General features: G+C 40.1%; 3 protein-coding genes and 1 non-coding gene across 5 annotated transcripts; 2 read left to right on the plus strand and 2 right to left on the minus strand.

The window, feature by feature from the left end:
- Positions 1-5,798: 5,798 nt before the first annotated feature.
- LOC126200937 (interleukin enhancer-binding factor 2 homolog) lies at positions 5,799-23,730 on the plus strand. 2 transcript variants are annotated; one of them, XM_049936747.1, is made up of 8 exons: positions 5,799-5,922; positions 6,139-6,321; positions 6,989-7,286; positions 7,554-7,716; positions 11,524-11,644; positions 15,435-15,546; positions 23,181-23,333; positions 23,413-23,730. In XM_049936747.1, exons 2-8 carry the CDS (start codon positions 6,154-6,156, stop codon positions 23,562-23,564), a joined length of 1,167 nt encoding a protein of 388 aa, XP_049792704.1. In that variant the 5' UTR covers positions 5,799-5,922; positions 6,139-6,153; the 3' UTR covers positions 23,565-23,730. The 2 variants fall into 2 exon arrangements, with proteins under 2 accessions (XP_049792704.1, XP_049792705.1); XM_049936748.1 differs by having other exon boundaries at positions 5,872-5,926.
- A 12,590-nt stretch (positions 23,731-36,320) lies between these two features.
- On the minus strand, positions 36,321-38,676 carry LOC126239531 (beta-sarcoglycan). Its single transcript, XM_049947867.1, has 2 exons — positions 38,430-38,676; positions 36,321-38,347 (listed from the first exon to the last, which is right to left on the minus strand). The coding sequence occupies exons 1-2, from the start codon at positions 38,564-38,566 to the stop codon at positions 37,477-37,479; spliced, it is 1,008 nt and encodes a 335-aa protein (XP_049803824.1). The 5' UTR covers positions 38,567-38,676; the 3' UTR covers positions 36,321-37,476.
- Positions 38,677-38,931: 255 nt separating this feature from the next.
- Positions 38,932-77,810, plus strand: LOC126200963 (proteasome subunit alpha type-2). The gene is made up of 6 exons (XM_049936749.1): positions 38,932-39,058; positions 39,234-39,310; positions 57,477-57,590; positions 67,136-67,277; positions 76,932-77,087; positions 77,543-77,810. Exons 1-6 carry the CDS (start codon positions 39,018-39,020, stop codon positions 77,715-77,717), a joined length of 705 nt encoding a protein of 234 aa, XP_049792706.1. The 5' UTR covers positions 38,932-39,017; the 3' UTR covers positions 77,718-77,810.
- A 10,230-nt stretch (positions 77,811-88,040) lies between these two features.
- On the minus strand, positions 88,041-88,115 carry Trnal-caa (transfer RNA leucine (anticodon CAA)). The gene has a single exon. It is a non-coding gene; the product is annotated as a tRNA-Leu (tRNA).
- Positions 88,116-144,179: the final 56,064 nt, after the last annotated feature.

Here is a 144,179-nt window from a genome sequence, read left to right on the forward strand (position 1 = left end):
CCACACCATGCCATCAGATCGCCATATTGTGTACCTTGATTTGTCACTCCACATAACAGTTTTTCCACTGTTCACTGATCCAATGTTTACGCTCCTTACACCAAGCAAGGTGTCGTTTGCCATTTACCGGGGTGATGAGTGCCATATGAGCAGCCGATCGACCATGACATCAAAGCCTTATCATCTCCCACCTAACTGTCATAGTACTTGCAGTGGATCCTGATGCAGTTTGGAATTCCTGTGTGGTGGTCTGGAGAGATATCTGCATGTTACACATTACAACCCTCTTCAACTGTTGGTGGTCTCTGTCAGCCAACAGACGAGGTCAGCCTGTACTCTTTTGTGCTGCATGTGTCCCTTCACGTTTCCACTTCACTAACACATCGTAAACAGTGGACCTAGGGATGTTTAGGAGTGTGAAAATTTCGAGTACAGACGTATGACACAAATAACACTCAATCACGTGACCACGTTCAAAGTCCATGAGTTCTGCGGAGCGCGCCACTCTGCTCTCTCACGATTTCCAATGACTACTGAGGTCGCTGATATGGAGTACCTGCCAGTAGGTGGCAGCACACTGCACATAATATGAAGAACGTATGTTTTTGGGGGTGTCCAGATACTTTTGATCACATAGTACATTTCTGTATGCAGTTCCCATCTGAGGGCGCTTGTTGGTGCCCAAGGAGGTGACACAGCGCCCACCACAGATGCCAAAGAGAAACCTCTAGTATACAGGGTATGCACCATCTGAGCTGTAGAGTGTCTTCCCCAGGAACTAGAACGCCTCACAGCTGTGTTACAGAAAACGGCTATTCAGAATGTTAGATTACGAATGCTCTGTGCCCTTCCACTACAGTACATTGTGTGAAGATGGACGAAATCATGGAGACAGAGGCAGCCACAGTCTTTTTACTGTACACAGGCGCACTATCAGGAATAATTGGGCACATACTGAGAAAGCACTTAGTGAGAACTGTCCTTTTCTCACGCAATAAAACACGATCGTTGCTGGGGAGCATCAAAGACGACCTTAGTATACATTTATGGAAGACAGTATATACCAAATTCGGCACAAATGTGTGCGATATATACAATGGACGAACAGCGTACACCATCAAAGATTGATGCTGAGTACGCCAGCAGTACACTCAACTAATGAATCCCAGCAATTGCAGATCATCGTTTGTTCAAGGATCGTGCAATGGAACATGAACATACCAAGATTTTAGCACATACATCCATACACTGGATCAGTGTTGTTAGAGAGTCCATTGAAATTTGTGGGGCGATCTCATCAACCAGGGTTGTGGTTATTATCTCAGCAAGGACTGGCAACCAGCACTGGGTGTAATTAAGAAGATGTTTAGCAAACAAAACATTGTGTATCATGTAAAAAATGAGGAAGAATGGCTGAAAATATTGAAAACACCATCACATGTAACTTTTTGGCAGTTGGGTTACTGTTAACCTTATGTCCTGACAAGTAACTGATTTACAGACAAGAGCATAAATATCAGTTGGCTCGACTGACCCATTTCACCAGGACAGACACAACAATTAGCAGATATATTTGCTAGTGCTAACCAAAGTGTAACATCTACAGTGATACTTCACAGAAGGAACATTTTAATATTAGTGGAGTCATGGAGTGAGAAGGGATATAAGTTTTGAATCAGTAAAATAGGATTTTAAACTGTGACAATTTGCAACTAAAAATAACAGTTACCTGATAGTAGAATTCAGAGAACTCACTAATATTGGAAAGTCACAGTTTATCCTGTTCCCACAATTTGATTAATTTTGTATAGCACACTACTGAAAAGCGGAACATCTGGAAAAGCGTTGACAATATTTATAAAGGAAATCAATTTACCATATCTATTGTGTTTTTTCTGTGCTTCGAATAATGTCAAATTATTGTATGTATCCCTTTCAGTATAGTTGACATTTTCAATTAGAATATTTCGTGAATATTTCTTCATCCATTTAAATTCTTATGTATATGTAGAGTAAGTGTCAGCTGTTCCATTATTGTATTAGCTAAAGCATTTTTCTCTTTTAGATATCTGTCCTGTCTTATTGGAAAACATTCAATGGAAAAAATATCTAAGTCACTATGTAATATTTGAAATGTGTCACATAAACAAAGCAAAATAAAAAATTAAGGCTAAAGAGATATAAACATATGAACACCATACGTTAGTGAGTGTGGCGAAAATAGGTTAACTTCTGATGTTAACAGATGACGATATCCTCTGGATAAATTCTAGTGTCTGATTCCACTCATCGGATTTGACTAATGGTGTCATATGTAAGGCAAAGATGCTGCATATCAGCAATCTATGAAGGGAATGGATCATACTCATAACCAAACGAATATAGCATGCGATAAAATAATAAATTTAATGCGATTATTATTTACACACGAATTACATGTAAACGAGTTGAAGATAACCGAAATAAGTAAGAACAGGAGTGTAAAAAATTTGTGTCTAACTAGAATTATTATCATAATTTATGCAAGTGGAGGGGCACAGAGAACCATAAACTGTAATACAGTATAGCACATGGTGAAATCGTCCTATTGCAAAATTAGGTTAATTTTATTATTGATTATTCATTCAAATGGGAGAAGCGCAGGAAAGTTGGTGTTTTGGGCAGGGATAAATTAAATTAGAACAGAACAACGGAAAAATAAAGAGAATTATAACAAATACGAGTTACTAACATAAAATATGGAGAAACATCGACTGGAAATCCTAAACAAATCAGGAACTGACGTAAAGGAAATCCATTAAAAATGAACAAATATTGGAATCGGTAACTAGAATTGACCTGTATAAGAGGTCAAATCTAGTTACCAATTCCAATATTACTAACTTTACTGCAGAAGTTCAGAGAGCAGCTAAGATTGCAGAAATAGTACTACATGTAACACAGGACCTGGAAAAAAGATCTAATTAATGAAATAGCGAATAGGTGGAATAGGAAACTAGTTATCGATTCCAATGTTTGTAGCTATTTCGCAGTAAATCAGAGAACAATTATGAGCAGAAAAATGTTATTACATTTGAGACACCTGCTAGAAAGAAACGATCCAGTTAATGAACCATCGAATAGAAAAAAGGATTTAATGAATGAACAATCGAATAGTTGGAATCGGTAACAGGAATTGATATACATAAGAGGTCTATTCTAGTTACTGATTCCAATGCTTGTAGCTTTTTTGCAGTAATTCAGAGAGCAGTTACGAGCAGAAAAATGTTATTACATTTGAGATAGCTGCTGGAAAAATGAAGATCCAATTAATGAACTTTCCAGTTGGAATCGGTAACTAGAATTGACCTCATATATAGGTCAATTATAGTTACTGATTCCAATATTACTAACTTTTTTGCGAAACTTCAGAGAGCAATTACGATTGCTGATATTGTATTGTATTTTCCAGACGTATATAAGTAATGAACCATCGAGTAACTGGAATCGGTAACTAGAAGTAACCTATATAACAGGTCATTTCTAGTTACTGATTTCAATATTACTGTTTTGCGGTAGTACAAAGAGCAATTACAAGTGCAAAAATATGGTAACATATGAGAAACCTGCTTCGAAAACGATCTTGTTAGTGAACTACAGAATATGACCAGACTTTCAAAAAATGAAAATCTTTACATGACTGCACGATCAAAAAACAAAACGCAAAAATAATCAAACTTTGGAACCGATAACTATAATAAGGAACACCAGCTACAGTAGCTCAAAATAACATTCAGTTAAATTGATACATCAGGAATTAAAGTAAAATTAAGAGAAGTATAGCAAAAACATCGAAGAGAAAAACATAAAAGTGGCTACACAAAAAGAAACTTACCACATATGAACTTCCAAAGGAGTGAAGGATCGAGACTGACAAGAAGAACAAAATAAGGACATAACAAGAAATAATAATGTTAAGATGTCAAACTATAACGAAATACACAAAATCGAGAATAACTAGTCAAAAAATTAATAACACAAACTGCCAGGCACAAAAGAGGCACCACCCAATCAGTTGTTCCCTACCACCTGTCCTCAACCAGACGCAAAATTTTAAAATAATAAAAAGAATGATATCACAAGTCAGTCAAGTAAACCCACAGGTACAAGACACAGCAATTCTCCTCACCCACCATTGTAACCAAATGATATTAAAACAACAGAAAAACCTGTCCCCAGAGAAACCAAAAAAGTAGCAAACCCACAGTACAGTAACAGAAAAAAAGCAACGTAAAACAAGGAAAAAGCACCAGACCCGCCAACGCCAAACAAACAAAACGAGGCTTGTTCATTTTGCTGACTATTTTCATAAATGCAAGAAATACACAATAACCTTTAGGAATACTCTTCCTCTAACAGTATTCATCCAAATGGCCTCACAGCACAGAAATGCTTCTATTTTGCCACCTGACAATAGATTTTATGGCCCTCCAATACCCCTCAATAGTAGTGGTACATGCCCCCATCTTGTAATCTTTAAACTGAATATTGTGATTCATAATCAAATGATGATGGCACCTTTCACCCAGGCGCTTGTATGAAGCAAACCCATCCGACATCACTATGGAACCCCCTTCCACATATTCTTCTATTAAAGATGTCACTACTTCCTTTGTACGATTTTGTACAACCCTAAATACAACATCACGATCCCCTCCAGAAACTATACTCCAAAAATCCAAAGCCCAACAACCTCATGCCCCCTTTATACTTTCTCTCTCCAAAATGTGATTTGCCTACGTCAACTCTAACCCCCCCCCTCCCAATGGTCCCCTATACTCTATAAATTCCCCACAGATTTCTCTACAAAATGAAACCAGTTAACTAAAGTGCCACACGAAACCCCTGCTTCATGCATGACAGATCTACAAGAATATTGATAGCAAAAATAGTAGGTTAACATGACACTTAATTCTAAATTCAACCTCGATCTTTCGAACCAGGTCCCCCTGTGTATAGATCTCCATACATTATTTTTTCTGCACCTCCACCTTTGTCAAACTCATATAATTTCCACAAACACTGCACTTGCAAAATTCTGCAGTAACGCCAAATGATTTCAAAAAGCTTATAGCTGACTTACTCTCAATCATTTTCTCATGGAGAATTTTCACTGTAAATACAAATGACTCATCCATAATTAAAATCAGTTGTGTGAGAAATCAAGATCTTATAAATCACGACTACTTTCGTCAACAAAAGATGCCGAAAACGAATTACAATATGAAAACAAAACAATATATGTAGAATTTTTAATATACGTGTAACGAGGAAATCCAGAGAAACCATTTAACGTAAGTAATTTGCGGTACAAACAAAACAACGTCATACATTACATTATTGGTCAAAGTCGACGGGTGGAATCGGATACTAGAATTGACGCCATCCTCTCGCCACCAGCGTCAACGTCACAGTGCTAATTCCGAGTATCTTGACCTGACCTTAACGTTCCAGTCGGTCCCGTTCCGTTCTACCCATTGACCGCCTGTGTAAATCAGACCATTTGAAATCCTGTGGAATGTTTTGTTTATTACGCTTCGCTACGACCCGTTCCGTCAAGCTGAATCAGCCTTACGCTGGTGGAATATGTTTGACCAAACTTAAAGTACATATCGCTTGCGAAGATGCTAATGTAATATTTTTATGTCCTACAAACGCCTTTGGGAATTCAACCGTGTATAACATTACCAATGCAGGAGGCATCATTTTTCTCTTTCTCCGTTGATTCACTATTTTTTAGCTAATGATAGTGATATCTTTGGTAATGTCTCACAAATGTCATCTGAGGATGATGCATAGTTTGCGGTCTTTGGATCCGGCGTCTGGTTTTGTGCTGTTGTTGTAGAAGACGCGGAGTGGTGATTGTATTGAACGAGTTGTAACGTAAGTACGTTTTTTTAATAAGTCCATCTGAATGCTTGTGAAATAAGTTTCTCACGTTATTTCAATAGAAGTTTGCATTTAGGAGAAGTTGCTTCTACCATGTTAAAGAAATCCCGCGGCGTGTTGTCTCGTTCGTGGCTCAATAGCTGATTAAGAGAAAGCTTTGTTTAAGCTACAGCCAGGGTGACGTTTAAAAGTTTGTATGTTTAATTGCAGCACAACAGTAACAAGATGAAGATGGTAAGAGGAAGAGGTCGAGGTGGAATGGGAAGAGGAATGGGCAGACCAGGGCCATTCAAAGTTAAGCCTTTTGTCCCTCGTCACCCTTTCGATCTTACTTTGTGTGAATCTGCGTTTCCTCGTGTAAAGCCATTGCCTGATGAGACTGCATTCACGCAGGTAAAACTTTCCTGTTACATTTAACCTTAATTAATAATAAAATAGGCTAATATCTATAGTTTGAGTACATAGAAATAGTATGTCTTCCTGGTGCTTATGTCTGTAAATCTGGCCATCTGTACGTTTTACCTTAGCGGTCTTGTAAAGCAGTTTTTTTAACTAAGTGTTTTTTATGTATTTATTATGTACCTCTTGTTTACTAGAAATCTTTCCGTACAGTGACTTAGTCTGACAATTTCACGGTTTTGTGGCATGGCATATTCGGCTGCTGGTAGCAGACGAGTGCATAATTGTTTACACAAGAATAACTGTGGAGTTCTATAACATTATTTCACTATATTTTTCTATGCATTTCACATCTGCAGATCGTTTTTATTAATAGATTATATAGATCACATGGGTAATTATTGTTTTGGTGTTTGCTCATGGTCCTCTATACAAGAACCATTAGTACTTAGTCTACCTGGAATTTGCCTTCTAGGGCTGACAGTTCCTTCATGTTTTTAAAAAGGTTAAATTTGTAGGTAGTTCATGCTTTAGGACTACTATTGTTCGTAGAAGTTGTATTAGGCTGACAAAATTAAGATCATTATTGCTTGTTTTTCTCATCATATTTTACTGTGGTGCTGCATTCTTGTGGAAAAAAAAACTTTGATTTTCGTTGTAGGCACTTCTGAAGAGAAATACAGATCTGTCACCATCACCTCAAGAGCAGACTTCTGTACTAAATCTTGTGACAAAGATACAGACAGTAATGGACAACTTGGTTGTTGCTCCAGGTGGCTTTGATGCCTGTCAGTTGGAAGAAGTTAGACAAGTTGGATCTTTTAAAAAGGGAACTATGATGACTGGACATAATGTGGCAGACATTGTTGTCATACTGAAAACCTTGCCAACGAGAGAAGCTGTTGATGCACTTGGTGTTAAGGTGCAAGAAGATTTGAAAGCTCAAGATCCACAAGAGAGTGAGTAACTCAATCATTTCTTGAAAAAATGTCAAACATTGTCTTTACAGTAGTAGTATTAAATTGGCAATTTTTTGGTTATTGGAATATTGCAATATGTGAAATGGCTTATTCTGTGGGAATACTTATGTAGTAAACATACTCAGAAAATATATTTTGGCAGAAACAGTGGGGAAAGAGGTTTTACATAAGATGTAAAATGTTTTGTGTGTGTGTGTGTGTGTGTGTGTGACAAATATAATGTAAAGTTTGTAAAAAATGTTTCAGTTCTCTCTATGTTAACAAATGACCGTGGCTTCGAGATCAGTAGTTCTGAAGCAACTGTGAGGGTTTTAATGACTACTGTCCATCACAATCTTCGGAAACTAGACCCTGAACTGCATTTAGACCAGAAAATTTTGCAGAGTCATTTAGCAGCAATCAGACACAGGTGAGAATGTTTCCCATGTTCATAGTATTTACTCTTCGAAAACGTGTCATTGTACTAATAAACTGAGTCATCTGTTTCTAAAAGCTTCAGTCTGCTCTGTTCTACTTTTAAGAGGCATTATCAGAAGAATGCTCCTGATGTTGCTTGTTTGCTGTAGAAGGCATGAATTAAAGTTAAAGCTTGTTACTTACTGTTAGGGATAGTTCACTTTACGTTATTAGGGATTGAGTGTGTTGTCATTGAAGTCTGAAGATTTGATGTTCTAAACTTTGTAGTATTCATGGTGTTCATTTATTTCATAAACTGACTGCCTCTGAAAACCTCGAAGTTTATCTCTAATGGCTCAGTGGTCGCTGTTCTCTACAAGAAGTGATAATGACAGCCAACACCACCTCATATTACACTGGTGTGGAAATATAAACGCCAAATAAACACAAATTCATAATAATAGTTGAACTTAAGACACAGTTATATGCAAATTTGACATCAGACAGCAGTACAAAATGACAAAATATGGTGGCAATACACACAGTGAAAAACCACAAATTATAGAAAGAGGTTTCAGCAACATTGGTTAACCTATATGTCTCAACTGAATATGCAGATACCGATGGGTGATAGCTTACACAACAAAAACATTAACCACACAAAATATCCAGGCACCAAATTTAATATTAGAGATGGAGACTCATGAAAGGAAATAAACTTATGAAGAAAAAATAGTGTACAGTAATAAAATAGGCTTAACACAATTCAAGAAACAATTTAGAAAACTGAGACAGTAACACATACCTCAATTAAAAAACAAATGACGTACGTGAAATAACTTGAATGCCAACCTCACCCTCCCTGCCCATAATGGAAGAGAATACACTGCTAGTGACTCCCACTTAGCTTAGGAGCAGGGGCCTATATTTGTTGCCAATAATGAAAAATGACAGTAATGCTGTAAAACAGTTCTAACAGGGCTCAACACGAGCATGCAAGACAGAAGAGTGCCTTTCGTCCTTTTCAACAACAGGTCTGACAGGAACCCCCACTCCCCTCCAGTTCCCCTCAGTAGTATTTTTTGCAGGCCCCAATCTTCAAATCCAGTATCAAGGTTCACAATGAGGTGATTATGGCCCCTATTGCACAACCCTTTGTATGAACTGAAGTCATGTGACAGTAAATCATTTAGATACATATTCCTCTTAGTGAATCTAAAACACATGTACCTACTGAGATTGTTAGCATCAGTCTCCACCTGAAATAATAGCCCCAAAGACCAACATGTACTTCACTCTTATCAAAAGAGCTTGTCAGCTTTCACTGTAACCCCAAACAGCATCCCTACCCCTCTAATGATCCCCTTTATTTAGTGAATGCAGCACAACTTCTCTACAGAAAGAAAATTAATCAGTTGCTGTCTGTTCAGTACCACCAGCTTGATGCTTGTCATGTCTGATAAAGGACTAGTATTGCAAATAGTATATCAACAGACCTATAACACAAGAACAATGTTGACCTTTCCAGTGATGATCTGTGCCACACATTATCGCGGGGGCATCTCCACATGCACCTATTGGAAGAATGTTGTGAGAAGACCTTCATTGATCTTATTACCACCTTTAATTTCACACCACAATGTAAGACCATTAAATCTTAATTATGGATCCCTCTTGCAAAAATCACATAGCAAGAGTGTGAACCAATGTAACCAACTAATGAAACAAGGCTTAGACCATAGATCTACGATCTAAGAATAGGAATATAGCAAAGCAATAAAAGGATAAATATGTTACACAACTATAAGACACTAGATGATATTTGAGCACTAAAAGGAAATAGTGCGCAGGGTAAAAAAATTTCAAGAAGAAAATTATTGACCTAAAATTAAAAATTCATGTAAATTGCGAATATAATTCACAATTTTTTCTTGTAATTAGGACAACCAAAGAATGTGGAAATACGGAAGCGTCCGATCCCGCCCGTGACGTCACAAATATGGCGGAAACGACCATAAACCACGATTCCAATATGGCGCATATAAAGTCGTTATGTACACATTGAGGACGAAAATACATCGAAAAACACACACACACACACACACACACACATACACACACACGTTCCACAAGAAGCCTAGTGACACTAACAGGACAAGTGTGGGAAATAGGGGGGTTTTGGGTGGGGACAAACTAAATATAAACAAATTTACACACCCACCTCCATGCAAAACCGACATCACAAAACTCCCCAAATACCACTAAACACAATATCATCTGGAATCGGACACTTCCCTTGACGTATGTAGCTCAACAGCAGCTCCCGATCTCATAAATTGGGATCGAACACTTCCCCTGACCTATATAGCTCAACAGCAGCTCTCGATCCCATAAATTAGGACCTAATACTTCCCTTGCCCTATATAGCTCAAAAACATCTACCAATACCAACATTCACAGCCACACATTAGGATCAAACACTTCCCTTGACCTGTTATCCTTACGACATCTCCACATACAGCCGTCCATGGTCTGAGACTCTGGAACTTTAAGTAAGCTTCATTTCTTCACGACCTACTGAACACTTCAGGACTTAATCCAAAAATCTGAACAGTTGAAGAAATTTTATTAGAGACAATGCACTGTCCCTCGTCATAGCCAACAACTGAAAACTGTTGACCCTGTCAGTCATATCCATACCTACAAAAGACATAAAAAAAGCAATTTACCAAAGTTCACACACGTCACACTTGCAAACTAAACCAAAAACATCACCTAACACACCACCAGAAAGCACTGCCGATCACATCAAGACGACACCTACAAACACGCCACTCTCACAAACTATATTCCGCGCCATCGTGACGTCACATACCACAACAGCCTTACGTCAAAGGTCAAAGCAGACGGGTGGGATCGGACGCTTCGGTCAACCCAAGAATGTTTAGTATCTGTACAGTGTAACCCTTCAAAACAAAGAAATGAGGCTTATCACCATTCAAAGCAAATAAGAGGTATTCAGCACTCAAATTGACCTGTGAATAAATTGTGAAAGAAATATGAAATGTATGGTACAATGGGTAATACACGCACACACATGCATGATTGAGAGCTTGAGTGGCACACTAGTTCTACTGCTACAAAATCTGTATTTGTTACTACATACAGGGAAACAATTTTGGTACACATTGTCATCAAATTAGATGTTAAATGTTTCTGGCTTATTGGCTAAGAGATAGCTGTAACCAGTTATTATCCTCGTTTCAAAGAAAATGATCAGTTGTAACATAATGTCATGCTGTTTAGTTTGACAGTCTGGTGAATTATCATGGTAAAGAGGCATTATTTAGGCTGTACACTTTAGCTGGCACGTGGTTTGGCATTTATATTGGAGTGTGGTGCTGTGGACATGTTAAAATTGATTTTGCATTGGAGATAATTTTCAAAATAAATGGTATACTAATTACTTGTTGTGATTCTTCAATTTCTCCAGGCATATTTTGACTAAATAAATCTCGGGTGAACAGCCTGATATGAGTGTGCATAGGACATGCACGCTCATACCAGACTGTTCACCTGAGATTTCTTTCGTCTTAATTACTTGTTGCTATTTTTGGGGATTAATTTATAGTTTCACAATATGTACACCACAGATTTCTTGTGCTCGGTTGTGAAACTTCTCTGCTTTGAACAGTTATCTGTGGCATACATGATCGCTGTAAAAAAAATGTAAATTACTATTGTAGTCGTAGGTTGCGTATTCATAATACATTTGATGGGGAAGTATCTGACACATGATTTTGATAACTTAACTTTTCAGCCGTTGGTTTGAAGAAAATGCCCACCATTCATCAATAAAAGTTCTTATTCGCCTATTGAGAGATCTAAGAAACAGATTTGAAGGTTTTGAACCTCTTTCTCCATGGATGCTAGACTTGCTGGTAAGCTGACAGGCATTTTTATTGTACTTGATTTTAATGGATAATTGGAATTTTAAAAAACAGTTGATAAATGTGCACAAAATATTTGTTGGGTTGTCATAATCTATTCTGTACAAAAATATCAAAATCAGTATTTCTCAGTTTTGAAATTAGATTTATAAATCAAGTATGTAAGTGTGAAGATGGTAGGAATTCATGCATGACAGTGTAAGGTCTAACATGTCAGCTGATATGCAATATGTTCCATAATCATTGCATTTAGGCCTATTACTAATGAGCACTCAGAAAGCTGAACTGTAATGTGCAGCTTTGAGTGTCTTCATTGGTGATGGTGGTTGTCGTGGTGGCAGCGGAAGTCATAGTTCAGTGTAAATAGGTAAGTGTTTAAGGAAAACTATTAGCATTGGCTGTTACAAGAAAATCATAAAGGATTTGTACAAGGGCTCAAATATAAACACGTGTCACATCTACAAGGATTTAATCTGATAGTCAATGGTGTAGTCTGTGGTAGTGTAAAATTTGGACAAGATAGCAAGTTGCTCTGCCGTTATTTACTACACATGATCACGGCTTTTTGAAGTGGAATTCATAATTGATTATTTTTCCTAAAAGTTTAAGGACTGCTAAATTTTAGAGTTTGCAATCTGTCGAAAATTAAGAAGTACGGCATACTCATATGGATGCTGTGTGATTAGAGTAAAAGATACAGTTCCTCATTTAAGGTAAATTCTGGTGCTTGACAGCCTTTAGCAGCAACAGTGATGGAACTATTGATACCTTCTTATGGAAAGTGGCATCACATCTACATGTATAATTATTATTATTACAGTGTAGAACTTGCAGAGAAGTTACTTGAAAAGAAAATTTGAGTTCATGGAACAATACGGAAAAATAGAGAATTTCTGGAAAAATTAAAGTGCGCAAAAATCAATGTTTGAAGCTTGTGATCAATGGGAAGGTAAAGTACTCGCACAGGTATGAAGAGCTGTGAAAAACTAAAACAATAAAAATGTTCTCTACAATACATAATGCCACTTTGACTGACACTCAGAGAAAATGTAGCAAAATGAATTACACAATAAAAAAACCTGAAAGTGCATTAGACTACAATAAATACATGAAAGGAGGGGATCAGGCAGACCAATATTTATTACCCTGTATACAGAAAAATTATAAAAAGGTTTGCTTGTAACTCTTTAATTGCACATTATTTAATGCATTCCGTACGTGTCAATATTTCAAAACAGAACACAAAGGTCTGCTTTCACAATTTATTGAAAGCATCTGATTTGTGGATAAGACATTGTACCTTCTTCTGAGCAAAACTTTAAGGTTGCCACTACATCGCGTACATCTGGTCGTGATCTGGTTGAGACTTTCTGGTCACATAAAGCGACATATTTATTTGCATATGTACAGCTTTGAAATTTCATGAAAGTAAGGGAACAGGGCTGAGAACGTATGAGAACTAATGATGAGAGTAGTTAAACTTAAGATTTATAATCTCCCGATCATGTCAAGAAAAGCCGGCGACAAGCCAAGTAATCTGAATTAGCACTCCCAGCTCCAAGCAAATAAATTTTTACAAGACGTGCAGACGGCAGAGTGTTAAGCTTGAAGTTACACTGATAAGTAGTCCATGCACATAATAAAAGCTTTAGGCTCCCATGCTGATGTGATAAGTGTAATTGTTAATGATGTCTGACTGTTTTCATGAATATTCTAGAAATTAATGAATATAAAAAATTTCTAACCTTCATTAATCAGAGAAACATTTGTCAGATGTATGATTAGTTGCCTCTGGGAAGGGAAAGGTGAGATATAGGCGAAATGAGTAGCATGTAGGGCGATAAATAATAATTAAATAGAACGAATTAGAAGTGATACTTGATTAGGGAAAATGATTGAGAGGCATGGTAATGCAAAAAGTAATTGCCACATATTTCATGGTTTACCTGGTATTACAGAATAATATACACTACGGGATCAAAAGTACGTGGACAGCTCACTGAAAATGATTTAAAAGTTCGTGGTGCCCTTCATCGGTAATGCTGGAATTCAGTATGGTGTTAAACAACCCTTAACTTTCATGACAGCTTCTGCTCTCACAGCCATACGTTCAATCAGGTGCTGGGAGGTTTCGTGGGGAATGGTAGCCCATTCTTCACTGACTGCTGCACTGAAGAGAGTATTGATGTTGGTTGGTGAGGCCTAGCACGAAGTCAGTGTTTCAGAACATCCCAAAGGTGTTCTATAGGATACAGGTAAAGTTTCTGTGCAGGCCAGTCCATTACAGGGATGTTATTGTCGTGTAACCACTCTGTCACAGGCCGTGCATTATCAACAGGTGCTTGATTGTATTGAAAGTTGCAATCGCCATCCCTGAATTGCTCTTCAACAGTGGGAAGCAAGAACGTGCTTAAAACATTTTAAGCCTTTGCTGTGATAGTGCTACACAAAACAGCAATGGGTGCAAGCCTCCTCCATGAAAAACACGTCCACACCATAACACAGCCACCTCCAAATTTTATTGTTGGCACTACACATGATGGCAGATTACGTTCACCGGACGTTCGTCATACCCACACCATGCCATCAGATCGCCTCATCTCATTGTGTACCGTGATAAGTCACTCCACACAATGTTTTTCCACTGTTCAACATCCAATGTTTACGCTCCTTACACCAATCAAGGCGTCATTAGACATTCACCATGGTGATGTGTGGCATATGAGCAGACAGCATGAAATCAAAGTTTTCCTACCTCCTGCCTAACTGTCACAGTACTTGCAGTGGATCCTGATGCAGTTTGGAATTCCTGTGTGATGGTCTGGAGAGATGTGTGCCTGTTACACATTATGAACCTCTTAGACTGTCGGTGGTCTGTCAGCCAACACACGAGGGCAGCCTGTATGCTTTTGTGCTGTACGTGTTCCTTTGCATTTCCACTTCACTAACACATTGGAAACAGTAGGCCTGGGGGTGTTTAGGAGTGTGGAAATCTCACGTACAGACGTATGACGCAAATGACACCCAATCACCTGACCATGTTTGAAGTCCATGAGTTCTGTGGTGCACCTCATTCTGCTCTCTAGCTGAGGTCACTGATATTGAGTACCTGGCAGTAGGCGGCAGCACAATGCACCTCATATGGAAAATGTCTGTTTTTGGGTGTGTCCAGTTATTTTCATTTGCATAGTATATTTCAACTATAGTGACTTCTCAAGATAACATTAAATGATAAGTCTCTAGCCTGATTGCTAGTTCTGCAGTTCTCTTTGTTGACTTACTATGTTCTAAGCCACGCATCACATGCAGCAAACATAGGAAGTTATTATGTATCTAGACAACATACACATTTCCAATATTCCGATTGAGCTTGCTGCATCAGTCCATTATGCCCAATGGATGGCGCATTCTAAATTAACACTTACGGTGCTTATTTATTTTCAGATAGATCTTAATTTTGTTGAAATTCTTTAACAAGTTTAATGCTAAGTGAGGCTAATTCAATTAGCAGATTGTGCAAATGACTAGTTTCTATGTTGATGCATAACAAATGTTCATAACCATGCTGTCTGTGGTCTTCAGCATCTCAAGAAAAAGAAAAAAGATCGGTAAATGAAATTTTACATACAACTTTAGGTTATGACAACTGAAGCATAACTAATGTTCTTCATAAATTTACTAAATTTATGTCCGCTGATCAACCAGTATGTCGTACCATTTTCTTTGTGTGGTTTGTATAAAATGAAATGCAATTCAGATTAAAAATATTTTTCTTTCACAGGCACATAGTTCAATTATGAATAATCCCAGTCGCCAGGCATTGCCAATCAATCAGGCATATCGCAGGGTTCTGCAGTTGCTTGCAGCTGGTTTGTTTCTCCCAGGATCAGCAGGTATTGTTCTACATAATTTAAAGCTTTATTTTGTGTATAAATGTTAGGTAATATGCGTACGTAATACTTCAGCACCCTCTCTTATTTTGATTGTTTCCATGTTGATTGTTATGAGGATCTATGCCCCTGATCGTGAGCTGCGTGTTGTTGTGTTGAACTTCTTTGTGACACGTACAACATAATTTAAATATTGACAGTGCGCAACATTAGATAAATAACTGTCTGGTGCTAAAGTTGGATATTATCTGTTGGGATGTTATAATGTAAGGCTGCTATTAGTTCAGCCCAAACATCCATGTTAGCAGAAAAGTGGTTTTACTACACTAGTTCTGTAACTGTGCCAGATTGCACACTATAACTATCAACTTGAACTTGACAGGATGGCACTAGAACAAAATGTAGTGACACAATAAGATATAACTGAATATGATACAGCAATATTTTAAAAATGTGTTTTGGCAATATGATACTTTTGCTATGATGGAATTTAATTTAGTAGACACTTGATATCATCTTAGACCTCCATAAATAAATTGCAAAGTCGGAATACTGTCCTCACAACATAAGTAGTATAACTTTACTCTCTACTGCAGTGGCAGGAGCTGTACAGAGCTGGCTGCAGGCACTAAAGTAGTCCACAGTTGAGTGCTCTTAGCCAAATGGCAATACTATCGCCAGAATTGCAGGACGTACAGGTGGAGGTGGGGAAGAAGCAGGTGGTGGTCTGAATTTGTGAGTGCTATGTGGAGGCTGCTGCTCGGAACTGAGGCACTAGGCAAGTGGTGGTGGTGGTGGTAACAAACTGTTGTGGTTTTTCTGGAAGTTTTTTAATCACTACCTACTTAAACATGGTATCACTGGTAGGAATAACTGTATCAAAGGCCTGCATTGATTGTCGTGCTGTGGAATTCCCAGTTGTAAGACCGTGTGCAGTACACCAACGCAGCATTGCCTCCTCAAGGCTTCTCACAGGCTTACCCTGTCAGAGGCGAGACTATCTGTTAAAACAGTCATATCATAACCATACCTTCTGTAATTTCTTCACAGCATTTTATGCAACCAGCTGCCAACCAAAATGAATGGCCACAGCCAAACTGTGGCTAAGAGCAGAGTTGACCACCCACAGACCTAACATGCTGCTAGGCCTACACACACACACACACACACACACACACACACACACACACACACACACACACAGAGACAGAGAGAGAGAGTTCTTTCTCTCCCCTGAATGTAGAGGGAAGTTGTCTTTGAAATTAAACATTAAGTCTCATCATTCTTTCGCCCTCTTTCTCCACCAACCACTGCCCCACATCCATCTCCAGTGCTGCTCCAGGACCAATAGTGACTCATCCTGTTGGCATAGTTGCCCATTTTCGCTCACATTCTCTTCTATTCAGTACTGCACCTAACTGTGCACAACTGCCTGTGGCTAGAATGAACTCATTACTGGCACATGCCTGTGCATCCACAGCATCTCCTACTCACAAGGGAACCTCCCCATCGCACCCCCCTCAGATTTAGTTATAAGTTGGCACAGGGATAGGCCATGAAAAACTGAACACAGATCAATCAAGAAAACAGGAAGAAGTTGTATGGAACTATGAAAAAAATAAGCAAAATATACAAACTGAGTAGTCCGTGTCCAAGATAAGCCACATCAAGGTACGTGTACACTGATGAGCACCGTGGTCCCGTGGTTACCGCGAGCAGCTACGGAACGGAAGGTCCCTGGTTCAATCCTTCCTCGAGTGAAAAGTTTTAATTTTTTATTTTCAGACAATTATCAAAGTTCATGCACTCAGACATGATCAACTTCGCTCTCCAAAATTCCAGGACATGTTCAGATTTGCTTGGACACATGCAGGATTTGACGGTCTACACACGGAAAAACTTAAAAACGTTAAAAACGTATGTTTTGACAGAGCACAGGGAAAACTGTGCGACTGTGAAAGTTGCATTCATTTGTTGCAGTTTGTGACAAACTCTTATGTCTTCATCACTTTTTTGGGAGTGATTATCACATCCACAAGAAAATCTAAATCGGGCAAGGTAGAAGAAACTTTTTACCCATTCGTCAAGTGTGCAAGTTTGGTGGGTCGACAACATATTCCTGTAATGTGAAGCACATGCCGTCACCAGTGTCGTATAGAATACTTCAGACGTGTTTTCCTGTGGAGGAATCGGTTGACCTATGAATTTGCGATCAAATGTTTTCGGTTCCTATTGGAGAGGCACGTCCTTTCGTCTACTAATCGCACGGTTTTGCGGTGCGGTTGCAAAACATAGACACTAAACTTATTACAGTGAACAGAGACGTCAATGAATGAACGGTCAGATCGTAACTTTGCGAAAATAAAGTAAGTAAAATTTTTACTCGAGGGAGGACTCGAACCAAGGACCTCTCGTTGCGCAGTTACTCACTCTAACCACGGGACCACGGCGCTCCTCAGCTTACACAGTCCTTGATGTTGTATATCTTACACTTGGACTACTCAGTTTGTATAATTTGCTTATTTTTTCGTAGTTCCACACAACTTCTTCCTGTTTTCTCGATTGATCCGTGTTCAGTTTTTCAAGGCCTATCCACTGTGTCAATTTATAACTAAATCTGAGGGGGGTGCGATGGGGAGGTTCCCTTGTCAGCTGTCTTCCAGCCTTCTACAACCCTCCCATCTGATTGCTGCTACTTTTCCACATTCCATCCAGCATGGCTTCTTGCCTCAGTTGAGCTGTTGTCCCGGCACTATCTAGTAAGTCAGGACAATGTTGCTGTGCAAGTGTTACTTTGTATGTGTATGCTATAACTCTGACAAAAGGATTTGTTGGAAAGCTGGCAAAGTTCTCACTCTAGTTTTTGTGCCTTCCAACAACTCACTGCCTGCAGTAGAGTTGTTACATTTATTTTTTAAATTATTGATCCAGGGTAGTTTGCAGTGAGATGACCATGTTATACTCGAGTGACTCTCTCTGTTAGGCTTCTCATTCCACATTTTATAGAGACTGCAATGACAATTCATTGGCTCTCCCGAGTCCTAGTTTGACTTGCTTCCAGAGATGTAAATAGAACCACCTACAAGAGAAATACATTCATCAGAGGTACTCCACAAGCCTTCGTATGATATGTGGTGGAGGGTACCCTGTACCATTATTAGTCATTTCATTTCTTGTTCCATTCCCAAATAGAAAAAGGAAAAATGACTTATTATAGGCCTCAGTATGAGCCCTAATTTCTCTGGTTATTGTTTCATGGTGCGTAAATGAAATATATGTTGGTGGCAATAGAATTGTTCTGTGTCTCACAAAAAAGGTCTTCACTCCAGGTATTGGCACTTTAGCTCACAAAGCATCTCTGTAATAATCACTTGTTGATCAAACCTAACTGTAACAAATCTAGCAACCCATTTTTGAATTGCTTCAATATCTTGCTTGAATTCAACCTGGTGGGATCCAAAACACTTCAGGACTCAAAGAAGGGTTGAACTCATGTTCTAAACATGATGTCCTTTACAGACAATCCATGCTTTCGTAAAATTCTCTGAATAAACCGAAGTCTGCCTTCCCTCCTACTGTCTTTATCAATTATATGCCTTGAATAGTTACAACTAGATGTTGAAACAATGTGACTGTGAACTGATACACTGCTAATGCTGTATTCAAAAATTGCAGAGTTGGTTTGTCTACTCACTTCTAGTAACTTAAGTGTTTCTACATTTAAAACAAGCTGTCAATAGTCACAAAAAATTGCATCAGTCATCTTGTCATCTTACAGTCAGTTGACAACACCTTCCCGTATACTACAGTGTTATCAGGAGGTGCAGATTGCTGCTCAGTCTGTCGGATCATTTATGTATGTTGACAATAAGTGTTCCTATCACACTTCACTGGGGTACTCTTGATAATACCCTTGTTTCCAGTGAACACCCAGTGTCGAGGACAACATATTGTGTTCTATTGCTTAGTCTTCGAACCACTTGGATATCTGGAACCTGTTCTGTATGCTTAGACCTTTAAGTCAACCACGTCAAATGCTTTGTGAAAATCCAGGAAGGAGTAGTCTGTTTGCCCGTGATCCGTGGTTTACAGGATACTGTGTGAGAAAAGGGCAAATTGAGTTCTGCACAAGCAATGCTTTCTAAATCTGTGCTGATTTGTGGACAGAAGCTCTTAAGTCTCAGAAAAATTGTTTATATTTGAACTGAGAATATGTTCAAGAACTTGGCAGCAGACTAATGTTAAAGGTATTGGCTGATGATTGTACGGAACCATTTTTCCATTTTCCAAGTGTATGACTCACCTGCACTTTTTCCCAGTTGCTCACAACTTTGTGCTGGGTGAGAGATCCGTGATAAATGAAAGCTAAGTAAGGAGCCAGTATTGTAGAATACTCACTGTGAAACTGGACTGGGGTTCGATCTGGAGCTAATGGCCTTGTTTTTAACTCACAGTTGTTTCTCTACACAAGGGATGCCTATTACTGTTTCCTCCATACTAGGGGATGTGCGATGTGAGACAGTGGTATGTTTGTATGATCATTCCTGCATGAATGATTTCCTAAATGCGAGGTTTGAAATTGTGGGAGGTCACTGTTGATGGTAGTTCAGAAATTGAACTTTGCGGGACTCCGCTCCATTGTGTAACACTAGACTTGGATCCACTGAACAGGTTCGGTACTCATCTACACTAGCAGGAAACACGCTTGACAATGTCGCTAAAATTGGTGAGTGACATAATTATTGTGCTTTGATAGCAGATATTAATTTTACTTAGTAGATACACAGTATTTATTACCAAAGGTGCCGCAGTATAAAGACAGAGGAAAGTAAGTAGAGAAAGTTCCTATCATGAAAAGTCCCCCCACCCTTCAAAAAGATTCTGCAGTGGAGTGTGCACTGATATGAAACTTCCTGGCAGAGTGAAAATTTTGTTCTGGAAACATTCCCCAGACTGCAGCTGAGCCATGTCCTTTCTTCCAGAAATGCTAATTCTGCATGTTTCGTAGGAGGGCTTGTGTGAAGTTCGGAAGGTAGGAGACAAGGTACTGGTGAAGCAAAGCTGGATGCCTCAAGAGTCGTGCATGGGTAGCTCAATCGATAGAGCACTTGGCTGTGAAAGGCAAAGGTCCCGAGTTCGAGTCTCGGTCCGGCACACAGTTTTCATCTGCCAGGAAGTTTCGAACATAGTGTTTACCTAAAGTTGGTAAGAATAATAGTGTCAAGTAACTGACAGCAAAGCTTAGGATAATTATAACTAAAAACAACCTCTGACACACAGGTAAGGATTCTGTTACAGAATCTAGTGTCAGAATTTTGTCCAAAAAACAAAAAGAATAGAAAATGTTCTCAATGAGAAGTACCAGTTTTACAACAGGAGATAACAATGCCTCGAATAATAGTGTAGAATAAAGGTAAATTATTGCTTTGGAACATGAAATGAGAAAGTAACACGGAAAGAAGGAAAAGAAATTAAAGAACTGGAACTAAAATAAATGAAATCCAGATTTCAAACTGACATTTTGTAAATGTTTTATGTAAATAACATTGTTACTAAATGTCGTCCACATTGCATTATGACTGTTAGTGTTGTTTTCTCTGTTAGAACTGGAATTCCTTCTCCTAACAAATATTGTCATCCATTTTAGACTTCTTACCTGGTGCACTGATGTTTTACGTTGTTAAAGTAAAATGCTGCAATAACTGTTAAGTGATTTAGTTTTACTCTGAGTCCTATAGTCAATAGCTCAGCATTTTACACATTAAGAAACATTGTTCAAGGTGGAAAAAATGGCAAGGCGAGAAAAAAATAGAACTGATGCAATATTGAACCTGGGGTTTTCTGGACTGCACTCTGGGACTCACCCACTGAGTCACCAGGTGCATAGAGCATTGTTGTAAGGGTTGTTTAGTTTTTATTGGCTACTGTTGAACTCTGTGTACTTAACTTCTCACTGCAAATATTTTGAATCTATGATTCTTACACCGTCATTAAGTATCTATACAATGCTGTTAACTAATCACATTGTAGTCTTCTAAGATTGTTACATCAGTTAGCTACACTCATAGCTTACATAGCTGAGTAATTAATAATCTAACTGTACAGATCTAAAAAAAAAGTATTTTGAGCTTAAGCAGAGTGAGAGGGAGTATTAATTATTCAAAAAATTTTCTAGTACCAATTATTTATTATTTACATCTTAATGTGTGTTTGCAGTAATCAAAACAATTTGGTGTAATGCCTCTAGGTTGTGAACTGATAATAGCAATTGAACCTACCTTTCTCAACAAAATTTTGCCAGTCATAAATGATCCCACTTTCCGACAATGGTTATACAATGCAGACTTTGGCGTTTGGTTTTATCTAAGTTATTTTCTGTGCTAATCGAAGGTCAGTTGCTTTATACAGTCGGATCCTAGTGTTAAGAAATCTTTCCTGAAAGTAAGTTTTCGCAGTGTAGCCTCAACATAAAATGAAATGTTGTTCTGCAGAAGAATGCTTAAGGTTAGTGTAATACCTAAAATGATAGATAAGAGGTACATAGTCTCTTATAGTTTCTTACTGGTTCACTGGAAAAGTCCGAGTATCAAAGCAGAAAATATTATCAAACACTTCCAGAACAACATCACATGAAACAAAACACACAAAATATGTAGTGTAGATTGCCACCCATTAAATTGACAATGTAAAATAAAGGCATCTTGTGAAAAATTGTCAGCTCCCTACCAACCCATCTGGCAGTTCCTACAAATAAAATTTTATTCTCCTTCTTCCACATCTTTCCTGAACTGGAGCCTTTGAAAGTACTTACAGCTATGCCCCCCCCCCCCCCTGCCTCCCCTTTATTATCTTCATTGTGCAGTTGGAATAGCTAGTGGTTCCTGCAGTCCACTCAAATGCTGATTTTAATGAAATTTTGTTCCCTTGTTTGCCTCTTCAAACCCAAATCAAATGACGTGTGTAATCGGACATGTGTGATTAAGAACTTTCTTTGTATCTATGGAATGTAAAGACTGCTGCTATGCTATGTAATGTAGTACAGAGATTGCCACAAGAGCGCACACAGTGCACAGATCACCACGTAACAGGCAGCCCAGGCCACTGCCCCTTCAGAACAGGGTGGACTCACCCAGCTGTCAGGGCAAAAATGTGTTTCTGTGGATGGGTATCTTATTTTGTGCAAGCTGTCAAGGAACAGGTAATTTAGTAAGGGAGTAAATGTGGGAATAAATACTGTAGAGGTAGACAAAGACTTGCATATAGTAAGCAGGTACAAATCCGATGTGGGGTGCAGGGTTATGTAAATGTGAAAAAAAGCACAAGCTGGATGTGCAGGAGGCTGCAACAAACAAGTCTACAGTCTAAGATAGCAACTGTGACAAACGGGAAAAGGGCAGTATCGTTTTCATGTTTGGCACTTAACTATTAGGATTTACACTTCCTAACTTGCAAATAATACAATACAACCACATGTACTAAAATAAAAATGCAGATGGTGTTACCATGTCATACTCAAATGACAATTTTTTGCATTGCTTCTTAGATTTTTGCTTTTAGTATTACTATGCCAACAAATAAGATGCTCAAACCATGTAGGTGTTTCTGAAGAGATCTAATTATTAAAATATTGTTTTTAGGCATTTCAGATCCATGTGAAGGAGGTAACATACGGGTTCACACAGCAATGACTTTAGAGCAGCAAGATATGGTGTGTCTTACTGCACAGACATTACTGCGTGTGTTAGCACATGGAGGTTACAAGCGCATATTGGGTCTAGAGGGCAGTGCAGGTATGAATCTCTATTAAACCAAAGTATTAGCATTAATGATGTTGTCACAAATTGCTAAATAAAAATTCATTTTATCCAGGTATTGCAACTGACATGTCTGTCTGGGATGGTGTGGTGGTGTCTCCATTGGACAAGGCATATGAAAAACCACTGGAAAAGAAAGAAGGTGAAGAAGATGATATGGAAGCTGATGGTGGTGGTGACGAAGCTATGGAAACTGCAGAAAATTAATGCAGGCCTTATTTAAATCCCCGTGTGTGTGCATTGTTTAAAGATTTTTATTATATTTGTTTTAATATTAACTTTCAGGACCATTCCATCAAGCTGTTACAGTTGATGTTTCATGACTTTTCACTGTGATGTGTGTACATTATACTCATAAACAATGGAACCTAAACATGCTTATTCTATACTTACGCCCTTTCCTCTATTAAGTAACTCTCAATGTATGATATTGGACTGAGCTGTTAACTGACGACAGTGTACTGTATATGGGTAATGGACAACAGTGCTCCTGATAATTATATTAGGTATCCAGGACAGTCTTTTCCTTTATTAGCTCTCTGGATGGAATAATATGAACTACTAAAGGTTAGTGTTCTATTTTGCATTTATTTCCAGAATACAAATACAGTGCAACATCAAATTACTTTCCAAAAACATTTTAAGCTGTAAATGTTACATATATAATACCCCTTGGATTTTTGCGCTTTAGGTATGTGTACATAAAAGCCATAAAATACTTGTCAGTGACTTGTTTATTGCCTAGTAAAGATTTATCATCTAACTAAAACTGCTGAAGTAACTGGAATGGATACTGTCGGGGAAGTAGAAACATTTGATTCAAATTTCGTATGTCATAATTGATGTTTCTGGAAAGCCTGCAGCTGTCATTGATTATTTAAATAATGAAACACTGCACCAATTGCATGTTTTTTCTGCATCTCTTGCATTGTAGTTGTCTTCTTGAAATTATCAGGTACTGTGCCTCTTCAGTTATGTAGAAACATGCACACGCGTGCGCACACATATTCTGTTCATTTGTGTAATACCACAAAAAATACATACATAAATACTGCACGTGACAATGAGAATAAATTCTTGAAACACATTTTGCTCTGCATGAAAAATACGTAAGTGGTGCTGCATTTAAACCAAAAATATTTGAGCAACGCAGAGTGAGTGATAGTATCAGCTAGTGCCACAAGTGACCAAATGCTGAAACACACTTAATATAGTTTGACAAAGATGTCACCACACTCACATCATAAAACTGCGTGCATGGAATAGACACAGTTCGGAATCAGTTGCGATTGGTCATAATATCTTTATTCAAACAAACCTAGTTACTCCCATCAGCCACCACACTGAGTAGAGCTTGGGGGGGGGGGGGGGGGGGCTAGGAGGCACGGCACAAATTGTACCTGTTCCATTTTTCACACATTCACCAGTTGAAATTCGCTGAGCAGAGCACCAACCACGTAATGTTTGTCAACACTATTTGACAGCCAACAGCATGGCAGTGTCATTTTAAATCAGTTTTTTCACCACAAACATTTTTTCACAAAGCGTAAATTACGGGAAAATTACAAATACGTTGACACAAAATTGGGTGCGAATTAACATTGTCGACATAGGAAATTTGACAGGAGCGATAAGTCTTAAACGACAGGAAGACGTTAATTCCAGGACCATAAAAGCGCGGTTACAGTGTAACTCCTTTCTCTCCGAACCTTACGTGAACAATACTACACCTGTCACCAAGCACTCTCCGGCTGGGTAAGGGAAGTATTCCTACTTCCAAATGACGTGAATGGAGTGGAGGTGTTGGAAGGGTGGAGATGGACTCTAATGATGCATAAGCAGTGGGCGTTTCCATTAGTACCACTGTCCATTTTAAACATGGTTTGGTTGAACAAACTGTGCTATTGCCATTGAAACTTACTTTACCAAAAGTCTATTGCTGCAGAGCAGGTGTACTTATCAGATCCCCCTACTCAAAATGCTATTACTAACTGGAAATAGTGTTTTATGGGTGGAGAAGTTCTGTGCATGTGGTAGTGTTGTACAAAAGGTAACTGGAGCACAGTGTCCTGGTCAAATTCCAGAAAGCTGTTCAGTCAGTTCTGAATGGTACATCAGCATGGTCCAACAGTTTTTGAAACCACAACTTCAACAAATGGATTGGGACTACTGTGGTTCTGGCAGGATAGATTCGTGGCTCATAATGCTGGAAATGGATTGTTGTTTGAAGGCACTTATCTCCCGGTATGGTGACATTTCATAGCCTGTATGCTCACTGAATTTAACTCCGTACAGCTATTTTTACATCAAGAGAGGTGGATAAATACAACCCTATGTACAGCATTCAGTACAAATGGAAGTGGACTGTATTCCACAACAGATGCTTCACAAAGTTATGCAGAACTTCAAAAACTGGCTGTTCAATGCATTAACAATGAGGGACATCACTTTCGAGACATGTTGATTACCTTGTGAAATTAACTTCCAGTTGTACCCTATTGATGCCAAAATAATTTGTTCTAAAATTTTATTAACCTTTATTAAAAGTTAGGTTTACTTATCTACCCCATCCTGTATGAAAAATTTACAACCATGTCTCAGATGGTGGTCATCTTCAATCTGGTTTGATCCAGCCATTCACTGTATTAATCCATCTCATAGGAGTCTCATTATCTCTGCATAACTGCTGCAACCTGCTTCCTCAAACCAAACTGTTGATGTGTTGAGGCAAGCATGTCCTCTGGGACACACAGATTAAATGGTACTGAAATTCCCTGAAACGTTAATGTGTATTTCCTGTATTCTGAAAAAATAAATTATAAGAGAGAGACATCAACCTCTAAGGGCATGTAATTTTAATGACAGAACATGTCTGCAAAAATAAATAAATAAATAAATGCTCTCACTGTTACATAATAGTGAATTGTGTGCTCTAACACTATAATTTGATGTGCATTGTGTTAAATTAAGACAAACTAAAACAGTGGTTTCTGTATGAATTGGTATGGTTCTTGACAATTCTGTTAGTTCCATTACTGGAAGAGAGATGTATGTTAGAAGAATTGTGCAGTTTCATAGGTTTTTTAATCAATGTGTGTCAGGAAAAACTTAACCTCCACTGGGGAGCACAACTTATGTATAGAATTCAAAGATGTTTAAAGTGACCACATAATCGCCATGAAGCTAACACACAGACTTCCATTGTGGCCAGTGGGCAGTTCTTCCCAAACATCATCTGGGAGTGAAATTGAAAAGTGTAGAAAATAGTACTGATACAGTACATATCCTGTCTCCAGTTTGCAGCAGCACATGTGTTATAACTTAACTTGTTGACTGTCTTGCGCGAAGTATCACTGTGTTATTGCCAGGTAAGGCCTCAGCATCAGGTGTGAGGCTTGGCTGTGATCACTGACGGTATTGTGGCAGTAAATGTGTTAATGTATCTCAGTAAGAGCAATAATTTGGTTTTTAGTGCAATTTTTATGTTTTATGTAGTCAAGACAACATGGTTGCTCAAAGTATAAGACACATCAGTAGCCACCATATAGTTTTTAGAAGAGTTGAGTCAGCAATTTCAGTTTGTTTGATAGCAACTTACAGAACATTGCTGTCTTGATACAACTGTTATTTTCTGTTGTCAGTTGTCTAAAGGTGTGAAAATATTTTCTGTATTGGGCATCACTATCATCTTTCACCATCAGAACGGTGTGATCTCTTGTTTCAGGCCATTTGAGACCACATCAAGTATGCATCTTCCTCTTAACGTTTCTCTTGGTGTCACCCATCAGCATTTTATACCCTCTTTATTTCTGCCAAAATCAGTCACTTTACTACCCAAATGGCAGAACTCTCCAATTTCTATGTTCCATGTCTCAATTCCCTCAGCATCACTTGATTTGACTTCATTCCATTCAATTGCTGTGGATACAGACAGGCTTGTGAAGTACTTTTGAACACTTTTCTGAAAAGTCACAAGCAGCTAATTCAGCAGCCCACACACTATGGAAACCTGATCTTACTGATAGTGTCAGATATTAGTGATCATGTCATCTTAGTGACTATGTTTACCGAAGTTAATACGAGTAAATCAGTGTAGAAGACCAGGAAAGTGTTTTTGCTAGAAAGAGCAGATAAGCATTAGTTAGCATCTCACTTGGACAATGTATCAGCATTATCTAATGTTCCAGTATGATGCACATAAAGAAATAATGGGAAAAGTTTAAACAGATACTGAAGACCAGCTGTGGCTTAACAAAGAAATTCAAAAAATTCTCAGGAAGCAAAGGCTGTTGCATTCAAGATTCAGAAGACAACATGCAAATGACAGCCTAAGGTTAGTAGAGATTTGTGTGTCAAAAAGGGTTATGTGCAAATCCTACAACTATCACTGTCATGTCTGAGCAAAAAATCTGCTCGAGAACCCAAGAAAATTCTGGTCATATGTAAAAGCAGGTCTAATGTTTCCATCCGGTCGCTTGATGAGGCTTTTCATGTGTAAGGAATTGTTCACGCAGGAGAATCATACAAACATACCATCATTTCACAGTTGCACAGACTTCTGTATGGAGGACATAGTAACACCCAACCCTGGCACACAGAAGCAATTGAAAGAGTTGAAAACAAATAACTCGCAAGATATGGATGGAATCCCAATTCGGTTTTAGAAAGAATACTCTATGGCATTGGCCCCTTACTTAGCTTGCATTTATTGTAAATATCCACCTAGTGCAAAGCCGTAAGTGACTGGAGGAAAAAAAAAATACATAACTCCTGTGTGAGAACGTACGTGCAAAATTAGACCAGTATTGTTAACATCAGTTTGCTGCAGAATTCTTGAATATATTCTGAGTTCAAATATAATAAATTTCCTTGAGAGCGAAAAGCTTCTGTCTCTGAATTTGCCCAGTTTTAGAAAAAAATCACTCGCACGAAACTCAGCTTGCCCTTTCCTCACATGATACAGTGCAAACTATGGATGATGGGCAACAGGCAGATTCAAGATTTTGAAAAGCATTTGGCATGGTGCCCCACTGCAGACTGCTAATGAAGATACGAGAATACAGAATACATTCTTAGATATGAGTGGACTTAAGTAATGGATCATAATACTCCGTCCTGAGCTGCAAGTGTTCATTAGCGATAAGGGTATCACCAGGAGCGCCCAGCGAAGTGTACTACGACCAATATTATTTTTTATATATATAAATTAGTAGTTTGATGATGCTGAGGTGTACAGGAAGGTGTCAAAGTTGTGACTGTAAGAGGATACAAGGTCACTCACAGGGGAACCTCCCCATCGCACCCCCCTCAGATTTAGTTTTAAGTTGGCACAGTGGATAGGCCTTGAAAATCTGAACACAGATCAATTGAGAAAACAGGAAGAAGTTGTGTGGAACTGTGAAAAAATAAGCAAAATGTACAAACTGAGTAGTTCATGGGAAGATAGGCGACATCAAGGACTCTAAGAACACAGGAGCGCCGTGGTCTCGTGGTAACGTGAGCAGCTGCGGAACGAGAGGTCCTTGGTTCAAATCCTCCATCGAGTGAAAAGTTTAATTTTTTTATTTTCAGTTTATGTGACAAACTATTGTTTTTTCATCATTTTTTTGGGAGTGATTATCACATCCACAAGAAAACCTAAATCGGGCAAGGTAGAAGAATCTTTTTACCCATTCGCCAAGTGTACAAGTTGGGTGGGTCGACAACATATTCCTGTCATGTGACACACGTGCCGTTACCAGTGTCGTATAGAATATATCAGATGTGTTTTCCTGTGGAGGAATCGGTTGACCTATGACCTTGCGATCAAATGTTTTCGGTTCCCATTGGAGAGGCACGTCCTTTCGTCTACTAATCGCACGGTTTTGCAATGCGGTCGCAAGACACAGACACTAAACTTATTACAGTGAACAGAGACGTCCATGAACGAACGGACAGATAATAACGATGTAAAAATAAAGAAAGTAAAATTCTCACTGGAGGGAAGACTTGAACCAAGGACCTTTCGTTCTGCAGCTGCTCACGCTACCACGGCGCTCCTGAGCTCACATTGTCCATGATGTTGCCTATGTGGCCCATGGACTACTCAGTTTGTATATTTTGCTTATTTTTTCACAGTTCCATGCAACTTCTTCCTGTTTTCTCAATTGATCTGTGTTCAGTTTATCAAGGCCTATCCACTGTGCCAACTTATAACTAAATCTGAGGGGGGTGCGATGGGGAGGTTCCCTTGTCAGAAAAAATTTCTAGTTGATATGACATGGCAGCTAATTAAAAAAACACGCCTGTAATGTCTGAATATGGCATTAGTAGTGTCCTGTGTGACACAGTGACATCGTTTTTGGGTGTAATGATGCAAAGTGATATGAAATGGAATGAGCATATGAGGATTGTGATAGGGAAGGTGAATGGTCAACTTTGGTTTATTGGGAGAATTTTGGGAAAGTGTGGTTCATCTGTAAAGAAGCTGGAGTGACCTATTCTTGACTGCTGTTGTAACATTTTGGATCCCTGCCAGGTCGGATTAAAGGAAGACATGGAAGAAATTCAAAAGTGAGGTGCTAGATTTGTTACCATTAGGTTTGGACAACACCCAAGTATTATGGAGGTGCTTTGGGAACTCAAATGGGAATCCCTGGAGGGGAAGGTGACCTGTTCAAGGAACACTATTGAGAAAACTTAGAGAATCAGCATTTTAAGTTTACTGCACCACACATATCTACTGCTGCCAACATACATTTCATGTATGGGCGACAAAAGTGAGATACAATAAACTAAGGCTCTTACGAAGGCATATAAAAGTCTTTCCTTGCTCTATTTGCCAATGTAACAGGAAAGGAAATACCTGGTAGTGGTACAGGGTACCCACTGCCACACCCCATACATTGGTTTGCGGAGTATTTATGTAGGTGTAGATTATACTTTTGTTGATATTCATCTTACAACCTGTTTGAGAGACTATTTCTTCAGTTCAACTGATCTTCTAAGTCTTTGCGCTCTGACAAAACTACAGTGCCATTGCCAAACAAGTTTTTGTGCCTACTCTCAGGGGTTTAAATCATTTTAAAAATTTCTCCTTGGCTTTATTTAATGCCTGCTGAATGTACGGACTGAATAAAATTGGGAGTAGGCTGCAAACTGTCTCAGCCCCTGCCTTTTATATACTTTGACTCTGATAACTGAAGTTTGCATTCTCTTAAAATTTTGGATAACCTTTTATTCCTACTCTTTTTTTAAATTACCCATAATTTCAGAATTGCAAGTAGTTGCCAAAATTTAACTGCTACAATTTTGTAACAGTGAATAATGAAAGCATTACTTTTATTTTTCCTGATGGGTTAAATTAAGATTTGATAATAATTACTTGAAATGACATTCCTTTCCTCCAGTCAATGTTTTCCTGCTATGTCTCCTTTTTCCCCATCACAGGTTTTTCTTCCTTAAATAACTGTATAATTTAATCTAACAACAAACTCAATTTTTGACAATATAATATATTTGGATAGATACAAAATCTACTCACCAAGAAGAGGCAGAACACACACATAAAAGATGTTATAATTAGCCAAGCTTTCAGAGCCAGTGGCTCCTCCTTCAGGCAGAAGGAAAAGGCATAGATTTCAGATAAGTTACCCAAAACTGCTACTCAGGGGAGACTTACCGGACACGATGAGAGGGAAAGCGGCAAGTCTCCCCTGACCAGCGATTTTGGGTGACTTTTCCAAAATCTACCCCTTTTCCTAGACTCTTCACTCCTTTACTTTCACCCCTCCTCCTTCCCCTTCAACCCGAAAGCTTGCCTAATTATAACATCTTTTACGTGTGTGGTCTGCTACCACTTGGTTAGTAGACTTTTTACCTATCCAAATACATTATATTGAATAATTTAATGTATCATCATCTGACAAGCTGGTAGGGATATTCAGTTGTACTGTGATGAGTTATGGCTTTGTGTCTATCTTAGTTATAACAATGTATTCACTCTTCTGTTCATAGTCCCCGGCATTATTGATTACTTGATATTGTATTGCAAAGTGTACTCACCTGACCTCACACCATGTTTCACTGATTCCCACTGTAGCTAACTTTATCTGCATCCTTTCTCTTTTAAGTTCTCTAACATACCTACGTGATTAAGGGCTTTATTGTTTGACGTCCTGACCTATAGGATGCCATATTTTTTTCTTCTTATGAAAACATATGTCACATTGAGATGAAAACGACAGTATTTCACCTAGGAGGGGTGCAATCATTACGTTGTACAGAAGAGCTGCATGTTGTTAGGAAATACGATGGCTGTAGTTTCTCTATGCTACAGTACTAACATACGAGGACAGGAAAATTTTTTTCAAAATTAGTGTTTTTGCTAAATAACTCTGAAATGGCAGTTATGAGATATCACAAAATTTGTAATTTTGTTGTATACACATGTTGTAAATCGAGGACAGCAATTTATTAATATTCATAACTGATAGTTACTGAATGTTAAAATTGTGTTTTGACTTCTAATCTCCAAGAGGCTTGTTTATAATCTTAAAATGAGAGTAGTTCATTTCACATGTAATGAACTTTGATGTGACTGACTGGCAAGAAATAAAACTGAATTTGGCAAAAAGAGTAACTCCAAATTTGGCAAAGAAGAATAATAAATTTGAGAAGACACTGAATTTAGCAAAAAACACTAGATTTGCCCATAAATTAAACTGATATTTTTCTGTATCTACTAACAAAGTATGGCTATGCTGGCTGATGTTACATGGCCGGATAAGTCTATCATTCAGATTGTTATACTGCAGTTACAGAAGAGGCTGCTGCCCTTCTTCAGGAACCATATGAGACAGTTAAAAACAACGGGTTGTGACAAAATTGAATATCTGGTGACATGTGCACCACATTGCAATGGAAGAACCAATCTATTTGGTGGCAAAGGTATATTGGTGTATCGGATCTATTTGAAATGCTTCGCAGTAGTGTTTCCTCTTTGGATGCAGAGAGATGCAAGTGCACATACATGTCTTTCTCAAAAACATGTTTCTAACCATATATGTGATCACTAGCAAATGGAGGACCAAGAACATAACATGCTAATGATGTGGTGCATTCTGGTGAAAGAGTTCTGAACTGACATATCCTGCAATATAAAGAAATGGGAGTATTTCTGTGTGTATGTGCTAAGAACATGTTTCTATACGTAACATTGTTTATTCATTTGTCTCATCCGCTATTATATGTATAATCAATAATATTAATGCAATGAGTGACAATGGGGCAAACTATTGTATTATTTCGTTGTGGATCATTCCAGACCTGATATTTTGAGTGTCAAATGGATGTAAGTGACATCCTTGGAGGCAGTGGGGTAAGTGATAACTAAATTATTGATAAAACGTCACTGAGCACAACATTCAGAATTCAATTCACTCGTATTGTATGTGTACTTCAGTAATAATCACTGCATATGATGGTTACTGTAAACAATATAACAAATGAACATAGGGCTTTAAGTTAGTCACAAACTTTGCTTATTTTTCTCAGAATTGGGATTTTGTCACTTGCACCCCTTTGCTTTTTACTGCCTAATGTAAATCTGGCATCTTGACAGACAACCCTTCGAAATGGTTCCACCTATGGTAAGGTCCTGAACGCAAACCGTATTACCACAGCCAAATCTCCCCCGTCCCCCAGCACTGGAAAAATTTGGAAAAAAAAAAAAAAAATAGAAAATACAGCTTTAATGAGCAACACCAACAAAGACAAAACCTGAAGTGAAAGTCATGCAAGACCAATATGAGATTAATTTTGATTAAGTTCAAATGGCTCTGAGCACTATGGGACTTAACATCTATGGTCATCAGTCTTTGATTAAGTGCTCACTTGAAAAACCGTAAAGAAAACTGAGGACATTGGTACAATTTAACACGAAAAGTGGCATACAACTTTGCTGGAAAAGGGGTATTCTCAAAGTTTATTGCTAAGCATTTGCAAACGATTTATTACTGCTGATAGTATAGATGTAATATTTTGTGAGACAACAGATCTTACTCGAAAATTGGAGAATTAGTGACAAACAAGACCAAATCATCAGAATTATGTATGGAAAACTGGAACGTACTGATTTAATATTTAGGAGAAATTATCCAGCTTAATGGAGGAGAGCAGGAACCTATTAGAGCAAGATTACAAAAGAGGGGCAACAAACATTATAAATCATTTTCCCCGACAGATGCAGACCTATAATGTAAGCCAAAAATTCAGCTCGAATTTATATCTACAGTGAAAATACTAAATTCAGAATTAAAGAAGAAAGGAAAGGTAGTAGAAAATTTATTAAGAAATAAAGAATAAGTGGAAATTTTTAAATTAAGAAGTACACAAACAGGGAGGAAAAATAGCATATGGGTTCATCCAAAGAATAAGTTCTATCGCAATGGCAAGGGAAGTTGAACATTTTGAAAAATTAAGAGGCAAACACAACAGGCTTATGAAAATGTGTAACAGTTTAGAAGAAACTGGTATATGTACCTAAGAAATTGAAGTAAGAGCCAAATAGAAAAACAGAATTTACAAGTGAAATAGTTTGAGAGAAAACTGTAGCAAGAAGGTGGAGGAAAAAATAAACAGTAGAAGATGAAATAAAAGCAAACAGACAGAGTATTAAAACACACTAAGCTAACTTACCATTTTAAGTTTGCTCCTTAGCTGACTTGCAATGAAAGAAGTAATGAAGACAGGTAACCATACACCTGCAGATGAATATGGCTTGTATGTACACACACTTAAATGATCAGAGAAATAACATCAGTTTTTGGGAGATCAGTGTGCCAATCCCTTACCCCTCTACAATTTATCCCAGTAGGTGATGAAATGGTGGTTGGTCAGCGCCAGATGGCCTGTCGGCCATAATGTGTAACTCCATGTCGTCCTGCTTCCATAGAGCCATATCCAACAATGGGTGGTTCACACACTAACAGAGCGATGTGGGTCCTTAGGAACTCTTTTGCCACATATGTAACAGAGGAGAGCTAGTAGCAAAGGAAGGATCATAAAATGTCACTGATTTCACAAGAGGCTCTACCTCTTATAGTACAGGGCTATTACAAATGATTGAAGCGATTTCATAAATTCACTGTAGCCCCATTCATTGACATATGGTCACGACACACTACAGATACGTAGAAAAACTCATAAAGTTTTGTTCGGCTGAAGCCGCACTTCAGGTTTCTGCCGCCAGAGCGCAGTGAGACAAAATGGCGACAGGAGCCGAGAAAGCGTATGTCGTGCTTGAAATGCACTCACATCAGTCAGTCATAACAGTGCAACGACACTTCAGGACGAAGTTCAACAAAGATCCACCAACTGCTAACTCCATTCGGCCATGGTATGCGCAGTTTAAAGCTTCTGGATGCCTCTGTAAGGGGAAATCAATGGGTCGGCCTGGAGTGAGCGAAGACGCGGTTGAACGCGTGCGGGCAAGTTTCATGCGTAGCCCGCGGAAGTCGACGAATAAAGCAAGCAGGGAGCTAAACGTACCACAACTGACGGTTTGGAAAATCTTACGGAAAAGGCTAAAGCAGAAGCCTTACCGTTTACAATTGCTACAAGCCCTGACACCCGATGACAAAGTCAAACGCTTTGAATTTTCGGCGCGGTTGCAACAGCTCATGGAAGAGGATGCATTCAGTGCGAAACTTGTTTTCAGTGATGAAGCAACATTTTTTCTTAATGGTGAAGTGAACAGACACAATGAGCGAATCTGGGCGGTAGAGAATCCTCACGCATTCGTGCAGCAAATTCGCAATTCACCAAAAGTTAACGTGTTTTGTGCAATCTCACAGTTTCAAGTTTACGGCCCCTTTTTCTTCTGCGAAAAAAACGTTACAGGACACGTGTATCTGGACATGCTGGAAAATTGGCTCATGCCACAACTGGAGACCGACAGCGCCGACTTCATCTTTCAACAGGATGGTGCTCCACCGCACTTCTATCATGATGTTCGGCATTTCTTAAACAGGAGACTGGAAAACCGATGGATTGGTCATGGTGGAGATCATGATCAGCAATTCATGTCATGGCCTCCACGCTCTCCCAACTTAACCCCATGCGATTTCTTTCTGTGGGGTTATGTGAAAGATTCAGTGTTTAAACCTCCTCTACCAAGAAACGTGCCAGAACTGTGAGCTCGCATCAACGATGCTTTCGAACTCATTGATGGGGACATGCTGCGCCGAGTGTGGGAGGAACTTGATTATCGGCTTGATGTCTGCTGAATCACTAAAGGGGCAGATATCGAACATTTGTGAATGCCTAAAAAAACTTTTTGAGTTTTTGTATGTGTGTGCAAAGCATTGTGAAAATATCTCAAATAATAAAGTTATTGTAGAGCTGTGAAATCGCTTCAATCATTTGTAACAACCCTGTATATGAAACGCTTGTGACTCCACTGTGGTAAGGCAAGTGGGTGGGTGCGTAGGATGTTTTACACAACAGTAATGACTTCAGTACTAGTGTTACTTAGATCCCCATCCCCGGCAGTAGTTCCTTTGAACAACGTGGGTAGGAGTAGTCACTCCAACAATATAATCTAAAATACATAGAATTAATGAAGACAACCAATCATATTTTAGTGAGTTGGAGAAAAAAATTTACTACCTGATCTTCTCCCACCCCAGTCTCTTTGTACCTGCCGTTGGCTGGATCATTCCTTCATTATATATATATTTTTTTCTTTGTGTAAATGAATTACCATTCACTTGTGGCATGTACTTACCTTGCCTTTAAGGCCTACTTGTTCCACTGCTGAGATCATATTAATATACCAGTAATTTAAAAACTGTGTATAAAGGGATATTAATCTATATTCCATTGAGTTTCTCATGAAATGCAGCAGGTGGCAATCACAGCAATAGTAGTGCCAAGAATCCCAAAACAACATCAATTCTCAAAAAAGCTATTTTATTTGCACATTTAATGTAAAGACAGGGATATTGCACTTAGGTTTTTCATCCATTAGAATTTTTTAATGTAAACATATTGAGCGTATTACCTTACACAACAGTTTTGCAGAATATTGTGTAATACTGAGTATTTGCTGAATTAAATCAACAATAAATAGATCCATAATTTACAATGAGTCAGACTTTTAAGGCAAGGCATCTAGTAGCACGAGTTCCTTAATTAAAATTTTGTTACATATTTTAAAACACTATTTGCCTTTTTACAAAAACTAGTAACTGTTTTACATTAACTATTAATTATGCACTATTTCTATTGCGCTAATACTACCAATGACTAGACTCAGCACGAAATATGACTCCACGACACTTGGAAAATGTTTAATGACTAGATAAATATAAAACAATGGCACTCTATAATTTTTTGGCAGTATATTTCTTCCATCAAAGCACTTACTCTTGAAGCACATCAGGTGAGGGTTACTTAAAAATACAGAGAAGCTCGTTGGTGAGTTATTTGGCTTGGAAAGAAACAGTATAAGTACCATTTTACACTGACGAGTGGTTGTTCAGTAAACACAATGAGTCATGTTATTTCACTTCGGGAAGAAAAACAGGACCATTAAATTTATACGAAGTACAAGGAAGTGAAGAAGTTACCCTTTTCCCAACTTATATTCAGCTACTGAAGTGTTCAGACCATGCTAACACACAATCTTGACACCTGAATGTTACCAGTTTTTTGATAGATGACTTTCCCATTTACTTCATTACTGTATGTGAAAAAAGTATTACAAGACATACTTATTTTTGACATTAAACTTAAGTTCTTTAATTGTCACTAGTACAGGCAAGTAAATTTGAAGTGTGCAGTCATATTAAAATGGTGAAGCACCTGCAACGTTTCTAAACTGTGCTATTTCAGTGCATCCTACCTATGATCCACGAAACACACAACTAAACTAAGCAACTGTTCTTAACTCATCAGCACACTTAATAAGAAATATGCATTATTGCCAGTTGAGAACTCTTGTTTCTCTGCTGTGCTATTAATAACAGAAATGAAAAATCAGGATGTTATACACAGTTCATTTCCTTTCTCAATGCTTATTTACACTGGCTTACCTGCAATGGTACATGCTCACTAGTGAACAGCTACTGTATATGTTTCATATACATGGATTCATCAAGGGTGAGAAATCAACATTGTGACACGCTATACGTGCATTTTCTCCCAAAGTAACTGGCACTCTGTATAATTTACCACCTGGCCAGCAGACACACAATTTGTACTGTGTTATCAATTGCACTGATGAATCTCTATCGTGATTCACTGATGGTATATCCTTCATATTAATTGAAATCCCTTCATGCCCATCCAGAGTAACACTACCATTAACACTTTTTAGAAAAATATCTTGATCCGCAGACCATACAATTTCCCTACCTTCCATTCGTGTCCCTTCATTTCCTTTCAGACGTATAAACGTCCGTGACTGTAGATAGAGGCTATTGTTGACAGAACTTGTTATCCTGCGTGTCTGTGCTATTTTAATTTGAAGTTTATCAACTCCATGTGGTAGGCCAAAATTGGGAAATCCTGTGGAAAATATAGGCTTTCCTGATCCTGGATCATGTACATCAAAGGATTTTACATTATTAACTGTCACATTGTCTAGGCTCATTTTTAATTCTGACATTTTAGTTGCATCTTTTCCATCGATCCTTAATGAAACTGAATTGTTGTCACCGGCAATTTCAACAGGCCATTCATCAAATCCCTCTAATTTCCCGTCCGGCTTGTACACTCTGTCCAGGTCGGTAGTGCCATAGAAAGTTATTAAACCTTGTTCCGGTACTAGTTCGAGACTCTCCATACCTTGGCCTAGCCTTAGTACACCTAAAATGACAAATGTTAGCAAAAGGTTCCCCATTGCCAAAAAGAACAAGAGTATAACAAGTGTCCAAAACGCATATGTTTTCCGGCCTCGCAATCCGGTTTTGGGGACGGCTTGCTCTTGTACTGGCTTATAACCGCCCCTTGAAAAAAGAAATTGACAGTACGTTAGACACTTCACTGATGAAATAAACAACTGATTTAATAACTGTTTTATCATCACACCTCAAGTTGTTTTCATGTTGTTTACTGCTGCTACTTTTTTTGATGAGTGCTTTTTCTCCCATTGTTAGAGTACCAAAACCACTTTCGGAGCCTGCATCAGACAGAGGCGAATTTCTTGAATCTGTCAGCGTCGACATACTTTGTTTCTAGTCGTGTCACTCTTATCAAATCTGACTTGCGACAGTAATCTTGAAATGTCACTCAACACCGCAATGACTTGTTTACATATTTTAGACAATTGCCTGACGTTCCTAATTACCAAAGTTGTTCAAATGAAGATGAAAGCCAGTGACCAAATCCACCCCAAAGCCATCTGTGTTGATGGCATATCCAAAAGTATTGGGCGTATACCTTGCACTAGATTGTGATAGGGCAGTGTAAGAAATTTAAGTGAGTGTTTATAAATAGTCTTATTGCCAATACAGCTTTATTTTTTTGTAGGATGTATCACAAAGTCAAAGCCTTGGTGTGGATTTTAAACGGCATGTCTTCGTTATTTGACGAGTTAATCGTTCGTAGCTACTCGAGGTCGATATTCTTATCGATATTGAAGTAATTCGATGTTTGAAACTTTGTTGCAGTGTAATCATGGCATCAGAGCGGTACAGCTTCTCATTAACAACTTTCAGGTAATAAAAAGAAAGAATTGGTTTGGAGGGGTTAAACTGCCTAAATACTGTGCATAAATTACGATATAGATCAATTATTTGTGTTCCATGGTTTTCAAATCTATGTACGTTCTCTGCCCTCGGTTGTAATTTGGAAACACTGCATTTGTTACTATTCAGATTTATGTTTTTGCAGCCCTTCGGGCAAATTGGTGCAGATCGAATACGCCCTAGCGGCAGTGGCAGCCGGTGCTCCGTCTGTAGGAATTAAAGGTAAGGCGTATTTTAAGAAATGCTTTGGAAATAAATTGTGACCCTGTCAGGAATAGTGAGATCCACGTGCATTTTCGTACATTGACGCCAAGGAATAAATCTCCTGTTGAAACCATACAGCACATGAGTAATAGTAAATGTATTTATGTTTATAGAATGGTGTTTTTGTTGGTCCCGAGATTTTAGGCTTGATTATGACTTTATTTTATGAATCTTGCTTGTATTAAAAGCAGTGTATGGTTTTATAACGACCCACACGTATCTTTCACGACCACTGTCTTATTTCTGCTTTTTCGTATGCTGCAAGGTGGGAAGATAATTCTGTCATGTACAACTTCACAAGTTCTGACCCAAACAGAGAGAAGTTTCACTTACTTGACAAATAACGTCTTAGGCTATTCTTGATGTATTTGGTTCAGTCCTTGATGTTTTTATTGATCCATGATGTTTCATTCTTAGGGCTGTAGCTTGTTCTTACTACGTAAACCAAATTTAATGTAATACATGACACGTCATAGCATTGCTCGCTTGCTCTCCCATGCTTGTTTCCATCAGGTATTTTGAATGGGACAGATGTCTAGATGTCAGGGTTAACTGAAGGCTTCAATATCTCGTTGCTAAATCACAATCAAAGTGTCACTGTACAACCCAACCTTGGTCTTGCTCTAAGCCACAGATCAGCATTTCATCACCGTTAAGATTTTTTATTCACATTAATTGGATTTCATCAATTCACAACCAGTTTTTCACCTTCATCCTAACATATACCACAGACTATGTGATAGATCAGTCTGTCTCAACAACTTAATCCAAAATACTAAAATAGACATAAAAAGTATTGTCATTGTTTAGTTCTCTTCCTGTTTGCACATTTGAGGTGTCACACACCACATCATTACATCACAAGGCACGGCCATTGTCCGTTATATGTTCCTATAAGAGGTCATTTAGTTTGTGGCTTGTAGAAATACATACAAGACCATTAAGGTGGTGGAGCAATATTTGAACAGCTACATATCTGCAAAGTACATCTCAGAGATGAATAAAGTAGTGTTTATTGAAATCATTTCACCAGCCTGTATTTTTATGCAAGTCATCCTTAGTGTCCGATATACTTATGTGAATGAGCTAATCATCTGTCAAATAACAGCCAGATATTCACTGGAGGAAGCACAAAGAAATGAACAGCTGTGAACAGAGCATATTCTTTCATGTAAATTCCAGGTGAACATGAGAAAACAGCTTTGTCATGTTTGGTTCACATTTCCAGGTGTTTGCTCTTATTTGTCTGGTGGTTGTTGTTTACCAAATCTTCAAAGTAAGTTCACATATTCTCCACTCTAGTGCTTGCCTTGATGTGGACCACACAGAAAGCATTTTGTTTTTCAGTTTATGGATTTATTTTTATTTTACAGAATGATCTTTCTTTATAATTTGTTGTGATAAATTAGAATGATGGAGTGCTTAGACGAGGGAAATCATGCTGACCGAAGTTGTATTTGATGCTTGCATAAAAATTTACACACATATTTTTCCTTCCCTGATCAGCATTGCTTGCTTCACCACTATCAGTGCATTTGCCATACAAAATAATCGGAAATACGGAAGCGTCCGATCCCGCCCGTCTGCTCTGACCCATGACGTCACAAATATGGCGGAAACGACCATAAACCACGATTCCAGTATGGCACATATAAAGTCGTTACATACACATTTTGAGGACGGAAATACATCAAAACACACACACACACACACACACACACACACACACACACACACCGTCCACAAAAAGCCTAATGACGCTAATGGGACAAGCACGGGGAATCGGGGGTTTTTGGGTGGGGACAAACTAAATATAAACAAATTTAGACACCCACCCCCATACAAAACCACATAAAATAACGAAAAAAACCGACATCACAAAACTCCCCAAACACCACTAAACACAATATCATCTGAAATCTCATAAATTGGGATCGAGCACTTCCCTTGACCTATATAGCTCAACAGCAGCTCTCGATCCCATAAATTAGGATCAAACACTTCCCTTGGCGTATATAGCTCAACATCATCTTCCGATACCAATACCAACATACACAGCCACACATTGGGATCGAACACTTCCCTTGACCTGCGCACTGTTAATTTTATCCGTCATATCCATTCCTGAACGAAAACAACAACCGATTAATTTTACTAAAATTACTGCACGACGTACAGCGAACGACACTAAATTAACCTTCACACAAAATTGTTAACTCACTGAAACGAATTCCACTCCAAACACAGTCGACCCTCGGACAATTCTGGATAATGAGCAAGAGCAAACTGAGCCCATTACACCACACAAACGAAAACCCTGTACATACCACCAGAGGGGACTACAAACCATAACACGACGATATCTACAAACACGCCACACTCACAAACTAAACTCAGTTCATGACGTGACACCACAACACCCTTACGTCATGGGTCAAAGCTGACGCGTGGGATCGGACGCTTCAATCGACCCAAATAATCCTATCTGCTCATCGCTGTTTTCATCACAACTGTACCTGTCACTTCAGTGAATGAAACCAAAGAGTTTGATGACCTGAGTACAAAAATAAAAGAATACTATGTTTAAAATGTTTCTTTGAAGATACTCTTATATATAGTCAGATGCTGTGCTTCAAAATTCAGTTTTGAATTCTGTCAGATTACCAACAACACATGACATACTCTTGACATGTTTACCTACAAGTTCTTCTTGTACTAATGTTCAAACATGCTTAGGTTGATTTGGGCTGTGTTGTGCAATGCAGAGCTGTGCTTCTAAGGAGTCCTGACATTCATCACTGAATGGATAGCATCAATTTCACTGGCTGTAGTTCACCATAGTTCAGCTGATGGGCATAAAATATTTATATATTATCTTCACAAACCTTTGTCATAAATCAGTCTCTGTATTAAAGAAAATCATGTCAATATCATTATGTTGTTGTTGTGGTCTTCAGTCCTGAGACTGGTTTGATGCAGCTCTCCATGCTGCTCTATCCTGTGCAAGCTTCTTCATCTCCCAGTACCTACTGCAACCTACATCCTTCTGAATCTGCTTAGTGTATTCATCTCTTGGTCTCCCTCTACGATTTTTACCCTCCACGCTGCCCTCCAATGCTAAATTTGTGATCCCTTGATGCCTCAAAACATGTCCTACCAACCGATCCCTTCTTCTAGTCAAGTTGTGCCACAAACTTCTCTTCTCCCCAATTCTATTCAATACCTCCTCATTAGTTACGTGATCTACCCATCTTATCTTCAGCATTCTTCTGCAGCACCACATTTCGAAAGCTTCTATTCTCTTCTTGTCCAAACTGGTTATTGTCCATGTTTCACTTCCATACATGGCTACACTCCATACAAATACTTTCAGAAACGACTTGCTGACACTTAAATCTATACTCGACGTTAACAAATTTCTCTTCTTCAGAAACGATTTCCTTGCCATTGCCAGTCTACATTTTATATCCTCTCTACTTCGACCATCATCAGTTATTTTACTCCCTAAATAGCAAAACTCCTGTACTACTTTAAGTGTCTCATTTCCTAATCTAATTCCCTCAGCATCGCCCGATTTAATTTGACTACATTCCATTATCCTCGTTTTGCTTTTGTTGATGTTCATCTTATATCCTCCTTTCAAGACACTGTCCATTCCATTCAACTGCTCTTCCAAGTCCTTTGCTGTCTCTGACAGAATTACAATGTCATCGGCGAACTTCAAAGTTTTTACTTCTTCTCCATGAATTTTAATACCTACTCCTAATTTTTCTTTTGTTTCATTTACTGCTTGCTCAATACACAGATTGAATAACATCGGGGAGAGGCTACAACCCTGTCTCACTCCTTTCCCAACCACTGCTTCCCTTTCATGCCCCTCGACTCTTATAACTGCCATCTGGTTGCTGTACAAATTGTAAATAGCCTTTTGCTCCCTGTATTTTACCCCTGCCACCTTTAGAATTTGAAAGAGAGTATTCCAGTCAACATTGTCAAAAGCTTTCTCTAAGTCTACAAATGCTAGAAACGTAGGTTTGCCTTTCCTTAATCTTTCTTCTAAGATAAGCCGTAAGGTCAGTATTGCCTCACGTGTTCCAACATTTCTACGGAATCCAAACTGATCTTCCCCGAGGTCGACTTCTACCAGTTTTTCCATTCGTCTGTAAAGAATTCGCGTTAGTATTTTGCAGCTGTGACTTATTAAACTGATAGTTCGGTAATTTTCACATATGTCAACACCTGCTTTCTTTGGGATTGGAAGTAATATATTCTTCTTGAAGTCTGAGGGTATTTCGCCTGTCTCATACATCTTGCTCACCAGATGGTAGAGTTTTGCCAGGACTGGATCTTCCAAGGCCATCAGTAGTTCTAATGGAATGTTGTCTACTCCCGGGACCTTGTTTCGACTCATGTCTTTCAGTGCTCTGTCAAACTCTTCACGAAGTATCGTATCTCCCATTTCGTCTTCATCTACCTTCTCTTCCATTTCCATAATATTGTCCTCAAGCACATCACCCTTGTATAAACCCTCTATATACTCCTTCCACCTTTCTGCCTTCCCTTCTTTGCTTAGAACTGGGTTGCAATCTGAGCTCTTGATATTCATACAAGTGGTTCTCTTTTCTCCAAAGGTCTCTTTAATTTTCCTGTAGGCAGTATCTATCTTACCCCTAGTGAGACAAGCCTCTACATCCTTACATTTGTCCTCTAGCCATCCCTGCTTAGCCATTTTGCACTTCCTGTCGATCTCATTTTTGAGACGTTTGTATTCCTTTTTGCCTGCTTCATTTACTGCATTTTTATATTTTCTCCTTTCATCAATTATATTCAATATTTCTTCTGTTACCCAAGGATTTCTATTAGCCCTCGTCTTTTTACCTACTTGATCGTCTGCTGCCTTCACTACTTCATCCCTCAGAGCTACCCATTATTCTTCTACTGTATTTATTTCCCCTATTCCTGTCAATTGTTCCCTTATGCTCTCCCTGAAACTCTGTACGACCTCTGGTTTAGTCAGTTTATCCAGGTCCCATCTCCTTAAATTCCCACCTTTTTGCAGTTTCTTCAGTTTCAATCTGCAGTTCGTAAGCAATAGATTGTGGTCAGAATCCACATCTGCCCCTGGAAATGTCTTACAATTTAAAACCTGGTTCCTAAATCTCTGTCTTACCATTATATAATCTATCTGATATCTTTTAGTATCTCCAGGATTCTTCCAGGTATACAACCTTCTTTTATGATTCTTGAACCAAGTGTTAGCTATCATTAGGCCTACAGTAATCCTTGAAATTATCCTGAATATACAGATAGTCTGGCAGGTGGAATAAATTTATATTTATAGATTAATTGCTGGCAAGAATTATGAGAACTGCTGCTATAATAGTCAATAGCAAGTAAGGTTGTAGTACATAACCTCGCTTTACTTCAGTTCTTACTGATTTTATGTATCTACTGTGTGTTGTTACTCACTAAAAATGTACTTTGCAGTCAATTTTAAAAGAGCAGTTCTATCTGTGTCATCAGATAGTCTCATTTTTTTGTGCATAGTTTAGTTAATTAATATTGCATGACGGGTTCTGAGATGCAGTTGCCTGTTTTCAGGTGCATGCCTTTGTAGATGGGCTGCTAACAGAACATTCATGAAAACCTACAGCTGTGTTGCCAGTTCTGCTACACAGCTGTTTTTTGTTGTACTATGTTGGTTGCCTGGCTACAAATATTGTGCCCAAAAATTTTAGAGCCATTACAATTCCGTACTATTGAATCATGAAAAAACTGGTAATAACCTCAGAATTTCAAAACACCCTTCCTTCATAATTAAAAAAAGAAAGATTTGGGATTGTATGTTGAGATATAGAAAAATGATATTTCAGTACTTAAATACATATCATTTAACTGCATCTTATGGAAGAGTGTGGATTCCACAGTCCTGTTAGGTAGTATTGTTGCCACACACATGTATTTTACTTTGTGTCATTATCTTCGCTGCTGCTGCTGCTGCTGTCATCTCCTAATCTTATTATCAGCTCTTCCGCTCTTTGTCTCAGTGCACCTTCTTGTTGCCATGCCTCTTCCAAGATGTTGCACATCCATGATAATATTGTTCAATTTTGTGGGAGTAGTACAGCCCAAAGCTTCAGGCACTAAAAATTTAGTGTCCTTAGTTAAAAACTTTTATTTCTGTGTGTGACATATGACTTAATCTGAAGCTACAAGAGTTATGTTGCATTGAAAGGACAATGATATGGTGACAGGCATGACTCAATTTTCTCGAGAAATTTTGTCAGTGTTGTGAATAGTGTTGTATGATTTATGCTGTTTTATGATTTCCACCAGTTCTGCCCCTTCAATTTCCTTGTCACATGCTTCTATGCTGTCTTTTTTTCTATTGAGTCAATTGTAACTTTCTACTGCTGCATGTAGCAGCTTGGTTCATGTATATAATCGAGCAAGAAAAATCTCGCCTGTAAGAAGCTGCTCTCTCACTGTAAGATAGTTTGTTGTACTTCAGAGCAAAAAATAACCTTTTGGTGGTGCTAAAGAGGATAATGGAAAAAAATTTCTGGAAGAAGAGTTTTGCTTGAACAGGAGGACATCATTTCCAGGAGGTACTGTTTTTCGATGAAAGTGTATTATGTACAGACCTCTTGAAATTGTTTTGTTGGAAGAAGTGAGAGTAATTGATAGTCATTCCAGACCCACCATGTGGACTGATGACACTGTGTGAGGAAAAAATGAAAGCTTCAGTTGGAAAAGGCAGAGCTCATTCTTTTACTTGCTGGAGTAAACACTGGGTTTGTTCCAAGTGCCTTGATGTTGTTTACATTTAAGAAATCTGAATGCTGCCTTGATGAAGTGGTGATGGTGATGATGATGGTGAAATAGTGTTTTATACATTAATTGCTTCCAAAGATAAAAGAACTCTACTATAACATTCGATAATCCACCATTGTTCTCTGTTCAGAAAGAGTGACATAGTGGACTGGCTAGAGAAAAACAGGATAGAATCATTTGATAGGGAGATGAAAGAGGCAAAACTACTGGAATAAGTTTCCTTTAGTTTATGTCTATGGTCACAATCTTTTTTTGTTTAACAGATTACCGGTTTCGGTCTTTAATGACCATCATCAGATCTGCAGCAAAAATGGGAATAATGTAAATACACTCGCAAACTGTATACAGCTTAAGAACAATACATAGAGCATATCGAAAAGTAGTACTGACAAAATTTACATTTGTGCACTTTAAATATGAGGAGGCATACCTGTTTCATAAAAACAAAGTCCTAATGTACTGCAGCCATAGTGGCATCATCAAATGTTCAATGCGGAATCAGCACCAGCATCATCAAATACATATAAATCACATCACATGCACGAGTCATGTTGTCAGTAACGACATCTGGTCAACTTACAACACAAACATCTTATGGCTACTGTACGGCAGCTTGTTTTAAACAGTAGTTTTACTGAAAACATGACTCGTGCATGTGATTTGATTTATATGTATTTGATGATGCTGGTGCTGATAATGCAGTGAACATTTGACGGTGCCACTATGGCTGCCATACATTAGGACTTTGTTTTTATGAAACAGGTATGCCTCTTCATATTTAAGGTGCACAAATGTAAATTTTGTCAGTACTACTTTTCAGTATGCTCTATGTATTGTTCGTAAGCTGTATACAGTTTGTGAGTGTATTTATATTTTTCCCATTTTTGCTGCAGATCTGATGATGGTCATTAAAGACCGAAACCGGTAATCTGTTAAACAAAAAAGACTGTGACCATAGACATAAATTAAGCGAAACTCATTACATATACAGGTCACTGTGTTTTTTCGTGACAATGTCACAGCTTGTAAAACTACTGGAAGTCGTGAAACAGAATCAAGTAACACCATTTACGACACTGACAAAATTGTACGAAAAAATGGAGAGTTGTCTTGCAGTGTATTCCTTTCAATGCAATTGAACTTGTGTAGGTTCAGGTCAAATCATATGTTGCTAATAGAAATAAAAATTTTAAATTAAAAAGCATGGAATATATACATATACAGGGTGAACATTAATAAAACTAACAAACTGCAGGGACAGATTCCTGACAGGAAATGGAGGAAAAAAGGTCCTATGAACTCTTGTTGGGTAATGGGTGGTGTGCATGCCTCAACAACAAATTGCCCCAGAACACAGCACAGAGCTGCATCGAATCTACGTCACAACAGATGTTCAAAGTGGCCTCCATGGGATGCAGTTCGCATGTCACATCATGGGTTGTCACACTTTTGCACGTTCTGGCCCTTCTCTCAATAGCGTCACGTGTTGTGGAACATACTATTGGAGGGGTCAGGACATTAGGAACTGGTTCAGCATACACAGAACTTCTCAGACACCTCAGAGGTAAAAATCCACGGGATTTAAGTTTGATGATCTAGCAGGCCATGCTACAGGGCCTCCATGTTCTATCCAATGTCCAGCGAAGAAGGCGTCGAGTGTCGACGAACTGTAATGCCGAAGTGGGGTGTTGCTCCATCATGCAGACACCACACAACCTGTAATATTGCCAAAGGCACATTCTCAAGCAGCCCAGGCTAAGTAATCCGCTGGAAGTCCAGGTATGTTCCTCCGTTGAGGCAGTGTGGAATGATGATCAGTTCAAGTATGTGACTGCCAAGAGTCCCTGCCCACATACTGATGCTAAATCAATGCTGATGAGATGCCTCAATCATTCGATGAAGACTGTCTGTAGCCCACAGATGCCGATTATGCAGATTGATAATGCCATTTCTGGTACAGATGCCGATTATGCAGATTGATAATGCCATTTCTGGTAAAGGTTACTTTGTTGGTAAAGAGGTTTGTGATGTTCTGGCACAAAAACTATTGACAAAATCCTTCCTGTAGAGGGAAGTCCGCCTGCTGACAATCCTTGCACTCATTGCAGGTGATTTAGAAAGTAGTGGTTACCACACAGGGTACATGTGGTTGGCTTACATCATGTTTGCGAGCCACTTGTTTGGAGCTTGTACTAGGGTTCATTTCAGTATCCTGTAGAACCTGGTCCTCCAGATATGGTGTACACACAATCTGCTGCCTCACTGCATGTTCATCTGTTTGAAAGAACTCTTGATTTGACAAATGCCCAAAAAGCACCTGAAATGTTGTGTGATGTAGTTGGTGTTTGTGAGGGTACTTGTTTTGGTATAGCTGTGCTGCCTCTCAACTGTTTTCATCTGCTTGCTCGTACTCAAACACCATCCCGGCTTGTTCCTGACATGGATACCGGACCATTCTGCTGCTTACAGTTGTTGCGTCAGTCACATATCCTGTAACCCACAGCATGTGGTCAGAGGAACTGTCATTCGTCAGCGCCATCTACCGTGGTGTGCATTTCCAGACACATGTTCATAGGATCTATTTCCCTCCACTTTCAGTCACGAATCTGTCCCAGAAGTTTGCCGGTTTTATGCTTCACATGCATAAACTATCAGGGACCTCTTTTTAGTGGCCTGACTGCTATAAAGCATGAGGATTTGTGTATGTCTGGGTGATGGTGACAAGGCAAGGCATTTTGATAAGATGCACTAGCATTACAAAATGAAAGCAAAAAGTGTTACTGTTGATGGCTCAACAATTCAGTAGTTGTTCAGTACTTTGTGCCTCCTGTGAAACTTATAGTAATACCACCCATAAAGACACAAATCTGAGTGTACCTGAAGATGAAGTGTTATGATCGTAATATGTTATACAGTAGTAATACACAAACTTGTTTTTGGTAATGGGTTTCAGTCTTTGTTTACACTGCCATTTAACAATCACAGTTGGCCTTCATTTGAAGGTTAACTAACTGTACAGGCTATTGGCAGCACCCCCATGTAGCTTAAAACTTCTGATGTTATCACACTGTATCATCTTTCCACTTCTTCATAGTGTTTTGGTTCTACTGCAGACATAGTTGGAAAGAGACCACTCGTACAGACGACATTCCCTCAGAATTATTGAAATCTTCAGGGAAGCCAGCCATAATAAAATTATTCCACCTGGTGTGCTAGACAGGAGACAAGCACTGGACTCGCATTCGGGAGGATGACGGTTCAATCCTGCGTCCAGCGATCCTGATTTAGGTTTTCCGTGATTTCCCTAAATCGCTCCAGGCAAATGCCGGGATGGTTCCTTTCAAAGGGCACGGCCGACTTCCTTCCCCGTCCTTCCCTAATCCGATGAGACCGATGACCTCGCTGTCTGGTCTCCTTCCCCAAAACAACCAACCAACCAGGAGACAAGCGAAATACCCTTGGACTTAAAGAAAACTGCAATAACACCAGTCTGAAAGAAAGCAGGTGCTGACTGATGTGATTGCTGTCAAATCCTCAGTTTCATACATCGCTGTTGCAAAATATTGACACAAATTATTTACAGAAGAACGGAAAATGTGGTGGAGGCTGTTTTTTGTGAAAATCTAGGAACACATAAGCAGTACTGTTCGCTCACCACTCTGGTGGGTTTGTGCTTGGCTACCGCAGGTCTCCAGCGTTTGCAGCATTTTTTTCCTTCCATGCTGCATTTCTGTCCTCTCGCTATTCTTTTTCCCCTCCCTTGGGGAACATGTCTGGGGTATTATTGGTAATGTTCTGCATTCTGTCACTGACATGTGAACAGTCTCCCCTTTGTTTTTCGTTCCCTTTTCCTTTCTCTGTTTCCCTTCTCCCCTCGTTCCTCTGCTTTCGTGTTTGAGGATCTTCTCTCTCTCTCTCTCTCTCTCTCTCTCTCTCTCTCTCTCTCTCTCTCCCTCTCTCTCCCTCTCTCTCCCACTCTCTCTCCCCACTCTCTCTCCCCCCTCTCTCTCCCCCCTCTCTCCCCCCTCTCTCCCTCCGCTCTCCCCCCTCTCCCCCTCCTCCCTCTCCCCTCCCCCTCTCCCCCTCCTCCCTCTCCCCTCCCCCTCTCTCCCTTTCCCCCCTCTCCCCCTTCCCCCCCCCCCCCCCGCCCCCCTTCCCTGTGCACTCCTGAAAGCCAGCCCACGCGTCTGACATGTAACAAGTGACTGGGTAAAGCATAATTCCCAGCCCTGGGTTGACAGGTAGGGTTCACACGTACCCCCTGGTACAGGCCAGGTGCAGGGAGGGGTGATTGTCTGAGCTGTAACCTTCCCAAATTGCCGATTGGTCTCTCCGTCGGGTGTTCAGGAAGTGTGACCTGAGGTATGAACAGTCACCTAAGTCGGGTGTGCCTCCTTGTGAAGGGGGCCCCCAATTGGAAAGAGGGCAACATCAGAGAAGCTGGCAATCATGGGGGCTTTCCTCGCGAGGAGTCAATTATCTTCCCACTCCGCATCTACAAAACGTAAACATAATGGGGGTAATGATTCCTAATTCCTGCTGCACCACTGTTTCTCTTTGTCTCACGTACTGGAGACAATCAGTTCTTCGCTAGGGTAAATCCGTTTATTATTCAGAAAAGTGTAGATGCAATTGCTGGTCCTGTGAAATCCTGCTCTCGTTTACGGAATGGCACTTTGCTTTCGGAGACCACTTTTTCTCAAGCACAACTTCTTGCTGCTTCGCTTCTCCACAATTACCCTGTTTGCATCGATGCCCGTAGAACTTTGAATTCTTCCCGTAGTGTAATTTACACCAGGTGGCTTGACGAGCTAACAGAGGCCGAAATACAATCTTACCTCTCTGATCTGGGTATCATTGCTGTCCATCATGTAATGAAAAATGTAGATTCCTCCTTAGTGCCCACCTGCACTCTTTCTCACCTTTGGTGGAGTTGTGCTTCCATCCAAGATCAAAGCAGGCTATGATATTATCACTGTATGGCCATACATTCCGAACCCGATGCACTTCTAACAGTGTCATTGTTTCAGCCACACGAGAATGTCTTGTCGACACCCCACCAAATGTGACACCTGTCGTAGGGATGCACATGAGTGCGATTGTCCACCACCTCCTCCCCACTGTATCAACTGCAATGGCAGCCATGCCACCTCCTCTCAGGTGTGTCCAGTGTATCTTGATGAGTGGGCTGTTCAAGAGATCCAGGTAAAGGAAAAGGTGCCTTATCCAGTCCCTCACAAGTTACTGGCTAGTTGTTGCAAAGCCTGCATTCTCCCGTCTGGTACCTATAGTTCTGTTCTTGTTACCCCTCGCTCCATGAAGGACGTGGCCACGGAGACGTGTGACGTCCAATTCAGCTCTGAGTTTGTGAAATCACCCAGTGTCAAGGAAGCATCGCCATCCCCCGCCCAGCTGTGCAGCAAGCCGTCAAACTCTCGCCTCAAGGGGTGAAACCACCAGCTACATAACCTTTAAGCCAGAATGGACAGAAGGAGCACTCCTGTGAAGACTTCCTCCGTCCCTCCAGCCAAACAACACCTGAGTCTTCATCTAACCAGAAAGGCTCGAAGAAATCCACCAAAGACAAACGGTCTTGTCCTTCACCAACTCGAAGATCCTCTTTGATAGTGTCTGCACGTGATACCTTAACCCGGCCAGCCTCCATGGAGTGACTGCACAAGCAAGCTAATGCTTCTGTGGACCCCATGGAGTAGGATCCTCCTGCTTCTGTGCCCTGTAGTAGTGCCTTTTCCCCAGCTGTCACTCAGCAGCCTCCGAGGTGACACCCCTACGTCTCTTCCTCATCATGACTCTCCTCCAAAGGAACGTCCACGGCGTTTGGTCCCACAAAGATGATTTACGGCTGCTTTTAGCGGCACAGTGTCCCTTTGTATTCTGCCTTCAGGAAACGAAATTGCGCCATCACGACTGCTTTGAGCTTTCACATTTCTTACCGATTTGTTTTGACCTTCCCCCTGAAATCGGCATTCCCTCTCGTGGGGGCGTCATGCTGCTCATACGGGATGACATTCATAATCAATCCATCTCCCTGACTACCAATCTTCAAGTTGTTGCAGTTCGATTCCTTCCCCACCTGACTTTTTCCCTCTGTACCATATATGTCCCTCCATCATTCGCTGTCACCAGGGCAGACTTCCTTCAACTTATTGGGCAGCTACCTACCCCATTTTTGCTACTCGCTGACTTTAATGTGCATCATCCCCTTTTGGGTTCTCCCAGGACCTGTCAGAGAGGTGCCCTCTTAGCCGACCTTCTTAACCAACTTAACTTCTTCTGCCTTAACACTGGAGCACCCACTTTCCTTTCTGACTCCTCGCACACCTAGTCCCTTTCGGACCTATCCTGCACTGCCCAGCTTGCCCATCGCCTCGAATGGTCCGTTTTTCCTGACACCTACTTGAGCAACAGTTTCCCGTGTGCTATCTGTTTGCTGACTCCTACCCCATCTGCATGCACACCTAAATGGCAGCTTCCTAAGGCTGACTGGCAGCTTTACTCCTCCCTGGCGACCTTCGAAGATGATGATTTCCAGTTGTGATGACCAGGTCAAATATCTCACAAACGTTATCCTTAGTGCTGCAGAACGTTTCATCCCCTGCACTTCCTCTCTACCATGTCATGTCCCAGTCCCTTGGTGGACTGAGGCATGCTGCGACGCAATTCGCGCACATAGGCGTGCTCTCCACATTTTTAACCACCACCCTATGCTGGCAAACTGCATTCATTGTGAACAGATGCGTGCAAAGTGTCGTCGTGTTCTTCGGAATAGCAAAAGAGCTAGCTGGATTTCATTTACTAGTTCTTTTCACAGTTCCACATCATCCTCTGTCATGTGGGCCAACCTCCGACGGCTCTCTGGAACCAAGATCAATTCCCAAATTCCCGGCCTGACAGTCTCTGACGATGTCACCGTGCATCCTATTGCTATCTCCAACACCTTGGGGCGCCATTTTGCGGAAGTTTCGAGCTCTTGCCACTATCACCCTTCCTTCCTCCATCGGAATTGAATGGAGGAAGCTCGGGCGATACCCTTCTCTTCTCCAAACCATGAGTACTACAATGCTGACTTTACTATGAGGGAGCTAGATCATGCTCTCAGTTCATCCCAATCCTCCGTCCCAGGACCTGACATGTCATCCACATTTGGATGTTGTAGCAGCTTTCTTTTGGGGGCAAGCACTTTCTGCTTAACACGTACAACCGCGTGTGGGCAGCAGAGGGCACATTTCCTGGACACTGGAGTGAAGCCACCGTCATACCCATACCTAAGCCCGATAAGGACAAAAACCTTCCTTCTAGCTACTGCCCCATCTCTCTCACCAGCTGCATTTGCAAGGTGATGGAACGTATGATTCATGCCCGGCTGGTGTGGTGGCTCGAGTCTCGCCATTTTCTAACCAATGCACAGTGTGGATTTCGAACGTGGCATTCTGCAGTTGACCATCTCGTTACTTTGTCTACCCGTGTCATAAATGGTTTTCTGTGGAAATCTCAGACAGTGGCTGTGTTTTTTGATTTGGAGAAGGCCTACAACACCTGCTGGATAACTGGTACACTCTGTACTCTTTACATGTGGGACTTCGGTGGGCACCTGCCCTGTTTTCTTCGGGCATTTTTACAAGACCTGAGTTTTCAAGGTGCGTGTGGTTTATGCCTTGTTGGATACCTTTGTCCAGGAAAATGGTGTGCCTCAGGGCTCCGTCCTGAGCGTCACTCTCTTTGTTATTGCCATTAACCCTATAGTGGCCTGTCTCCCACTGGGCATCTCTGGCTCTCTTTTTGTTGACGATTTTGCCATCTATTGCAGTTCTCAATGGGCCTGCCTCATCAAGCGGCGTCTTCAGCACTGTCTAGATCATCTTTACTCCTGGAGCAATGACAATGGCTTTCACTTTTCCACTGACAAAATCGTCTGTACGAATTTCTGGCGGCGCATATGGTTTCTCCCACCATCTCTACATCTTGGGCCTGCTGCCCTTCCATTGGTTGAAACTACGAAATTTCTGGGGCTCATGCTTGATAGGAAACTCGCTTGGTGTTCCCATGTGTCTTACCTGGCAGCCCGCTGTACATGGTCCGTCAATCTCATAAGTGTCCTCAATGGTACTTCCGGGGGTGCCAATTGATCCACCCTCCTCCGTTTGTACTGGTCCCTTGGCTGTTTGAAACTTGACTATGGGTGCTTTGTTTATGTGTCTGCACACCCATCCCTCTTATGCCATCTCAACACTATCCACCATCATGGCTTCCGTTTGGCCACAGGCACCTTTTACACCAGCCCGGCTGAGAGTCTGTATGATGAAGCTACTGGACTACCACTGTCCTACCGCTGTGACTTTCTCCTTAGCAGGTATGCATGCCATTTGTCTGCCAAGCGTGGCCTCTTTCTTCGATGATTCCTTTGATCCCCAGTATGGGGCACATCCATCTTCGCTGTTACCTCCTGGAGTCTGCTTTTGCCACTTGTTTTGGCAGCTTAACTTCACACTAACTGCAACTTTCCCGGTGGGTGTGAACTCTTCACCACCTTGGCTTCATGAAGTGGCCCGTGTTAACCTTGGCCTTCATTTACTTCCTAAGGACACTACTTTAGCCTTGGTCTATTGCCTCCAGTTTCATGACCTTCACATGGAACTTCACGATAGTTCCTTTGTATACACTGATGGCTTTGACTGAATGTGGGGTCGGATGTGCCTTCGTCATTGGCACCTGTGTCTGTTGATATTGGCTTCCAAGACACTCATCAGTATTTACAGCTGAGCTCTTTGCTTTGTATAAGGCCATGGAGTACATACGGCTACACAGCCTTTCCAATTGTCTTCTGCTCAGACTCACTCAGTGCCCTCCAAAGTCTGTGTGCAGCGTACACTACTCATCCTTTAGTGCAGCAGATCCAGGAAAATTGTCACTTGCTCGCTCTTGGTGGAGCCAGTGTCATGTTTCTGTGGGCCCCTGTTCATGTCAGTCTGCCAGGAAACAAGGCTGCTGATGGTGCTGCCAAGGCTGCAGTCCTCATATCTCAGCCCACAAGTACTTTTATTTCATCCGATGATCTCTGCATTTCCATCTGTCAGGTGGTGGTGTCCCTTTGGCATCGCCAATGGTCCTCCCTTCACAGAAATGAGCTTCGGCTTATTAAGCCTCTCCCAGCCCTCCAGCTGGGGGAGATTATTTTAACTTGTCTGCATATTGGGCTCTGCCTTTTTAGGCATCGTCATTTGCTAAGTGGTGCTATCCCACTACTTCGTACACATTGTACCCAAATTTTAACAGTCCGCCAGTTCCTGCTGGAAGTCGTTTTTTTATTAAACCATTTACGTTACAGCTCGGGTTTGCCGTCTGATTTATCAGCTGTTTTAGTGAGTGACGCAAGGGCTGTCGACTGCATTTTACTTTTTATCCACCGAAGCAATATGGTGAAGGTCATTTAATTTTTAAGTTTGGACCTCTGTTTGTGCATGGTGTTTTTTAGCCCATTTTCCATGTGCTTGTTTTTAGCTGTCTGCTATTCTGTCCATTGGGACTGACATATAGTCGTTTAACTCCTCTCTGTGTTCGTTTTCTATAGTTTTGACTTGGGCTCGTATGACCCCAGTTGTTTTTTGCGCCCTAAAGCGAAGCAGAACAAAACAGTACTGTCCCTACCACATATTATAGAAGGTAGGTTAAAGAAAGATAAACCTATGTTTACAGAATTGGTGAATTTTGAGAAAGCTTTTGATTATATTGACTGGACTACACTTCAAAACATTGAAGGTAGCAGAGATAAAATACAGGGTGGAAAGGCTATTTACAACTTGTACAGAAGCCATACTGCAATTATAAGAGGCAAAGGACGTGTAACGGAAGTCTTAGTTGAGAAGGAAGTGAGACAGGGCTGTAGCGTAACCCTGTTGTTTTTCATTGTGTACTTGAGCAAGGTGTGAAAGAAACTAACTAGAAAATTGGAAAGGGAATTAAAAGTTCTGGGAGGAGAAATAGAAACTTTGAGGTTTGCTGATGACATTGTGATGGTCAGACAGCTAAGGACTGGGAAGATCAGTTGACTAAGTGGATAGCATTGTGAAAAGAGATAAAAAGAAAAAAAAACAGTGAACGTAAAAAAGAGGTAATGGAATTAGTCAAAGCAAATCATGCTATACTGAGGAAGAACTAGATCAGGAACTGAGACACTGAAAGTAGCAGATGAGTATTGCTATTTGGGCAGCATAATTAGGGATGATGATCCAAATATAGAGGATATAAAATGTGGGCTGACTAAAGCAAGAAAATGCTTTCTGAAAATAGGAATTTGTTAACATTAATGTAGATTTAAGTGCCAGGAAGTTTTTACTGAATGTATGTATTTAGAATGTACACTTGTGGGGAAGTGAAATATGGACAACAGAAAATTCAGACAAGAAGAAAGAAGCATTTGAAATGTGGTGCTATAGAATAACAGTAAAGATTAGCTGAGTAGATTGAATAAGAAATGTGGAGGTGTGGAATCGAGTTGGGGGAAAAAAAGATACTAGTGGCACAACTCAGTTGAAAGAAGGATCAGTTAGTGGGACATGTCCTTAGGCATCAAGTTGGTAATAGAAGGATGTTTGGAGGTAGGGGGGTAGGAGTTCTAGAGGAAGAGAAAGGCTTGAATACAGTAGGCAGCTTCATGGGGTGTAGGTTGCAATAGTTATGCAGAGACAAAGAGACTTGCATAGGATAGACTAGTATGGAGAGTCGCATCGAACAATATATCAGTCGGAAGACCACAACAACAGCACAATTGGAACTACCGAGATGTAGATGTTTTGAAGTACCCTGCATCTCCACCAGTGTCACATCATACCCACAATCAAGTACTCATCCAAAAGCAATGTTGTTAATAAAATACAACACTTGGTAATGAAAGCACATGTATTTTGAACACCAACATACAGTTGGAACAGAACTGAACTCCTGTACGGAGAGTACTGATATCTATACAAAGATAACAAGAACAAACAATTACCGGTGGTTGGGTTTAAACTAGTGACCCATAGCATGCCAGCCAGCTACAGTAACAGCTACACCTAGCTGCATGGGGCACAGTTCATGGCAAAATTATTATTGGTTGTAGGAATACAGTGCATCTTCAACACTTTCCAAAAAGCTACTACTCTTTAAGGAGTTGCTGACTCAAGTGAATTGTAAATAGATTTTGCTGTTGTATCATTGTCGACATGGAGTATGTCTTCTTTTTAGCTGTATATTTGTGATCATTAACTGTAACTTATTTTCCTTATTACAGCATCAAATGGAGTTGTTCTTGCTACTGAGAACAAGCACAAGTCAATTCTCTATGAGGAACATAGTGTCAATAAGGTTGAACTCATAACAAAGCACATTGGTATGGTGTACAGTGGTAAGTGTAATTTTTTGTTGATTCACTATGTATTGTAACTGGTGTTACTCATATTGTGTTGTCGTGACTACTTAGTTTTATTCCAGTTTTAGTCCTCTTAAGGTAACTGGTATATGTAAATTTTCAAGTGTGCTAGCAATTTACAGGTTGGAGGTATCCTGTTTGTTCTCAGAGTATGTCTATGAAAAATTCTCAGAAGTTGGGTGTGTTTTGTGATCCTGAATGTTGAATATTAATGTTAGTTTTTAATAGTGAAAATGAAAGAAGACAGTTATTCCATTGGCCCTGCAGGATTTACGTAAATGCTGTAGGAATCAAAATTTAGGCTTGGGAAATTTTATTTAAGAAAAGTATAAAATACGGGACAGAATTGCTGGCTAGTGTATACACACACACGGCAGTATAGATGACACTACTCCTTAAATTCCAGTTCTCTGTAGAATGTCCTATTGAGACATAATATATGCTGCAGGTCCTACAATAAATAAACAATAAAAAACTTCTGCTGTATGTAAGTATTGTACTAGTAGTTATTAGGGCTTCTTTCTTATCTGCCTTTCACATTTGGAGCATATGAAGAATGATTTATTAATTAATGTGCTAACTGCAATTAGTTAATCTTGTCTGCCCCTATGGGAGGGATATATTGGGGGTTAAAGTATATTCCCATGTTCATTGTTTACAGTTAGCTATTGAAACTCTGTCCAATCACGTGTGTGTATTCAAGTATGTGACAGTCCAGTTTCTTCAGCATCTTCACGATGCTCTCCTATGGCTCAAACCTGTGACCATTTATGTTGCCCTTCGTCCAGTATCCTCTGCAAAGAGAAATTTCCTAAGGTAGGTTACATGAATCTTTCTTAAGCAATCTCTTTTGTAAACTGGTTGCATTTCTCTAGTATTCTGTTTTACCCATAACTGACTCAGTGTGACTCATTCATGTAGTCATAGGACACTATGGTTCTTCATTTTGTGAAAAGTAAAACTTTATACTTCTGAACATTTAAAACAAGTCGCCAAACCATGCATCATTTTGAAATCTTATCAAATCAGACTAAACATTTGCGCAACTTTGCTTCAGACAGTATTCCATTATAGGAAACTACATCATTTACAAAAAGATTGAGGTTACTATTAATATTGTCTACAAGGTCACCAATATATTACATGAACAGAAAGGGTCTCAATACACTTCACTGGAGTGCACCCAATTATTTGTACATCTGTCAAGGACTATCCATCCATGTTACCGTGCTGTCCTTCCTACCAAGAAAGCCTCTATCCAGTCACAAACTTTGCTTGATATCATATACAATCGTATTTTCAATAATAAGCATTTGTGTGTTCATGAGTCAAATGCTTTTCAGATATCAAGTACTACTGCATAAGAAAAGTGCGAGTTGGGTAACACATCAGTGTTGACCAAATCTGTGCTGGTCTGCATGGAGGAGGTCATTACGTTCGAGATACCTCATCACATTCAAGCTCAAATTATGTTCTAACATTTTGCTCCAAATAGATGTCAAGGATACTGGATGGTAGTTTTGTGAATCACTTGTGCTGCCATTCTTGGTAGATGGAAGTGACCTGTGCTTTCCTCCAACAGTTGAGTACACAGTTTGGTTAGTGTTATCTACAGTGTTTGTGATATTCGCCTGCTTTATTTCATCGTCGATTGTCCTCGGTGTCAACGTACTGCATTGCTTCACTGGCAGAAAAAATGGGGGTGGAAGCTGAACACTAACTACTTTAAATGATGTAGCCAACAGGTGCGCATTTGTGCTTCACAGTTCTTTACTTTCACTGTTCATAACCCACCAATAATTCACAGTTACAGGACCAGTGCACTATTGTTTAACTTTCGATAAGTCTAATTAATAGGTTGCAAGCAAATATCAACATACTGGTATAATAGTTCACTGTTGAACATCTATGAGCAGTAAAAACCTAACCACAAATTCAGTTTTTCAAATAAATTGAACAGACACTGTCATTGCTTTAGCACATGGCCTATTGGTGTAACACTTATTTCACTGTTAAGTTTATGCATTGTTGTTCTAATCGTTCTAATCAACACAGGTTTCTTGTCTGAAACTCGGACGTGGACTGAATGTCTCGTGACCAAAAATTGGGCCATTATATATTATCACAATAATAGGCACCCTACACATTGTTCGATGTTTAATTTACAGAAGTTACAATTAAAACATACCTCATTCAATTAACTGAAAACATGGAAAAATTCCTTCTCTTTAACAGTTTCTTCTACTATAAGGGTTAAGCCATATTATTTGTTAAAATCATGAAATTAACAGAGTTACTCAAACAATACTTTTGACAAACCTGTTAATTACTTTGGAATTAATGAAGGAAGGACTTTGCTAACATAGAGTTAAATAGATACTTCAAGATTGCTGTAGTTGTTCTTCCAAATGTTTATAATTATTACAGAATTTATATTTGTTTATAAGTCAACAATAGAATTTAAGTTATGAAACAGTTACTGATTTCACACTATAATGGAAGATATTAACTAGGAATAGTCAAAATAAATTAGAAAATCAATTACATCCATAAAACTCAGCACAGAATTAGATCTGGTGTTATAATCTTTAAAACTGAGGGCCAGCTTTTCTCTTTTATGAAAATTTTGCTGCCATATGAGAAATAAACTGGGACAGTACTCCCATGTTCTTCCTAGTAAAAGATCATACAGAAATGGAATTGAGCATTTCTGTTGCTACTTTGCTACACTTGATTCCAGTTCATCTCTGGGCAGAAATTTTGTTAATGTTAACAGACTTTACATATGACTAGATCTTTTTCTTTGGAGATCTATGGATAATGTTATTCTATGGTCATCATTGAAGGCTTCACACATTGGCCTCTTGACAGCCTAATGCATCTCTTTCATCCCTGTATAGCTGTACACTTTTTTGTTCCTATTATGCAGTACTTTGTTTCTTTGGAAGTTTCATTACAGTGACTGTCCCTCCTGTCATAACTGTTCCGTGAAGTACATATTTGTTCAGTGCAGTTCTATTTTAAATGTGAGTCATAGTTCTTTAATGTGCTCTTATCCAGAGCAAAATGCCAGAAGTTCCTCATTGAGATATGACACTATTGCATCTTCATTTGGTTTATTGAATGTATAAATCTTTCTACTCATTTTAGTTGCACTTTGGACTTTGGTACTCACTGCTGCCACAGCTGTCAGGTGGCGACTGATGCCAGTTTCAATGTGGACATCTGCAGAGAGATCAGGTTTATTTGTTACCATTAGATCCACTATATTTCCATCATTAGTGGCATCTGAACTGTGTGTTCTTGGTAGTTTTTGAAGAAAGCATATGGTAATGTTCTGTAGGTTGTCTTGTTACATCCACCACTAACAAAACTGTGCTAATTCCAACCTGATGGATGATTATCTCGTCTGTTGATTATGGTATGATTGGGGATGTTATGTACTATCAAACAGAGATTTTTTTCTCTGAAGTTTTTGGTTACATCTGGGGGTGAGTATGTTTGTCAATAGACGGTTCCAGTTATAATTTTGTCCCCACACAAGATACTGGAACTCTAGCATATAGCTTCAATTTCTATATTGGTGGATTAGGATTTCTTGTCTACTGGGAGAAGTACCTACACTGCCTCCATTTCACATTAGCCTATCCTTTTGATACAGGCTTAAATTTTCCTCAAGAATCTAACTGCTCTCAATTTGTGGTTTAGCAACCTTTCTGCACCTAGTATTTGAGAGCTCCATTCCTTTTTAGCACTTCAATATTGCTAATGCTTTGTAACTAACCATTAGGAATTAATACTGTCTTTTGTGTGGGAGGAAGAGGACGCATTACTTTGCATTTTGTGCCGCTACTTCTGGCTGTCAAACAGGTACTGGATTGAGTATCACATAAAAAAAGAGACACACATCTTGTATGTATTTCACACACAGTCAGCTACATGGGCAGCAGTGCATGATATATTTAGGGGGAGAATTCTCAATCCTATAGAGCAAATCTTAGATGCTGCAGCCTAGTGCGTCTTAGAACATTTAACCAGGACATGATCACTCCTGGAGGCAGTGCTGTAGATAGTTAGCTACGAGGGTTGAATGAAAAGTAATGCCTCCACCTTCGTTAATTGGGTTTGGATGGGAATATTTTAATAAATCAAATGCAGGAATAATCCTCAGAATGTGATCTTTAATTCCCAATATTCACTTTTCCTCATAATCACCAGCCAATTGGATACATTTCAGCCAACAATGAACAAGTTTTCTGAAGCCCTCACAGTAGTCGACACTGTTTCCGCAACCACAGTCTCACAGTTCTCTCAATGTCTTCATCAAAAGCATAAGGATGTCCCCGCAGATCATCTTTCATTGTCGGGAACAGATGGAAGTCAGACATTGCTAAATATGGACTGCATGGATGATGCTGGTTCGGTGGTCAGATTCAGTCTCTGAAGTTCAGCTTTGGTGGCATGTGAAGTGTGTGGTTTGGCGTTGTCATGCTGCAGCAAAACATTTCCCTTTTTCCTTTTGGATCTTGTTAGCCATTGTTTCAGAGTTCGCAGCTTTGTGATGTAACACACCGAATTTAATGTTGTTCCATCATCAAGGAAATACACGCATAACACCATCTGCATCCCAGAATACTGCGGCTGTGATTTTTCCAGCTGAGGGCTGCGTCTTGAATTTCTTTTTCTGGGATGAGTCTTTGTGTCGATATTCCATAGATTGACATTTCGTCTCCGGGTCATAATGTGTACCCATGTTCCGTCTCCTGTCACAGCTGAATGGAGAAAGGCATCATCTTCATTCTCGTAACATGAGAGGAGTTCCTGACAAATTTCAAGTCTGTGCACTTTCATTTCAGGAATCAGCATCTGGGGTACCCTTCGTGCACAAATCTTCCGAAGCCAAGCAAAGCAATAGTGTGACCCACACATTCTTGTGAAATGCCGATTGTGCTTGCAATTTCTCTCTGAGTGACACAACGATCGTCCATAATCAATCTGTCAACATTTTGAAACTCTGTGGTGGCCGTCACAGGATGCCCAACTCTGTGTCACGCAGGTCAGATGTTTCCACTTCAACAGCTTTAAACTTACTCGCCCAGTGACGCACAGTACTCACATCAACACAATAACCATAAACTGCTTTCATTCTCTGATGAATCTGCTTTGGGGTGACACCTTATGCTGTCAAGATTTCTATGACTGCACATTGCTTAAATCGCATTGACTGACTGACTGCACAGGGCTCCATACTGTACACTGTAACAGCACAACTGTTCAGAGTTAATGCTTCCTGCCAACTGGAGCTGTAGAGAAGAGGCTACGGAACAAGCCAGTACCTGCCACATACCAATGCTGCTAACTGTTGAAGAGTTATGAAGGTGGAGGCATTACTTTTCAGTCAACCCTCATATGTTGAAACTCTGTTAGCAAGGCAGGTCTTTTTATTTTAACCTTCCCTATTCTTCTCAGTATATTACAACTTCGGATAAAGTTTACCAATTCCTCGACACATTTTTAGGGTTGCAGTCATGAAAAAATTCAAAAATGGAGTTAATTTGTGATACTGACAATATACACTCTTGTTAGAAGAGATTAGTAAATGTAACACAATATGATGAAGTAAATGCTGCATTAACCGTAGATCATAGACACCAGTTTACTGCAAAATGTGTTATGTACACCATGCAAAACTCCTGAAAATTCTCAAAAATATACTTCCATTCACATAGAAACACACTGAAATTTGGAATGAATTGCTCCCTCCCCCGCCCCCACTCTCCTCCCCCGCCCCCACTCTCCTCCCCCGCCCCCACTCTCCTCCCCCGCCCCCACTCTCCTCCCCCGCCCCCACTCTCCTCCCCCGCCCCCACTCTCCTCCCCCGCCCCCACTCTCCTCCCCCGCCCCCACTCTCCTCCCCCGCCCCCACTCTCCTCCCCCGCCCCCACTCTCCTCCCCCGCCCCCACTCTCCTCCCCCACCCCCACCTCTCCTCCCCCGCCCCCACCTCTCCTCCCAAGCCCCCACCTCTCCTCCCCCACCCCCCGCTCTCCTCCCCCACACCCCCCCACTCTCCTCCCCAACCTTTATTAACCCTGAACTCACGAGGTGACTTTTCTGTAATGTACATCACAAGGTGGGGCCTCTGAGACCTCTATGTTTAAACAGAGATTAAGGCCAAAAATCGTTTGAAATTTTTAATTTATGCTATATAACATTTGTTTTTACAATCATTTAAGTGTTGTTTAAATGCTTCTAGTTTATTTTATTGCACTAAACAAAGCTGGCAGCATTTTACTCTTTATCACACAAAAGCACATTTCGTGTGGTTCTTTTAAATAGTACACACAAATAGACTTTGAGAGTACTGAATTTTACATTCTGAAAAATTATACAATCTCTGCAGCAAATAAATTTCCAAATAAATTAAATTCCAGGGTGTCTGTCAAATTCGTGTTCATTGCTGGGAACTACTCAGAACACATTCGATTTTAACAGACACACTGAAGAAACAGACGGAGCCCCATCACAACATTCCTAAGTTTTTCCACTGAATGACACTCGTGTTTGGTAGCAGAACTGTGATCATTGGCTAATGTAAGATCGTCATCTTTTCCATTTATTTGTTGATCTAGATCACTGAAACATTCCTCTGTAGACTTACTAACAATTTCATCAAACTCAAGAAAGTTAAAAATGACACATTCATGCCAACATTTTTTAAGCTATATGGTACCGTACTGGAGAAAACAGGTATGTAGTTGGCAAGGTGCGGTCTAGGAACTCCAACACCTATAAGTAGTAGATGTCAACAATAAACACAGAAGGCAGTAATGTAACTGACAACAAAACATCGTAGGGTTGGCAATTTAAGGTAGGTGGGGGAGTTTAGAAGTATTCCACCACAACTGGTCTTGGAGAGTGAGTTCAAAAATTTTCGCGCAGTCTGAGAGACCACACTTCTTGAATTATGGGTTAATGAGGATAGTTCCGTTAAGAACGTATAAAGCAGAAGCACTCATATTTGACAATTTATGTATCACAATACATCCAAGGCTTGATACTCTCTCTGAAAAATTATACAAACTTGACAAGAAGAATAGACTGTTCGAATCTAGAATTTTGATTTGGACCTATCTGGTTCATTCATTGTATCAAAGAAAAATTTGGAAGTCAGCTTACACAAGTAAATAAATATGGGAGATGCATGCATTTTCTACTTAGCTGAATTTATGGCATTTTCTGTGCTATTATTGCTGAAGATGAACACTGTTGTGTGAGCTTATCACAGTCCATATCACAAAGTGTGAAGCTTGAGCAAAGTATGTTCTCTGTTTGGGGTGACTAACAGCACAGTCCTGACTCATAATTCCCTGTAAACCTCAGAGCAATTGTTCCATCCTAATTGTGTAAATATGGTGCTACCAAGTTATTGTCAAAGATAATTTAAAGGAGATGACAATGGCTATTGATACATATTTATAGTTGTATTTGCCAGTGTATAATAATTTTTTGATATTTTTTTGCCAGATAGTAATAGCAAAATAAAGAGTGTCTTTTCATTACATATCAGGTATTTTATTTCCTAGAAGCACTGATAGTTTATTGGCTTTGAAGTAGCTGTATCAAGATTTAACCATGAAAGAACATAATGAATCACATACACCCAAACTTTTAATTGTGATGTTAAGTGGTCAACAACATAAGGCACTAAGTAAATAGCCCATACTCAGGGAATCAGTGATGGGGAACAGGTGCAGGAATCTTGCACTGCTACCCAAGGAAAGATCCTAGAGGATGTCGTTTGCTGTTGCCTTCATGTACCCATTATGAAGCATCCTGTGTATCATCCAGTGGGTATCTGTGACTTGCAGATGACTATGAGTAGTGCATCTACAGTGTAGTAATGTTGAGTTTGTGTTGTCATGGATGAAGGGAAGGGAGAGGGTGACACATGGTGCCTGCAGATGCCCTACCCCTCACAAAAGGCACCAAGGGGGCCGTTGAACTTAACATTTTCATCCGACGGATGGATCACCATCAAGTTTCAAATGTCCTTGCTTCATGAGACACTGTAGAGAGGGTTGTTATTCAATCCAAGACATTGGCACACAACTAGTGATAATAAACATCATGCCACCACATCTCCTCCTCTTTCTGGCCAAATACTGGCAGTGAAAATTTCATCCATCACCCAGATTCGAACCGGTTTACCTCCAAGTTGAGTACCACCACACAGACTTGCGTTAGTGACCTCGGCTGCAGAGGTGGGTAGTTAAGTCTTAGGTTGATGGAAATTCGGATAGAGTGCAGCGTATATGTGTCATGGTCAGTAATCATACACAGATAATAAACTAGTATGCTCAGGTTGTACAGAGGTGTGATGAAGATTTGGGGAGTGGGGAGGACACATCATCTGCTCGTCATAAGTTTGCCAACAAGGGAGCAGTGAGCAGATGTGCCCATAGCAATAACTTGAAATAATTGCACCAAATCCTGACCTCAGTTTGAAAGTTCACAAAATAATCACCGTAACAGTAAAAATATATTTGTGCCACTTAATAAGCAACAGAAATGAGGATGTGACGTAACATTAGATGTAGCTAACCTGTGACCACTGAATGTTTTCTGAAAACTAAGTAAACTGTTCATTAAATGTAGAGGATCATGATGTAGTGAAGTCACCATTGTTTGCTTTGATGATTTAAAAACATTCTATTTGAATTTCCTGAAAGGCTAACTATTGCAGCAGACTGCAAAATCTAGCCGTAGTTTGAGTATGAGTGTCACTGTAAATAAAAACAGTAAAGGTGAATTATTCAACCAGTTGTAGGGGGAAATACAGTTTAATGTGGATTCTGAATCCTGGCATAACTTGGCATTTTTCTTGTTAGCAAGTTATTGCAAGAGGTGAAAGAATCGCCAATTAGCTGAAAGATTCCTACAACCAAATGGGTAATGAATAACGGAGCTTTGAATTTGTAGTATCAAAATAAATTTTAGTGTTCTGTGTATATCCAGCAGTTATCAGCAGCTGGACTAAAGTCATTTCACTATTCAGGTCATGCTTTTGTAGTACTAGCAGCTAAATGAGTGGTCAAGATGATTACTTTATAAGCATCACTTATTCACTCTGTGAACGTTAGTAAATAAAGTTGACAACATTCCGAAACCTGTTACACACACCAGTGCTGTATTAGATATGATGCTATTATCTTGGAAACTTACGATTGGTTGTAATTTGATAATCTTGCAGTTACTTGCATTGGCCTTGTTTTGCAATGATGTAGAAATCTTGGAACAATATGCTATTAAATTATTTAGTCATATAATTATTCTGTTCGAAATATATTGGAATGGCCACACGTATTTTATGTTCCTAAAAGTGATGTACTACACTAAGCAGATGGCAGGGTTTTGTATTGTGTGAAGCTATAACATTATATTGAGTACTATGAAGTGTTTGCCTTTTCTTTCTATATTTTGTTGATGGATTGTTCTTAATTGTGAATGCCCTTGGTCAGGTATGGGTCCAGATTATCGACTGTTAGTGAAACGTGCAAGAAAGATGGCTCAGCAGTATCAGCTTATATATCAAGAACCCATTCCAACTGCACAGTTGGTCCAGAGAGTTGCTATGGTCATGCAGGAGTATACACAATCTGGGTAAGTTGCATAATTTTCTTTCAATCATGTAAAACATCTTAGCATGTTCTAAAATAATAAGTATTGCTACCTGTTAAATGTATACAGAAACAAAAAAAAGATGTAACATTAAGAGATAATAAACTGTGATACAAAGTAATCTGTGCCAAAAAAGTAATTCAATTCTAGAAATTTTAGATGGACAACAAATAATGCAAGGAGTGAAGGTCATAACACGCACAGTAGCTGAGGCATTCCATAAACAAAATTGAAATCATTGCTAAGCTTTCCAGATTTTATTCCTCAGAGGTAGTTAACAGGAACAGACAGTTAGAATAACATGGAAGATAATCTACTACTCTCTCTCGCACATTTTCCTCTCAGTTACTGTCGCCCTGTAGTGTCCTTTGATTCTTATTGCTGCAGTTTGCTTTCTGTACCATTTGTAAATAACACTTTATTCCTTGTGTGTTGTCATTTGTAACCTTAGACATTGGAATTTAAAGTATCTGTAGAAAGAATTGTTCTACTGTTATATTGAGTAATGTTTTTGTTCCACCTGCTTTATGAAATTAAGATATACTGACAATTACTTCTAAAGTACATTCTTGAACTGACAGCAAGCTTACAAAGTTAATGTAATTTTTGTGCTCTGCTGAGAATGGCAGTAGGATGTTAGTTCATCTTTATAATATACATTAGTTAGAATTATTGAGAGATATCAGGAGGACAGCCTGCATCTTTGCTTCAGAAGGAAACTTCATTGCTGGCCAGTACTCCCTTCACGAGCAAAATTTACAGTTCCGATGATAGGGATAAAAGTACAAGAAACTATCTTAGCTTCCGCAACTACTCATCCTTTCTTCATGGCAGAAAGGGGGACTATTTGGGGAAAGTTAAAAAAGAAATGCAGGCCACGCAAACACCAGGATCAGAGGGGCCCACTTGTTGTGAGGATGAGAGGAAACAAAGATCAAGAGGAAGGTGAGAGATGATAGGAGGTCAGCAACTACTGTGTCAGATTCAGTCCTGAGATGATGACAGTGAAAAGTAAAAACAAACTAAGAGTACGAGAAATGATATGAATGGTGCGAGGGGTAGGTTAGGGTGAAAGACTAGCTTGGAGTGGGGGAGGAGAGATGAAATTGGCTTTGAAAAAAAAAAAAAAAAAAAAAGATATTGTAAGAAATATAAAATTACACAATTAAAAAATATACAATGCCAAAGGACAGTTATCCACCCAGATAGTTGTGCATATTGTTCGGGGAGGTGCGCTGGTCCCGGATCAAATCTGCCGAGCGGATTAATGATGATGGTCAGTGTGATAGCCAGCCTGAATCCTGAGTTAATAATGAGTATCAAAATGGGTACAGGGATTAGTGAACACAGAGTTTTCGTAGTGAGATTGAATATTTTAACCCCAAATCCTCCAAAATAAACGAAAAATATTCATATGCAAAAAAGCAGATAAAAATACATTTGACATCTTCCTGAGAGACAATCTCCACTCCTTCCAAATTAACAATGTATGTGTAGACCAGATGTGACTTGAATTCAAAGAAATAGTATTGGCAGCAATTGAGAGATCTATACCAAATAAATTAACAAATGACGGAGCTGACCCTCCTTGGTACACAAAACGTGTCAGAACATTGTTGCAGAAACAACAAAACAAACATGCCAAATCTAAACAGACACAAAATCCCTAAGATTGGCAAACTTTAACAGAAGCTCAAAATTTAGCGTACTTCAATGTGAGATGCTTATAATAGTTTCCACAATGAAACTTTGTCTTGAAACATGGCAGAAAATTGAAAGAGATCTGGTCATATGTGAAGTATGCTAGCGGCAAGATACAGCCAATGCCTTCTTTGTGCAATAGCAATGGAGATACTATCAAAGACAGTGCTGCCAAAGTAGAGTTACTAAACACAACTTTCTGAAATTCCTTCACTAAAGAAGACAAAGTAAATATTACAGAATTTGAGTCAAGAACAGCTGCCGATATGAGTGACATAGAAGTAAATATCCTCTGAGAAGTGAAGTAACTTAAATCACTTAATAAAAGCAAGTCTTCTGGTCCAGACTGTACACTAATTATCTTCCTTTCAGAGCATGCTGATGCAATAGCTTCATACTTAACAACCATATACAGCCATTCACTCAACAAAAGATCCTTACCCAAAGACTGGAAAGTTACACAGGTCACATCAATATTCAAGAAAGGTAATCGGAGTAATCCATCAAATTACAGTCCCATATCGTTAACGTCGATATGCTGCAGGATTTTGGAACATATATTGTGTACAAACATGAATTACCTTGAAGAAAACAGTCTATTGACACACATTCATTTAGAAAACACTGCTCTTGTGAAACACAACTACTCGCATGAAGTGCTGAGTGCTATTGACAAGGGATTTCAGATCGAATCCGTACTTCTGGATTTCCGGAAGGCTTTTGACATTGTACCACTCAAGCGGCTAGTAGTAAAATTGCGTGCTTGTGGAATATCGTCTCAGTTATGTGACTGTATTTGTGATTTCCTGTCAGAGAGGTCACAGTCGTGGTAATTGGCGGAAAGTCATTGAGTAAAACAGAAGTGATTTCTGGCATTCCCCAAGATAATGTTATAGGCCCTTTGCTGGGGTTTGATATGAGGAAATCATAGCCTTGGCTGTGTAGTTTTTGAGGCATGTAAAGTGTGGTTGACAAGGAAGATGTTTCAAGTGCCAAATTAAATCTGGAAGGATGGTATGTGTGAGGGGTGTGGTGGAAATTTATGTATTTATTTATTTTGTATGCTGCCTCTGTGTCAGTAGTTATTATAAAAATGTTGACAAATATAGAACATTTTTCTTGCCCATGGTTTTTAAGAATATAGGAGTATTCACTTGAAAATGGGTAACAGATGAAATCAAATGATCATGATGAAAGTGACAGTGATTGCATAACAGCCAAGCTGGAAAATTAATTGTCCTTCAACGATAGTTACTGTTGCCTTTTGGTTCGTTTTGTATGGGTAGAGACTTGGATGTTGGTTTTAGTAAGGTGGAGGTCAACAATAGGGAAGATAGCTTTGCATTTTGAAAGCATGAGGTGACTTTGCATTGCTAAAAGTTATTAAGAAGTTGCAGAAAGTATAGAGCGGGTCTTCTTCGCCATGAGTCCTGACCTCAAACATGTTTACAATAAATCTGTACCAAGCCAAGTTGCCACACTTCTGGGTCTCCAGGAGTGCCTCTTCCATTCAGCCCTTGAAAAGGTTGATGTATAATGAAGCCATTCTGGTTCATGTAGTAGTCTCCTTGATTCACATTTTGCATTCAGAGGTGAAGGGGTTAGTTATAGTTCGGTTTGAAATGGGCTAGAGTGACAGTAAATTAAGTTAAAGGAAGGCCTTCAGGTGGCTTTTGGAAGAGGTAGCATTCTAGTGTGAGAGGCAAATGTAAATGTGATGGTTGGAATTGATAATGAGATATACAGGGAAGTAGTATCTGTTGCCGGCCGCGGTGGCCGTGCGGTTCTAGGCGCTCCAGTCCGGAGCCGCGCTGCTGCTACGGTCGCAGGTTCGAATCCTGCCTCGGGCATGGGTGTGTGTGATGTCCTTAGGTTAGTTAGGTTTAAGTAGTTCTAAGTTCTAGAGGACTGATGACCACAGCAGTTGAGTCCCATAGTGCTCAGAGCCATTTTTTAGTATCTGTTGTTTCCTGTGGATGGAATGAATACTGATTAACAGTGGCTGTATTCATTGGTGGAGGTTGCTGGGATGGTTGTCCTTGTGACATGTAATATAAATAGTGATGTTTGCCTAATCAGGCCAGTAAGGCAACTATGTGTACTACATCAGAAAGCAAGGTTCTATAATGAATTTTTGACCAGTGCCAGGAGGTAGTCAGTATAGACAAAAACCAGAAGCACCATTCAGTAGAGTTTATACAGCAGCTGGTGGTTACAGGAATTTATATCTACATGATTACTCTGCAGTTCACAGTTAAGTGCGTGGCATAGGGTTCATTGAACCACCTTCAAGTTATTTCTCTACTGTACCACTCTGGATCAGCATGTGGGAAGAATGAACATTTCAGTCTTTCTGTCCAAACTCTGATTTCTCTTACTTTCCTATGATGATCAACTCTCCCTATGTAGGTGGTGCCAAAAAAATATTTTCACGTTTGGGTGAGAAAGCTGGTGGTGGGAATTTCATGAGAAGGTCCTGTTGCAATGAAAAATGCCTTTGTCGTAATGACTGCCACCCCAATTTCCATATTTCAAAGTCTTCTGGCTTTCTCCATAACATTATCTATATTATCATTCCAAGTTAAGTTAGTCATAATCATAATCCCTCAGTATTAGCTGAATTCTGAGCCTTTAGATTGATGTCATTTATCGTCTTACTGAAATTTAACGGATTCTTTTTAATACTCACGTGGACGACTTCACACCTTTCATTATTTAGAGTCAATTGCCACTTTTCGTGTCGTACAGATACCTTGAGTGAATCATTTGGCAATAATTTGTTTTGATCATCTGTTGACTACACAGCAAATGACAGCATCATCTCCAAACAATCAAAGAGGTTGCTCAGATTGGCTCATAAATCATTTATGTATATGAGGAAAAACAGAGGGCCTATAACACTTCCTTGGGGAATGCCAGATATCACTTCTGTTTTACTCAATGATATTAAATCAATTATTATGAACTGTGATCTTTCTGTCAGGAAATTATGAATCCAGATGCGCAACTAAGATGATGCTTGGTAGGCGTGCAGTTTGATTAGAAAATGATTGTGAGGAAATGTCAAAAGTGGAAATCTAAAATATGATAAGTATGGATTTGACATCTCCTGCCGATAGCACTCATTACTTTTTGAAAGTAAATAGCTATTTTACAGAACAATATTTTCTGAACCCTTATCGACTATTAGTCAATAAATAATTTTCTCCAAGGTAATTCACAATGTTAGACCACAGTATTATTTCCAAAATCTTACCGCAAATTAATATTAGTGTTATGGGTCTGTAATTATCTGGATTAATCCTGCTTTCTTCCTTGAGTATTGGTGTGACCTGTGGGGCTTTCCAGTCTTTAGATATGGATATTTTGATGAGTGAGTGGTTGTATAAGATGACAAACTATGGAGCTATTGTATCAGCATACTCTGAAAGGAACCTAACTGGTGTACAGTGTGGGTCAGTCCTTGCCTTTATTAAGTGATTTAAGGTGCTTTACTACACCAAGTATATCTACATCTAAGTTTCATGAGTTTGCAATTGTTCTTGATCTGAATTCTGTGATATTTACTTTGTGTTCATTGGTGGAGGAATTCCAGAAAACTGTTTAGTAATCCTACTTTAGCGGCACTATCATCAGTACCATCACTATTGCTAATGTGCAGTGAAGGTATTGAGTATCCTTCCACTGGTGTATATTACAGATTGTCTTTGGATATTCTGCAATATTTTGAGACAAAGTTTCATTGTGGAAACTGTTAAGAGCATGTCGTGTGGAAGTTTGCACTGAATTTAGAGCTCCTGTAAAACTTTGCCAAACTTGGGGATTTTGCGTTCCTTTAAATTTAGCATTTTTTTGTCGTAGTTTCTGCGACAGTGTTCTGACCTGTTTTATGTGCCATTGGCAATCAGTGCCATCTCTTATTAATAAATTTGGTATGTGTCTCTCAATGGCTGTCAATATTGTTTCTTTGAATTAAAGCCATATACGGTCTACGCTTACATAGCCAGATTGAAAAGGGTGGAGACTGTCTCTCAGGAAGAGGTAAAGTGAATTTTTATCTGCTTTTTTAAACAGCTATATTTTGCATTTAATTTTGCTGGGTTTGAATGTTACGGTATTCAGTCTTGCTACAATGACCTTGTGGTCAAATTTGTTGGTCCCTGAGCTAATTGTTCAAAATAATTTCCAGAGACAGCATTCAATAAGATTTTGGGTGAACGAATGACTTTCATTGTTTTTAGGTATTAGGGGAATGAGGTATAAGGTAAGTGTCTGTGGATCAGAATGGGTAAGGAGCTTTATGGGAGTATTATGTGTGGCCTTAAGGTTTTAAATATTTTATGCATATCACTTTGGATGGAAGGAATGTGGTCATTAATTCTTTCAGGCTTTGTTTCCGTAGTAGGGAAACTTTTTTTGCCAGGTACTCCATATCAGCGACCTCAGTAATCATTTGACATCGTGAGAGAGCAGAATAGGGCACTCCGCGGAACTCACACTCCTGAACATTCATAGGTCCACTGTTTGCGATGTGATAGTGAAGTGGAAACGAAAAGGGACACATACAGCACAAAAACGTACAGGCCGACCTCATCTGTTGATTGACAAAGACTGCCGACAGTTGAAGAGGATCGTAATGTGTAACAGGCAGACATCTACCCAGGCCATCACACAGGAATTCCAAACTGCATCAAGATCCACTACACATACTATGACAGTTAGGCGGGAGGTGATAAAACTGAGATTTCATGGTCGAGCGGCTGCTCATAAACCACACATTACGCCAGTAAATGCCAAATGATACCATGCTTGGTGTAAGGAGCGTAAACATTGGACGATTGAACAGTGGAAAAATGTTGCGTGGAGTAATGAATCAAGGTACATAATGTGGCGATCCGATGGTAGGGTGTGGGTATGGCAAATGCCCAGTAAACGTCATCTGTCAGCGTGTGTAGTGCCAACACTAAAATTCGGAGGAGGTGTTGTTTTGGTGTGCTCGTCCTTTTCATGGAGGGGGCTTGCACCCCTTGTTGTTTTGCGTGGCACTATCACACCACATGCCTACAGTGATGTTTTAAGCACCTTCTTGCTTCCCACTGTTGAAGAGCAACTCGGGGATGGTGATTGCATCTTTCAACATGAAAGAGCATGTGTTCATAATGCACGGCCTGTGGCGGAGTGGTTACATGACAGTAACATCCCTGTAATGGACTGACCTGCACAGAGTCCTGACCTGAATCCTACAGAACACCTTTGGAATGTTTTGGAATGCTGACTTTGTGCCAGGCCTCACCGACTGACATCGATACATCTCCTCAGTGCAGCACTCCGTGAAGAATGGACCGTCATTCCCCAAGAAATCTTCCAGCACCTGACTGAATGTATGCCTGTGAGAGCGGAAGCTGTCATCAAGGCCAAGCATGGGCTAACACCATATTGAATTCCAGCATTACCAATGGAGGGTGCCACAAACATGCAAGTCATTTTCAGCCAAGCCAGGTGTCGGGATACCTTTGATCACATAGTGAATATGCACCAGTTTTCTAAATATGCTGCTTTGTTCTCAGATACATGCACTGGATCTCAATGAACACAGAAATCACTTCAGACCAAAAGACTTAGTTACATAGTGCAGCTAGATGTGAACTCCTACACACACAATAGATGTAAAATTATCTGTTTTTAGTAAATAACAAAATGATTCCACAAATTATATTCATAATGTGCTACAATATCTGGTTAACAGTAGTTATATATTTATTTTGTTTCTTGTCCCATCCCAGCATTTACTTTCTCAGTTTCTCCTTTGCTAATAAAATTTAAACCACGAACAACTGTCAGTCAATCTATCTTGTCAGTGTTATGTCATTCATGCTGCAAATTTCTTCTGAAAATCCTCTTCCCTTTTTCAGTGCCGCCTCGTCTGACATTAGAGGAGGGTTAGCAAAACAGTTGTCCCTGACAGTTCCAGCAGCATAAATGTTTTCTTGTTTCAGTGCTCGGAGAAGCTTGTATGAAGAAAAAGTATCAAAATTCTGTATTTCTCTTTTTACTCTCTGGGCCAACTGAAAAGCTGCTGTTGGTCCTTGTCCAAGTGCCTTCAGCGAAGATTCCTGAAATTCAGTTGTTTCCTGAAAAAGAACAAAATTATAAGCTTGTCCACTGTTACCACGTAACATGTACATGTGATACATCGTGGAGTTGCTTGCCCCGGCCCCTTGCTCCATTTCACAGAGAGAGATGCCTTGTAAAGGGGATCATTGCCTCATCAACTGCTAATTCTTTCTCCACAAGTAACTGCAGACATCTGTTATGAAGAGTAGTAGGGCCGAACTCTGTGTAACATGTCTTTATTGTCAGCTGGTATAGCCAAGTTGTTGTCAATGTTCAAATTTGGTCTGAGTTGGAATAATCTGCCTCTTGACGTGCTATCTAAGAATAATTCCAGTTTCATTGTCATGTCCCCGTACATTTAAACTCTGAGAAATTTTGGAGTTGTCATAATTATATGAAGCGGAAACAGTGTTGTGTGCTCAGCTAGTGCCATTTGATTGAAATTGCTAATCTTACCACTTTGTTTGCCGTATCAACCGTGGTGCTGGAGAGGTCATTGGGAGTGTACTTACTTCAATAAGCTGAAAGAGAAAGTAACTCCTGCTCTTCAGTATGTTGACTCCATTCAGAATATGAATCCACTATAGATATTGGACGATGGCGCCACTTGATGTCCTTTGTTTCTAATACAATGTATTTTGTATCATTAATTTCATTGTTGACAACTATATTACTTTCTTGAATATTGCTGGCGCTGTCACCAGTGACATTACACACATAACTTTCATCTCTGTTTACTTTATCAGCCCCCACTCTCAACTTTTTCTCTCAAAATACAGGAGGATTCTATACAAAACTGAATCTCCCTCTTACGATAAGTCAGAATCTGACATCTTCCCATTGATCAGCATGTCTAAAATGGCGCCTGCATCTTGCTTATTTGAAACACTGTTGCTTTGACTTGAGGAACAGAACTTAAAAATCAAAAGGTCACAAATAATTTTCTTAGTAGCAGTACTTTTCTGTATATAATATTATACAGTAGGCTTAACCACATTGTCGATAACTGCATCTTGAATACTATACTAATTTTTCTAATTGCAACTAATTATAAAAATGATTAGTAATAAAAACTGACATGTCTGTTATGAAATAATCCCAATCAAAACTCATAAAAATTGTTTAGATAAGAAAGTTAAAAAAAAGGTACTTCAAGTAAAGTAAGGACAAAGTTCTAGGTCGTATCATATACTGTGCGTGAGACCTCATGGTTACAATTGTGAACACTGAAAAATGTGATGTCTTTTTAAGTGCTTAAGTAATTAATTTTGAAATGTTTGTTATTGCAGTAAATAAACTTTTAAGTCAGTAAGTCCCAACAAAATAACAGTAACAAAATTCAACTATATAGAGGAATATAACTTACCAACCATTTCTGTATTCTGATGGTCACAAGCTTCTGCACAGTGCTACATTCAGTTGTGTGTGTGTGTGTGTGTGTGTGTGTGTGTGTGTGTTTGTTTGTTTTTAAATGCATGGTAGTAGGCAGCACTTCAACAGTGTGAAGACATTGAACATTCACAAGTGTGTGTGTGTGTGTGTGTGTGTGTAGGAAAAATACTTCTGTTGCAGCTGAGACACAGTAAAAATTAATGTACACAATTGCAGCCAATGAGTCTGAAACGATTAAGAATGGTACTGTGTGACAAGATGCCAAAGAGCTGATGATGCCCTTCTGCCACATAATTCTCACAAGCATATACCACAGTAATGGAGCCTTTGTCTGCAGGGAGGATGTTAGAGCTATTTATCTCCAGGTCACTCGTCTTGTCTTTGATGTCTGTTATATTTTGTATTCTTCATTCTATTTATATTTTTCAGTGGTGTTCGTCCTTTTGGTGTGTCACTTCTGATTTGTGGCTGGGATGAAAACCGTCCGTACCTCTTCCAGTGTGACCCCTCAGGAGCATATTTTGCTTGGAAAGCAACAGCAATGGGAAAGAATTTTATTAATGGGAAAACATTCCTTGAAAAAAGGTAAGCTTTTTACTAATGTAACAAAGAAATGCAATTCATAATGACTGCCATCATCTAAATGGGAACACAATTTGGCAAGTTTGCTCTTAAAAGCTAGAACTTTGCACTGTGAGTCACAACTCTTTGTAGCACATATGACAGACATGTATTTCACAGTCTGTAATTTTCATTATCGCTGTATTAAGAGATAGTTCCTATTTTACTTTTATCAGTACAGTTATGAAAGTTATGCTGGGCTACACATTGTATTCAGCAATTCATTCATTCGGCAGTATTTTCTCATTGGAGCAGTTATTTGGAAGATTAAGGTCACCACCTCTGTCACGTTATTTTCTATTCATTTAGTTTTATGTTGTAGGTTCTATAATCTTTTGCTCAATTGGTTTTCCACAATAGTATTTACTACTAAAATTTTCTAGAAAGAAGTAAACGTGAAAACATATTTTGTATTTTAGATACAGTGAAGACCTCGAACTTGATGATGCAGTCCACACCGCTATATTAACACTGAAGGAAGGATTTGAAGGACAGATGACAGCTGATAACATTGAAGTTGGAATTTGTGACGCTGAGGGATTTAGGCGGCTTGATCCATCAACTATTAAGGATTATCTTGCAAATATCCCATAATTTTATGGAACAATAAGTTGTTGAATGTGTTGTGTGAAAATGTTACGGTGGGATGTGCCCTGTTGTCATAATAAAACACTTTTATACAAGTGATTTTGTAGTCTTTGGATATGAACTCCTTGTTGTTTGTAGTATGTGCAACTATTACAATGTGATATGAATGCAAAGTGTGTTTATGGTAAGTATTTATAAATACAAATTATATATTAAAAATAATAATTTTCAGGAATTAGTAAGCCTTTCAGAACAGACCCTCTAGTTAGTTTATATTACTGCCTTTCGCTTCATAACAGCATTATGTGTTAAGAATTGTTTTGCTGGGAACATACCATTACTTCAAGAAAATGTGTTAACTAGAACAAATAAAGATGCACTGGTTGTATTAGGATGTTAGTGAGGGACATAATCTTCAGTGACACAATGAACTCCAGTTCAGTTGTAGTAGTTTTATAATGCACATGTGGAAATTTGTCTGCTTTCCATTATGTCTGCAAATCTCAATGTAAATTCTATTATGTTCCTTTGGAAAACCAGTGACTGATTTTGTGTCATGTATTTGTCCAGTGTTAGTTGGGATTCTGTTTGTAATGACCTTGCCGTTGATAAAATGTTAGACTGTAGTACTCTACCTTTTCTTTTAGCGTCAGTGGGCAAAGAGATTACAGAACCTGTTATATTACTGGGTATGAAAGAGGGTATTGCAAAATATTGAAATTTTGTAATTACTTGATAGGATCACTTAAAAACAATCTTTCCAGTGTATTGATTACCAGTGCATTCTGCAAATTATTGGAAAATGCAGTTAAGTTGAAGGTAGACAAAAATACTTCATGTACCATTTCCACCCTTCCCACTGTGTGTGTGTGTGTGTGTGTGTGTGTGTGTGTGTGTGTGTGTGTGTGTAAGAATGAAGTAGGATCTAAAAGTTGTCTAAAGTTGTCTGCAGTACACACACTTTCCAAGCTGTTAGCTCCAGTAAGTAAAACAACTGCAGTGATATGGCCATAAGAAGGTAGTGGTTCCCCACAGGACCTCAAGAGTGCTTTGGTAAAAATGTTCCAGAGAAGAGGTCAAGAGAAATCCCATTTGAACACTGGGGCAAGGTGATCATCAAGGAAGTCAGAGCTGAAAGCAACTGTTGTTAAATGTGTGAACAATAATGGTAGACGCTCAAAACGTTTTGGAAGAGGCTTGGCCAGAACTATATCTTGTTTGCTGGAGCAGGGAAACAGCATGGTGAATCTTACTAAGAAACTACAGTGTTGGAATGTCAAAGAGGACATTTATCACTCCTTGTGGGGTGTTCAGTAAGTGATGTGTGCCCCCTGGATTCAGCTAAATAGTGAGCATCTCAAATGTCTCATTATTGGGTACACGTGGTTTTGATGAATCCCTGGTTCAGAGGTGGAGACTGGAAATGTCACCAGTGCTTTGTAACGGTAACCTGTGGACAAGCTTCAGTGACCACAGTGTGATGATGTGGGTCACTTTAGTGGGATTGCCACTATATTGTCCTGATCCTATGGATGGGGCAAATTTCTGTTCATTGGCAAGGTATACTATGTGTGAATGGGTTAGAATACAATTGAGACAAAACAGTCATTAGGAACCTAAAGGGCACATTCTAGCCATCAGTTCAATTATACTTATGCATGTCACCACAGCTGTTAAAATACATCTATAGATTTTACTAATTCTCACACCAGCAATATGGTTCAGGTGGGTTGTTGTAATAATCACAACTAATGTTTCTGTAACCTACATGAGTAATTATAACAGTTACTAAGTAGCTGAATCCAATCCATTCGTAAGTGATTTCAACTGTAAAGAGATAGGAGGGACTACTGAAAAGCCTTAATAGACCTCCACCGCAGTTCTGCTATGTTGCAGAACCATAAACATCATGCAGAACAGCTGATGCTAGTTGTGTTGTAAGACATTTTTAACTACATCAAATTTTGTATCATATCTCACAAAGATGTCATGCATATTGGTAAATCCAAACGTAAGATGGAATGAGAGAATAAATATGTCATTGACCAAAAAAGTTAAGAGAATAAATGAGCTTTAGAAAACAATGAATTTGTAATCACTCAGTATGAGAATGGATCCTATGAATTTTCAAAAGCTTGGCACCTATTTTGGGAGTGATTAATCTCTTTATGGTCAAACTGGCATAAATTTTATTAGGATTCTTTTAATCAGTTAGATAATGTAAAATAATCTGATTTCCCCCAGTTACTAGTGTATGAAATTAATTTTGATGAAGCCTGTAGTTGTCAGTTGTTCCATTAACTATTACTGTTTAATCACTCTGTCTTAGAAACAAAATAAAATCATCGTTTTACAACTAATTTTTGACTATATGCATTGTTGCTGATAAAAGAAAGTATTGTTCTGTACTTGGAGAATTTTGAAGTAAACTGTGTAAGTAGCGAGTAGCATTTGAGACTTCCTGTGTAAGAAGCCTTTCAAAATCTTGTTTGTGTAATCACAGTTACATTTGTGAGAGTCTCTAGATCAAGATAAAACAATAACAACAAAAATTTGTGTGTGTTTATAGTACTTGAAAGTGACCACAACAACCCAGTAGCTTCAAGCATACCTGGGAAAAGAAAGCGTACTTAACAGTGAGAATTATTTCACGAAATCGTATATAATGTAAATAAAAACTGTGATTGGCAGGAGCAAATGTTTTTACACATAGAAATGTGAACCACTTATTTTATAGACTACACATTGGGAGCACCAATTAGTAATCGTACACCTGGAATACATGTTTTTTGTGAACTTCAAGAACATATTACTCTACAGATCTTACATGGTGATCTGCAGTGCAGATCGTGAAAAACCACATATTGGTAGGAAATGCAGACTAAAGAATAACTCTTTACTGACTTTCTCGTATTTATGGAAACTGATTTAAAGAAAAACTGGGACAATATAAGACAATTACTGTTATATAGTACATGTCTGAAAAGTAGGGTAGTGTGTGCAAAAAATTCGTATTTTCCATGTATGTCAGTCATTTAGATAATTCCTCTTTCAAGATTCAAGACTTAATTACTTTACAGCAGGTAAAAGAAAAGTCTGCCATTCAGTTTTCTACTTATGAGCTGCAAATATTGTGTGGTATCTGTTGTGTACAAGAAGCACCTTTCTTGCACAAGGTAGATCATCATTCAGGAATTGAAGAGCCTATATCCCTAATGAGATTTCCCAGCTCTTAGAGTATGAGATTTGCTTTTACAGAAATTTCAGCTCTTCTTTCTCTGAAATAAGTTTTATATTGTTTTCTTCTTTTTGCACCATTTAAGCTTTTGGAGTCATAATTGCTTCTTTCAAGAAGTAGTAGCATTTTCTCTCCAGTAAGCATAGTGAGTCTTCACTTCAAAAGTTTCTTAACATATTTCTTTTCCCACCAATTTCAACTGGTAGAAAATCTACAGAACTGGTTTTTTGAAACAGCAGCATATAAATCTCAACTAACATTGTTAAGCCCTTTACTGAACATTCATAGCCATGCATCTCATACTATTAGTATCGGCACCCTAGATAAGATACAAACTGAATTGTGCACTTTTGTTTGTTCTACATTGCTAGGTACCACCACCAAGTCGTACCTTGCATATGTCTTGTAGAGACTTAACACCCACCCATCAAATGACACCAAAGTATAACTTTGAGCCTACTGGTAGAGCATTGCATTCGTGTCATTCATCTCTGGTTCACACACTTGCATGTTATTTATTTTACGAATGTGGCACTGATGATTGGTTCTTTTGTCAATATTTACAGAAAATAAAACTATTTGAAATTATCGTGGCTAAAATACACTGCACGATTTAAAAAAAAAATTACGCACTCAGAAGACATAGTCCGATGACATAATTACACATACACACCATTGGAGAGTTTGTAAATTATTGAGTAGCAATTCTCACTGACAAACAGAACGGCTATCAGGTGCAGCTGTCTTGTTCATATTTAGTATGTAAGGGGTATGAACAGAATCAGATGTTGAATGAAAATTGTATGCTTGTGTGAGACACTGTTATCAACACCAGACAGTTTGAAAAAGGTTTTATTTGTCTGGCTGGTTGAATTGTACCATATCCATATTTGTGGTGAACTGGGATGGAACAGTGGCCCACTGTTTAACACTAAGGGCAGGCATTCTTACCAAGGCTTCAGTCGACTACGCCTGACCACTGCAACGGAGAATTGCTGTATTGTGTACCAACACTTCCATAAACCCTTCACATCTGTGACTGCCATCTGGGAAGAAGTAATGGACATCCTGCAACATTCTATATCATCCTGCACCGTTGGTCAGAGACTAGCAGCAGCCAAACCAGAGACTTACCCATTCCATATGTAGGGTGCTTCTTATTTTTGCAACACAAATAGCTGCATTTGGATTGGTGTCATGGACAGGAAGTGTGGACAGCTGATGAATGCCGTCACATTGTGTTCAGCGATGAATTGTGGTTCTGCAGTTCCATGGATGACCACCATTAGTGAGAGTGCCAGCAAGCTGTGGAGAGGTCACATTCTTCCAAAATTGTGCAGAGGCATAGCAGTATTACATATGGCATCATGGTGTGGAGAGCCATCAGATATGATTTCTGATCACAGCTGGCACTAGTGATGGAACTCTGTGACAGCACAACTATATGTTAGGGGCTTCTTTTGTTGTGTGTTACTTCTCAAGTGTCAATCTTGGTGCCATTTTTCAAAAGGCAGTGCTCATCAGCACATGGCACATGCATCTATGATCTGTCTGTGTGATGCTGAGGTACTCGCTCAGCCAGCAAGATAACCAGATCTGTCCCTGATACAACTTGTAGGGCCAGCTTGGATGTCAGCTCCGTCCCACAGCCTGTATCCAGGATATTGGCAGTTGTGGCCGAAATTGATGCTGCCCAGAATACTGCAACTTTGACAACTTCTCAACTCAACAGTGTGTGCAGCCAGGTCAGAAAGGGCACAATGTCATACTGGTAAGTGGGCTAATATGCCAAGTTCATAAACTTACGTGATATTGTAATCACTGAAATAACAACACCCTCTGCGTGAGAAGTTTCATTTAATTCCCTGCTCGCCTCCCAGGTGCTTTCTTTTTTTCAAGGCAATGTATACAGATACAATTTGTTATAAAATAGTATTGATTAAGCAAGTTGTATCAAGCATGCTCAGTTACATGGAGGTTCTGCCCGAGTCTACTTGTACATCTCTAGCTTTTCGCAGAAATTTCATAGAATTCAGTAAGCAACCATCTAATAAAGCTTGGTTTTCTCTATGTTAATGTAGATGTAGCTTTAGCTGAAAAATGTGGTATAACATTTAAGACATTTATATCTATACAACAGGTACTTTATTCACTCTAATCTTTCAGTGTGATTAGTTTTGAAATTTATAATCTTGTTTTAAAGTGTACACCTCTGCATATTCACCTTAGCCAAGAGAGTATATAGAACACTCCCTGATAGATCTGTTTCAAGGAAACCTCCATCAGAAACCTGTACAAATATAAAGTTTGCAACTGAAAAGAATGAATATTTACATAAAGCTATCATCCATAGAAATTGTCACATCAAGTAGGTACATAAAGAGGCAATGGAGCAGAAAACAAGTGTCAAACTGAGTTCATTACATTAAGCTGACTTTTAGAAACATTTTGTCATTGCATTTATGGATTTTAATCAGGCCAATATGCAATGTTGGCTCCTGTTATTGCTTTGTGGCATTTGAATGCATAAATTATTAGGATTATCAAATAATGTGATATCAACTGAATTATAATTTGATTTATTATGAATGAAGGAAGGTTCCTTGTAAAATAACAGAAAATGAAACTTCCTGTCAGATTAAAACTGTGTGTCGGACCGAGACTCGAACTCGGGACCTTTGCCTGTTGTGGGCAAGTGCTCTACCAACTGAGCTACCCAAGCACGACTCACGACCTGTCCTCACAGCTTCAGTTCTGCCAGTACCTCATCTCCTACCTTCCAAACTTCACAGAAGCTTTTCTGCGAGCCTTGCAGAACAGCACTCCTGGAAGAAAGGATATTGCGGAGACATGGCTTAGCCACAGGCTGGGGGATGTTTCCAATAGTGCACAACTGGAGCACAAAATGATGCAGTTCTAACTTTCTATTTGATGGTTAATTGCAAGTATATTGAATTGATATTTTATGGGAACAACAGACATTTTTATAAATAAGCTTCATGAAACATAGTTTAGCAAGAATGCTAATTATTATTCAGAAAAAGTTTTTACAATGATCTGAACATTCAGGTTGGAGAAAGTGCAGAACAGTTACTGGAAGAAAAAAAGGGAATGGGCATTTAGAAGACAAATGGATTAATGTTATTAACATAATCGTTGGTTGCACAATATTGAGTCTTTGTCTCACAGTGGCTTATCTTTATTCGATTTCATAAACAGTGTTACATATTGTATTTGTATTTGATGGAGGTACAGTACATTCCGATAGGTATTGTGTGCCATTCAAAACGTATGAAGGGGCTTCAAAAAGTAACTTAGTAGTGTAGTCCCATACTAAGACCATTCCGCAACAAGCGATGCTGTGCCAGAATGTTGTGGGTTTCCTGCAGACAGAGTCATGTTGCGGTATGGATAATGCCTGCATTATGGTGCGTAAGTGAAACTGTGCAACAATTGGAAACATACTCCGTTGTCGAAGTATGTGGCTCAGTATGGTTCGTGTGGGCAAAACAGCTAAATTGTGCACAGATTCAGTGCAAAGTTGTGGCAGTATATCAACCGAATGCGATGTCCTGTCCAGCTACACTGAAATGGTGCTAGTAATTTGACCAAAGCCATACAGACATGGGTGATGCTGATCGGAAAGGAAGACCATCAACATCGACCACAGACGATAGTCGCTAGTCAGTTGAGGAACTGATTTTATGCAAAAGCAGATTTTTTCCAAGAATTCGTATGTTCTCACAGCAGTTCTGGACTCACATTCAGAAGAATGATGGTTCAAATATGTGTCCTACCATCTAGATTTAGGTTTTCTGTGACCTTCCTAAATCACTCTGGGCAAATGCCATAATGGTTCCTTTGAAATGGCACAGCCGATTTCATTCCCCATTCTTGAATCATTCTGAACTTTTGTTCTGTCTCTAATGACCTCAGTGTCATCCATCCTTCCTTCCTTCCTTCCTTCCTTCCTTCCTTCAGAATGTTTCTGGAAGGGCACTGTGCTCAAGGAGCCTATTTCTATCATCAAGGAGCCGAGTAATTGGTAGAAGGTTTTGACAGTTGTTTACAGAGACTTGATGGATATGTTGAAAAATAGTGTCATGCATGTGTGTCACTTTGAAGTGTAGTGCAGCATTCAGTAATGTACTTGGCCTGCCATAACAATATACTTAATTTTTGAAAATGCCTTGTAACATCTCTGGTGGAGGACAAAGCCACAGCCTTGTTATTTTATTGTACCACACAATGTTGCTCACGGTACTTATAAAGAATTCATCTTCAATTGTGAAAGTAAACAGATCAAAGTTAGTTTGCTTTCTCACACAGTGTTGGTGTTCAGGACAAAGTTTTGTATTCTAACAAAAGTTACTCGACTGTACGAACGGAGCTGCAGTTCCAATTAGTCCATCGTCAAAACACAAATTACTCAGCTCCTCTTGTCTTCGTGTCATGTAAGTATATATACAGTTTTCCAATATAGACCCTTCAAAATTCCAGAATCTGCTACTTGGCTACATAAATCTGCATTTGTAATGTGACCTCTGCCTACTTGACTATTTACAACAAGCAGACAAATTCGTATGAAAGTTTCTCTGAGTGTAATTTTGGCTGGCTGTTTCCTGTATCATTAACATATGTCTGAGAAATAGTTTTCTTTTATGACAGGATGATGTATTTTATCTCGTGATTGCTACTGTCATTTCAACATATTGCAAGCGAAACATTTAATTAATTCGAGACTCATTTGTTGACCGATAATTTTTTAATGGCACTAATTAAACTCATTTTTTAATCCAAACAGTCAACTAGCCATATTGTTGGAAAATTTGAAGAGCAAAATCTGTTGAAGATATCCAAAAAGTCTCCCTGCCCTCCAGTAACTATCGGTAACTTTCCTTCTTAGTAAAGAGAAAGGGCAAAAGATGGAACAAAATATGACTGATAAAATGGAACCTAACTGAGTGTGGTACTCCTAGAGGAACTGAAACCCATGGCACAGGTAAGATAACTGTGCATCTGTTTAAGGAAACTCATTTTGAACTTGCTAAGCCCTCTGTGGCACAGAGTTAATGCCTTCCATGGCAAGGACAACCTCAGAAGGGATGTGAGAAAAGTTAATTTCACTGCTGCCCCTTGGTTGCATGTCTTCGAACATCTGCTGTTGAAATTTTATGTGCCACATGAGTTCCACCTTATGTAATGTAAGGCAGCAGTATGCCCCCTATATCGGACACCACAAGGGAGCACTGGACTAAAATATTCTAACAGATTTCATAGTGCTACTCACCCAACCAACTGGGAGGCTTTTTAACATACACACCAAATGCTAAGAGGCTCAAAATATACTTTCCCGGGAGATTGAGCTGACGAGAACTTGAAGTTCTCTCAGTATCTATGAATCCTTAACACTGGTAACAACATCCACTTCATTACTACTTAGTGATCATTAGTCACATACATCCCATTCTGCTCGGCAGTCTTTAAAGATTCTGCTTGGAAGTTACCTGTGATCTTTATTCCAGTAACCACTTCGCAGATCGGCTCTATATACCAAACAGCATAGTCCTCAAAAGGAAGTTGCTCGGATGGAACAAACTAAGAACAACAGATTGGAAGCTGTACAGCCAGTTAGTTTTATTTCACCAGTAAGACAGACTGCAAGATTAAGGGAATGACATTTCAAGCATGATGTATTATGCAGCTGATTACTCCATCTCAAAGTGATTAGCCCATCTTAAGGGGGTAGTACTCTGAAAATTTCAAAACATCAATTTCAATGTTTTCCACGATACCCACCTTACTGCATTGTTCATCCTATGTTTGCCGGAAACTGTTCTCGAGTTACAAAGTGATTTGTGGAAAAGTGTTGCTGAAACATTCACGGGAGTGGGGGGGGGGGGGGGGGGGGGGAATAGTTGACATACAATTTCAGTGACAGCCTAACAGACATTACGGAAAGTATGAAAGTGTTTGAACTTGAGATCAAAACAGTCTGTCTCTATTAAACTTCTGCCTCTATTAAACTTCCACATGAAAGCAGACGAAAAGCCTATTCAGTGAGCAGAGCAGCAGATCACAGAAGCTACCATAGAGGGCAGCAGGAATGCCACGGTCACAAAGAAGTCAGAGGAGAAATTCCTTTTGGATCTGGAAGGATTGCTGCATGGTCCAGCACTTGCTGACTATAAACTGCAAATAAAATTTGATCCAAAGCTATAAACGCATTTTTCAAATTGACAGGGAACCTAACTAGAAAATGGTACATATGATTTTGATTGGAATTTGATTCTGCACTGAATTTTGTGCAGCATACCTAGCCATCTTGTGATATATTCAAAAGTCTATTTTCAGTGCACCGTTTGTCTCGATTTTGTGGGCGAAGAGACTGACATTCATTCCAAAACATCATCATTTTCTTATAACTTAATCGTTCTCGGTTATCCTCTGTCTGGTGATGGGAAATATATTGAAAATGAATTATGCAAAATAATTTTTTATAGGTCCGATATGAGGCTTCAGAAACTCCCACAACGGCCAGTGTTCTGAGTGCAAGGGGTCCTTCCACCTGGTGCAGCAATTACAAGGAGCATCTGATGTAGACCCAAAACTGATTTCTTAAATACAAAAATATAAGGAATAAAACTGTGTCATCATATGTAGCATTAATTTTTATTTTACTTGGAAAAAAATCCTGAAAATCACCTATTTTTCATGTATTCGAAGAGTGCTACCCTATTAAGAGGTTAACTCTGTTCTTGGAGTGGTGAGTACTGCTCTTGCAATCCAGGTCTGACTCATGCACCTGTGACATTTTAAACTTCAACCAAAGAAAACCTACCTGTGTTTTGGTCTGTGGATTTCTAGCAAATATAGTAGGCCTCCAGTAACAGCTGTTCTACATTAGGGGCGTGTATTAATAACAGCTGGAGACACCATCTAGACAATTTAGAACATTTTCCAAACACTACTGTGTGACCATGGACAAGGTAGGGTTGAATTTCAGTTCAACAAACAATTAGCACTAAAATTGCCTCACTTACAGGTGGGGGATAGGGCCAACATTGAAACTTCCTGGCAGATTAAAACTGTGTGCCGGACCGAGACTCGAACTCGGGACCTTTGCCTTTTGCGGGCAAGTGCTCTACCAACTGAGCTACCCAACCATGTCTCATGCCCCGTCCTCACAGCTTTACTTCTGCCAGTACTTCGTCTCCTACCTTTCAAATTTCAGGGCCAACATTGTTTGAGGCATGAGGTGCTGCACTCGGCCGTGAACATATCAGTGCAGTATGTTGCGGCAGCTTACAAATGAAACAGTTTTTGATAAAATGTTTCAGTTAGGAGAACTTTCCAACTTAGAGAGATAATTTTGACCCCCTTTGTGATCTAGGAAAGAATTAAGTGTGTGCAAGTAGTTACAGAAGTATTTCCTTAACAATCTGTGTAGGAGGAGCAAATGGTCAGCTGATACCTGTGCCTATCCTGGAAAAAAAGTAACTCCTTATCCGCTCACATTTCTGGTTCAGAAGGTATTGGTCTTCTGTAAACCTAACCTTACTAGTGGCAGGTGTCCAACAGTGAATGTTTTTCCATACTGGAAAAGTGTATGACTTCTTTAAACCACAACATACAAATTTTTAGATACTGTATTGTCCAGCAGAGTACCCTCTTCACTGTCAGAGTGAATACTATAACAGCCAAGCTAGAGAGACCATTGTAGTGCTGCTTATTTATAGACCATTTTACATTTATTACTCCTGTCCTGCAACAATGATGGATGTAGCTGAGACATTGAAGGATACAATCAAATAGTCAAGTTTTAAGGTTTATACATTGCGAATCGCCTAAAACTTGCACCACAATTATTGCAGATATGGAAAGTGCTATTGAAGCGTGGTTTCCACAGGATTGATTGGTGATTTGTGGCTTGTATTGCTAGCCATGAAACAGATTGTAACAATACTTCAAAAGTGATTCTAATGTGAGTTGTTTGTTGTTGTTGTGGTCTTCAGTTCTGAGACTGGTTCGATGCAGCTTACCATGCTAATCTATCCTGTGCAAGCCTCTTCATCTCCCAGTACCTACTGCAGCCTAAATCCTTCTGAATCTGCTTAGTGTATACATCTCTTGGTCTCCCTCTACGATTTTTACCCTCCACTCTGCCCTCCAATACTAAATTGGTGAACCCTTGATGACTCAGAACATGTCCTTCCAACCGATCCCTTTTTCTAGTCAAGTTGTGCCACAAACTCATCTTCTCCCCAATTCTATTCAGTATCTCCTCAATAGTTATGTGATCTACCTATCTAATCTTCAGCATTCTTCTGTAGCACCACATTTCAAAAGCTTCTATTCTCTTCTTGTCTAAACTATTTATCGTCCATGTTTCACTTCCATACATGGCTACACTCCATACAAATATTTTCAAAAACGACTTCCTGACACTTAAATCAATACTCGATGTTAACAAATTTCTCTTCTTCAGAAACGCTTTCCTTGCCATTGCCTGTCCACATTTTATATCTTCTCTACTTCGAACATCATCAGTTATTTTGCTCCCCAAATAGCAAAACTCCTTTACTACTTTAAGTGTCTCATTTCCTAATCTAATTCCCTCAGCATCACCCGACTTAATTCGACTACATTCCATTATCCTCATTTTGCTTTTGTTGATGTTCATCTTATATCCTCCTTTCAAGACTGTCCATTCCGTTCAACTGCTCTTCCTAGTCCTTTGCTGTCTCTGATAGAATTACAATGTCATCGGCGAACCTCAAAGTTTTTATTTCTTCTCCATGGATTTTAATACCTACTCCGAAATTTTCTTTTGTTTCCTTTACTGCTTGCTCAATATACAGATTGAATAGCATCATGGAGAGGCTACAACGCTGTCTCACTCCCTTCCCAACCACTGCTTCCTTTTCATGCCCCTCGGCTCTTATAACTGCCATCTGGTTTCTGTACAAATTGTTAATAGCCTTTTGCTCCCTGTATTTTGCCCCTGCCACCTTCAGAATTTGAAAGAGAGTATTCCAGTCAACATTGTCAAAAGCTTTCTGTAAGTCTAAAAATGCTAGAAACATAGGTTTGCCTTTCCTCAATCTAGCTTCTAAGATAAGTCGTGGGGTCAGTATTGCCTCACGTGTTTGAACATTTGTACGGAATCCAAACAAATCTTCCCCGAGGTCTGTTTCTACCAGTTTTTCCATTCGTCTGTAAATAATTCGCGTTAGTATTTTGCAGCTGTGACTTATTAAACTGATAGTTTGGTAATTTTCACATCTGTCAACACCTGCTTTCTTTGGGATTGGAATTATTATATTCCTCTTGAAGTCTGAGGGAATTTCACCTGTCTCATACATCTTGCTCACCAGATGGTAGAGTTTTGTCTGGACTGGCCCACCCAAGGCTGTCAGTAGTTCTAATGGAATGTTGTCTACTCCTGGGACCTTGTTTCGACTTGGGTCTTTCAGTGCTCTGTCAAACTCTTCTCGCAGTATCATATCTCCCATTTCATCTTCATCTACCTCCTCTTCCATTTCCATAATATTGTCCTCAAGAACATCGCCCATGTATAGACCCACTATATACTCCTTCCACATTTCTGCTTTCCCTTCTTTGCTTAGAACTGTGTTTCCATCTGAGCTCTTGATATTCATGCAAGTGGTTCTCTTTTCTCCAAAGGTCTCTTTAATTTTCCTGTAGGCAGTATCTATCTTACCCCTAGTGAGATAAGCCTCTACATCCTTACATTTGTCCTCTAACCATCCCTGCTTAGCCATTTTGCACTTCCTGTCGATCTCATTTTTGAGACATTTGTATTCCTGTTCGCCTGCTTCACTGCATTTTTGTATTTTCTCCTTTCATCAATCAAATTCAGTATCTGTTCTGTTACCCAAGGATTTCTACTAGCCCTCGTCTTTTTACCTACTTGATCCACTGCTGCCTTCACTATTTCATTCCTCAAAGCTACCCTTTCTTCTACTGCATTTCTTTCCCCATTCCTGTCAATTGTCCCCTTATGCTCTCCCTGAAACTCTGTACAATCTCTGGTTCTTTCAGTTTATCCAGGTCCCATCTCCTTAAATGCCCACCTTTTTGCAGTTTCTTCAGTTTTAATCTACAGTTCATAACCAATAGATTGTGGTCAGAGCCCACATCTGCCCCTGGAAATGTCTTACAATTTAAAATCTGGTTTCTAAATCTGAAACCTTTTAGTATCTCCAGGGTTCTTCCATGTATACAACCTTCTTTCATGATTCTTGAACCAAGTGTTAGCTATGATTAAGTTATGCTCTGTACAAAATTCTACCAGACGGCTTCCTCTTTCATTTCTTAGCCCCAATCCATATTCACCTACTACGTTTCCTTCTCTTCCTTTTCCTACTGTCGAATTTCAGTCATCCATCACTATTAAATTTTCATCTCCCTTCACTACCTGAATAATTTCTTTTATCTCATCATACATTTAATCAACTTATTCATCATCTGCAGAGCTAGTTGGCATATAAACTTGTACTACTGTAGTACGCGTGGGCTTCGTGTCTATCTTAGCCACATAATGCGTTAACTATGCTGTTAGTAGTAGCTTACCCACACTCCTATATTTTTATTCATTATTAAACCTACTCCTGCATTACCCCTATTTGATTTTGTATTTATAACCCTGTATTCACCTGACCAAAAGTCTTGTTCATCCTGCCACCGAACTTCACTAATTCCCGATTATATCTAACTTTAACCTATCCATTTCCCTTTTTAAATTTTCTAACCTACCTACCCGATTAAGGGACCTGACATTCCATGCTCCGATCCGTAGAATGCCAGTTTTCTTTCTCCTAATAATGATTTCCTAATGAGTAGTCCCCACTTGGGGATCCGAATGAGGGACTATTTTACCTCCGGAATATTTTACCCTAGAGGACGCCATCATCATTTAATCATACAGTAAAGCTGCATGCCCTCGGGAAAAATTACGGCTGTAGTTTCCCCTTGCTTTCAGCCGTTCGCAGTACCAAAACAGCAAGGCCGTTTTGGTTAGTGTTGCAGGGCCAGATCAGACAATCATCCAGACTGTTGCCACTGCAACTACTGAAAAGGCTGCTGCCCCTCTTCAGGAACCACACGTTTGTCTGGCCTCTCAACAGATACCCCTCCATTGTAGTTGCACCTACGGTACGGCTATCTGTATTGTTGAGGCACGCAAGTCTCCCCACCAACAGCAAGGTCCACGGTTCATGGGGGAGGGGTGAGTTGTTTATGATATATATTTTCTAAAGTTCCCACTCTTCTACAGCACCAGTGGTAGCAAACAATAAAGAACAATACGAGTACACACACTAGTTGTGCGGATTCTGACAAGTAACGAGACAACTGCCCACCACAGGTTGTGTTTAAAATGACCACCGTCAGCGACAGTACCCGCTTCCAGTGTGGTATGGAGCAACTGCTGTACATGTACTAGCATTTCAACAGAGATGTCCAAGCAGACTGCAGTAATACATCATTGCATATAATTGTGTGCTGTTGGAATGTCCTCGTAGTCAGTGTCTTTCAGCTTTCCCCACAGAAAAAAGTCTGCAGTTTCTAATCTGGGGAACAGGCTAGCCAAGGTACAGGTCCTCTCTGTTCAATCCAACAATTTGTGAGGACATAATTTAGTACTTCATGCAGTATTGGCTTGGACAGCCATCGTATTGGTACAACAGGTTGCCCCTAGTGTGCTGAGGATCCATCCATGATAGATGGTCTGTTAAGAGGCTGCGGTACTTGAGAGCATTCAGTGTCCCGTCTAAGAAACATCCTATGGGCTGATGGTTCACTGTCCAATACCACATGTTTACAATCCATGGACAGTAACATTCCACTTGATGAAGCCAACGGGGATTGTCAGTAGACCAGTAGTTCATGTTTTGGTGCTGGCCATAATTGGTAAATGTCACTCTATCACTAAACAAGATACAAGATACATCTGGACTATTCTGTCTTAATACCCACGTACAGAAGTTAGCACAATTCCCATAATCATTTCCAAACAGCTCATGATGGAGAGAGATGTGATACTGATGTAGCCTATGTCAATTTAGAATGCTTAGGACAATTGTCCCCCCATGAACCATAGACCTTGCCATTGGTGGGGAGCCTTGCATGCCTCAGCGATACAGATAGCCATACCGTAGGTGCAACCACAACGGAGGGGTATCTGTTGAGAGGCCAGACAAACGTGTGGTTCCTGAAGAGGGGCAGCAGCCTTTTCAGTAGTTGCAGGGGCAACAGTCTGGACGATTGACTGATCTAGCCTTGTAACGTTAACCAAAACGGCCTTGCTGTGCTGGTACTGCGAACGGCTGAAAGCAAGGGGAAACTACAACCATAATTTTTCCCGAGGGCATCCAGCTTTACTGTATGATTAAATGATGTTGGCGTCCTCCTGGGTAAAATATTCTGGAGGTAAAATAGTTCCCCATTTGGATCTCCGGGCAGGGACTACTCAGGAGGATGTCGTTATCAGGAGAAAGAAAACGGGCGTTTCACGGATCGGAACATGGAATGTCAGATCCCTTAATCGGGCAGGTAGGTTAGAAAATTTAAAAAGGGAAATGGATGGGTTAAAGTTAGGGGTAATGCAGGAGTAGGTTTAACAATGAATAAAAAAAATAGGAGTCCAGGAAAGCTACTACAAACAGCATAGTTAACACATTATTGTGGCCAAGATAGACATGAAGCCCACACCTACTACAGTAGTACAAGTTTATTTACCAACTAGCTCTGCAGATGACGAAGAAATTGAAGAAATGTATGATGAGATAAAAGAAATTATTCAGCTAGTGAAGGGAGACGAAAATTTAATAGTCATGGGTGACTGGAATTCGATAGTAGGAAAAGGAAGAGAAGGAAACATAGTAGGTGAATATGGATTGGGGGGAAGAAACAAAAGAGGAAGCCGTCTGGTAGAATTTTGCCAGAGCGTAACTTAATCATAGCTAACACTTGGTTCAAGAATCATAAAAGCGGGTTGTATAAATGGAAGAAGCCTGGAGACACTGACAGGTTTCAGATAGATTATATAATGGTAAGACAGAGATTTAGGAACTAGGTTTTTAATTGTAAGACATTTCCAGGGGCCGATGTGGGCTTCGGCCACAATCAATTTGTTATGAACTGTAGATTAAAACTGAAGAAACTGTAAAAAGGTGGCATTTAAGGAGATGGGACCTGGATAAACTGAAAGAACCAGAGGTTGTACAGAGTTTCAGGGAGAGCCTTAGGAACGATTGACAGGAATGGGGGAAAAGAAATACAGTAGAAGAAGAATGGGTAGCTTTGAGGAATGCAGTAGTGAAGGCAGCAGAGGATCAAGTAGGTAAAAAGATGAGGGCTAGTAGAAATCCGTGGGTGACAGAAGAGATACTGAATTTGATTGATGAAAGGAGAAAATATAAAAATGCAGTAAATGAAGGAGACAAAAAGGAATACAAATGTCTCAAAAATGAGATCGACAGGAAGTGCAAAATGGCTAAGCAGGGATGGGTAGAGGACAAATGTAAGGATGTAGAGGCTTATCTCACTATGGGTAAGATAGATACTGCCTACAGGAAAATTAAAGAGACCTTTGGAGAAAAGAGAACCACTTGTATGAGTATCAAGAGCTCAGATGGAAACACAGTTCTAAGCAAAGAAGGGAAAGCAGAAAGGTGGAAGGAGTATATAGTGGGTCTATACAGGGGCGATGTTCTTGAGGACAATATTATGGAAATGGAAGAGGAGGTAGATGAAGATGAAATGGGAGATACGATACTGCGTGAAGAGTTTGACAAAGCACTGAAAGACCTGAGTCGAAACAGGGCCCCGGGAGTAGACAACATTCCATTAGAACTACTGACAGCCTTGGAAGAGCCAGTCCTGACAAAACTCTACCATCAGGTGAGCAAAATGTATGAGACAGGTGAAATACCCTCAGACTTAAAGAAGAATATAATAATTCCAATCCAAAGGAAAGCAGGTGTTGACAGATGTGAAAATTACCGAACTGTCAGTTTAAGAAGCCACGGCCGCAAAATACTAACGCGAATTATTTACAGACGAATGGAAAATCTGGTAGAAGCAGACGTTGGGGAAGATCAGTTTGGATTCCGTAGAAATATTGGAACACGTGAGGCAATACCGACCCTACGACTTATCTTAGAAGCTAGATTAAGAAAAGGCAAACCTACATTTCTAGAATTTGTAGACTTAGACAAAGCTTTCAATAATGTTGACTGGAATACTCTCTTTCAAATTCTGAAGATGGCAGGGGTAAAATACAGGGAGCGAAAGGCTATTTACAATTTGTACAGAAACCAGATGGCAGTTATAAGAGTTGAGGGGCATGAAAGGGAAGCAGTGGTTGGGAAAGGAGTGAGACAGGGTTGTAGCCTCTCCCCGATGTTATTCAATCTGTATATTGAGCAAGCAGTAAAGGAAACAAAAGAAAAATTCGGAGTAGGTATTAAAATTCATGGAGAAGATGTAAAAACTTTGAGGTTCGCCGATGACATTGTAATTCTGTCAGAGACAGCAAAGGACTTGGAAGAGCAGTTGAACGGAATGGACAGTGTCTTGAAAGGAGGACATAAGATGAACATCAACAAAAGCAAAACGAGGATAATGGAAGTGTGTCGAGTTAACTCGGGTGATGCTGAATGAATTAGATTAGGAAATGAGACACTTAAAGTAGTAAAGGAGTTTTGCTTTTTGGGGAGCAAAATAACTGATGATGATCGAAGTAGAGAGGATACATAATGTAGACTGGCAATGGCAAGGAAAGCGTTTCTGAAGAAGAGAAATTTGTTAACATCGAGTATAGATTTAAGTGTCAGGAAGTCGTTTTTGAAAGTATTTGTTTGGAGTGTAGCCATGTATGGAAGTGAAACATGGACGATAAATAGTTTGGACAAGAAGATAGTAGAAGCTTTCGAAATGTGGTGCTACAGAAGAATGCTGAAGATTGGATGGGTAGATCACATAACTAATGAGCAAATACTGAATAGGATTGGGGAAAAGAGGAGTTTGAGGCACAACTTTACTAGAAGAAAGGAATGGTCAGTAGGACATGTTCTGAGGCATCAAGGGATCACCAATTTAGTATTGGAGGGCAGAGTGGAGGGTAAAAATCGTAGAGGGAGACCAAGAGATGAATACCCTAAGCAGATTCACAGTTACATAGGCTGCAGTATGTACTGGGAGATGAAGCAGCTTGCACAGGATAGAGTAGTCTCGGGACTGAAGACCACAACAGGACAGTTGTTTGACTCATGCCTCTTCATCACGCGTTTGCGTGGGAGCTCATGTGCGGATCAGCTGCAACAGCGGCAGGAACATTTTTCCCCTCTCCTGTCACCACTTCTTTCCTTCTGTTACACTGTCTAAGTGTTACACTTCCAGTTCCACATAACTGGTTGAAGAGGCTGGTAAAAAATGCAGAGTTGTCTACATTCGTTGAGACATCTTGCCACATACATTCAAGGATGAAGTGCATTCTTCCTACACCCTCCATACACCATGATCCTGATGGCTTTTTCTGCATTGGTAAATCCCCTCGTCCACTCATGAACTACGGCTTAGACTGTCACATAATAACTGAAAAGCAAGTCACAGTGCACTCAAGGAACACACAAACAGACTGTAAGCAAACATAAAAACATTGAATGTAGCATCTATGCAGGTTGAGTGGCACAAGTGAATATCAGTGGGGAAACTTTTCAAAATACGATATCTCATAAATGACTCGTAGTAGTATCCTGCAAGAAACACCACTGAAATTCTAATTTACTATACTTTTATTTTGTTAATCTCAATAAGCATTGTTACATTTAAAAATTGTATATTTGCACAAAAATACACTTTCTAAGTATTATTACACTCCATTTATTGGCTAACAATATAAGCCACTGACTACCAATCAATCTGTTCTGTAAAAACCACACATCAGTAGCCCTTTCCATTTCTGCAATATTTCCAGTGCAAGTTTTAGGTGAATCACACTGTATAGAGGGTCACTGTGTTTGACCTTAATTGCAAATGTGGACGCTATTTTAAATTTAAATACTCAGATGTGATTCCAAGCTGTCACTGTTATATCTAAGTAGCTTAATCACTAGGTGAAACAATGTAAACTCCAGGTAAGAATGTTAACAATGTAGGATAAGACAGATTGCTACTTACCCCAAAGAAGATACGTCAAGTTGCAGACAGCCACAATTAAGACACTCACATATAGCTTTCGGCCACAGCATTCATCAATAAACACACACACACACACACACACACACACACACACACTCTCTCTCTCTCTCTCTCTCTCTCTCTCTCTCTCTCTTTCTCTTTACTCACCACCCCAGCATCTTGGGCATTCTAGCCCAGGATGCTGGAGTTGGTTGTGTGTGTCCCTCTTTTCTAATGACAAAGGCTGTGGCCAAAAGTTATATGTGAGTGTCTTTTAATTTTGCCTGTCTGTAACATGATGTGTCTTCTTTATGATAAGTAGCAATCTGTCTTCTCCTACATTGTCAGGAGCTAGGTCACCTTTTCAAGTACATTTTGTGGCGAAAAAGGGTAGGAAAGGAGGTGTTACTCTTCTTGATACCAGAGTATGGAGGAATTCATGAAACTGAATTAGATGAGCCAGCCAAGGGAGCACAAACTGAGGTTCTTTGTTTCAGTGTGTTGTCATCTTTTGAAGTCAAAGATCTCAGGAATCGGACAGGGAAAATGTGCTCCACTCTGGCTCTACTTGAATATTGGAGCACTTTCTCCAGCTGCCAGAGGCAGTAAGAATCTGCAAGGTATAAGTCTTTGCCACCAACCAGCATGTGTCGTGTTGACTTGGATACGTAGTGCCATCACGCTGCAGCATACTAGGCTGCTCTTGGCTCTGTGTCTTTCGTCTTGTGGCTCACTGTAAGAAGATTGAAAGACAAGGCATCAAAGTTCATCATGCCAGAACATTGAGCACATCCAACCACTGTTTGCCTTGGTATGTGATCAGTATTCATTAACCATTGGCAATGAACAAAGAAATTTGGAGTTGAACAAAGCACAACTAGCAGCAATTGGTGTAGCACATATACCAGTCTGTGTCGAGGTTCAACCTACTAACAATTTGGATACTGAAAAGGCCCTAATTATGTCAGAGGTGCAGGAGGAACTACACACCTGAATATATTTTTCACTTATTATCTTGTCAAATTTTTAAATGACAATAATGACAATGTACAGTGTGGTCAGATAGGGTCTGAAAAGCTTGAAGGGTGTTGCTGGGTAGGTTGTGCTGAGAAATAATTCTTAAGAAAAACAAATACAATATGTGAGCTGTTCTCAAGTTAATTAGCATTGAAGTTCGCCAGTCAGACCAATGTGCGCACAAACTGAAGTGGCCTGCCGGATAAAATTAATGTCAGTTTTTCTCATAGTTTAGGTGTACGAGACGGCTCAGCCTTTGGTTTGGGTTCGATCCTTACTACCGTCCCATGTCTGATATTATCATTGCTCGCTTGTTCAGTTTTAGGAAACCAAATCAAGAACACGTTGGCAACACCTTCTCTGGTGAAGTGTTTGAATTTGTTTGTGCAGTGGCCTGATTGGGTAAATTCAGTGTTAATTAACTTGGCAATTGTGCAGTGTATTGAATTCTTTTCTTAACAATTATTTTCTCAGCATAACAAGCCTTGCAACACCCTTAGAAGCTTTTCAGACTGTTTCTGACCTCTCTGTGTATCAGTTTTCTTGGAAGGTTCTGAACAAGGGCATTGTTTCTTACTGCTCTTGTGATTTTACTTGAGCATGTCATCGAATGAATGGTTACATGTCAACTTGAGGACAAGAGTACAGATGAGATATATTTTTGCTACAAATTTCTTGTCTGTTGTTACTATCTGAACATCTTTAAGTGTATACAGAAATCTCTTCTATGGGTAAAAAGGCAAGGAAAGGAGGTTTTATTCTTCTGGGTACCAGACTGTTAGATAAGCCAGCCAAGGAAACTCGAGTCAAAAATTCTGACTCGATGTGTTGTCACACTAGATGCTGTGACTTCATTATGAAAGGGAAGAAAAGTGCCTGGAAGTACAAAATTGTTAAGGCTTTCGTGACCACTTGTTGACAAACTGCCTATTGGCTTCTGTCTCGGGTTCTTCGGCCAACGTTCATCTAATGATTTTACTGACGTTTTGCCAGCACAAGTGGCTGGCATTGTCAAAGCTTCGCCCTCCATTGCTGGTGGTGAACTGGACCAGTTCACCATCGGCAATGGAGGGTGAAGCTTTGACAATGCCAGCCACTTGTGCTGGCGAAACGTCAGTAAAATCATCAGATGAACATTGGCCGAAGAACCCGAGACAGAAGCCAATAGGCAGTTTGCCTGGAAGTGATGGACAATTAGCTGTGGCTGTTAAATACAATTAATTGGTTATGATAAGCATCCATACACCTACTTAGGTAAGCTAAAGCACTTCTCACTAGTCTGCACAGCACACAGTTCAATGACACAAAATTTCTTTCTCTACTGAGAGAACACCACATGCAGTAGCCTACTTCGGCATACTGAACTCAGTATGCCACAGTCTGACTTTTGTATTCAGACCAAATGACAAAGTTTTGTTTGCGAGATGATCTGCACTCTATTTTAATAGATGATCAGGTAAAGTGGTTCAATATTTCAGATTTTGTGAACTATCTGATCCACTTCCTACATTATGAGGAGAAAAATTTTAGTGTGTTGTCAGAGTAGCGGGTTTATCTGGATATGTTACAAATGATCAGCAAGCCAAAATTTCATGAGTTCTTAAATTAGCCCTATCTTTGACACTTGTTGTTGTGATCTTCAGTCCTGAGACTGGTTTGATGCAGCTCTCCATGCTACTCTATCCTGTGCAAGCTTCTTCATCTCCCAGTACCTATTGCAACCTACATCCTTCTGAATCTGCTTAGTGTATTGATCTCTTGGTCTCCCTCTACGATTTTTACCCTCCACGCTGCCCTCCAATGCTAAATTTGTGATCCCTTGATGCCTCAAAACATGTCCTACCAACCGATCCCTTCTTCTAGTCAAGTTGTGCCACAAACTTCTCTTTTCCCCAATCCTATTCAATACCTCCTCATTAGTTACTTGATCTACCCACCTTATCTTCAGCATTCTTCTGTAGCACCACATTTCGAAAGCTTCTATTCTCTTCTTGTCCAAACTGGTTATCGTCCATGTTTCACTTCCATACATGGCTACACTCCATACAAATACTTTCAGAAACGACTTCCTGACACTTAAATCTATACTAGATGTTAACAAATTTCTCTTCTTCAGAAACGATTTACTTGCCATTGCCAGTCTACATTTTATATCCTCTCTACTTCGACCATCATCAGTTATTTTACTCCCTAAATAGCAAAACTCCTTTACTACTTTAAGTGTCTCATTTCCTAATCTAATCCCCTCAGCATCACCCGATTTAATTTGACTACATTCCATTATCCTCGTTTTGCTTTTGTTGATGTTCATCTTATATCCTCCTTTCAAGACACTGTCCATTCCGTTCAACTGCTCTTCCAAGTCCTTTGCTGTCTCTGACAGAATTACAATGTCATCGGCGAACCTCAAAGTTTTTACATCTTCTCCATGAATTTTAATACCTACTCCGAATTTTTCTTTTGTTTCCTTTACTGCTTGCTCAATATACAGATTGAATAACATCGGGGAGAGGCTACAACCCTGTCTCACTCCTTTCCCAACCACTGCTTCCCTTTCATGCCCCTCAACTCTTATAACTGCCATCTGGTTTCTGTACAAATTGTAAATAGCCTTTTGCTCCCTGTATTTTACCCCTGCCACCTTCAGAATTTGAAAGAGAGTATTCCAGTTAACGTTGTCAAAAGCTTTCTCTAAGTCTACAAATGCTAGAAACGTAGGTTTGCCTTTTCTTAATCTTTCTTCTAAGATAAGTTGTAAGGTTAGTATTGCCTCGCGTGTTCCAACATTTCTACGGAATCCAAACTGATCTTCCCCGAGGTCCGCTTCTACCAGTTTTTCCATTCGTCTGTAAAGAATTCGCGTTAGTATTTTGCAGCTGTGACTTATTAAATTGTTTGTTCGGTAATTTTCACATCTGTCAACACCTGCTTTCTTTGGGATTGGAATTATTATATTCTTCTTGAAGTTTGTGGGTATTTCGCCTGTCTCATACATCTTGCTCACCAGATGGTAGAGTTTTGTCATGACTGGCTCTCCCAAGGCAATCAGTAGTTCTACTGGAATGTTGTCTACTCCCGGGGCCTTGTTTCGACTCAGGTCTTTCAGTGCTCTATCAAACTCTTCACGCAGTATCTTATCTCCCATTTCATCTTCATCTACATCCTCTTCCATTTCCATAATATTGTCCTCAAGTATATCGCCCTTGTATAAACCCTCTATATACTCCTTCCACCTTTCTGCTTTCCCTTCTTTGCTTAGAACTGTGTTTCCATCTGAGCTCTTGATACTCATACAAGTGGTTCTCTTTTCTCCAAAGGTCTCTTTAATTTTCCTGTAGGCAGTATCTATCTTACCCCTAGTGCGACAAGCCTCTACATCCTTACATTTGTCCTCTAGCCATCCCTGCTTAGCCATTTTGCACTTCCTGTCGATCTCATTTTTGAGACGTTTGTATTCCTCTTTGCTTGCTTCATTTACTGCATTTTTATATTTTCTCCTTTCATCAATTAAATTCAATATTTCTTCTGTTACCCAAGGATTTCTATTAGCCCTCGTCTTTTTACCTACTTGATCCTCTGCTGCCTTCACTACTTCATCCCTCAGAGCTACCCATTCTTCTTCTACTGTATTTCTTTTCCCCCATTCCTGTCAATTGTTCCCTTATGCTCTCCCTGAAACTCTCTACAACCTCTGGTTCTTTCAGTTTATCCAGGTCCCATCTCCTTAAATGCCCACCTTTTTACAGTTTCTTCAGTTTTAATCTACAGTTTATAACCAATAGATTGTGGTCAGAATCCACATCTGCCCCTGGAAATGTCTTACAATTTAAAACCTGGTTCCTAAATCTCTGTCTTACCATTATATAATCTATCTGATACCTTTTAGTATCTCCAGGATTCTTCCAGGTATACAACCTTCTTTTATGATTCTTGAACCAAGTGTTAGCTATGATTAAGTTATGCTCTGTGCATAATTCTACAAGGCGGCTTCCTCTTTCATTTCTTCCCCCTAATCCATATTCACCTACTATGTTTCCTTCTCTCCCTTTTCCTACTGTCGAATTCCGGTCACCCATGATTATTAAATTTTCGTCTCCCTTCACTACCTGGATAATTTCTTTTATCTGATCATACATTTCTTCAATTTCTTCGTCATCTGCAGAGCTAGTTGGCATATAAACTTGTACTACTGTAGTAGGCATGGGCTTCGTGTCTATCTTGGCCACTATAATACGTTCACTATGCTGTTTGTAGTAGCTTACCCGCACTCCTATTTTTTTATTCATTATTAAACCTACTCCTGCATTACCCCTATTTGATTTTGTATTTATAACCCTGTAATCACCTGACCAAAAGTCTTGTTCCTCCTGCCACCGAACTTCACTAATTCCCACTATATCTAACTTTAACCTATCCATTTCCCTTTTTAAATTTTCTAACTTACCTGCCCGATTAAGGGATCTGACATTCCATGCTCCGATCCGTAGAATGCCAGTTTTCTTTCTCCTGATAACGACGTCCTCTTGAGTAGTCCCCGCCCGGAGATCCGAATGGGGGACTATTTTACCTCCGGAATATTTTAGCCAAGAGGACGCCATCATCATTTAATCATACAGTAAAGCTGCATGTCCTCGGGAAAAATTACGGCTGTAGTTTCCCCTTGCTTTCAGCCGTTCACAGTACCAGCACAGCAAGGCCGTTTTGGTTAATGTTAAAGGCCAGATCAGTCAATCATCCAGACTGTTGCCCCTGCAACTACTGAAAAGGCTGCTGCCCCTCTTCAGGAACCACACGTTTGTCTGGCCTCTCAACAGATACCCCTCCGTTGTGGTTGCACCTACGGTACGGCCATCTGTATCGCCGAGGCACGCAAGCCTCCCCACCAACGGCAAGGTCCATGGTTGACAGTATCTAGCTATTTTGCAGGATATGTTTGTAGTTGGAGAAATTACATAATAACTTCGCATTATACACTGAGGGGACAAAAGTCATGGGATGTCTCTTAATATCATATTGGACTACCTCCTGCCCAGCATAGTGGAACAAGTCCCTTGCAGAAATGTTGAGCCATACTACCTTTATAGCCATCTATAATTGCAGTGTTGCTGGTTAAGGATTTTGTGTGCAAACTAGCATCTCAATTATGTCTCATAAATGTTCAATGGGATTCATGTTGGGTGATCTAGGGGCCAAATAATTTTCTCAAATTGTCCAGAATGCTCTTCAAACCAGTTGTGAACAGTTGTGGCCGATTGACATGGCACATTGTCATCCATAAAAAGCCCATCGCTGTTTGAGAACATGAAGTCAATGAATGGCTGCAAATGGTCGCCATGTAGTCAAATATAACCATTTCCAGTCAATGATTAATTCAGTTCGACCAGAGGCCCCAGTCCATTCCATATAGACACAGCCCAAACCATTATAGTGCCTCTAGCAGCTTGCACAGTGCCTTGTGGACAAGGCATTGCTTTGGGGTCTGTGCCACACTTGAGCCCTACCATCAACTCTTACCAACTGAAATCAGGACTTATGTGATCAGCCTGTGGTTCTCTAGTCATCTACAGTCCAAATGATATTGTCATGAGACCATGAGAGGTGCTGCAAACAGTGTCAGGCTATTAGCAAAGGCACTCACATTGGTCATCAGCTACCATAGCCCACTACCACCAAATTTTGCTGCGCTACCCTAAAGGATACGTTCATCGTATGTCCCACATTGATTTCTGTGCTAATTTCACATAGTGTTGTTTATCTGTTGGCACTGAAAACTCTGCGCAAATGTCGCTGCTCTCGGTCATTAAGCAAAGGCTGTCGACTGCTGCATTGTCCTTGGCAAGAGTTAATGCTTGAAATCTGGTATTCTCAGCACACTCTTAACATTATGGTTCTCAGAATACTGAATTCCCTTATGATTTCTAAAATGGAATGTCCCATGTGTCTAGCTCCAATTCCCATTCCATGTTCAAAGTCTGTTAATTCCCACTGGGCAGCCATAATCATGCCAGAAACCATTTCACATGAATCGCCTGAGTACAAATGACAGCTCCACCAATGCACTACCCTTTTATACCTTGTGTTTACCATACTACTGCCGTCTGTAGATGCATATTATTATCATATCCCATGACTTTTGTGACCTCAGTGCAGTAGAATTTACACATGTCCAAAAAATACTTTTCAATAATGTCTGAGATTTTGCAAAGTTTACTTTTAAAACAAGACCATAGATTTCATGAAACTGATATTTCATTAGTGTTATGTGTGAAAATGATGACAGTGGCATTTTAATTAACTGACTATAAAACAGGTAGAGTGTGGATAGAATAATAATTAATTTCTTATGAGGAAGGGTTTTTGGAAGTAAGGAGTAATTAACACTTAATTACTATTGAGTGAAATACAGAATTTACAAAGAAAATAGAATTTATACATAATCTTTCATGGTTGGAAGATTAATATAAAATTCAATACAGTGAAATTTTATATCAATGTAGCCGTGATAATCTTTGTTACAGTAATTACTTGTAGCTACATCAGTAGTGGCTCCCTAGTGCCTGAGGAGCAGATGCCAGTTCATGATATCTGGTTCCGCCTTCATCAACTGAAATCCCAGGTCACCCCGTTTGCATATCCCACTTGATTTCTTCCTTTCATAAGAAGCTGCTGCACCATGTTGAGCTGGCGTTCCACAAAGTATTTCAATGTATGAGCCAAAATGATCACGTTGCCTTCTTGCCAAAAAGAAGATAGGGTTCATTTTCAACTTGAATCATTCTGACATGTTCTACATCTTTGAGGACCTCCTACCTACTGAATGAAAAGTACATCTAATCAAATATTGTCATCAAATTGCCAAAAAAAGTCATTAGGCTACACAGAGTTGTTTTATAAGTAAGTTGATGAGCTGCTTCGAATATCACTATCTCATCTAAATATATTCAAACTTACTCCTGTTTTAAATCAATTTAGCAGGTGAATGTAATTGTACAAAAACCATATATTTTAACACCATATTCCATCATTCGACTCAGCAAATGTTAAACATGAAACTTCAATACTTAGCTTTGGTAATGAGATGTGACAGTTCTGGATCTTTCATAGAATAAAATGATAATAAATGGCCTCTGCCATTTTCATATTTATGAAAGTATGACAATCAGCTTCAAACATAATGTTGTTTAGTTAACTTGCAATTAAATAACCAAATTACAATAATTTTCACAGCTTATTATTCAGTGCCTTGCCTGATTTATCACTTTTTCTTGAAAGTTCATATTTTTTTGTTACAGTCTCCAGTAATACTGCTTAAAATTCAAATTTGGTACATTGGTTTTCATTTCCTGGCATATCAGTAATTACTCTATTATCAGTACGCTTCAATATTTGCCCACATTAATTTTTTAGTTTAACATGCTGCTTCACTCATGGTCAGTTTTAATTTTTATGACAAAACAGACTTTATATAAAATTTATTGGTTTATATTAAGAAAACTGTGAAGTACCCCATATTTACATGTTTTTATTTAACATTATCAACTTTGCCAGTTACAAAATGTCATTACAAAGTTAAGCAAAATCCTCTAATTAGTGACCAAGTTGTATGAACTGTCTACTCCAAACCATATGAAACTGCAAATATCTTGAAAAGACAGACTATCAATAAAATACATGCATGTATTGGATGCTATACTAATTCATAGTATTTTATATTTCAATGCTGTTAAACTGTGGCAATTACATTTCATACTCTTGCAACCTCTGATGACATTCTCTTGTATCTATTGAAAGTTAATTGAAATCTGTTTTAATTCTCTTCTTTGGTTTGTGTGATCCGAAAGCATCTAATTTGGCACCTAAACATTTGTGGGAAATTTCTGGAATAGTTATTAAGTGACTGAGTTTCTGTCAACTCAAGTTATAGGTGTGAAGCTGAAGTTTAGCCATGAATGGAGATATTAAACTTTTGGCATTTTATCTTCCAGCAGCTTTCTGTTGACCTCAATGAATTTGTCAGATGTATCTTCAAGATAGACAACGGGAAAATGTTGTACTCTGATTACCTGACAGAGGCTTGTTTCAACTGACTGACAAAATTCATCTGTTTCATCATAAAATTCAAACAAATGTTGCAAATGGCTTCCGGTTGATAGTCATCTCTCATTGGTGTGTAGGAGGAGGTTCTTAATTCGTTGTAATTTTGTTGACAAAGCTTATCCAAATATTTTACATGTACATCAATACTCTGCAAGCCACCACATGATGCATGATGCATGCTGGAGGGTACCCTGTACCACTCACTACTTGCATTTCCTTTCCTGTTCCAGTTGCAAATAGAGCAAGGGAAAAACAATTATCTATATGCTTCTGTAACGTTTTTTATCTTATCTTCATGGTCTTTATGTGCAATGGATGTTGGTTCCAGTAGAATTGGTCAGAAGTCAGCTTCAAATGCCGCGTCTCTAAATTTTCGCAAAAGTGTTTCTTGAAATGAATGTCACCTTTCCTTCAGGGATTCCCATTTGAGTTCCCAAAGCATCTCTGTAGCACTTCCGTATTGCTTGAACCTGCTGATAAGAAATCTAGGTGCCTGCCTCTAAGTTGCTTAGATGTCTTCCTTCAGTCTGACCTCATACAGGTCCCAAACACTTGAGCAGTACCCATAGTATGAACTTTTACTTTGTTAACATAATTAATGACATAGCTCAGAGAATCATGAAATTTTAACAATAAGGTGCTGCCCATTAATTATGAAGTGGCTTGCAGTAACATCAGTTACAGAGTTTTTTAAAAGGGGCTATAAATTCATGATATCCAGCCATGGATGCTGCACCATCAGTTGCACAGGCAAATATGTTTTCTGAAGGAATATATTTTTCTTCCACCTTTTTGTACATGGAGGACCCTTTAGTGTTGTCAAGTTACTATCAAAAGGCTCTTCCTCTGTTAGCTTGTCATTCCAATTAGTGAAATGGTCTTGAGCAACATTTCATTGTTTACAGCTGTTGATGCATTAATTTTCATCACAGATTCTGTTTTCTTCAAGAAAATCAATAACTATTTTTCTGCATCAAAGGCCATCTTTCTATTCTCCTCAAAACTGATTCATTTCTCTAAGGAACTGAATTAATCTTGGCACATGCATCTGGCCAGTGTTCTACAGACTTTTTTTTTTAACAGCAGTTTTTACAAGTGTTCATTGAAGCTACGTGATTTCTCACAGTTCACAATTAATAATGAGACTTCATAGGCAGGAGGTCTTCATCTATGCTGAGATAAGAATTTTCAAATAACTTGATTACAGTATTGCATTTCTAAAACTTTGATTTTAAAGCTTGGAAAATCAAATTGGCTTACCCACTTTGTCAGAACGCAGCTTTCCAAGGTGGTTACTTAATCTGGAAGACTTCATAGCTTCAACTAAAACTGCCTGTAGACAAATGAGCTCAGCAGTAATTGCCCATTCAAAGGCAAGGGAATGAATCCATATTTCAAGAATTCATTAGAATAGTGGCAGTAGCCCACTTCTTTATTCTCAGTCGTGTTGAGAAAATATGCTTCCAAAATGAAATGATTATGCCACTGGTCAAATGGCACAAATTTTCATTTAACATTGCAGGTGATAAGTGGTTGCTCTGCACAATCTGTGTGTGTGTGTGTGTGTGTGTGTGTGTGTGTGTGTGTGTGTAATTAAAATCACCATATGTTTTTTGATCTTGGAAAAGCGTTGTTTAGTCATTTTTTGTGTTAAATTTGTGGAAGGCTCTCTTTCGTTCTTCCAGTCTTCAACTGCTTAGTCCCATCAAGGTTGCTTCGTATTTTGTTTCATGTTCTTCTGCAGGCGAGCTTTTTGGATTTCTGTATAATCTTGGTTTGGAACTGTTCCCAGATGACTTCCATTTTTTTCCCCTCCGTCCTCTTTTTATATTATTTTATTGAATCTCTTTTTATCAATTTTCTGAAGGTGTGCTCTTTTGAGGCAAATTTTGCTTTTATGTGGACGAGATAGTGATCCGAGTCGACGTTTGCACCTTTGTGGTTCTGTATGTCTTTAACATTTTGCTCAGAACTTTGTGTTCAGACACACTGGTCAGGATCTGGTGAAATGGCTGAAAGGATTCAACTGAGTCACCAAATATAACAGGTAGAATGATGATGTGTTTGGCAAATGTTTAGCTTTACATGGCTGGCACAACACAGCAGTTGTTCAAGAACAACAAAGAGAATCTCAATTGCTGATGCACCAGGCTGAACTGAAGAAAATATCTGGTGAGAATCAGCAGCAAGTCTTTCTAGCTGGAGAACAACTGAAAAATGGTGCCAACACCATGGGGAAATAACTCAGTTGAACATAAAGTATATTTTGGTTCCAAGACTCATCATGAACCCAAACATGAGAGAAGCCAACAAAGTCTCACACTTGATGAGATACTGGCAGAAGACATTTGGTAAAGGATGTCCCAGCAACAGAGGAATTCAACACATGATGCCTGTGAAGTGAGGAAATGCAGCATAAAAGAATCAGATGAAAAAAGTATGACTCACTGCTGAATGTGGTCCTTATGATAGTTGTGGAATACCATCATGAGCTCATGTCTCTCAAATGCCTGATCATAGAAGAGAGACAGTAGGTGTTGTTCTATGATATTAAAGCGATTGTGTTAGAAGTTACAAATGGGAAATATGTCCACCTGGCAGGAACGTGTATTGCAAGAATAACTATCAGCGACTGTGCCCATTTTCTATGCCACCTTACAAGCCTGAAGGATATGTCAGGCTGACTGAGAAGATGGGCATTGACGCACTGGGAGTACATCACGGTACCATGCATAAGCAGACACTTACACAATGACATGGACTCTTTAAAAGAATACTTTCATGGATCACAGCAGCATGGATAAAATTTCAGTCTTCACTAAATTCAATGACTTGCCCTTGAGCAGAGGAAAGGTCCAGCACTGCTGAAAACCATAGAAGCCTGAGAGGCGAAGTAACTGGTCTTACTTGAATTCCAATTAATAAACAGTCCATTATATAGGTGTAACTATGATGCAGTGGGGCAGAAATAGTTGCTTGTCATACAAGTTCACATATGGCTAGCTATCCTGAAGTATTTCCATAATGCTCGAACATCTGGTTAACCTGCGACTTGTGAAGACACTAAATACAATCGGACACAGTTACCACTGGCCATGCCTCTACCAATCTGTTAGACACTATGTGTGAGTGACTGTAAGGAATGCCAATTATGGAAGCACATTCTGCAGTTACCTGTGGGATATCTAGTACCAATCCTGCCTACAATAACATCATTCCAAAGAATTGGAATAAGCCTCTTGGGGGATGTTACTGAAGTTAAGAAATGGGAATTGATGGATAATAGTCTGCACTGACTGCCTCACCCACTTTGCTGTCTGCAAAGCTGTGCTCACTGCTGAAGCTCCACAAATTGTGAAGTTCCTTGTAGAAGACATCATTTTGAAGCATTAAGCATCCCGTGTGATGATCTCTAATAGTGGTAAGTTTACTAGTCTAGTATCAGAAGTAATTTCACATTGCAACACCATCCACAGGATGATAACTGCTTACCTGCCACAGAGAAATAGCTTCACAGAATGCTTTCATAAGATGTCAACAGATATGGTCTGGATGTACATTGATAGAGATATTAGGTTACAATTCTGCCTATTGTGACATTGGCATACAACACAGTGAAGCACAACACCCCAAGCTTCACACTGTTTGTTCTGCTCCACACTCACAAGAGCAAAACGACAATGGATACAGTGTCACCATTTCAACCAGACAATATTCAGGATGACTACATAAAATTCCTCATCACCAGAACTTAAGAAGCAAGATAGCTGGCATGCATAAGAACGACCCCGAGTTCTATAACACGAAGAACTGGCTGGTGAGGTACAGCCTGGGAGACTTGCATGTAGTTTTACCCCTAGGTGGAAAATGGGAGTATTGGAAAAGTTACTGAAGCAGAAGATGTAACAAAATGATTGGAATTCAAGTATCTTCCAGCAACACACGGGACCAATGATGAGATCTAGCTTTACAGTGCTGTAGTCGTCTCCAGTGAGGACTTCTGAAACAGCAGGTGGCTGTTTCTGCAGGAAATGGAGCAATGTTGCAAGCTGTAGTACATGCTGCATGGTGTAATGGTTGGCATCACTGGCTGGACTGCTAGGGGTCCTCACTAGCAAATACTTGTTATTTTGTTTTTGGCATTTCTGGAATGTTCTTGTAATACCTTATGGCTGTATATCTGTAATATTTGATGTATATTTAAATGCTAGCATTTTTCAGTATTTGAGGTTTATATAAATAGCTGCACTCTCCACTGAGGATTTCAGTTCAGTTCAGTTCTGTTCTGGCTATACATTGGTGTCAGTAATAAATGTACTTTCCGTTCTGAGTTTTTTATTTCATTGAAGACCCTGCTTCAAATTTGGACTTGATGGCAGTTTCAATGTGACAATATTATAGAACTTTTTTTCAGTTATGAATAATGCCAGTGATATGGATGTAACAAAATTATTTATTCACACATTAAATGAAAATAAATGCGTCAGGTTTCTTGGTCTTCACATTTACAACCAATAGAAACAGAATGTAAGCACTTGCTGAGGTAGTGCAGTGTTACAATACTCAACTTATATTTTGGAGGAAGATGGTTCAAATGCCCCTCTAGCTGCCAGGACTTAACCTTTCCAAGATTTCCCCAAATCATTTATGGCAAATTCTCAGATGTTTTCTTCAGATGCCATGGATGATTTCCTTCACCATCCTTTCATAATTTGAGTTTGTGCTCCATCTCTAATGACCTTGTACTCAATGTGTGACATACCTCCCCCGTGTCTTAAATAAAGATATTCATGGTCAGATGCTTGTAACACCAAGCACCGGTACTGCTAGCAGAAATTAAATGGGTCACCAGCCTTAATGTAAAAAGCTCACTTGGTAAGAAAAGAGTACTTTTCTAAATACAAAGCATCAGTCTTCTCTGACTGTCTGAAAAACCCAGTGTGCATTGACAGGATCAGCAAACTGCAGGGATATTAGTACTGGAAACAAAAAATAATAAATAAAATTAGACAGACATCTGTTGCCTTCACTTACTTTTGCAATCCACACAGATTACTGTGCACACTGGAGTACAGTGACAACACAAAATACCAGAAAACTCTTAAACAGGGAAAGACTAACTGCCAAGGACATGCAAATATAAATTAAATGGTTTTAAAATTTTATTTTTGGGGTTGTCCATAGCCTCAGTGTGTTTTGAGAATGAAAACATGGCCCAAGTCAGCTGTATTCTTTTTATCATCAGTGCAATTGGCCAATATTAACCGTGGGTCATTTAAGATGTGGTTGAAAATGACCAACAATTGAAATTAGCCAATTGCTTGGATAACAAAAAGAAATCAGCCTACTTTGACCATGTTTACATTCTTAGATTAAATGGCCACCTCCTTTATTATCTGGTAGTTCCTGTCTTGATGCCTTCACTCACTTTGAACTATAAGGCTTACCAAGGTCTCAGTAATACCCTTAGAAACTCTGAGTCCATTCTGGAAGCTAGCTACTCATCCTCCAATTTTCTGTTGGTCAGAAATCCTCCTTCCCACCCTTAAATTAACTATCATGAGTTTCCTACAGCACATTACCTTATGCCGCAGCGTGTGTGTACCCACTTTCTGCCACTCCAGGCAGAGCCTCCAACCTCTTCTTTTGTGCTGATTGCTCACTTACTCCCTACAGCCTCTCACCACACTCTCCATACACCTCAGGCCATCCATACCAGACTAATCATGACCACTTGCACTCCCTACACGCTCTGACACGCTGGTGCACTTTTTGTCTTCTTGCTGTTTACATGAAAGAGGTAACATACTGTACTGGAAAATAAAGTGATTTACTTACATTCTTTCGTCTTTATGTTTTTTTGGCTCAGTCACATGAGTATTTCATGATGCCATTACCAGCTTTGGACGGCCAGTGATCTGAGTACGACCATTGGCTGGATGAAACATAATGGCATTGTGAAATGGTCATGTAATTGCGTCAAAAAACATAAAGATACAAGTATCTGTTGATTGGTTTCCTCACAAAAATCCATAAAACTGAACTCTCATTGGTCACTTGGGTCTCTTCCACTCATCTGCCATGCTAGGCCACACGAGGAGAATTTTTGATATAGCTTCCATCTGGAAACCATGAATATTGCTTTCCAAATGTTCATTTATAATCCTTAACACTTTTCTTGTAGTAGCAGTACTTTATTACTATGTGAATCTGCTGCACAACCCTGTATTTATGTGCAGTAGTTAAGGTAGGGATGGATTGTCCCAGTAATACATAGTTTTCAAGGTGCAGATGGGCACTATGTTGGACAGCTGGCTAAGAAGATACAGGCTATTACTTGATTACATACTAGATTAATATTGTTTATCTGTTCGAAGTTTAAGTCTAGATGGACACCGAGGAATTTACACCTGTGTGCTGCATGTCCCATTCTCCCACACACATTGATTACGTGTGAGTGGTATAAGCTGCCAGCAGCAAATATTAGCATTGAGATTTGCTTACATTAACCTTCAGTCCCTAATCATGGAAATACGTACTTAATTCTAGCACACGCCTATTGCTGTGACATGAGCAACAATCCTTGCTTTGGATTCACTGTCATCAATCATCCTCCATACAGTCCCAATTTGGCCCCATCCAATTTTCATTTATTTCCAGTATTTGTAGATCACCTTCGAGGACTTCACTTTTATCATGATAAAATGGTGCAAGCAGAGGTCAGATTGTGGTTCTGTCAGCAAAGCTAGACATTCTACAGTGGCATAACAACAAACTGGTCTCTCGTTGGTAGAAATCTGGACACAATGGTCATTGCAACTACACAGACTACCATAGCACACCTGCCGCCAAACCTAAATTCTTAACTTATCCACGCAGTACAAATGTAGTGCTCCTTGTCATAAGAGTTTGAACTTATGTGGGAATTGGCAAAATGCCACAAGTTACAAGGATAATGGGCAAGGGACATGACATTTGTAGTGTGTGTTGAGAATTTGGGTCTGACGGGAGGTATACTAGGGTAGTCTGTGCAGTTACAATGGCCATTGTGTCCAGATGGTTCAGTGGTCAGAATATCTGCCTAGGAAGCACAAGACCCTGGTTTGAATCCTAGTCGGACACAAATTTTCAATTTCGCCCATTGATTTCAATCAGTACCCTCTCACAGCTTAGGTCCTGTTTTATTTAAAGATCTTTAAGAGTTTTCACACAAAAAATATAGAGGCCTACTCTTCAGCACGCCCTCACATGTCTTGTATATAGAAATGAAATGATTCAGATATTAATAGTACATATAAAATGATGTAACCAATCATAAAGAAAAAAAAAATGATAGGGCGCAGTTTCGTGTGTGTGTGTGTGTGTGTGTGTGTGTGTGTGTGTGTGTGTGTGTGTGTGTTTTCTTAGGAAAATTCTGGGAACTCAGACTACCGATGGACCTTTGAAGACTAGGAAAAACGAGGAGCTCTGCAAGTAAATCGAAAAATAAATTAATGGACACAATGCAGAAGTGACAGTTGAAATTTAATGACACCTACCAAGAACGGATATACACTGACTGAGCAAAAAGATTTTCAAGTACATCATGTCACCAAAGTCCACCTCCTAGTGGGCAGGAAAGGTCAAAAGAGATGCACAAGAAACTTGTATTATTCTAGAGATGATCCAAAACATAGAACTGAGAAGCAATGTCAACAGCATAAAATCATTTGAAAGGAAGCCAGTAATAAGGATGTCCACACATTAATGTGTGAGGAGGAGAGGAAGAAAAGAAGTGAAAGAGTGAAGAAGTTCTGGGAAATCAGGAAAAGAAAGGCAAAAGACTTACGTTCTATAAAGTCAATAGTTGACCAGATTTGGATGGAGTAAAACTATCAGTTAATTTTTTATATCCCTCTGATTATTTCCAAATCTCACTGTGGGATTATGATTTATAACAGACCTGAATCTCTCCCCATGATGCTCAGACCTCAGATGACAAGGCCTGCACAGCTGAGCTATGTATAAAAGAAACCAAGGGGGAGTTTGAATCTTATTAGTTTATTGGGTTTCCGAACATTTTATTGTACTCCCGTTGGTCCAAGTGCTTCCCACCAGTTTTATATCAAGTGACCATTATCAAGTTACGTCATGACCTTGAATGTAAAGTAGTCCATTTGCCTAAGGTGTGTGAGTAGGGTGAGGATTTCCCTGGGTGACCTTTATCAATTATCAGTGGCTCAGGGAGGGGATGGGGGTGTCCTTGCACTTGTCAGGCAAGTGTGTAACCTGACACGGAAAAGTCCTTATCAGTTAACTTGAGTTAAGATCGTTATCTCAGCTTTAAGTGGCTTTCATAACCTACTTCTTATCAGTTACGACGTTGTACCACTGGAAATCATGAGTCATCCGATGTTTACCTATCCCAGAACCTGTCCTCGTACACTACTTGGTTGTTTTGAAAATAATGGTGTCCGCATTCATAACATGCCGCCCGTAGCGTGTGGGGGCGGGGGCAAAAGGTGTCACTTGCCCCCGCCCCCCCCCCCCCCCCCACCACCCTTGAATCTGGAGTACGTAATTTTTGTTCATCAAAGAATTCTCGTACACTTCCAGAAGTAAATTCCGTGATTCCTTAAAATATCTCGTTTAGCCATTGTAGCATTACGTGGCCGTTCGCACACTTCTCTGTAGCAAATGTAACATCAGACATTACATTACAGAGTGCGGACCTGATTCGTTTGCAAGCCGCTCTACCTTCCGTAGCAATGAGCACTTAGGTTTACTGTGGAACAAAAGAAGGCGGAAAAAGCCGCTCGTGTGTGCTGTACAGATTTCCTTTATTGCCTGGTTCGAAATATTGTTGTCAAGTTGGCTTCCAGACGTTTCCCAACTTTTGTGTAATCATATTCCCGTTACAGTCTTCTTATCATAGTCAGCAATAGTTACACCAGGCGGTTCATGGACAACTGTTTGGTTTCACACTTTCACATAATGCCATGCGTAGAACAGTGTGCACTTCGCTGTGCCTCAAACTTTGTTCTCTGCAGTACCACTTTCGAGGAAGATTAGTGAAAGGCTCTTTATGACTGGTTACTATTATTTTTAAAACTGACAGTATTCTCATTTCTGATTATTTCCGATTTCAGACTTTTTACATTCAGTATAAATTTAATGTTGTTGCTATAAAAATAAAAATATCTGCTAAATATTTTACTCTTATATCCTAACTTGTTGGATACATGTCAAATCCTTACATATAATTAAAATGTATGTATAGGCCTATACGCGCGGGTGCTCTCGGGCAACAACTGCTATGGGGGTAAGAACCACGTACCTAACATAGTTAAGCAGGTGCATGAAAAACTGCCGGATCATAAATGAAGTTTAAATGTGTTACTTCAGTGCTACTGATTATATTCGCAATTAATTTCGCAGACGCTGTCGACATATGGCGCTAAATGCACCTACAAAAGTGCATCACGGTACCACACATAGTTCAGGAGATGTGACGTCATAACCACTGAAATGCGCGCAAACTGCCGCATTGTGCATGGCGCTTAAATTCATCACTTTTTTTTCTGCTAATTCTATTCTCAGTCCTTTTTGCAGACAGTATTCACGTACACCACTGAATGTACCTATCTATACAAATACACTCTAATAAAAAAAATAATAATAATATCGCAGCCTTTCTACATTCGAAAAACGAAGCGCTACGAAGGAATTATCGAATGGGACGGAAATCGGTAGATGTAACGTACGTGTATAGACAATCACATATGAAATGATTACAATTTCAGTAAAATTGCATGATTTGTTCAGGAGAGAGAGCTTCACACATTAAGCAAGTCAGTAACACGATGGTCCACCTTTGCGTCTTATGCAAGCACTTATTCGGCTTGGCATTGATTAACAGAGTTGTTGAGTGTCCTCCTGAGGGACATCATGCCAAATTTTGTCCATTTAGCGCGTTAGATCGTCATCCAGTTGCACGTCGGATCGATGGTAACGATGAATCAGGGGCTCTGAGTGCCTCTCTTGACGATTGCTCTGTCTTAGAGTTCTGTCGTCCCTCTAGGTCGACCGCTTCCTTCTTGGCGCCTTGTTCGTCTATGCCAACAAAGTCGCATAGTGACATCAGTCCTATTAACATTTTGCGTGATTTTCCGATGACTCCAACCAGCTTCTTTGAGCTCAACTACACATCCATTCTCAAATGCTGAGATCTGCGTATATCGTTCAACACCTGTTCTGCGAGACGTAGTTACTGTCCAACTGAGTACAAGGAATGAAATTCACAAAGCCGTATCCCTCGTTTATTATCCGTGGCAGCTGCACGATAAAATTTCGTTGCAGTGGTTCACCTTCATCTATCGGCCACCAAAATTTACAATTTTGCATTTTTGTCGACACCTATATCAATACCAGTTTGTGACCATTTTACATAACTGGAGAGCCATTGAAAAGTGAGGTGGTGCTCCATCATGCCGAAGCCACATTTCCTGACGGATATTCAATGGTGCAGCTTCCAAGAACGGGTCCATTACGTGTCGTATGAAGACTAAGTATGCGGGACCCGTGAGCTTCAATGGAAGGAGGTATGGTCCAATCACATGACCGTCCAGAATACCTGCCCACACATTAATTACAAACCTGTCTTGAAATCCCTGAACATGCGTGGCATGAGGGTTTTCGTTCGCCCAGACATGGCTCTTTCGAGCGTTCAGAACACAATCCCTTGTGAACCTACATTCATCTGTGAAGAGAACTCAACGTGGCAGCAGGGACGCGTCGATGCAACGGTGCAGGAACCATGTGCAGGAGGCGACGCGTTATGGAAAGTCTGCTGGACCCATAACGTATACCCTTTGTAAGTGGTACGGATGTAATTGTTGCTCATGCAGGACGACCAAGACGGTACTGTGACTAACAGCCATTGCACGCGCAATTGCTCGCGGACTCGTTGACGGCCTATCTTCAGTGCGACGGAGTACATGTTCTTCAAATTCTGGAGCACCACAGTCTTGCCTCCTCACGGTGAAGGTACCCGTTTCTCGTAGCCGTTGTGTAACTTGGGCAAACAGTTCGTGCGATGGAGTGTGGAAAAAGTTCGTGATACAGCCGACTAGCAGCTCTTCCGTTACCTCCAGCTTCGCCATACACAAGGAGCATGTCTGTGTATTCCGCAAAAACGTGTACTGCACCATGTTTCCTCTATCGGTGATGCACAGGTATTGACTCGGTCTCACAGCAAAGCGGACAATAGGTGACATATGGGGATCATTTGACTTAGTACACGTCATCGTGTCCACCCTCTTGCATACCAGGACAGGGAACTCTGAGACGTTTCTCTTGCCCTAAGCAGACGTTGACGAGGTACATATCTGAATTGAAACTGTCGTAGAACGGAAACGATACGATTCCGGACTTGGGTTCCTATTCAAAATGTTATGTACTCACTACCCTTTACATGTCCTAGAAGTTTGTAACGGGAATTTCCGACCACTCTGTGTAGAAAGGTTGCGACGCCAGAAGAAATGCTAGAAGAGATGCAGAGGCATGATTAGTGCAGTGACTGGCAATTCACCCTGAATGCGACTACTAAATATAATGTATTGTGCATCAACAGGCGAAGATCCAGTACAGTCCAATTACATTCTTGGTGACAAAAGACTGGAAACAGTAACTATCACAATGACACCTGGGAGAAACAGTTCTGATCGACATAACCCTTTTTAGCCTGTGATTTCTTCGAGAAAGTACCATAATATTTTCACTTTCTGGCTACTATGATGGTGGTTTCTTACTGGCCTCACAATGGTATCATTGATCCTTGCAGTCCTCTTGCGGCAAAACAGGAACCATCGTACGTGTTCTAGGCGGATGCAGCGCTACTTGAAAAAAAAAAATTGAAGATTAGGAGAAGTTGATGGTGTTCCAGTCTATTGGTTTTCGCAATAATCGTGTGTTTTGTTCTTAAGGTAAGACTTTCTCTAATTTGTATACTCAGCAATAGTGACAGTTTCAAAATGTTAGATATATATATATGTATAAATGTATATATAAAGTTTTACTAAGGAATGCAAACTATTATATTGTCGGTTATGTACGTTGTGGATCTTTGACAACTCCATGAAATCAGTGAATAAAAGCGACGGATGGGAGCACAACTACAATAAACTGCCCAAAAACTGTCAATAACTTTAATATAAAACATGGGATTCGTTGACAAAGCAAACGTGTTGCGGGCAACATATGCCACTGAACGCGAATGCACAAAATGGTGGCACAGAATTCTCTGGCACCTCACTGATATTAATACTGTGAACAATTACATTTTAAATAAACTTTCCAAAAAATTGGCCAAGTTATTGAAATCTTTCAGGTGTGAGGCAGTTACGGAACTTACTGAGGCATATGTTTCACCCCATATGGGCAGGAAGGATTCAGATAGTTCAAGAAATCATGCCAAGCTCTGCATCCCAAATGCAGTGCGTACTGATAAAGCAGCACGCATGCCTGTGATCAGCACTTGTGAGCACTGTGCCTAATCTTGCAGGAAGCAAAACATCAAATGAACGAGATGGATGTGTTCCATGTCCAAAGTTGGATAGTGCGTGATGAAGGGGAGAGAGTCCTTTCAACTGCATCATAAGTAGTGCTTTCATTTGCGAGAACTAAACATTCAGAACTGGAAGGACTTTTTATATGTTTGAAATCATGACAAATGCAGACTGGCATGTCATGGATTATGATACTGAAATTGTATTCTCAGTTCTCTTTATATAGAAATAATGCTTCTGTTCAACATTTGTCTGATATAAATAACAATGTTTATTTGTGATAAAAAAAGTGGCAGTTTTGTGTACAGATCTGCTGAAGCTGGTATCACTACAGTGTTTTCACACTGAAACCACCAGCTTATATCCTAATGACACTTTAAAATGAAAAACAAACATATTTCAGTTTACCTGATGCAATTGTATAAGAAAAATATAATTTCAACTCAGTTTTAACCAACGAAATAATCCGTGGCTCTAACGCTTAGGGTGGTATGACTGCATGTAACTAGTTACAGGAATAGCAGATGCCAGCCTGAGGATCATTTGCAGTATCCGAAGAGAATGTAATTCGTCCACCAACTAACTGCCTTACAAAAGAGTTTTTAAGTTGATGTTTGAGTATTGCTCTTCAGTGTGGAACCGTTGTGAGGTGGGATTAACTCTTGATAGGAGGATGATCTTTATTACTTACCAGGAAATATCCCGTAACGTAACTGTTGTGTACATAGTTCTGCACAGTCAGCGCGTACACAACTTTCCCACTAGAGCGCGCCTCTCTGAGCACAACAGTGCAGGCACAGTGCTCGTCCGTCTCCGCACTACGAGATGGCGCTGCCTTAGAGACGGACCAAATTCTGCTTCCGCCGATCCGCGTATTAATATGTAACGCAGCCAATGAGATTGCTGCTAACGTAGAACCTTTTCTCCTCGTGGATCACACTCACGCAGTGATACATGAACGCGCGAGGTATTATAACGAGTGTACAGACCTCCGATTAGTCAGTCTGCATTTGTCTGCACCACTCTGTACCAGTCTGCATTTGTCTGCACCAGTCTGTACCAGCATATAGTCAAGTTTCAGTCTGCCCGTAATAAGATTGCCATATTTCTGTACATAGCCATGAAGATAAATGTATAGACACTTTTGTCAAGTATCAGAGATATATGTGAGAATAAGATTAACGTACCAATACCAAAGGAACTTCAGATTGTCAATTGTAAATAGCATCCAGAACCAAGTTAAGTAATTTTTATGCTTTTTAGTATTTTAATAAATGTGTGTGAAAATTAATCAAGTTCTCTGTAAAGTTGGTTACCGTCAATCTGCTACTCTAAGCGTGCGAGTGGCATTTCTATCGTCTGACCTAATGGCAGAAGATAAACACGCCACGTTAAGACCACGAGACATATTGCTGACACTCGCCTACTTCGTTAGAGCGATAAGTCAAATAATCTGATGGTGTGTGTACTGAAGGTCTTACGGTACGCACACCACAATAACAATCAAATAAATGTTGTTTTGCTGGCAAAGTGGTACATTAATATTTTAGTACAATAAACAAAGTGAACAATAAGTCACTAAACATACCCATTCAGTAAAGAATCCTTTATGTATAACTTTCTTGAGTACTCTGTTAACGGAACACTCTAAAAATACATGAATTGTGTGAAGAAAAAATTAATGTCAAGGATAAGCTGCAAAGTCACAAATACTTTTAGTTAATTGTGTATTAAACACTTAACACACATATTTCTGGTACATTCCAGGCATACAAGATTACCCCAATTCAGACGCTTATACGCAGTGTTCCTGTTGTTTTGGCAAGTATGAAGGCTGCATTACCTCTTTTGTTTCATTCAGATCATCAGATTTGTAGTTACTTTGCTGATGTATTTCAGTCCTGTTGGTATACTGTTTCAGTTTGACGTTTGTCCATTTCACAATTAGTTCTAAGAGTTCATCATCAAACATGAAAGACCATTTTAGAATTATCACCTAAGTTTTTAACAGCCCTTGTTATATCCAATGCTCCCTGGATTATGTTATCACGAGAAAGTCGTCTAGCTTTAGTTGGTTCTTTTGACTCCCAATAAAATCCATTTTCCATTTGTAAATAAAAGGAACTGAAATATCATTATTTCCTCTGTCACCTGTGCAGAGAAAGTCAGCATCTACGATGGAATCTTGTTCATCAGAGGATCACCTAGAGGTTGCTTTTCCAGAAGAAAACGGAGGAATACAATCGGAGTAGACAGAAAATGAATTCCCTACACCCATTTTCCCTCCATCTACTTCTCTTCAAAATTTGTATCATCCCCTTTTAATACTTCGGTTCGTCTTCTGTTTCGTAACGTATATGGAACCTGCTCCATATTTGTAAAAAAATATTTTAAAAATGCTATGTCTTGTAAATTCAAAGAATGTCTGAAAGAAAAGGCAGTTACTTGCGTCTAGTTCTACTCACCAGAAATAAAAATATCATTTTCGGATATACGTTTCGCGACACTCTCAGATGAGGGTGTAGAAATTAAGAAAAAAAAAATTATTTAACATAATTACTTTTTATTTAGAACACAGTTACATGGAACTTGTTGCAGAAGTTGTTGGTACACCATGTTTTTATGAAGATTTAACCTTTTTCAGCAAGCATTTTTTTTTCATTTTACGTATTTGTAAAACTCCGTGCAAGTCAGCTTGTAGTTAAACTAGCACAGTAGGATTGATTTCACGGTCCCAGACAGCAGTTGATTTTTTTCATCAGTCTACTCGGCCGATCAGCGACAATACTCTTTGCACACTGGCGTTGTGTCGGGAATAGAAAACAAATACTCGCATAATTTTAGCAGTTGACACTTGCGTTCAGGATTTTCGGTGTTCTGAGACAGTAAATCCATCGTTCTTCCACGTAGTGTTTAGATTCCCTTTCTTCCGCGTCACGCTTAGTTTCTTAAAAGCTTTTCAGATACTTCCTGAAATCTTCACACCATTTTTACTCAGGCATGTAATACTGTTTTCAATCATCACCCAATCTGGAGTTTCAAATAGTGCCATCCAATGAAAGGCTTGATACTTAGTAAAAGAAATAGTCCATTTCTGCAAGTAATCAAATGGTATGGTATAATCGGCCATTAACGACAGCCATCTTGTTTTAGAGTAAGATAGAACTCAGTAGATTGACTTCAACGTATAAGTAGAATTCTTTCGGTTCCTCTGTCCTTACCGTGTATATTGAAAAATAATTAAATAATTTCATGACGATTATTTCAAAATCGACAGTTAAGACTCCAGCAGCCCTTCATATAGTAATGTGGAGAATATGGACAGGGCATCTAATTCCTTCTAAATGTTTTCCTAGTTGTTCTTTAATTTGGCGATACACATTCCGCTGGCCGCATCCAAGAAGCCACCCCCCCCCCCCAAAGTTGGTATTGGTTCTGTGTCCCCGCCCCCCCCCCCCAAAAGTGATTAATTTATCGAAAGGAATTTGCAGTTGTCTTAAAGTGTCTAGACAAAACTTTGGAATTGTTTCCGACGTTCGTTACTCAGCGAATCAAACTTCAACAACTGCTTTCAACAACTGCTGTTGGATTCCGTCAGTTTCAGTAAAGCATTGACCAACTAAAGGACACATTTTCCAGCCTTGTGGTTCGATGCGTCGGTGCCTGTGCCGTAAAATCAAACTTCTTGCAACTGTTTTATGCATTCGGACAGCGAGTGTGATGCGAGAATTTTTTTAACAATCGCTGTATCTTTGGTCGTGGTTGTAGACTGCTTTGCGGCGACTTTGGAGTCGGGATACACTGCGGCGTTCAGTTTTACGGTACATACAAGGTAACTGAAAAACTGATGATGTTGACAGCTTTATAAGCTGATGTTGGTTCTGCAGCAATAACGAGCAGTTCTTCCTTTATTAGACGGTAAACAGGCGACAATATAACTTTAGTCATCGATGTACACATCGCTGCACTCTTTACGCCCTGTATACCCGCAGCAAACGACGCAAACATTACTTACACTCGACGTTCCAATTAGGTTTAGAAAGGTCGCTATTCAAATAAGAATTGCCCGGTTCTTCCACGAGGCGCTGCGTAAGTAGTTCCAACCCTGTAGCACTGGGAGAAGTCTGGTATTTTCTCGAATCATGGCCCTAGATCTAGAAGGTGCGCGCATCGTCGATACAGGACACGCAACATGCAACGCCATCTGTGAGACGATCTTGTCAACATAAACTTGTTGACATACGTAAATAGCATTAGGTGGCATTTACATGTTGCACTAACAGATAGCGTTACTTCAGTACTTGAGCCAAGCTCAGTGTTTTGCAATATCGGGATCAAATTGGATCCTGTCGGAATGTCGGGACAAGCAGGTCCAGACATATCGGGACGGATGGAAACTCTTCTCACACTACAAGACTGAATTGTACGAAGCTGCACACACATTCCCACCAGTAGCGCGAACAATACTGTCAGTCTATCAAAATAACAATGCATGCGTGTGCCTTCGGGGGAAACTAAATCCAATAAAGGAAAAAAAAGAAAAAAAAAACATGTGTGTGCCTCAGGCGCATAATTCCTTTTAAGGGTTAATAGAGGGGCCAGAGAATATTCAATGAAGAGTGGCACGTTTAGTCACAGGATCGAATAATGTATGGGAGAGCATTACAGAGATGCTCAGCAGACTCCAGTGAAGGACGCTACAAAAAGGCATAGTGCATCACGGAGAGGTTTACCCTCAAAGTTCTGAGAGTGTATGTTAGTCAACTTCCTTCACGTACGTCTCTGGAAATGGCCATGACGAGATAATCAGAGAAATTATTGCTTTTATGGGTGGTTACCTATAGTCGATCTTCCCATGCACCATCCGTGGATGGAAATAGCAGTCTTCACCACATACCACAAGGTGGCTTATGGTTTATAAGTGTAGATGTAGGTAAACATCAATAACACTAGCCAACAAAATTTTACTTTTTTCTGTAATCGCCATGAAATCATTTTATCTTCATGTTTCGGGTGTGCTGATAGCGAAAATGTTAATAAAAATGCAAGATTATGTCTCATTTTGAAGTTCTGATTACGTTACTGCCTACGTAATCTTATGCATACCTTGGTCTTATCCCCTAGAGGAAGGTCATCGAAGGCGCAACCGCTCTGCCTGGGGTTTGTAGTTTTCTGCTGGTGATTCCCTGATTAGTGACCAACAGTTCAAATGGTTCAAATTGCTCTGAGCACTATGGGTCCTAACATCGGAGGTCATCAGTCCATTAGAACTTAGAACTACTTAAACCTAACTAACCTAAGGACAGCACGCACATCCATGCCCGAGGCAGGATTCGAACCTGCGACCGTAGCGGTCGCGCGGTTCCAGACTGAAGTGCCTAGAACCGCTCGGCCACACCGGCCGGCTGACCAGCAATAATCGGCTAACACTGATGCACTCCACTTTCTCTGGAACGTCATTTCGATGTCCGAAATTTGCTGGTAGAAGCGTTCTCCGTGCAGTTATGAAAGAAGTCCAAGTGGGACCCTGGGAAACGTAATTTTAAGGACAGATTGCACCCAAGTCTATAGCAGCAGTGCAAAAGATTAACCATAAGATCCTTATAGTTTTCTGCACTTTATTCCCTAGAAAGTTTGTTGACACTTGAACAAAGGCATCCCGCACTAACTTTTCATCACATGTCTGAGTGACGTTAAAATGCTCGTCTTTGTACAGTTTACGTATTTGGGAACCACGAAAATCCCCGCTTTTACTTTCACCTCACTGAGACGCGAAAATTTCTCGTGCAAATGGAGAAATGCTTCCCTAATCTTGTCCATGGTCTTAACGAAATATTCCATTAGGGCCAGTTTTATGTGAAGAGCAGGGAGAATTATGTTCTTGGATTCGACAACTGCTTCGTGCGTAACGTTGCGAGATTCTGGTTCAAGTGATTTGACGCTTAGCCCAGTTTTTCTTTTTAAAATGAACTGCTTTGGCGTGGCTATCCCAGACGCACAAGAAACATAATTTAGTGTAACCGTGTTGCAACACAAGTAATATGCCTATTACTTTCAGATCCCCATAAATTTGCCATTTAAACTTGTCATAGTTCAGTCGCAATTACAATTGTTTCGTGTTATCGTATGTTTCTCTTATGTAAGGTGCACACTCAGTCGGAATCGATGGTACCACGTTGTCGATATGCAGTAGCACACACGTGAAACTTACTATGGAACAGTAGATGAACAACTTCCACTGATTACTTTTATCGTCAATGTCCATAGCTGCCATTAATCCCTGTACGTCACTACAGAATATCGAATTCTTTTCAGTTTAAAAAAATGGAAGTAATGGGGTATGGTATTTGTGAAACGCAGTCACATGTAACCGTCTTATAAAGACAATTCCACGGTTGTAGTCTTGACGCCAAGAGTTCAGTTTTACCTTGCGGCAATTCCAGATCTCTCACTAGGTCATGAATCATTTAGTTCACACTTCGTTATTTTGTGAATATTTGTAAACTCATCGTTACTCACAAAATCAGAATGTTTGGAAGAACTGGGTTTTGACGGTGGCGGTGCAGCACTAATTTCACTACCGTCCTCGTTACTATCACAATTAGGTGAGAGAGGAACAGGCAGTCCGTCTCAGCGAGACACTTGTCACACGGCCGACGATATGTTAGGATATGCGAAGGGAAACGTTTTCGTATTGAAAATACCATGTGTTAATGAACTTCAAATTCTGAAGGTGTTGTTGTTGTGGTCTTCAGTCCTGAGACTGGATTGATGCAGCTCCCCATGCTACTCTATCCTGTGCAAGCTTCTTCACCTCCCAGTACCTACTGCAACCTACATCCTTCTGAATCTGCTTAGTGTATTGATCTCTTGGTCTCCCTCTACGATTTTTACCCTCCACACTGCCCTCCAATGCTAAATTTGTGATCCCTTGATGCCTCAAAACATGTCCTACCAACCGATCCCTTCTTCTAGTCAAGTTGTGCCACAAACTTCTCTTTTCCCCAATCCTATTCAATACCTCCTCATTAGTTACTTGATCTACCCACCTTATCTTCAGCATTCTTCTGTAGCACCACATTTCGAAAGCTTCTATTCTCTTCTTGTCCAAACTGGTTATCGTCCATGTTTCACTTCCATGCATGGCTACACTCCATACAAATACTTTCAGAAACGACTTCCTGACACTTAAATCTATACTCGATGTTAACAAATTTCTCTTCTTCAGAAACGCCTTCCTTGCCATTGCCAGTCTACACTTTATATCCTCTCTACTTCGACCATCATCAGTTATTTTACTCCCTAAATAGCAAAACTCCTTTACTACTTTAAGTGTCTCATTTCCTAATCTAATCCCCTCAGCATCACCCGATTTAATTTGACTACATTCCATTATCCTCGTTTTGCTTTTGTTGATGTTCATCTTATATCCTCCTTTCAAGACACTGTACATTCCGCTCAACTGCTCTTCCAAGTCCTTTGCTGTCTCTGACAGAATTACAATGTCATCGGCGAACCTCAAAGTTTTTACTTCCTCTCCATGAATTTTAATACCTACTCTGAATTTTTCTTTTGTTTCCTTTACTGCTTGCTCAATATACAGGTTGAATAACATCGGGGAGAAGCCACAACCCTGTCTCACTCCTTTCCCAACCACTGCTTCCCTTTCATGCCCCTCGACTCTTATAACTGCCATCTGGTTTCTGTACAAATTGTAAATAGCCTTTCGCTCCCTGTATTTTACCCCTGCCACCTTCAGAATTTGAAAGAGAGTATTCCAGTTAACGTTGTCAAAAGCTTTCTCTAAGTCTACAAATGCTAGAAACGTAGGTTTGCCTTTTCTTAATCTTTCTTCTAAGATAAGTCGTAAGGTTAGTATTGCCTCAGGTGTTCCAACATTTCTACTGAATCCAAACTGATCTTCCCCGAGGTCCGCTTCTACCAGTTTTTCCATTCGTCTGTAAAGAATTCGCGTTAGTATTTTGCAGCTGTGACTTATTAAACTGATAGTTCGGTAATTTTCACATCTGTCAACACCTGCTTTCTTTGGTATTGGAATTATTATATTCTTCTTGAAGTCTGTGGGTATTTCGCCTGTCTCATACATCTTGCTCACCAGATGGTAGAGTTTTGTCATGACTGGCTCTCCCAAGGCCATCAGTAGTTCTAATGGAATGTTGTCTACTCCCGGGGCCTTGTTTCGACTCAGGTCTTTCAGTGCTCTGTCAAACTCTTCACGCAGTATCTTATCTCCCATTTCATCTTCATCTACCTCCTCTTCCATTTCCATAATACTGTCCTCAAGTACATCGCCCTTGTATAAACCCTCTATATACTCCTTCCACCTTTCTGCCTTCCCTTCTTTGCTTAGAACTGGGTTGCCATCTGAGCTCTTGATATTCATACAAGTGGTTCTCTTCTCTCCAAAGGTCTCTTTAATTTTCCTGTAGGCAGTATCTATCTTACCCCTAGTGAGACAAGCCTCTACATCCTTACATTTGTCCTCTAGCCATCCCTGCTTAGCCATTTTGCACTTTCTGTCGATCTCATTTTTGAGACGTTTGTATTCCCTTTTGCCTGCTTCATTTACTGCATTTTTATATTTTCTCCTTTCATCAATTAAATTCAATATTTCTTCTGTTACCCAAGGATTCCTATTAGCCCTCGTCTTTTTACCTACGTGATCCTCTGCTGTCTTCACTACTTCATCCCTCAGAGCTACCCATTCTTCTTCTACTGTATTTCTTTCCCCCATTCCTGTCAATTGTTCCCTTATGCTCTCCCTGAAACTCTCTACAACCTCTGGTTCTTTCAGTTTATCCAGGTCCCATCTCCTCAAATTCCCACTTTTTTGCAGTTTCTTCAGTTTCAATCTGCAGTTCATAACCAATAGATTGTGGTCAGAATCCACATCTGCCCCTGGAAATGTCTTACAATTTAAAACCTGGTTCCTAAATCTCTGTCTTACCATTATATAATCTATCTGATACCTATTAGTATCTCCAGGATTCTTCCAGGTATACAACCTTCTTTTATGATTCTTGAACCAATTGTTAGCTATGATTAAGTTATGCTCTGTGCAAAATTCTACAAGGCGGCTTCCTCTTTCATTTCTTCCCCCCAATCCATATTCACCTACTATGTTTCCTTCTCTCCCTTTTCCTACTGACGAATTCCAGTCACCCGTGACTATTAAATTTTCGTCTCCCTTCACTACCTGAATAATTTCTTTTAGCTCGTCATACATTTCATCAATTTCTTCATCATCTGCAGAGCTAGTTGGCATATAAACTTGTACTACTGTAGTAGGCATGGGCTTTGTGTCTATCTTGGCCACAATAATGCGTTCACTATGCTGTTTGTAGTAGCTAACCCGCCCTCCTATTTTTTTATTCATTGTTAAACCTACTCCTGCATTACCCCTATTTGATTTTGTATTTATAACCCTGTAATCACCTGACCAAAAGTCTTGTTCCTCCTGCCACCGAACTTCACTAATTCCCACTATATCTAACTTTAACCTATCCATTTCCCTTTTTAAATTTTCTAACCTGCCTGCCCGATTAAGGGATCTGACATTCCACGCTCCGATCCGTAGAATGCCAGTTTTCTTTCTCCTGATAACGACGTCCTCTTGAGTAGTCCTCGCCCGGAGATCCGAATGGGGGACTATTTTACCTCCGGAATATTTTACCCAAGAGGACGCCATCATCATTTAATCATACAGTAAAGCTGCATGTCCTCGGGAAAAATTACGGCTGTAGTTTCCCCTTGCTTTCAGCCGTTCGCAGTACCAGCACAGCAAGGCCGTTTTGGTTAATGTTACAAGGCCAGATCAGTCAATCATCCAGACTGTTGCCACTGCAACTACTGAAAAGGCTGCTGCCCCTCTTCAGGAACCACATGTTTGTCTGGCCTCTCAACAGATACCCCTCCGTTGTGGTTGCACCTACGGTACGGCCATCTGTATCGCTGAGGCACGCAAGCCTCCCCACCAACGGCAAGGTCCATGGTTCATGGGGGAAGTTTCTGAAGGTGGCAGGAGTAAAATACAGCGAGCGAAAGGTTATTTACAATTTGTACAGAAACCAGATGGCAGTTATAAGAGTCGAGGGGCATGAAAGGGAAGCAGTGCTTGGGAAGGGAGTGAGACAGGGTTGTAGCCTATCCCCGATGTTATTCTATCCGTATATTGAGCAAGCAGTAAAGGAAACAAAGAAAAATTCGGAGTATGGATTAAAATCCATGGAGAAGAAATAAAAACTTCGAGGTTCGCCGATGACTTGTAATCCTGTCAGAGACAGCAAAGGACTTCTCCAGAGCAGCTGAACGGAATGAAAATGGAATGTAGTCGAATAAAATCGGGTGATGCTGCGGGAATTAGATTATGAAATGAGACGCTTGAAGTAGTAAATGAGTTTTGCTATTTGGGGAGCAAAATAACTGATGATGGTCGAAGTAGAGAGGATATAAAATGTTGACTGGCAATGGCAAGGAAAGCGTTTCTGAAGAAGAGAAATTTGTTAACGATTTAAGTGTCAGGAAGTCGTATCTGAAAGTATTTGTATGGAGTGTAGCCATGTATGGACGTTAAAGTGGACGGTAAATAGTTTGGACAAGAAGAGAATAGAAGCTTTCGAAATGTGGTGCTACAGAAGAATGCTGAATATCAGATGAGTAGATCACATAACTAATGAGGAGGTATTGAATAGAATAGGGAGAAGAGAAATTTGTGCACAACTTGACTAGAAGAAGAGATCGGTTGGTAGGGCATATTCTGAGGCATCAACTGATCACCTATTTAGTATTGGAGGGCAGCGTAGAGGGTAAAAATCGTGGAGGGAGACCAAGAGATGAATACACTAAACAGATTCAAAAGGATATAGGTTGCAGTAGGTACCGGGAGATGAAGAAGCTTGCACAGGATAGAGTAGCATGGAGAGCTGCATGAAACCAGTCTCTGGACTAAAGACCACAACAACAACAAATGGAGTTTTCATACAAAAGTAATAAACACTTGTATGGTTTGATGGTACTCACCAGATAATGGATACAGCAAAGCAGATGGAAGATGTTGCGCAAATCAAGCCGGCCGTTGTGGCCGAGCGGTTTTAGGCGCTTCAGTCCGGAACCGCGCTGTTGCTACGGTCGCAGGTTAGAATCCTGCCTCGGGCAGGGATGTGTGTGATGTACTTAGGTTAGCTAGGTTTAAGAAGTTCTAAGTCTAGGGGACTCACGACGTCCGATGTTAAGTCTCATAGTGCTTAGAGCCATTTGTACCGTTTTGCGCAATTCATCCACGAATGAAGACTCGAGACACAAGATATGCAGCATACGTCAGGAGCCCAGGTCTTGTCCTGGTCCTCGATTTTACAGCCATAGTTCAGTCTATACACGTTCCCAATATATGGCGTTATTGGCTTCCTCTGCGGTTTCAGTGCAGGCTGTCGTAAATGTAGCAAAAACTGTCAGCACTGTTTACACATTTGCGAGGGGTATTGAATCACAGGAATTACAATAAACACACGCTCTAACTACACTCCAGTAACACGTTCTTCCAACACACGAACAGAACGCAGCTTATAAGAGACGGAAACTACTCTTAAGTCAAATATGCTCCTCTTCTCCCTTCTTCTTCCCCTTCCCCCTGTTGCTACGAGCCCGGTTTAAGAATAGCAACAAAATACACACAACTATTGTCTGGGAAGGGATTGACAGTGAGTGCTAATAAAATACAATTATAATTAAATGCATCCCTCTCTAACTTTCAACCGAGAGTTACTTGGAGCTTACTGTGGTTTTCGTTATCAGCTTGTGTCGCGAATGCTAGGGTTAACAATCAAATAAGATGTAGGCTTGGAAGTTCTTGCTACCAGCGAGGCGGACGCGACCGGACTTAGCTTATGTGTAATGTTTACTCTGCTAACAAGAGCGGACTACGCCGCATCACGAGGCTCGAGAGCCGTTACAAGCCACAACCCTTGGACATAGCGAACATAGCGGAGTATGGCCTGTTCGTCACGTAGGCGTCACGTGCTGCCGCCTGACACACACGCAATGCTCGAGAGTACTGGAAACTTCTAGAACAAGTGGTACCGGGTGCACTACCGCCTATAAAACGGCTAGCCGCCGTAGTGTTGAGGCAGTGATGGCAGTGATGGAGCAACTGGTCAGTCTGTCAGATATGGTTTAGCTGGAGTTATGATGCTTTGGGATTGTAGTGCAGTGCTGCGTAACCATGAGGGGACTTCGACTCATTTCCATGTAGTCATCTGGTGTGCCCACCTCTGCTATATTGGGACTTAGGGAGCTATGAGAAGTTACACTACTAAGAAGGCAGTTAGTAGACTTAAAACGGATGTGCCAGGGGTACTTCCAGTGTACGTATCCTCATTTATGATTGCATCCAGTGTACCCTGAGATCCCGGCCGAGTTCCGTATTCTAACTCACCCTACAGTCCTCTTTTCAGTGGAGCATGTGCACAGAAGGCAGCCCACGACCACGAGACCTCCTGCCAAGTAAGTTCTTTGACACGCATTCTTGCAGTCCTTCCACTCCCTTTCAGTGGTAGATTACGACATTGTCTAGTTGTCCTTTCCCAAAGCTGCCACGTTTCCTTTGTCAGTAGCCACTAGAATGCGACATTAAGCTGTTCTATTACAGCGTCTTTCACGCTAGCGGTCTCTGATACCGCAGACAGGACTTTGAGTCAAGGCTTCAGTGGCCAGGTCTTCGTTTGATGTTATGTTACCAACCCTGACTTTGAGGCTACTGTTTTAAAATGATTTGAGGACGGTTTGGGAAGTGATGGTGGATTAGATAGTGACAACGAAACTGGAAGTGAACATAATTCAGTAAATAAACAGAGCAAAAGTGAAGACAAATTAATTTTTACACTTGCGAATTCGTTGGATGAAACAAGTGGTCAAAATGATGCAGACAGAAGTGTAGACTGAATCTTTAGCCAGAGGTTCTGCTGGAAATGCATTTAGTCGAAGCGTCTCCCAACGATGGTCAATGGTGTTATTTTTCCACATGTTGGACACAAACAGCGGATTGCGTTTGTACTTCACAGTTACTAGAAAGACGATAATCAGATGAACCTCATTAATTTTTTGAAGAAGTTTACAAACTCGTTGGTGACACCGTAGACGCGAGTCAACAACTACCACATACCCCGTGAACTACGTGCATCCATTCACCGTGCTTTGCGTGTAGCAGAACCAAGAGTAGGAGCCGCTGTAAAACGATTGGAAAAACGCAAAACATAGGGAGGAACGATCACCACGATAAAACAAGGGAAATCAGAGCTCGTACCGAAAGATATAGGTGTTCATTCTTTCCGCGCGCAATACGAGATTGGAATAAGCCTAATAGAGAATTGTGAAGGTGGTTCGATGAATCCTCTGCCAGGCACTTGAATGTGATTTGCAGAGTATCCATGTAGACGTAGATGTAGATGCTCCACCTGTGACCTGAGAAAGAAGAGGAAGTCGCCTTATATTTGTGAATGTTGCAAGAAGCCAATCTAACTTGATTTTTCTGGAAAAATATCCAGTGAGTGCAAAGAAAACCTCTGAGAACAAAACCAATAACCTGAAAAGTATGTGTAATTTAGATCTTTTAAATTTTTGATGGGAGTTGCTTGTGTTTTATTACATGTATAATAAACAATAAAAATACAGCAAATAGTAAAATTTAGAGTGCTGGGTAGTGAGTGTTTATAGCATTAACGTTATCATGTAAATATCATGCTCATTTTGTGCAGTTTTTTTGTTTAAATGCGTGTTTTTGTAAAAAAACTCTAAATTTATTTGAATAATAAACTTTTAAGTTTATTTGAATGTATTTTTTGTGTAACCTTTTACATAAAAACTGAACTGTTCGCTGAAATTGCTGAATGCAATTTTTATGGCTCTTTAATTATAGCTGTCTGTCAGACCGCATCTGGGACACAATGTTTAAAAAAGAATGACCTGGGAAGCTAAGGGTTAACAAATATTTATTTCACCCAGTTGCATCTTCACTGTTGGCTAGTGTAATAGTAACAGTTTGCAGGGATGGTAGAAAATAGTGGTACAAGAAGTAGTCTCCGACACATGCCATAAGTCCGATAAATTTTGAGTACTAAAAATAGCAGCCGGCCGTGGTGGCCGTGCGGTTGTAGGCGCTGCAGTCCGGAACCGCGGGACTGCTACGGTCGCAGGTTCGAGTCCTGCCTCGGGCATGGATGTGTGTGATGTCCTTAGGTTAGTTAGGTTTAAGTAGTTCTAAGTTCTAGGGGACTGATGACCTAAGATGTTAAGTCCGATAGTGCTCAGAGCCATTTGAACCATTTTTTTTTAAAAATAGCAAACAGTTTACTATGTAGTATAAATACGAATGTGTTCAAATGTGAGTGAATTCCTAAGGGCCCAAACTGCTGAGGTCATCGGTCCCTAGACTTACACACTACTTAAACTAACTTAATATAACTTACGCTAATAATAACACACACACCCATGCCCGAGGGAGGAGTCGAATCTCCGGCTGGAGGGGCCACGCAATCCGTGACATTTGCGCCTATAACCGAGGGGTCACTCCGCGTGGCTGTAAATACGGATGTAGATAAATCGACAGTATTAAAATGGCAACTATCTTGTGTTGTTGTTTCTGCTCAATATAACGGACTTCGCGTGCCTTTTTGCTGAGAGATTACAAGCGTCATAGGATTTATTACTGTCTTACAATCCCGTTTTGTTTCATGAAATTTTGCTCATATTCTCCGCGAAGGCATAATGGACGAGAGAGAAAGAGCGGTCCTGCAAATTTCCAAACATACCGGGGCTGTTCGTTTTCCGGGCGAAACAATGGTGCGAGCACTGAGAACAGCGTCTATTCTCGGACCCCCGGGCAACAAAGCATTCCACGGGAGAGGAATGTACAACGGCCACACAGCGGCGTTCCGGTCTCTCTACCTGAGATCAACTCCTACATAACGTCCCCTCATTTTTTAATTTTCCTAAACACGCCGGAAGCAGTAAGAGATTTACGCAGGTAGCCGCCGAGTAGTGGCCCCGCGAACGAGCGTCCAAGATTTACGCGGGATTCGCCCGTATTGTAATAGCGTCCGCGTGCCGGAGACAATGAGCCGCGCGCGCCTCCTAGCAGCCGATTGTTAGACGCTGATGGTGGAGGAGGGGGTGGGGAGAGGAATGGGGAGCGGTTGGCAGGCAGACGGCGTAAATCCGGAACCGCCCTCGGCCGGCCCGGCGCCATTGTGGGGGCGAGGCGTGCAGGCGTGCTCCTGTTAGCAGTGCCGTCTCGGCACAAAAGAAGGGCAGGTCGGCTCGCGCAGGCGTTCGGGGCGCCACGGCTTTCACGCCTGTTGACCGCGCTGAAAAGCGCGCGCAGTATTAATTTAGGTGGCGCTGCTGACACGAACCGGGGTCGCGAACAATGAGGCGCGCGACCGCGCTCGTGAGATCGCCTGCGATAGCTCTCTCTCCCTTCCTCGCCTCGTCGTCTTGCAATCCGGGGCATTCGTTGCTGTACTCCGAACATCGTCTGTGTCGTTGATACATTCAATGCAAAAACAGCTTTCTCATGCTGAAGAATCGTTGACAATCGTAGACGTCACTACTCTTGGCGTTCTCACTATCCCACCACAGTCCAACTTAACAATCGCAATACCCCAACTCTTTTCTTTTATCCGCAGCGATAGCAGCGCCCCAAGCGGCCAGAAAGCGACACTTCTGAATACCATATCGGATTAAGGCGTAGCGCCGTATAACGATCCTGCCTTGGAGGCAGTTAAGTGGGAGATGTGTCTCAGAGCTTGTTTGTGACAGATGGTGATGTGAGACTGGAAGCGCACGTAGTTTATGTATCAGCCGATAGAGGACAATATTCGATAGGGGGACTGTGATTTTAGTTTCGATTGTGCCCACTAGAGTGCAATAAAGTAATAGAATGTTTCTCATAAACCTAGTATTTTCATAAAGTGTTATTATGTCTTTTTGTGTATGTAAAATGTTATAAATGTGTTTTAGCAGTATGAATGATGCATGTGTGTGGTTTAAGGTTAATATGAAGATAATTGTTTAACGGGTTATGTAGCAGGATTTAGTGTGGGAACATTTCGAAGACGTATGGATATGGACAAAGGGGATTTTTGTAGAATATATTTGTAAAGTAAGTTTATGGTAAAGGGAAAGGTAATTCAGGTATATATAACAATAGTAAATAACTTTATGCATAAGCAAAACTTCAGCATATTAGATAATTACGTCGGTAAAAAGTGCAGTCGTTAGGTTTACTATTTTGCGATTGGTTATTGATGAAAAGCGCGGAATGAAGCGGGAGAACGTTGTTTTGCTACTGGATGTTGAGTAAACTGATCAATGGTAAAGCAATATTCTTCGCGCGCCTTTCTCTGCTGGTAAAGAAGACTGAGAGTATTCTAGAGAAGAGTCGGAGCCTAGCCATGAAACAGTTCGGACGTAGGTAGTAGTAGTTCCGATGGAAACGATAAGTTGCCAGATCTAGCAGTGTTTCATACATCAAAAGTGTGATAAAGTGACGGCATAATTATTCCGACGGGAGTGTAGAAATTTCGGAATTTTTAAGTGAATTTTGTGACGAAAAAAGACATATATTCCGCGTGGCGTATTGAGCCGGTCGGTGGCTAAAAACTGTGACTGCATTTGGTACCGACAGACTTAATATTTGGCGAGCATTATCAATCAAAAACAATCAGTATTTTTGTAGGTATTACGTTTTCGGGAAATGCAACACCATAAACTTGCTAACGTGAGTGAAAGGGATAGTGAGTGACTGTGTTAAGACTAGCACGGGCTTGGCAGTGCTATTTGTTCACCTAAGTTTCAGAATATATTAATTGAGGACAAAATTTCCAAACTTTCATTTGTGTGAAAACTCTCTCCCGAAACGTAGATTAGTGACTTAAATTGCAGCCTGGTTCACGTCGAAGTACAGTAGGTTTCACTCGGCTTTCCTACTGATGATGTGCTGAGACAATGTTCACAAGTAGGTGCAGGTCCGTAGTAAAGGGACGGAAAGAACCGCGCCGCCGCAGGATGAATGAGAATACTGTGTATATAATAATTTGCATCGTAATTTTTACATCAGAACTGTATGTAGTGACAATAGACGACACATTTGTCGTTATTTACACTTAAGCGCCAAAGAAACTGGTATAGGCATGCGTATTCAAATACAGAGATATGTAAACAGGCAGAATAAGGGTCTGCAGTCGGCAACGCCTACATCAGACGTCTGGCGCAGTTAGATTACTGCAGCTAAAGTGGCAGATAATCAAGATTTACACTATGTGATCAAAAGTATCCGGACACCTGGCTGAAAATGACTTAAAAGTTCGTGGCGCCCTCCATCGGTAATGCTGGAATTCAGTATGGTGTTGGCCTACCCTTAGCCTTGATGACAGCGTCCACTGTCGCAGGCATACGTTCAATCAGGTGCCGGAAGGTTTCCTGGGAAATGGCAGCCCGTTATTCACGGAGTGCTGCACTGAGGAGAGGTATCGATGTGGGTCGGTGACGCCTGGCACGAAGTCGACGTTCCAAAACATCCCAAAGGTGTTCTATAGGATTCAGGTCAGGACTCTGTCCAGGCCAGTCCATTACATTGCTCTTCAACAGTGGGAAGCAAGAAGGTGCTTAAAACATAAATGTAGGCCTGTGCTGTGATAATGCCACGTAACAAGGCGTGCAAGCCCCCACCATGAAGGAAACGACCACACCATAACACCACCGCCTCCGAATTTTACTGTTGGCACTACAGACGCTGGCAGATGACGTTCACCTGGCACTCGCCACGCGCACACTCCGCCACTGAATAGCCACCTTTTGTGCCGTGATTCGTCACTCCATACAACGTTTTTCCACTGTTCAATCGTCCAATGTTTACGCTCCCTACATCTACATCTACATCTATACTCCGCGAGCCACCTTACGGTGTGTGGCGGAGGGTACTTATTGTACCACTATCTGATCCCCCCTTCCCTGTTCCATTCACGAATTGTGCGTGGGAAGAACGACTGCTTGTAAGTCTCCGTATTTGCTCTAATTTCTCGGATCTTTTCGTTGTGATCATTACGCGAGATATATGTGGGCGGTAGTAATATGTTGCCCATCTCTTCCCGGAATGTGCTCTCTCGTAATTTCGATAATAAACCTCTCCGTATTGCGTAACGCCTTTCTTGAAGTGTCCGCCATTGGAGCTTGTTCAGCATCTCCATAACGCTCTCGCGCTGACTAAATGTCCCCATGACGAATCGCGCTGCTTTTCGCTGGATCATGTCTATCTCTTCTATTAATCCAACCTGGTAAGGGTCCCATACTGATGAGCAATACTCAAGAATCGGACGAACAAGCGTTTTGTAAGCTACTTCTTTCGTCGATGAGTCACATTTTCTTAGAATTCTTCCTATGAATCTCAACCTGGCGCCTGCTTTTCCCACTATTTGTTTTATGTGATCATTCCACTTCAGATCGCTCCGGATAGTAACTCCTAAGTATTTTACGGTCGTTACCGCTTCCAATGATTTACCACCTATGGCATAATCGTACTGGAATGGATTTCTGCCCCTATGTATGCGCATTATATTACATTTATCTACGTTTAGGGAAAGCTGCCAGCTGTCGCACCATTCATTAATCCTCTGCAGGTCTTCCTGGAGTACGTACGAGTCTTCTGATGTTGCTACTTTCTTGTAGACAACCGTGTCATCTGCAAATAGCCTCACGGAGCTACCGATGTTGTCAACTAAGTCATTTATGTATATTGTAAACAATAAAGGTCCTATCACGCTTCCTTGCGGTACTCCCGAAATTACCTCTACATCTGCAGATTTTGAACCGTTAAGAATGACATGTTGTGTTCTTTCTTCTAGGAAATCCTGAATCCAATCACAAACCTGGTCCGATATTCCGTAAGCTCGTATTTTTTTCACTAAACGTAAGTGCGGAACCGTATCAAATGCCTTCCTGAAGTCCAGGAATACGGCATCAATCTGCTCGCCAGTGTCTACGGCACTGTGAATTTCTTGGACAAATAGGGCGAGCTGAGTTTCACATGATCTCTGTTTGCGGAATCCATGTTGGTTATGATGAAGGAGATTTGTATTATCTAAGAACGTCATAATACGAGAACATAAAACATGTTCCATTATTCTACAACAGATTGACGTAAGCGAAATAGGCCTATAATTATTCGCATCTGATTTATGGCCCTTCTTGAAAATGGGAACGACCTGCGCTTTCTTCCAGTCGCTAGGTACTTTACGTTCTTCCAGAGATCTACGATAAATTGCTGATAGAAAGGGGGCAAGTTCTTTAGCATAATCACTGTAGAATCTTACGGGTATCTCGTCTGGTCCGGATGCTTTTCCGCTACTAAGTGATAGCAGTTGTTTTTCAATTCCGATATCGTTTATTTCAATATTTTCCATTTTGGCGTCCGTGCGACGGCTGAAGTCAGGGACCGTGTTACGATTTTCCGCAGTGAAACAGTTTCGGAACACTGAATTCAGTATTTCTGCCTTTCTTCGGTCGTCCTCTGTTTCGGTGCCATCGTGGTCAACGAGTGACTGAATAGGGGATTTAGATCCGCTTACCGATTTTACATATGACCAAAACTTTTTAGGGTTCTTGTTTAGATTGTTTGCCAATGTTTTATGTTCGAATTCGTTGAATGCTTCTCTCATTGCTCTCTTTACGCTCTTTTTCGCTTCGTTCAGCTTTTCCTTATCAGCTATGATTCGACTACTCTTAAACCTATGATGAAGCTTTCTTTGTTTCCGTAGTACCTTTCGTACATGATTGTTATACCACGGTGGATCTTTCCCCTCGCTTTGGACCTTAGTCGGTACGAACTTATCTAAGGCGTACTGGACGATGTTTCTGAATTTTTTCCATTTTTGTTCCACATCCTCTTCCTCAGAAATGAACGTTTGATGGTGGTCACTCAGATATTCTGCGATTTGTGCCCTATCACTCTTGTTAAGCAAATATATTTTCCTTCCTTTCTTGGCATTTCTTATTACACTTGTAGTCATTGATGCAACCACTGACTTATGATCACTGATACCCTCTTCTACATTCACGGAGTCGAAAAGTTCCGGTCTATTTGTTGCTATGAGGTCTAAAACGTTAGCTTCACGAGTTGGTTCTCTAACTATCTGCTCGAAGTAATTCTCGGACAAGGCAGTCAGGATAATGTCACAAGAGTCTCTGTCCCTGGCTCCAGTTCTGATTGTGTGACTATCCCATTCTATACCTGGTAGATTGAAGTCTCCCCCTATTACAATAGTATGATCACGAAACTTCTTCACGACGTTCTGCAGGTTCTACACCAAGGGAGTCGTCGTTTGGCATTTACCGGAGTGATGTGTGGCTTACGAGCAGCCGCTCCACCATGAAATCCAAGTTTTATCACCTCTCGCCTAACAGTAATAGTACTTGCAGCGGATTCTGATGCTGTCTGGAGTTCCTGTGTGACGGTCTGGGTAGATGTCTGCCTATTACACATAGCTTTCAAAAACTCGTTTACGGTAGAGGACTGTAGCACCATTCCCCCTTTCAATCATGGAACAAACGCAAGGATGGCTGACATAGTGTTTAGTGTATCTGGGATTGTAAAACAGTTAAGATCCTTAGATGCCAAGAAGGCACCTGGTCCAGACGGTATCCCGTAAGATTATATGTTGATTATGCTACAAATATAGCACCATTCTTATCCATCAACTATCAGAGATAATTGGAACAGCGTAAAGTTCCACGGGACTGGAAGAAGGCCCAGGTCATAGCGCGCACGGAGGCTTGCAGACAGTCGTTCTTCCCGCGAACCATACGCGACTGGAACAGAAAAGGGAGGTAATGACAGTGGCACGTAAAGTGCCCTCCGCCACACACCGTTGGGTGGCTTGCGGAGTATAAATGTAGATGTAGATGAATCTATAAAAAGGGTAGAAAATAGGATGTATATAATTGCCAGCCAATTTCATTGATATCGATTTGTTGTGGAATCATGGAACATGTTCTGTGTTCAGACATAATAACCTTTCTAGACTCCGAGAAGCTCATCTGCAGAAACCAGCACGGTTTTAGGAAACAGCTGTCATGCGAGACTCAGCTGGCCCTCTTTGTGCATGACATACAACGAGCTCTAGTTACCGGCTCCCAGATTGATGCCATATTTCTCGACTTTCGAAAGGCGTTCGACTCATTTCCGCACTGTCGCTTGCTCCAAAAAGTGCGCGCTTACGGTCTGTCCGATGACATATGCGGTTGGATAGAAAGTTTTCTAACAGGCAGAGAGCAGTATGTCGTCCTGAATGGGGCGACTTCAACAGAAACAAGCGTAACTTCAGTGTGTCCCAGGAAAACGTAATAGGTCCGCTGCTTTTTACGATTTGCATAAACGATCTGGTTGACGGTATTGACAGCGGAATTAGACTGTTTGCCGATGATGCTGTAGTCTACAGGAAAGTAGTATCACACGAAAGTTGTGAACAAATCAATGAGGATTTGCAGAAAATAAATGCATGGTTTAATGACTGGCAGTTATCTCTCAATATTAGTAAGTGTAACCTACTGTGTATAACAAGGCGAAAATCCCCATTAATGTACGAGTACAAAATAAATGCCCAGTCTTTGGAAGCGGTAACATCCGTCAAGTATCTGGGTGTGACTATTCGAAATGATCTCAAATGGAATGATCAGATTACACAAGTAACGGGCAAGGCGAACTCTAGATTGCGGTTTATTGGTAGAATCCTGAAGCGATGCAGTCCTTCAACAAAGGAAATTGCTTACAATACGTTAGTTCGTCCAGTCTTGAAGTATTGTTCGTCTGTATGGGACCCGTACCAGTTGGGTCTGATTCAAGAGATTGGGAAGGTCCAAAGAAGAGCGGCAATATTCGTGACTGGTACATTTAACCATCGCGAGACCCTTACAAATCTCATAGAAAGTTTGAAGTGGGACACACTTGCAGATAGGCGACGCACTAAGCGGAAGGGGCTGCTCACTATATTCCGAAATCCGATCTTCGCCGAGGATGTAGAGCATATATTATTACTACCAACTTTCAAATCGCGCAATGATCACCATTCAAAGATAAGGGAAATTAGAGCTCGTACTGAGGCGTTCAGACAGTCGTTTCTCCCTCGCGCGATCCGCAAGTGGAAGAGAGGGGGCGAAATATGACTTTGGCGCGAATTGTGCCATCCGCCAGACACCGCTTGGTGGCTAGCGGAGTATATATGTAGATGTACGACCCGCTTCAGTTGTCGGCCGTCTCTGTCAAACAACAGACGAGGTCGGCCTGTACGCTTTTGTGCTGTACGTGTGCCTTCACTTTTCCACTTCACTACCACGTCGGAAACAGTGGACTTAGGGATGTTTAAGAGTCTGGAAATCTCGCGTACAGACGTATGACACAAGTGACACCCAATCGCCTGATCACGTTCGAAGTCCGTGAGTTCCGCGGTGCGCCCCATTCTGCTGTCTCACGATGTCTAATGACAACTGAGGTCGCTGATATGGAGTACCTGGCAGTAGATGGCAGCACAATGCATCTAATATGAAAAACGTATGTTTTGGGGGTGTCCAGATGTTTTTGATCACATAGTGTAAGTGAGTTGGAACGTGGTTTTATAATTGGGGCACGAGCGGCGGGACAGGTAACGACGAAGTGGGGATTTTCCAGTACGACCATTTCACGAGTGTACCGTGAATATCAGGAATCCGGTAAAACGTCAAATCTCCAACATCTCTGCGGCCAGAAAAAGATCATACAAGAACGGAAGCAACGACGACTGAAGGGAATAGTTCAATGTGACAGAAGTGCAATGCTTCTGAAAATTGCTCCACATTCCAATGCTGGACCATCAACAAGTGTCAGCGTGCGAATCATTCAACGAAACATTGTCGATATGGGCTTTCGGAGCCGAAGGCCCACTCGTGTACCTTTGATGACTGCACGACACAAAGCTTTACGCCTCGCCTGGGCCCATCAGCACCGACATTGGACTATTGATGACTGGAAACATGTTGTTTGGTTGGATGAGTATCGTTTCAAATTGTATCGAGCAGATGGACATGTACGTGTATGGTGGCAACCTCATGAACATACGGACCCTGCATGTCAACAGGAGACTGTTCAAGCTGGTGGAAGCTGTGTAATGGTATGGGGTATGTGGAGTTGGAGTGATATGGGACCCCTGATACGTCTCGATACGACTCTGATGGGTGACACGCACGTAAGCATCCTGACTGATCACCTGCATCCATACTTGTCCATTGAGCATTCCGACCGACTTGGGCAATTCCAGCAGGACAATGTGACACCCCACACGTCCAGAATTACTACATGAACGTTGTAGCGCATACCTGAGATGCCTTGCAACGTACTGTTGAGAAGAGACCTCCATCCCCTCGTACTCTTACGGATTTATGGACAACCCTGCTGGATTCATAGTGTCAGTTGCCTCCAGCACTGCTTCAGACATGAGTCGAGTCCATGCCACTTTCAACGGGGCCCTACACGATATTAGGTAGGTGTGCTAGTTTCTTTGGTTTTTCAGTGTAGTTTCCTAAGGACTCTGGAAGGTACGAAACGGTTCAATACAGGACAGTTCATTCGCGACTCTCTTGCAACGCACAGACATTTATCGAATAATATCGCTTTCCTTTAATAACAAAGAATTGCTGATAAACACCAGAAGACCTTACCTTTGGCAGAAATATGTGGTACATCGACCGGATGAAGCGGAGTTTTGTTCACTACACCTTCAGCCAAATCAACGAAAGCAGAACGTAGAAAACCTGTTGTAACCTCCCCGCAAACATTAACTAATGAAGATTGCTCATTAAACCCACAATAAAATTAATTAAATAATGAAGCATGAACTGAATGTAATATCTGAACAGAAATAATTAAACCTGATAAATCTTATAAGGGCTGTGACGCTGACCTTCGGCCCTGTGAAATATTTAAACCTGACAAATTCTTACCTCAGCCAAAACTGCATCAATATCTGCTCTTATTTTTCGGAACAGCTCCGTGCAATGCTGACCCATGTTTAATTTTAATTCTTGGAGGGAATGCATAGGAAGTATTACTTGACTTGAAATGAATCTTTTTGTTTAAAACAGTTACTTTATAAGAAAATTATTATTGGGGCAGTTCTTGAACAAATTAATTACAATTAACATATGTTATTAGCTGAGCGCAATGCTGCTTCATTACCTTCTAAAACAATATACCTCATCCTGAATCGTGACCAGAGATGGAAGGAGAGCACGCCGCCGACGCATGTCGACGCCCGCTCAGTACAACCGTCCACTCGCTAAAACTACTGCCGACAGAGTGCCATTCGCAAGAGCCTACTCGCAACTGAACTACTCTCTCTGCCGACTCCACACACACAACTTGCTCTGCCGAGTCCACACACACTACTTGCTCTGCCAACTCCACACACACTACTGTACTCTCGCGCAGTCAAGCGCAGACTAGCAACGATAAATAACTCTCTGGTCAGAGATTCTGTCATGCCTCGCCATCGCTGGTAATGAATGCGTACGCGTTTCATAACCCTCCACTGGGGGGCAAAAAATTTGGCAGCGATGGTGAGTCATTTGGACTTGCCATGAGCAACAAATTTTTCTTAACTAATTGACTTTACAAACACAAAATATAAGTATGAAGTAAATATATAGTGCACATGCACCGAGTACACAACATATCAGACAATGACATATATATATATATATATATATATATATATATATATATATATATATATATATATATATATGTACAATGAGTACAGAACATATCAGCAAATCACAAAAAAATGTATATACAAATCATACTGATAAATGACAAAAGTGCATACGCACTGAAGTTCAGTACAAAACATATTAACACATGGCAAAAGTGCACACGCACTGTAATACTCTCTAGTATTTTTCTACAACAAATAAACGTATCAAGGAGTGAAAGAAAGTGCACATGCAATATAGAAGTCTTTAGTAATTTCAGGACAACTGATCTTATTAACAAATGAAAGGAAGTGCACACGCACTGTATATGACTTTTCATTTTACAAGAATTAGGAAAGGAATAGGAAGGATTGCGTCATGGTTGTAGCACTTTAGGTTGCACGCAGCTGCACTGAAAGTCTATATCTTTCTACTGAAGCACAACACCAAGTGAGACAATCTGAAGCTCTTTTCCTTGAAGTATTTATCAGTGTACCCAAGACACTGAAATGTCGTAGTAATATTCCATGTTATCATTTTGGCAGTACATTAGGTACACCAAACAGTGGGACCATA

Source organism: Schistocerca nitens, chromosome 1 (genome assembly GCF_023898315.1).
Source record: "Schistocerca nitens isolate TAMUIC-IGC-003100 chromosome 1, iqSchNite1.1, whole genome shotgun sequence".
In the NCBI taxonomy this organism is placed as follows: Eukaryota; Metazoa; Arthropoda; class Insecta; order Orthoptera; family Acrididae; genus Schistocerca; species Schistocerca nitens.

Bases quoted from the DNA above. Each gene is read 5' to 3' on its own strand.
- LOC126200937 (XM_049936747.1), top strand. From the start codon at position 6,154: ATGAAGATGGTAAGAGGAAGAGGTCGAGGTGGAATGGGAAGAGGAATG. The intron at 7,287-7,553 runs GTGAGTAACTCA...AAAATGTTTCAG, and splicing joins AGCTCAAGATCCACAAGAGA to TTCTCTCTATGTTAACAAAT. The intron at 11,645-15,434 runs GTAAGCTGACAG...TTTCTTTCACAG, and splicing joins CATGGATGCTAGACTTGCTG to GCACATAGTTCAATTATGAA.
- LOC126239531 (XM_049947867.1), bottom strand. From the start codon at position 38,566: ATGTCGACGCTGACAGATTCAAGAAATTCGCCTCTGTCTGATGCAGGC. The intron at 38,348-38,429 runs GTGTGATGATAA...TCTTTTTTCAAG, and splicing joins CAACATGAAAACAACTTGAG to GGGCGGTTATAAGCCAGTAC.
- LOC126200963 (XM_049936749.1), top strand. From the start codon at position 39,018: ATGGCATCAGAGCGGTACAGCTTCTCATTAACAACTTTCAG. The intron at 39,311-57,476 runs GTAAGGCGTATT...TCCTTATTACAG, and splicing joins TCCGTCTGTAGGAATTAAAG to CATCAAATGGAGTTGTTCTT. The intron at 67,278-76,931 runs GTAAGTTGCATA...TATATTTTTCAG, and splicing joins CAGGAGTATACACAATCTGG to TGGTGTTCGTCCTTTTGGTG.